The sequence below is a fragment of the Panthera leo genome, chromosome C1, assembly GCF_018350215.1.
Source record: "Panthera leo isolate Ple1 chromosome C1, P.leo_Ple1_pat1.1, whole genome shotgun sequence".
NCBI classification, from domain to species: Eukaryota; Metazoa; Chordata; class Mammalia; order Carnivora; family Felidae; genus Panthera; species Panthera leo.
The window spans coordinates 157,474,522-157,575,773 of NC_056686.1; the positions used below are offsets into that span (position 1 = coordinate 157,474,522).

The 101,252-nt window shown below is 36.6% G+C and overlaps 2 protein-coding genes, 1 non-coding gene and 1 pseudogene across 9 annotated transcripts; 1 reads left to right on the forward strand and 3 right to left on the reverse strand.

Moving 5' to 3' along the window:
- The first annotated feature begins 1,043 nt into the window (after positions 1-1,043).
- BBS5 (Bardet-Biedl syndrome 5) lies at positions 1,044-42,675 on the forward strand. 5 transcript variants are annotated; one of them, XM_042949040.1, is made up of 17 exons: positions 1,045-1,194; positions 3,273-3,355; positions 6,541-6,606; positions 7,240-7,289; positions 7,421-7,548; positions 11,374-11,509; positions 14,172-14,267; positions 16,873-16,935; positions 18,685-18,819; positions 22,729-22,812; positions 23,756-23,779; positions 26,911-28,032; positions 32,251-32,408; positions 32,553-32,660; positions 35,739-35,924; positions 37,578-37,724; positions 42,545-42,675. In XM_042949040.1, exons 1-17 carry the CDS (start codon positions 1,136-1,138, stop codon positions 42,654-42,656), a joined length of 2,757 nt encoding a protein of 918 aa, XP_042804974.1. In that variant the 5' UTR covers positions 1,045-1,135; the 3' UTR covers positions 42,657-42,675. The 5 variants fall into 5 exon arrangements, with proteins under 5 accessions (XP_042804977.1, XP_042804974.1, XP_042804978.1 ...); XM_042949041.1 differs by lacking the exon at positions 1,045-1,194 and adding an exon at positions 1,203-1,290; XM_042949042.1 differs by lacking the exon at positions 1,045-1,194 and adding an exon at positions 1,297-1,632.
- Positions 8,717-8,823, reverse strand: LOC122228930. The gene has a single exon (XR_006206816.1). It is a non-coding gene; the product is annotated as a U6 spliceosomal RNA (small nuclear RNA).
- A 4,177-nt stretch (positions 42,676-46,852) lies between the features above and the next one.
- FASTKD1 (FAST kinase domains 1) lies at positions 46,853-94,723 on the reverse strand. Of its 3 annotated transcripts, none has more exons than XM_042949045.1 (15): positions 94,634-94,723; positions 92,079-92,598; positions 89,379-89,447; positions 73,368-73,493; positions 70,145-70,543; positions 68,278-68,388; positions 66,842-66,973; positions 61,868-62,354; positions 60,710-60,824; positions 58,427-58,555; positions 57,504-57,635; positions 57,028-57,141; positions 48,969-49,107; positions 48,206-48,320; positions 46,853-46,987 (listed from the first exon to the last, which is right to left on the reverse strand). In XM_042949045.1, the coding sequence occupies exons 2-15, from the start codon at positions 92,411-92,413 to the stop codon at positions 46,892-46,894; spliced, it is 2,499 nt and encodes an 832-aa protein (XP_042804979.1). In that variant the 5' UTR covers positions 92,414-92,598; positions 94,634-94,723; the 3' UTR covers positions 46,853-46,891. The 3 variants fall into 3 exon arrangements, with proteins under 3 accessions (XP_042804979.1, XP_042804981.1, XP_042804982.1); XM_042949047.1 differs by lacking the exon at positions 94,634-94,723 and adding an exon at positions 94,441-94,560; XM_042949048.1 differs by lacking the exons at positions 89,379-89,447; positions 92,079-92,598; positions 94,634-94,723 and adding an exon at positions 74,443-74,758.
- LOC122226210 lies at positions 84,479-84,677 on the reverse strand (annotated as a pseudogene).
- Positions 94,724-101,252: the final 6,529 nt, after the last annotated feature.

Genomic DNA, 101,252 nt, shown 5'->3' on the forward strand with positions numbered 1-101,252 from the left:
GATTTCAGGACCCCTTTATACTCTTAAAAACAATAATGATTATTGAGCAGCTGAAAAAGCTTTTGTTTATATGGGTTATATCTATTGATATTTAATGACACATTTAAAAATTCATTTACTGACTCATTAAAAAGTAATAAGCTCATTGTATGTCAACGTACATAACATTTTAAAAAAATAATTATATTATCCACAAATATGAGAAGAGTAGCATTGTTTTACATTTTTGCAAATTTGCAAGTTTGCAAATTTTTTTTGTAATGTTTGGTTTCATAGAAGACAGCTAGATTCCCATACCTCTGGAAAACACCACTGTACATCCAAAGAATAAATAAGAGTCACAATGGCAAATAAGGTCTTCCTGTTATCCTGCATATACTTTGACCTTGTGGGTGCCCTGAAAGGATCTTAAGGAACTCTGGGGATCTCCAGATCACGCTTTGAAAACCACTGAATTAAAGAATTGTCATAAGTTGAGGAAAGGAAGGCGTTTGAATCATTCAAAAAGTTTTCATTGAGTGCCTACTCTGTGCCAGGCACTGTTCAAAGTGAACTAGATAGATCAGGTCTTGTCCTCTGGGTGCTCAGGGTACAGTGACAGATCAGGGACCGCCTCAGTTGACGTTTGAGCTGAGACTTAAGTGACAGGGGGCAGACCATGCAGAAATCTGGGGAAAGAGAGTTCCAGGCAGGGAAAGGGAGCCCTGCCTCCCTGGAAGGTAGGCATTAGGAGAGGGTAGCAAAAGATCGGACAGGTGTGCGGGACCTGATCCGGCGGGGCCAGGTAAAGAATTAAGTTTTAAGTCTAAATTTCTTGACTGTAGCAAAATGGGGGAAGGTGGTGGAATGGCTTAAGGATGTGTGTTTGGAGGCTAGGAAAGTCAGTCAGAGGTCAAGCACACACTCCTGGGCCGGAGCCAGCTTGGTTTCTTTGAACCTCCCCCATCTCGCCTGGAGCCACAAATCCGCTTAGTGACGCGACAGGCCCGGGAAAGCGCGCACCCTACCTCAGGAAGCTTGGCTCTCGGCGCCCGCCGTAGACGTCGTGACACAGGCGACCCGTTGCCTTGGAACCAGTGAGACGCCACTCGGCCTCCGCTGCTGCCGAGAGTGCCAGCGTTGGGCCTCGGTCACCATGTCGGTGCTGGACGCGCTTTGGGAGGACCGGGATGTCCGCTTCGACGTCTCCTCGCAGTGAGTCGCTCCCGGGGCCTGTAGAGGGCGCCGCAGCGAGGTTTCAGGAGGAGCCTGCGCCCCAACAGCTCACGGGCCTCGCGAGAGCGGGAGGAGGTTTGCGCCTGTGGTCCGCTCCCGGGGAGACCCCGGGCTGGCTCGGCCACTGCGGGAATGCATGTGAATTACAGTGGTTCAGTCCTGTGCGATCCGTGGCCGCGTCCTGACCCCGGGCACCTATCAGAAAGCTGAGCCCAAATACGTCCAGGACCATCCAGGGCTTGGGCGTCCGGTATACCCAAGTGAGCTTGGGGTGCCAGTTTCGTGTGGTGGAAGAACGTTCGGCAGGGACTCGGGAGCCCAGGGTTCTAAAACTAAGCCTGGAATATCGACACACATTGTGGGCCCTTAGACTTCACCGTTCTGAGCTTGAGCCTCTTCGTCTGTAAAACAAGGGAGGTGGGAATAAGCATTTTCCAAAATTCCTAACCACGCAAACTTTATTTCCATGATAAGTTTCCATCTTATTGTTCATTTAAATCACCAATAGGAAAAAGGAGCTACCTTTTGGAACCTCTCAACAGAAACCTTGGGTTGTTTTAAATTCCATGCCTTAAAGAGAAAATAGTATCTGCCTGCCCAAAGTCCCCAGGGAAAATGCCCATTGGGATATTAACTGTTGGAAAACAGTAAAGCTGAGGTTCTTGGGTTAATGATATGAATGAAGCTTCTTAGCCACTTCTTATGATTCCTTATCATGAACAAAACCTTGGATAGCCAACGAAATATTAACTTCTAATTCTAACATGGTCTTAGATCCTTTAAGAACTTGTGAGGGAAGGGAATTTATAAAATTATAAACGACAGTTACATATTGCTCACATCCTATGACTTTCTATTATTCTTGGAGGGTTCTTAATCCAAACAAAGGTCCATTTCATGAACATTTCCACTTTATTAAATATTTATCAAATACTTACTATGTGCTATTTACTGTGCTGATAGCTAGGGATAATGATACCCACACCCCCATTTTAGTGCAGGAGATACACATAGACAACTTTTTTTTTTTTTTTTTTTTTTTTTTTTAACGTGGTAAGTGCCATCCTGAATACAGAATAGTTCATTCTGCTTAGGGAAGACGTTAAAGAAGAAATAATATTTGAGTTCAGCCCTGAAGGTTGGGCAGGACCTTATCAGGTAGACAGAAAGAGAGTATTCCAGAAAAAAAAAAAAAAAAAAAAAAGAATAAAACATTAGGAGCAGAGTCTTGGAAGTACAAACGTCATTGGCTAGAAGGCAGAATTGGCAGGTAGAGGATGGAGGAACAATCAGAAAGGTAGAGTAGCCAGACTATAAAATGTTTAGCTGAGGATTTGGGACTTCATTTTCTAGGCAGTAGGATGATGTGGAAGATAGCAGGGAAGATATATGATCATGTTTGCATTTTCAATAGGTAATTAAGCCAGCGCTATGGAGAATGTGTTAGGGTGTACCACATACTCTGCTAGGTTTTTGTTTTTGAACACTCTAGATGCATTCTGTCAGTTAGCGAACTTCTCCACTCTATTTCCTTTTATTCCCTGTATCTAATTGTTTACCAAGTCCTAACGATGCTTTGCTTTAGCTTGTTCCTTCCATAACTGCCTGACCTCCTTTCCTCTACTCAGAAACCTCTGAAGGTTTTCCGTCATCCACAGGACAAGGCTCATATCTATCCGACTAGCATTCAAAAGTAGTGGCATGCATTTTTCACTACCTCTTAACATAGATCTTCTCCAGCCAGATCGATCTTCCCACATTCCCTCATCATTTTTTTATTTCTGGTCTTTAATCATGGACTCTCTCCCTCTCTTATTTCTCCAAATCCTACCTCTCATTCTAGTTCTGACTTCTTTGCATGTCCCTGGTCACTCCAGGCCCCACTAGTCTCCAGGTTCTAGAAGTTCTTAAGACCTTATTTTCAAATGCACGAGTATTTGGTACTGTATCATTTATACTGTTGGCTGTTTTATCTGCATATGTCTCTTCTGTCTCTAACTAGATTGTAAGTGGGTATAGTTGTAGCTATAAAATTAAAGCCTTGATATTTATCTTAGACAAATGAAAACAAGACCTGGAGAAGCCCTTATTGATTGTTTAGATTCAATTGAAGACACCAAAGGAAATAATGGGGATAGAGGTGAGTATATTTCCTAATATTTTTTTATATTTCTGATTTGATTTACAAATGATAAGTCATATCAGCTGGAGAATAAGATGTGAGACAGCATTATGTGTAAATATAATTGTGAAAGTGAAAGAGTTAAATCTACATAAGACTTTTGTCAGACTTAAAGAGAAGAAAGAATAGGTATGAAACCTGCAGCCTGGGGAATACAGGTCCTTAAATAAATCCCAGTTTTGAAATCAGCTTTCTCCAACATAACTATTAAAACTCCAGGATTCCTGTCTGTAAGGAGCATGGGATAGTTCTGACTTTTGAATCTGCCTCCCCACGAAAAGAATAAGTATGTCATAGCTTTGCTATCTGGAGCCATGCTTCCTTTTAAGAACTCCAAGAGTAACTCACAATGTCCCAAGACTGACACCTGGAGATGAACATATGGAGTACAAATTTAGGGCTGTATTGTGAAGTTTATTTGTAGGTTAAGCACTGAAGAATCATGTGAGATGTCTGAGGAGTAGCCAGAGTTGGACTCTAGAGTCCTTCCCACCCCAAACCAAATCCCAAAGGCTTGAACTTTGAAAAGTCCCAGGCTTCATATAGCTATAATGGAGCCAAGTCCAGTGACCAGGCCTTATAAGCGTCACTACTGTTGTTTAAGAAAAAAAATGGGGGATGAGTAGGCAGCTTAGTATATCTGAAAAGGCTTTTTAAGGGAAAGGAGGTTTAAGAAGATGGGTCATAAACCTCTTATTCAAGAGAAGAGTAAGTGGGGGGGAAAGGAGCAGACCTCATTCAGGTAAGAAGGATCAGTAAATCCTAGAGAAGGAACAGTAACCCTTAGCAGAACAGATAAGGAGGAGCAGTAAATCCTAGAGACTGAACAGTAACCCTTATTGGCAGAACATGCTCACTGCAGCCTTTCTTTTTTTTTTTTTTTTTTAATTTTTAATGTTTATTTTTGAGAGACAGAGAGAGAGAGAACATGAGCAGGGAAGGGGCAGGGAGAGGGAGACACAGAATCCGAAGCAGACTCCAGGCTCTGAGCTGTCAGCACAGAGCCCGACGCAGGGCTCGAACCCATGAAACGTGAGATCATGACCTGAGTCGAAGTCGGACGCTTAACCGACTGAGCCACCCAGGCTCCCCAACACTGCAGCCTTTCAAGTGGCCACTTGCTCTTTGGGTCTTTCTTCTGGTCTGCTCTGGAGTGGTATGTGAACAGCAGGTTTAATTGTGGGCCTTTCTTCCCTGTGAAGGGAACCTGTCATAACCAGCAACCTATAGGCACATCCTGTCAGTGGCAAGGACCCATCCTTGAAAGACTGCTTAGATCACATTTATGAAATGCTTCCTAGTGTCAGCCAGGCCCAAGTGAGAGTGAGGTGTGAAGATTTCGCAGCAAATAAGAAGTCTTAGTTTGTGCTTTTGAGGGTGGAATAATAATCTCTAGATGGCTAGATCCTGACAAACCTGAATTAACTTAAGGAAGCCCTGAGAAGGTTTAGTTGTTCTCATACAGACTGGCAGGAACTCTTATGTGACAGTCCATCCACCAGTCCAAACAAAGACTACGGGTAATAGACCATTTTTTAATTCATTGAGCGCTCATTAAGTATAGAATCATATACTAGCACTTCAGAGTAGAGAGGGCAAAACACCTCCCTGCCAGAAGTCTCCATCATAGTGCCTGAAATCTTCCTATTAATAAAAATAACTGTATTTGTATACATCTCAGAAACAATTCCCCAGAAAATGGCATTTTACAGGAGTGTGCAGAGCTGCTGATTAATAAGAAGGTAGAAAAGAGAAGGGGATTCCTGTCTTCTAGCCATCTCCATCCCTTCCTTCCCAGCAGTTTGAAAATGACCAAATTAAGGCATTACAAAGTTCAGGAGACTCATGTTAAAACTATAAATACCCCAGGGTGCCTGGGTGGCTCCGTCGGTTAGGTGTCTGACTTCAGCTCAGGTCATGATCTCACAGCTTGTGAGTTCAAGCCCTGCATTGGGCTCTGTGCTGAGAGCTCGGGCCCTGGAGCCTGCTTTGGATTCTGTGTCTCCGACTCTCTCTGCCCCTCCCGAACTCGCACTCTGTCTCTCTCTCAAAAATAAATAAACGTTAAAAAAAAAAAAAAAACACATCAAACTATAAATACCCCAAAAGATTAGCACATTTAATCCATTTCACTGTAAGTAGCCTGACGTGAAATTATCAGATTAGCTTTGCACACTGAAGCTGTATGAGAATGAAACAGCCATATTTCAATGTTTGGGAGATTAGGAAGAACAGGGTCAGTTATATTTTGGTGTTTGGGAAGGGGTTTTCAAAGAGGAAAGAGTATGACCTGGCTATAGATTACTCATCAAGAGAATTCTGTGGTTATAATTTGTTGAAGAAATATTGGGGTTAAACAAAGTTAAGGGAGTTTTATTCAGGATATCTCAAAACTATCCTAATATGCTAATTGCATTCTAAATCTGTAAGACACATAGTTTACCATGCTCAGATTTACTTGACTTTTTTTCCTCAGAGCATTTATAGAGACGACTATTTCATAAGACACACTTTGAGAAATGAAGTTATCTAACTCTATATTTCAGTATAAGAATGTCAGTCTGAGGCTAGGAATGAAAAGCATAAAGCCTTAAGCAGACTTTAGCCTGGCCATAACTTCATATGAGCAAAAAAAATTTTGTTTATAGCAAAAAAAAAAAAAATGGGTATATAAGTTCTTATATAAATGAGAACTGTTAAGAGAGTACTCCTGTGGCAGGGATTAGTGTATATATGAGAGTCCTTTGAGAAGGGTGATTTCACTGAATGAGTTTGTAATTATGCCATCCCATACTCATTCTCACTTGTACATTTTTGACCTGCTGGGACCTCCCAGAGCAACTTCCACCAAGACCCAATTCTCTCTTTTAATCTGAGTTAAACCAAGCTGTTGGCATTGGATACCTGTATCCCCTCTGTAACTATCAGATTTTGGTTCTCTGGGATTCCAAATCATGCACTGTATACTTTATATAGGATAGATATGAACAATAAACACATTCAGTTGCTAAATGTATGAAAATATCTGTGAGGATTACTGCTGATACTGAGCCAGAAGTTCTACGTCTACCTCTTTCTGTGCTGCAAAAATGGGTCCTTATATAAGGTAACCTATTTTTGTTTGTTTGTTTGTTTGCTTTTAGGGAGACTCTTAGTAACAAATTTAAGAATTATCTGGCACTCTTTGGCATTACCCAGAGTCAATCTTTGTGAGTATTTTTGTTAGATGATATTAAAGAATAAAAATACTTTGTCAAGTGAACTTGCACAGTGGCTTTTGATACCAAAAAAGCTGTACCATGAAATATGTGGGAAACTTAAATTGATAAAAACTTGAGCAGCCCTGTATAGACTGTATCATTATCCAAAAGAAATGTTTTTCAGTCTGTCCATTTTGTCTCTTGGACATGAGATTAGTGCTTTTACACTGAATGGTTTCGCTTTTGTTTTTGTTCTTTACTTACCTTTGACAACTTGCTATGACCTGTTTAATCCCAAAAAAGAGGGATCTAAATTCTAATAAAAGTGCCACCTTCCATTGTGGTAAATTTCGTTTTACTTATTTTTTAAAACTATTTTAGATTATCCAGCAAGACTTTTTCTCTTGAGGTAGTGGTACTAAGCTGTTCAATGAATAATACAATATAGGTTTTAGAGAAGCAAACTTCCTTTCTCCCATGCTGTGAACGTTGTTTGTGCAAAGAGGCAGAATTGATATTCTAGTTCTTTTAATTATTTAACTTAAATTTGTAAAAATGTTTTAAAGTATTTTATATATATTTAATTTTTTTTTCTCTCGGTTGATTGTATCATGTTCTTGAAATTCTTTGCTTGAATTTTAGCTATCGGTTACAACTGCATATTGAGCATTACAACAAGGACTGCTAACTCTGTAAGTCTGAACAATCTTATTGAAATGTATGTACTGAAGAAACATTAACTATTTTGAGGTTGGACTTTGTTTTCACTGTAAATGAGAGTTGCTCCTAAAGTCTGAACTTTTAAATAAATTTGTTCTTACAGAAATTACGAGGCCAAAGTGAAGCTCTTTATATACTAACAAAATGTAACAGTACTCGTTTTGAGTTTATATTTACAAATCTGGTTCCTGGAAGTCCTAGACTTTTTACTTCTGTGATTGCAGTACACAGGTATGGTAATACTTTATGCATTATTGAATAATTTTAAGGCAATTCTATGATATAGAGGTTTAGAGGATAAAGTTTATCTTCCTGCAAGCTCAAGAAATTACAATATCCTGAGAATATATAGAAGAACATACTGCGTTATAATTTAATAAACACTTTTAAGTATTTATAAAATACATAAGACTACTGAAAATTCAAAAAAAAAATTCTACTGAAGGGGCGGCTCAATCAGTTAAGCATCCAACTTCAGCTCAGGTCATGATCTTCCAGCTCATGGGTTCAAGCCCTGCATCAGGCTCTGTGCTGACAGCTCGGAGCCTGGAGCCTGCTTTAGAGTCCTCGTCTCTCTCTCTCTCTGCCCTTCCCTGCTTGCTTTCTCTCTCTCTCTCTCTCTCTCTCTCTTTCTCTCTCAAAAATAAATAAAATATTAAAAAAAGAAATTCTACTGAAGATTCTATTAAATTAGCTACCAAGGAAGTGACAGTGAAATAGAGAGTTCATTCAATTCAGATAACCAAGTTGGATAATTCAGTTAATGAATTAAAAAGATTGTTTTTCTAGCAGTAGAAAGCATTCTGGGTGTTTGCCCTAAAGAGTTTTATTGTTGTTTTTCTTGTGTGTGTGTGGTTGTTTTGGTTTTATTATTTGCTAAATTCTTTTCACTATGTTAGGTCTTTTTAAAAAAATATTTTTTTATGTTTATTTATTTTTGAGAGAGAGAGACAGAGAGACAGAGCATGAGCAGGGGAGGAGCAGAGAGAGAGGGAGACACAGGATCCAAAACAGGCTCCAGGCTCTGAGCTGTCGGCACAGAGCCCAATGCGAGGCTCGAACCCATGAACCGTGAGATCATGACCTGAGCCAAAGTTGGACACCTAACTGACTTAGCCACCCAGGCACCCTTCTTTTTTTTTTTTCCTTTCTTTTTTTTAATTCTATACAGAAATGCAAGTTTACACTTTCTGATTTCCGAGCTATGTAGAAACAACATATGTGCACATAGATTTTCAGGTGTCACTCAACTTCGTTCTCATGTCATAGATTGCTTTACTGGAATATTTTTCTAGTAAATTATCACAAGTTCATTATTCAGCGCCACATGTTGTGCTTTGACTCATATCATTTCCTCCAAGTTAATCTGCAAAGAGTGGCAGTTTGCTAAGAAGCTGCAGAAAATCTGGAACGCTTCACGAATTTGCATGTCATCCTTGCACAGGGGCCGTGTTCATCTTCTCTGTATCGTTCCAATTTTAGTGTATGTGCTGCCAAAGCGAGCACTGTAGCTCTTTATTTTTAACCAGCCCTAAGTGCTATGATTTTTTTAAATCTTGGCTAAGATGACAGGCAAAATATGCATATACACATATTTATACACACACACAGAAATATATATACTATTGTTTTAATTTGCATTTCCTTATTACTAGTGATGTTGAAATTTTTTTGGCTATTTAGTTTTCTATTATAAATTTCTTAATTATGCTGTCATCTGTTATGTATGTTGCAAATTTATTTCTTAATTTCCTAGTATATTATTTGATTTTGCATTTTGTTGATGATTTTTTAAAAATATTTTTTTAATGTTTATTTATTTTTGAGAGAGAGAAACAGAGCATGAACGGGGGAGGGTCAGAGAGAGGGAGACACAGAATCTGAAACAGGCTCCAGGCTCTGAGCTGTCAGCACAGAGCCCGACGCGGGGCTCGAGCTCACGGACCACGAGATCATGACCTGAGCTGAAGTCGGCTGCTCAACCGACTGAGCCACCCAGGCGCCCCTAACGTTTATTTATTTTTGAGGGGGGAAGAGGGGCAGAGAAAAAGGGAGACAGAGAATCCAAAGCAGGCTCCGCACTGACAGCAGCAAGCCGATATGGGCCTCGAACCCATGAACCATGAGATCACGACCTGAGCTGAATTTGGACATTCAACCAACTGAGCCACCCAGGCTCCTCAATTTTTTAATCTACATAATGGTTTAGATTTTTTGAGATATAATTCATATAGCATAAAATCTGCCATTTTAAAGTTTACAGTTTGACAGTTTTAGTATTTCACAAGATTGTACAACCACCATCATTACCCAGTTCAGAATATTTCTGTTACCCTAGAAAGAAACCTTTATAGCACTGTAGTCCATATGTCACTCCCCATTCCTTCCTTCTCATAGCCCCTGTTTTACCACTGTAAAAACCACTGTTTTACTTCTGTCTCTATGGATTTGCCTATTTGAGACATTTAATATAAATGGACTCATACAATATAGTGCCCTTTTATATCAGACATATTTAACTTATATAATGTTTTCAGCATTCATCCATGTTGTAGCATGTATCAGGACTTCACTCCTTGTAACTAAATAGTATTACATTGTACGGATATATTTTGTTTACTCACAAACCATAGACATTTGGGTCTTTTCTACTTTTTAGCTATTTTAAATATTTTTCAAATTCTGTTGGACATATATGCCTAATTCCCAGTTCTGTTGGACATATACCTAAACCTTAGCTCTTTATTTCACTTTACTTAGAGATGTAATACGAAAAGGAGTTTGAAGGAAGCATAGAAACTGCTTTTCTTCAATATTAAAAAATAAGAGTTCCCCCACAAATAACTCACAGCATAGTTTCCATTTTTTCCACTGGTTAAACATGGATGATTATAGCACTAAAGGAAATTAAGATTTATAGGCAAATGCTCAAATCCTCCTCTTTCACAATTTTTTAAATGTTTATTTATTTTTGAGAGAGCAAGGGTGAGCAGGAGAGGGGCAGAGAGAGAGGGGGCAGAGGATCCAAAATGGACTCTGCACTGACAGCAGAGTTTGAGCATGTTTGTGGGGGCACTCACTCACAAACCATGAGATTGTGACCTGAGCCAAAGTTGGATGCTCATCCAGCTGAGCCACCCACGCACCCCTCCTCTTTCACGACTTATATGTTAGATTAATTAAAGTAAAAACCATAAGTTTGACAATGAGTATTATGATATATGTCAATAACTTCTAAAGTTACTCAGGCTAAGAAAACCCTTTAGTTTTATTAAATGAGTAAATTAGCCTATAATTTTGTGGAGTAAAATTAGAAGTAACAATCAAATGTGATCCAAATAGGTATAATGAAACTAATCAAAACTAATAATAAATACAGAATTATTTACAGAATAATTATATTACAGAAATACAGAAGAAAATTATTTATTATTTATCAGTAAGAAAGCATGGAGAAAAAAACAAAGGGATTTTATATATATATATAAAACACACACACTCGCACACAGATACACACTGTCCTGTGGTCTCTTTTGGAGTTGGTACACATTCATTCCAATTTTCTGTATGGAGGTGGATGTGATCATAATGTTCTCAGGTTGCAATGAGAAAAGTAATTGGACTCCTGTTTATGTCCAAAGAATAATGGTGCCTTTGACTAAAACAGAGAAATGGAATGAAGCATTTTGTTTGATAGGGAAAAGAATTTCCATGTCTATTATAGGTAAGCATTGTTTTTCAGCTTAGAGGGAAAATCTGTTTCCTTTCATTTGTGCTGTATGATATGTGCTGTCTTAAAAATTAGACATGTAAAAATAAACCTGTTTATTTATTTTTAAAATAAATAAACATTTATAAATGCTATACCAAAATGATAAAGACTAAAAGACTGATCACCAAAACTTACTGAAAAGCAAATTTTTAAATTTATTATAATAATTACTTGAGTGATGTACATAAAGTATTAACAACTATATATTTTGGTAGGTAGGTAAACATAACTTAGGAAAACCACATTTTCAGGGTGGTTTAGTCTTTGTTTGTTCTTTTTTATAGAGCATATGAAACTTCTAAAATGTATCGTGATTTTAAACTGAGAAGTGCACTCATTCAAAACAAGCAACTAAGATTATTACCACAAGAACATGTATATGATAAAATCAATGGAGTATGGAATTTATCCAGTGATCAGGTATTGTGCAAAAAGCTAATGAACCTTTTGGGTCAGTGCTTTGTAATTACTTTTCCATTTATCATTGAGTTTGTATGTTCATTTAACTCTTAAAATAAACATTACATCTGATAAGTTAGCATTAGCTCTCAATATAAAATAATATTCCGATTTTCATATTTTCATGGTTCTGTGCTCTTTTAGTTTAGCAGCATTTGTTCTATGTAGAATTTACAGTTGGAGTAGACCTTGGAGATTATCTAGTTCAGTCTCCCCATTCACTTATAAATTAAAAACTCAGGCCCCCAAAATTAAATGACCTCACACATCTAGTTCATCTGAGAGCTATCTTCTTCCCCCTATGCTGTACTACCCTCCAATTCTTGATAACTTATGCTGATGGAGGAGAGCCATGGGTGGACAGTCATGGAAGCCTTTTAATTTGGTCTTTATGGAATTAAACATATAACTCATTTGGTGATTCCTACATCTATTATTGTAACTTCTCATTTGCTCCTGCAATTAAGACCAGTTGAAACATACAAGCAACAAATAGTTGGAATAAGTAACAAACCAATTTCTAGAGAAAAATTTGTGTCTTACTAAGAATAGTTTCCAGCCTTTGTGTGTGTTATAACCTAGATTAGACTGATAACCACTGGATTAAAGCTATAGCATTTGAAGGAAAAGCTTTTTGCTAAACATTGAATCATAAATTTAAATTACAATTAATTTCTAGTTTTAAACTCTGGTAATGGTTCTATAGTATATAGACAGCTTTCCATCTGAATAACTACTCATCAGGAATCAGCAAACTTTTTACTCTGAAGGGCCAGATGGTAAATATTTTAGGCTTTGCAGGACATACTGTTTCTGTCATAACTTCTCAGACTTGCCATTGTACTAGGAAACCAGCCATAGGCAACTTGTAAACAAGTGAGCATGGCTGTGTTTCAATAAAACTTTATTATGGACACTGAAATTTGAATTTCATACAGTATTCATGTGTCATGAATTATTGTTTTGACTTTTTTCCAGCCATTTAAAAATGTAAAAATTATTCTTGGCTTCTAGGCCATACAAAATGAAGCAGCAAGACAGATTTGTCCCACAGACTGTAGTTTACAAACCCCTGCTTTAGGTAATAGCTTAGATGTCACTTTCTGAAACCTTCCTTTTGTGTTGCCTATGCAGTCTGTACTTAATTGCCACCTCAAATTATTCCTGTTCTAAAATACAGAGCTTGTCTATACCCTCACATTAGATTGTAGGCTTTATAAAGTAGGGGTGGAATTACTCTGTTCAGTTAGATCCTTACCATCTAGCACCACACCTGGCATTTTAAATTAATTAATTAAGATGTTCAGGATTATCAGAAATATTTTATTGAAAATATGGATGTTATTGTAACCTAACTTATGTTTATTGAAAAATAATAAAATAAAATAAAATATGCCCTCCTATTCTTTTAAAAAATCCTTAGGAATTTTGCAAGTTCTGTTCTTCTAAAATGAGAGGAAAGAATGATATAAATAATTACCCCTTCTAAACTCAGACTTAGTATTTTTTAATGGGATGTGCACCAGGAATAAGGAGGCTGAAATTTTTTGTATAACAATTTCTTGCAAAATGAGAGTGGATGAGGGAAATATAGATACTTATATTTATGTTTATTAACAATGATAATTGAGAAATAAGTGGTCTTTTTTTTAAATTAATTTATTTATTTTGAGAGAGACAGAGACAGTGTGTGTGGGAGGAGGGGCAGAGAGAGAGGGAGACAGAGAATCCCAAGCAGGATCTGTGATGCCAGAGCAGATCCTGATGCAGAGCTCAAACCCATGAAGTGGTGAGATCACGACCTGAGCCGAAACCAAGAGTCAGACACTTGACCGAATGAGCCACCCAGGTGTCCCAATAAGTGGCCTTTTCTGATGTTTCAAACCTGCTTATCCCAGAAGAGGGCTTTTTAGATTTTGGATTTGTGAGTTAATGTTTTATGCCCAACCTCAAAGTATAAAATAAATTCCTCTGGGAGTATATGGTGGAGAGAAGGTAAAGGTAAAGGTGGATAATGATACAGATAAATGGTAGAAGCAGCTAATTTTCGTGCCATGCTATTAAGTATTAAAGATTTTTTTAGCTATCATCCTGAAGTAATTTTGTTGAAGGGCCATGTAATTGGAAAACAGTTTGATTTATAGTTAGCATTGAAGAGCTATAAAATAACTCTTACGGACTAATGGGGGTTATCACATGTGTTTTGTCTCTCTTACCACAGTTCCCTTGTCTTAACTTACTCCAGGTTTTGAACAACAGTCCTAATAAGATGGAACACTTGTAGAATGCTTACTATGTGCTATACATTGTGATAAGGACTTTATAGGGGTTATTTAATCAAATCTCCATTTTACATTTGATACAATGCACCAAGAACAAATCTGCCCGTGCTCAGGCAACTGGTAGGTGCTGATGGCATAACGATTAGAGTCTAACTCCAGAATCCAGGCTTTCAGTCATCTAGTTGTACTTCGATTCAGTGAATAATGAAGTCATTAATACTCCATGATACTCAATTCTAGTATTCTCTGCTACTGTGATAATCAGAATTACTCTGGTGTTTAGAAAATAAAGAGTAAGTATTCAAACAAATGATCATTGATGTATCTCTCATCTTTCACAGGGAAATTTAGGAACCTTTTTTATTACCAATGTGAGAATTGTGTGGCATGCAAATATGAATGACAGTTTTAACGTCAGCATACCATATCTGCAAATTGTAAGTGCATGCATTTTGGTGACCTTGTTTTAATGTAGATTATTTCTGTTCAGTAGTTAATGGAACTTTCAGGATTAGATGAATTCTATCTCCCTCTTTTTCCCCCCCAAGTTTATTTATTTTGAGAGAAAGAGAGAGTGCACAGAGGAGGGGCAGAGAGAGAGGGAAAGAGAGAGAATCCCAAGCAGGCTCCACACTATCAGTGCAGAGCCTGACATGGGGCTCGAACCGTGAGATCATGACCTGAGCCGCCCAGGTGCCCCTCTATCTCCCTCTTTTTAAGTGGCAACAGTGTAACTAAGAGCAGACTTTTAAAATGTTGAGAATTTACAATTTCAGCATAGAAAAGACGCAACAGTACTTACATTCAAGGGAAACCCCAGCATTATCAACTTGCTATTAAGAGAGAAATATGCAGGATTTTCAAATTTTTAGTAGTTACCATACAGATTAAGATGTGTCTTTCTTTCTTTCTTTTTTTTTTTTTTTTTAAGATGTGTCTTTCTTAGGTTCCAGTCGGAGAGTGTTAGCTACTAAAGTTCTCCATAACCTTTTCATGAGGTAGATGTATAGTGGTTCTTTGCAAGTTTTAAGCATACTGCTCCACACACTTTGTTTTGGCTCTCTTCACACTTTCTGCTTTTAAAGGCAGAATGAAGTCTTTAATTCTGTGAATGAACTGTTTTCACTGTTTACAGAAACAGCATTAATACAAGCTAGATTCATACTACAGGTTTGGTGAAAGGAATCAAGATGGTTTTTAGTGATAATGATTTTAGCTTAAGTTCAATTAAAGCTGTTAAAATCCAAAATAAGAACTAACTACATCTGAGACCAGTTGTTTTGAGAGTAAAGGCGGTTCTTTTTATATCTTCTGCTAAGTATGTGATTCAGTGAAACAGATAGTAAATTCCAATAAACTGAAGAATTTCATTTACATAAGGAAATTACATATAGGACTCTAGTGCAAATTAGATGGAACGTAAAAATAGTTAATGAAAATCCTGTGTGATTTGTCTATGGTAATCACCCTTATTGTGGGATATAAGAAGTCTTAAGACTAGGCAGTTTCATTAACAACTATTTATTGAATAGACACAATGTATGTGATATCTGGAAAATGTCATTTTTTAAGACTTCTGAGTTTACAAGGATGGTTCTTTGTAAACTGTTCCCAAGCCTATCTTTTGCCAAATCGTTTGATTTCTGAGTTACTTTAAAATATCTGATTGTTGGGGTGCCTGGGTGGCTCAGTCGGTTAAGCGGCCGACTTCAGCTCAGGTCATGATCTCGCGGTTCGTGAGGTGAGTTCAAGCCCCGCGTCAGGCTCTGTGCTGATGGCTCAGAGCCTGGAGCCTGTTTCAGATTCTGTGTCTCCCTCTCTCTGACCCTCCCCCATTCATGCTCTGTCTCTCTCTGTCTCAAAAATAAAATAAAAACATTTAAAAAAAATTAAAAAAAAAATAAAATATCTGATTGTTAATGTGACAAATATTTAGCACCCACTCTGTGCTAGGTGCTAGAGAGATAGTCGTGAACACCATGAACCAGCACACAGTTCCTGCCTTCAAAGAGTTGTCAGCCTGGTGGAGAAAACCAACACAATAAACAGAAAATCGTAAAAACTGATAGGAAGAAAATGATTTCTGGCCATCTAAAGACATATAAGAATTTAATAACCATGGCTGGGAAGATATGACAGAATCTGCATAGGTATTTGATAAACTGGTGTTTGTATTGTTGATGGCTGTTTTATATGCGTTTACATATGTTCTAGCTTGCCTGACCTAATCTGTATTGTACTAAAAAATTACTGAGTAGGGGCGCCTGGGTGGCGCAGTCGGTTAAGCGTCCGACTTCAGCCAGGTCACGATCTCGCGGTCCGTGGGTTCGAGCCCCGCGTCGGGCTCTGGGCCGATGGCTCGGAGCCTGGAGCCTGTTTCCGATTCTGTGTCTCCCTCTCTCTCTGCCCCTCCCCCGTTCATGCTCTGTCTCTCTCTGTCCCAAAAATAAAATAAAAAACGTTGAAAAAAAAAAAAAAAAAAAAAAAAATTACTGAGTAGTAAACAACCTTGTGCTTTTTGTTCTTCAAATACGATACTTTTTGTTATTTAAGAATACAGTTACCAAAAATGGCCTTTGGAATGAATTCAGCCTGGTCCAAACAACTTGCAATCTGATATCATCACACTCTGTCACTAGGACAGTCATATCCATGTGACTTTTAAAAACTAACCCAGCCTTAAAAACCACAAAAGATGCTGGCTCTCCAGTACTAAAAGGTTGCTGGCCTTTGGTTTCAAATATTCAGAAAAGTTGTGGACTCCCTGATTGGGGGGGTGGGTGGGGATATTTGAATCAGATAATTTTATGCACATTTCAGAGATTTCCTCTTTTGATTACCTAACAAGTTTGCTGCCTGTTTCTAAGTATGAGCATTTTCATTTTACTTGATCTCAGTGGGAGTGTAATGCAGGAAAGAGGGAGAATTCTGTTCTTTAGATTATGAAAAGTGGTTACTGTGTAGAAGTTGAAAAACTTGTGTTAAAGAATCACTACTATCAGATAGTAAAAACGTGCATTTTTTTTTTCATTTTACATCTAGCGTTCAATAAAGATTAGAGATTCAAAATTTGGTTTAGCTCTTGTCATAGAAAGCTCTCAGCAGGTAAGATATTTTCTATTTGTATTAATCTTTAATAGATTTTTTAAACTATATGACTGTCTATATTTTTAGTTTTATTTCTATAGTAACCGGTTTACATCCAAGAAGAATATTAGCTATAACATGAAGTTATATGAAAAGTTTAAAATCATGCAGTAATTGTCCACATAGGAAGAACCTTGCTTATGTTTGTTTCTTTGTTGGGCAGACATAACCATTATCATCATTATGATTATCATTTTTTTATGTTTATTTATTTATTTTGAGAGAGAGTGTGTGTGGGAGGGGCAGAGAGAGAGGGAGAGAGAGAACCCCAAGCAGGCTCTGAGCTGTCAGCATTGAGCCCAACACAGAGCTCCATCTCACAAACCGTGAGATCATGACCTGAGCCAAAATCAAGAGTTGGACCCTCAACTGACTGAGCCACCCAGGTGCCCCATGATTATCGTTCTTAATGACAGAGTTAAGTCACTGTACTTTTCATGTATTATCTCAATCTCTACCCTATGATACAGTTACTATTTTTTCCCCATTTTACACTCAAGGAATCCGAGGCTTAGAGAAGTTAGGAACCTTGCCCATAGTCTCACAACTAGTAAGTGGTGGGGATAGATTTTGATTCAGGTCTGACTGATTCACAAGAGTGTCCTAGGGAAACACAGATATATACAAATAGACACACACATGCACCCTGAGATTATACGGTATCTAATTATAATTGCTGTGCCCCATTAGGCCAGTTCTTTGCAGAAATACATTTAAATAAAACATTTACTTGTAAAATCACTGCTCTTCTAAATTCGAAGTTTGAATATGAATGTCTACTCACTCCTTCCCCTTGGCCTGCAGATTAGTAGCTTCCATTTACTGAGTGCTTGCTAATGTTCCAGGAACTGTATCAAATGTCATGTGTGCATTATTTTATTTAATACAATTAGATAACTGTTTTATGGTTAGAAAACTGAGGCTTAAAAGATTAAGGAAAATATGTTTCCCAGCATCAGATAGTAAATTTGTTGTAAAACACAGAATTTGAACCCAAAAGTATATGCTCTCACCTTTCACAGAATGCTACTTAATTGTTTTTTAAGATTTTTTTTTAAAGTAATCCCTACACCCCATTTGGGGCTTGAACCAACCCCAAGATCAAGAGTCACATGCTCCTCTGACTGAGCCAGCCAGTCGCCACCCCCCGCCCCCCACCACTACTTAATTTTTTAACACTCTTCAACAACAATCTGTCGTGATCAGGTTCCTTTCCTAATTCTTCAAGGAGAGAGCCTCAGCTAGGCCATTCCCTTTCTTCTTTTAATATGGTTTATTGTTTTTCAAGGTCTAGCTCAAGAAAAGCTTAGTTCCCTTGGCCATCATAATATACAGTGTATTTTTTTTTTAATCTTAAAATATCATCTTTGATATTTATAGATGAAATGATGTGATATCTGGCTATGCTTCAAAATAATCCTGAGGGGTGAGAGGAGGAGATTTGGGGGAGAGGGAGGTTAAATATGGAACAGAGTTGGCCACACATTGCTACTTGTCAAAACTAGAGATGGCTACATACGTGCTTATTGTACTCTTTCTTCTATTTTTGTATGTGCTTTCAATTTTTCATTACAAAAATTTTAAATGAAAAAATCAGCTTACCTGTGGTGCTCTGAAATAAAGACTAGAGTTATAGTTTATTATATACTGTGATTACCATTCCCAGGCTTGTTTTTTCTTTTCTTTTTTTTTTTTTTTTTTGTACAGAGTGGAGGATATGTTCTTGGCTTTAAAATAGATCCTGTGGAAAAACTACAAGAATCAGTTAAGGAAATCAATTCACTTCACAAAGTCTATTCTGCCAGTCCTATATTTGGAGTGGATTATGAGATGGAAGAAAAGGTAATTAGTTCAGTATGTAAAATACAGAGTACGCTGAATTGCTTTTACACATCTATAAAATTCAGACATAAATACATGTATACAATTTTGAACTTTGTTTAAAACGATGAATGTACAGACTGCTCAGTGAGCATGACCCCCTCAGCCATCACAAATTTGCAGCTATCCACCTGTCTGTCCACTGGCTGCTCCGTCGTCATTCCTGCCCTTCTAGGTGAGAGGTTTATTCAGAGAAGCGTCCACGTGCAAGGCTCCTATGATGTGGAAAGACTTCAGTCTCTCACGCTGTTTGGTTTTTATTCCACTTCTGCCTCCCCTTAGCATTTGGGCAAACCTTACAGGCCTTACAGATACAATGCTTTTCTCACAGAGCCCCACCATATAGCAACTCCAGGAGTCTACTCCATCAATAGGGCCAGGTCCGTTCCCTATTCATCAGTGCCTCTGACATACCAGTTAGGAAGTATTTTGAGTATCATGTCCATATGTCTGCTCTTTGCTTTCTGTATGATTTCTGGCTTTTGCCCCCAAACCCACCCTGCTCTCCAGGTACATGAACTCTCCTTTGGCTTTATTCTTCAGCCTCTCCAACTAGGACCCTTGTCATCTGGTCTGTCACTGGTGTCCTCACCAGCCACTACATCGGAGATGTCCTCACTGTCTGCTCTGTCAGTGGGACCCTTGCCAGAGGTTCTGTCTCTGGTGCCCTCACTGACTAGTCTTCTCACAGGTGCCCTTGCTATCTGTTATTTTGCTCAGGCCCTCACCGTACACTGTTACTGGTGCCCTCGCCACCCCCTGTCAGTAGTGTCCCTGCTGGCACTCAGCATGTTGAGCCATATCACAAAGCATATACATTACCTGTCTCTTCTGCTCTCGGACTACAGTGCATGAGGGAGAAGATCAAGTAGGGCTGGACAGCTAAGTTCAAATCCACACCCTCCGACTTCAGCCAGGCCTTTGTTGCCTGGTAGCACTCCTTGCACGCAGTTTTTTCTCTCCCTGTAGTACTCTGTATATAGCCCCCTCCCTTCCAGCTGAAACTTCTCTGGGTTGCTGACTGCATTATACATACGTTCATGTATTTCATCTCCTTAACCATCATTTTCTGTTTTCCTCCCACTCTGCACTTCCTTCGGCATTCTCCCGTTCACTCGGCCTTCTCTGTACATTGGTCAGCAATGTCAGCCGTCCTCCAGTTCCGTCCACGTACACTGCTGTGCACGACTCCCACATCTTTTGTTCCGACCTCGACACGTTCTCTCATATTGCCAAGCCCCCAAATATTTATGAAGATATTCACATAAATGAGTGTTCCAAATAACATAAATTGAATTTCTCACTTAAAAGTTTATCTGAGTAATTTAAGTAAATAAATAATTTTCCAAGTCTCTAAGCTACCCTGGGACTTGATTGCATACCTCAAACTTGGCATACCTAAAATGCTATCATTTTTTTCAAAAGCACCATCCTACTGATGGACCTATTTGTTTATTTTTAGCATTAGTCAAAGTCAGCCGTGCTCAAAAGCTGAGATTTCCTTTTTTGTTTTTCTGATTGTCTTATTTCATACATTCAGTCAATCATACAGCCTCCTCCCTTTTCCTATCCCTTTCTTTACACTCAGACCACAATTACTGTTATGACTTTTCCTTCCAGAATAATGTTGTGGAACAAGCATGTTCCTTGGAACCTGGCAAACCTGACTTTAATCCCCATCTCACCATTTATTTGTGATTCTAGGCAAATTTGAAGTACAATTTTCTCATTATAAAATGAAGATAATCTCTCTCACAAAGTTATTGATCATGTCCATGAAATGCCTGGCATATGAGAGGCACTCAGTATGTTAATTCTCCTACAAATTCTCTGCTTTTCATTTCTTCTCTTTTCTTCTTTTTTGATCCGCAGTGCATAATAGCCAGCCATAATGACTCACTCTTATCATCTTGTGTTAAGCCCCTACTCAAAAGCCACCTCTTCAGGGAGGTCTTCCCTGACTACCATCTAAAACAGCAGCCTCCGTCATTTTTTTGTCCCTTATCCTTGCTTGCTGGCTTGCTTGCTTCTTTTATTTTTGGTACCACTCATCAGTCTTCATTGTAAATAATCTCCATGCAGTCAGGGATTTTCATCTATTTTCTTTAACCACTGTATCTCCAGCAATCAGAACTAACACATAATAGGCTCTTAGTGAATATTCATAGATGTTGAATGGCTGCATTGAACACCTACTGTTCCAATTCACTGCTCTAAGAACTTTATATGCATCATTTCATTTAATCCTCCCAACAGTACTCTGAAGTATAGTATTATTATCCTTATCTCACAGTTAAGGAGATTGAGGCTTAGCTAGGTTAAGTTACTTATACACAGTTACACAACTGTGAATGTGGTTGAAACATTCAGGCTGTCCTCAAAGAATCAGGTCACTCTTGTCAAGTAATACACTTCTACCCTACACACCCCTCCCATCAATTACCTATAGTATAGATAAAGTCTAAATTCTTTGGGCTGGTATTAAAGAATTTCAGTAGACACCAGTCTACATTTCCTACCTTATCTGCACAGCCACAGTATCTGGTTGTACAGCTTGTGCACTGCCCAACTATAAGAACCTGGTAAATGTAGTGTGAATGATGCTCCTTTGAGGTTGTTCAATACAGTAGCCCTGCTAGTTTCTTCTGTCTCATGGGACTCTTATATTCTGACCATACTGGATTATTCATCATTCTTCAGCCACATCCTGTGGTTTCTCACCTTTGCTGATGCTGGTCCCCTCTGCCAGGAATACCCTTTCCCCTAACCCTACCTATGGAAGCCATCTTCATCCCAAAAGGCCTACCTTATATGCCACTTTTTTCTTCATGAAAATTTCTGGGATTCACAAGCCAGAAGTCGTGCTGTCTATATACATTTTTATTATAATAGATAAATTGCATTTGTTACAGCTACTTTTCATTGGTTAAACCATATGATATTAATCTTTGACCATTTTTGACTAGTAAAAATGGCAATTTCATATGTTTCAACCTAGTATTTAATTATTTGTAATTGTGTTTTATCTGTTGCTCCCTTCCCACGAGATTACAGACCTTTTGTAAGGACAGGAACTTTTTACCCTTGGTAGTACTAGCATAGTGCCTAACACACCAAAGATACTAAAACATTTGAAAAATGAATATCAGTACCATATTTTATTTCACTTTACCATTAGAATAGTCCGTGCAAATCATAGTTCTTTTACTTTTCACAAATTCTGTTTAATGACCATTTCAGTTTTAAGGAAAATGGAAAATTTGCTGTTATCCAAACTTAGTTTTTTTTAAACCATGTGAAAGAAAATCAGATAAAGTCCAATGAGAGTTTTTTTCTTTAAGGATATCTCTAAGTATCATATTAAGTATGTGTAAATTTGTCATTTTAATATTTTTGATGATATTGACTTCATATTTAAAACCTTGATGTTTAACTGATTACTCAAGGTAATTTTAATAGAATATAAATTATGGTGTATCTGGGTGGCTCAGTTGGTTAAGCCTCTGACTCTTGATTTCGGCTAAGGTCATGATCTCACAGCACATGAGTTTGAGCCATGCTTCAGGCTGCTGGCAGTGCAGAGCTGCCTAGGATTTTCTGTCTTCCTCTTTCTTTGCCCCTCCCCTGCTCTCTCTTCTCTCTCTTCTCCCTCTCTCTCTCTCTCTCTCTCTCTCTCTCTCTCACACACACACACACACACAAGTAAATAAACAGAATATAAACTATGCAGTGATTTTTCTAAGATTTGAGTAGTTTGCAACTGTTTTATCCTTTTACAAGTATTTACAATTCTCACAGCACATTTTACTAAAATTATTTGTTGAATTACTATCACCTCTTTGATGCATTTTAACATCTGCTGATTTTTAGCCACAGCCCCTTGAAGCTCTGACAGTTGAACAGATTCAAGATGATGTAGAAATAGACTCTGATGATCACACGGATGCTTTTGTGGTGAGCATGATGAAGACGAGCTACTGAAAATCTTATGATTTTTAAAATCTGAGTCATGTTTAATTAAGTAATGGCTTAAGTATGTAAAACACCATAGAACGTGAGACTTTTTGAGAGTTATCTTACATATGAGTTGGAAAGCAATTTTTTCTTTAAGTTAGGGACTTGTTCTTTGAAATTACCTTTAAGTTACCAAACTGGGAAATAGTTTGAGAACACAATTATTCGGAGGATTTCAGATCTGCAAAAGATTTTTCATACCGAAGAATAATAGAACATGCTAGTTAATTAAATTAATTTAAAAATCTATACTTTTCATAATTAGTCTTTATGAGATGGACTTCCCTTCGATTTATTGGCGTATTACCTTAAAAAGGATATTTGAACAATGAACTTTTCTGTTGCAAATTTATATTATTTAGCTTTCATAGCCAGAATAATAATAATGCTTTCTATATATGGTGGTGTATAAATCTGACTAGCATACCTCTCTGGGAACAAGTATTTTTAAACAAGTGTGAAATTCGTGTAAAATATTTAATTATAAACTACTACTACCTCAAATGTATGCATTTGCTGATACATTGAAGCACTGATTGCTTTGTTTTGTTTTGCCAGCATCTTCTTCTAAACCAAAAGTAGGGATAAAATTTTATAGCTTTTAAGTCATTCTTTTTATCTCCTTTCGGGTTAACAATGCTAATTATGTACTAATTACAAAGCACATTTTTTGGACCCTAAAGCTTGTAGTCACTACTAATGATTGGCAAGTTAAATCTGCTGCTAGCATAGTAAAGATAGATGACAAGAGCATTAGACAGAATGAAACAGAATGTGAAATATATGTAGTTACACAGTTGTTTTATAAATGAATTACCTATTTCTTAGTCCACTCACCTATTACATGTTGAGTATGTGAAATATTATTTTCTTTGTCTTATAGGCTTATTTTGCTGATGGCAATAAGGTAAGGACATTTTACCTATAGTATATGAAAAAAAACTTTCTGTATTCTAACATTTAGTATTCACAAAACTTATGTGAATCCTATTTTTTGTTTTTTTTCCCTCTTCCTTGCCCACCTTCTTCATTCCCATCTCATCCTCTTATCTCACAAAAAGCAACAAGATCGTGAACCTGTATTTTCAGAAGAACTGGGGCTTGCAATAGAGAAATTGAAGGATGGATTCACCCTACAGGGACTTTGGGAAGTGATGAGTTGATCTTGAGTTGAGCTGGATTTCTATTTAAAGATATCTCAAGATTAAGTACTAGTCGCCTGCTATAAGGCATGGAATAGTTTTTACATTTACAGAAAAAGCTTTTAAGAAAGAGGGGTTTTTTTAATGATTAAGGAAAAACTCATTTATCTAAGATTTTATTGCCTCTCTTCTAAAAATTATATTTAAAATTGTAATCATCACATATCTGGTTTGTAAATATGTTTATTTTGTATCTAATGCTTGTAAATTATTAGTCTGCAGATATTAAAAGACTGTATCTTGTTGGGTTAATAAAGAACTTATGCAGCACCATTTAATGTTTTGAAAGCATTATTTAAAACAATAAGATTATTCTTATGGAGTTATCAAAATACTGCTTTTTTAATTTTAAAATCTGGTAAATGAATTATCAAAAAGCTCCAAATGTAAACGAACTCTAATATAAATTATGACCCTTAAACTTGTCATGTTTAGGTGACCATTTCTGTAAAACCTAAAAATTATAGCTAACTCTGAAGTATATCAACCCCTGTGTAATGTTTTGGGCACTATTTTATAAGTAATTTCAATATAGATTTGACAAGAATACATTTATTTAGTAAGGAAATAGTTTTAAATAGTTTGTAAATAAATAGTTCATTTATTGACTTTCTCCTTGTTTGTATTCATTGAAACTTCTTTGAAGTTTTCAAAAATAGAGTATTCTCAGATTTCTTGGTTAGCTAAGATTTGGCAACTTCTCTGGCATCAGTGTTTTTTGCCACTGCTTGGGTATAAAGAAACATTGTAAGGAAGCTTTGTCAAATCATTGAAATCAGCAGAAAGAGCCCTCTTTCTCTAAAGAGAAAGGAGTGTTTTAGAAACATTAAAATGAGATGCAACGGTATGTACAACCATAAACACATAGTACAACCAAATGCTAACCTGAGTTTAATAAAAATCAGTGAACAAAAGCTATACATTGGTTTCTTTATCTAAAAAGGAAAAGATTTGTACATTTTTAAAGTTGGGGTTAGAATAAACAACCTATGTTAAGGGGAGAAAAGGTTGTTTGAAAAATTTATACAGGTCACAAAATGCTGCCAGGAATATATTTAAATAGTTTTTCAAGCAAAACAAACTTCATAATTGCTTACTAGTGAGGAATCTTAAATGTCATAGCATGGTGTTTGCATCTGACTCATTAATCTTTTCAAATGTTAGTTGTTACTTGTAGAGAGAAATGAGTCATTTATTGTTTAAACACAGGAGCAGCTGTTCATTTTTTCTAGTGTGTTAAAACCTTCACTGACATCTATAAATGGAAAAAAGAGTCAATGAGCTCTTCTTTCAGCTGTTGTTTTAGCAGCTGACAGTACCATTGACTTCACTGTGATGTAAAATAAAAGAAAAAATCTTTACTCATGGGTAGAAACCTTGAAGTTTAAAAATACAGAATTCACTGATCTGGGGGCATTTATTCATTCGACAAATATTTATGGAGCACACAAGGCCCTGGGGCTATAGCATTGAACAAAGCAAACCAAAAAAACTTCCTGTCTTCATGGAGCTTATATTCTTTTGAGCATTTTCATGAATACCAAAATTTGAAATTATACAGTATTTCTATAGCCCCACTGAGTTCGGAAACTGTGACAATATAATTTTATAATAAAATAGTTCATGAAGAGGTATACAATGTCATCTGCATATAAACAAAGGATCATTTTTTTTTCAAATCATGACTTCTGCATTCCCTAATCAATATGGTGTTCTATTATAATCGAGAACTTAAATTACGATTTCAGTTATATATTCTTTTCTTTTTCCTTATATAGTCTTGTTTTCCAAATTATGCAGGTGATATATAGCACTTCTTCCTCAGTCTGCTGTAGTCTGTTGATAACATTGTTTTCATGGAGTTATATCTGTATTTTAACTTTTTATTTAATGAAAGGTTATCTTCAACATTTAAAATCACAGAGTATCTTTAGTAAATCATATTATATTTGAGTTTTTTCTTTCCCTATTGTTGACTTTTAACTATTTCTATTTCTGTCTAAGCTTGATGACTCCTTTTAACCTTTTGCCTTTATTTTACTTGTTTTATTATTGTTTGCCACATCAGATCCTTTGTAGAGCAAGGCAGGGTATGAATAAATAATTTTATCATTTAATTCAATACAAATTAGGGTTTTTCCATTTAAGAATAAAGATAATTCGGAATGTCTTAGAAAACTAGCAATTTCTCTGTATTTATTATTTCAATTATGGTGGGGTATTATTATTGATGGTTTTTAAAAATAAAATTACAGTACATAAAGAGAAGTTTTTAAGTTTCGTACTTCTAAAAGAAAATTGTAAATCCCACTGTTTTAAATAGAAAATAAAAATTCGTATGTAACACTTATTGGAAAAGGGATTTTGCTTATGAGTATTCAGATGAACTCACCTCATATTCTTGACCTTTGCATCATTAATTCAGACAGCCAAGGAGTTTGCCACTAGACCATTTTTAGCGGACTGACTCATTTTTTATGATTCAGTTTTCTGTTAGTTCAATAAACATTTTCTTTAAACATGCCTTTATTGACATATGCTGTAATGCTTTATGTATTTTAAAGCTTTCTACTTCATTTAAATCCCGTTTCTTAGCTGTTTCCTTAGTGATTAAAAGTTCCAGTTGTTCCCTTCAATCTATAACAGCTGCAAGAACAACTCTTCTTTCCAAACCAGCTCTCCTAAATTCCCGTTGTTAGAGTGGGTATCTATATTTAGCCGGTGGGATTAAATTGCAAAGGCTTCAAGCTGGGCAAAGCACACTGATCTGCCTTTTTACAGCTAGACCTGTGTGCTGCGAGGAGCTAAGGCCTTCAGTGTCCCCTTCCTTACCCAGGTTACTCACAAAATGGATTCCCAGCGGGAACTCACAGAGGAACTGCGGCTTTACCAATCCACCCTTCTTCAGGATGGTCTAAAAGATCTCCTGGATGAAAAAAAATTCATCGATTGCACCCTAAAAGCAGGTGACAAAAGTCTTCCTTGCCACAGATTGATTTTGTCAGCTTGTAGTCCTTACTTCCGTGAGTATTTTTTATCTGAAATTGATGAGGGGAAAAAAAAGGAGGTAGTATTAGATAACGTGGATCCTGCTGTATTGGATTTAATCATCAAGTACCTGTACTCTGCCAGTATTGATCTCAACGATGGAAACGTGCAAGATATTTTTGCCTTGGCCAGCCGCTTTCAGATCCCCTCGGTGTTCACTGTCTGTGTTTCCTATCTTCAGAAAAGACTTGCTCCTGGTAACTGTCTAGCCATCTTAAGATTAGGACTTCTTCTTGACTGCCCGAGACTTGCGATCTCTGCCCGTGAATTTGTGTCTGATCGTTTTGTACAGATTTGTAAGGAAGAGGACTTCATGCAACTATCTCCGCAGGAACTGATCTCAGTCATTTCAAATGACAGTCTAAATGTGGAGAAGGAAGAAGCGGTATTTGAGGCGGTGATGAAATGGGTGCGAACAGACAAGGAAAACAGGGTCAAAAACCTTAGCGAAGTGTTTGATTGTATTCGTTTTCGCCTTATGACAGAAAAATATTTTAAAGATCACGTTGAGAAAGATGATATAATTAAAAGCAACCCAGAACTCCAGAAAAAAATCAAAGTTCTCAAAGATGCCTTTGCAGGCAAACTCCCAGAACCTAGCAAAAATGCAGAGAAGGCTGGGGCTGGGGAGGTGAATGGTGATGTTGGTGATGAAGATTTACTTCCTGGTTACCTGAATGACATTCCCAGGCATGGAATGTTTGTCAAAGACCTCATCCTTTTGGTGAATGACACAGCTGCCGTGGCTTATGATCCCACAGAAAATGAGTGCTACCTCACTGCACTGGCTGAGCAGATTCCCCGAAATCATTCTAGCATTGTTACCCAACAAAATCAGGTGTATGTGGTAGGAGGACTATATGTGGATGAAGAAAATAAAGATCAACCTCTACAGTCCTACTTCTTCCAGGTAAGAAGGGCTAGTTTTCTAAAAGTAGAGACGTAAAGGAAAGGCTGCTGTTTACTACCCAGTTACCTGATGTGTGAATCATTCAGGCTGCTTGCATTTTATTCTACTGGATGTCCTATCCAGTCCCTTGCACCTTTGCTACTTACAGAGCTGACAGAAGTACTTAGATCAGTTAACTTAACTGCTTGTTAATATTTAATAAAAGGTTTGGTGAAGAATGAGGTTCTAATTAATGTGTAAGTGAGGACTCAGATTTTCTTTACACTCTTTTACCCACAGTGTTAAGTTTATAGCTGATGGTGACTATAATCCTTCAAAACCCAGTGTGTTAGTAAAACCTAAATTGAAACTTTTAACCCATTAAGTAGGTTAATGTATTTCTCTAAACCGTAGTACTTCCACATTGCAAAAATTATAATTGGTCAGATTTTCAGCCTTTTTCCAGGTTTTCTTGAACTGATTTGAAATTCTTAAGGGTGGTATTTTATCTGTTATTTATGTTTACTGCCTAAAATATAATTTTGTTGAAAATGAAGAGAACTTATATAACTTAATTTACAAACTTTGGGTTACCTTCTGGGAAAAACTACAAAGGTGTCACTAATTTGAATTCATCAATTATATTTAGAAATTTTTATTTACGATGATTTTTTATTTATGACAAGTGACCACATGTATTTGGATCAGAGTTGTACTTCGACATCATTCCAATTTAATCTGTTTTGTGAAACCACAGATGTGTCCAAGAAACCAAATACTCCCAACTAAACTCTTTATAGTTTGTTTGAAGTGAGTTTGTTTCATATTATTAACACATTATATTTTATCCGTTTATGAAGGAATCAGTGGCTTACCCTTTATCTTTAATAATGCCAATTTTTAAGCTACTTTGTAGCTTACAGCTAGCTCAGATGAGTTTGTTTAGATCATAGCTACTCATGGCCTGAGGTTTATGGGCACTTGAACTGGAAAGGCCAAAGATAAGTGTAGAATGTCATACCACAGTCACTGTGTGCTCTCAGTGTGTGACATACTGTGCCTTCACAAAATACTACCTTTAACCAGCTTTTCCTAATCTTGAAAAATGTAATATATATGTTAATCATTCTTAATTTTCAAAGTTCCATTGAAAAATGTTAACTATGAAATACAAAAATAAAACAGAAGCTATAATCCTAAGTGTTTGAATGCATGCCAGAAAATTTCCTAAGCTCTAATTTTAAAATCAGTGAAATTTCAGAAAAGCCAAATTGAATTTAAAAGGCAATCATTATATCTAGGAAGTAAAAATGACATAAAACACAAATGGACAGACAGGTATCTAGAAATCATAGATCAAGGAATACTTAACAGTATTATCTTTATTCTCTTCCATCCTGTTACTACTTTTTTTTTTTTTAATTTAAATCCAAGTTAGTTAACATATGGTGTAATAATGATTTCAGGAATAGAATTTAGTTGTCACTTACATATAACACCCAGTGCTCATCCCAACAAGCCCATCCCCCCACCCCCACCCCTCCAGCGACCCTCAATTTGTTCTCTGTCTTTAAGAGTCTCTTATGGTTTGTCTCCCTCTCTGTTTTTATCTTATTTTTGCTTCCCTTCCCCAATGTTCATCTGTTTTGTTTCTTAAATTCCACATAAGAGTGAAATAATATGATATGTGTTTTTCTCTGACTGACTTATTTCACTTAGCATAATATACTTTAGTTTCATCTACATTGTTGCAAATGGCAAAATTTCATTCTTTGTGATCACCGACTACTCTTACTTTTATGGGCACAGCTTCTCATTTCTGGTTCAAGAAACCTGTTCAATGTTCTTTATAGCTACGAAAACAGCTACACAAAGTTGAAAAGGTCAACTCTCTGTCATTGCCCATGACTTGCTTCTCTTAAAAGGGACAAATAGTGCCACAAGATGCCAGGATAAAAACACCTGACTGTAAGAAGGGTTATTTATGACTCACAAGAAAATATATGAGAATTTCAAGTTTTATATTGTATTTTTCTGCTTGATCCCGTCTGTTTAGAATGTATTAAGTTAGGAGTAGTATGATCTTTGATTGTGTACTATAAATTATGAGAATTTTTTACCTAAGAGAGGGTTGTTTGTTTTGTTTTGTTTTTCATAGAATTAAAAGATTCATCAAATCTTTGAACAGGATCCCATTTTAAAGTAATGTAGGTCCAAACCCTGATTTTAAGGATGAGGAAACTGGAGCCAGACAGGTTAAATAGCTTGACAGATCATCTATAAAAGAGCCTGGTAGACAGTACTGTTACATCTGCTGTACTAAGTGCCCTGATTGGGGAGAGGATGGTGATGTGGACAGTCCTGTACAGTGTGGGCAGTTAACTCTTTAGTCTGGGATTGTAATTGCTGTTCCCATTTTTAAAAAACAGTGGATTTATATAGCTTGTTTTTGAATATCACTTAAAAGCTCTGTGCTTGACCAATTATTTAACCTTTCTGTGCCTCAGTTTTCTCGTCTGTAAAACAGATAATAAAAGTGGCAATCCTGGAGGACTGAATGAGATTACCCGTGTAAAGTGTTCCGTACGCAGCCTGTCACAGAGTCCAAACTTCATAAACGTTCATCATTATTTCTACTATACTACACACCACTTACTTGCTGAAAGGACTTTTTTTTCAAAAATGAAAAAATTAGCGATCACAACCTAGATGTTAAAATTTGTGTGGGGCGCCTGGGTGGCTCAGTCGGTTGAGCGCCGACTTCGGCTCAGGTCACGATCTCGCGGTCCGTGAGTTCGAGCCCCGCGTCGGGCCCCTGTGCTGACAGCTCAGAGCCCGGAGCCTGTTTCAGATTCTGTGTCTCCCTCTCTCTGACCCTCCCCCGTTCATGCTCTGTCTCTCTCTGTCTCAAAAATAAATAAAATTTAAAAAAAACGTTGAAAAAAAAAAATTTGTGAATGCAGACCTAACAATGCATATGTGAGGATTAAACTGCTCATTTTATCTAGTCTTAATTAGTACTTGCTTTAACCAAAGTTATGAGGTGAAATATACATAGGCTTCTACAGAGACCCTCCCTTGACCACAGCCCTTATTATCTGCACCTACTCTTGGTATCCAGTTATTCTGGGGTTTATTCCTTCTTCTGCTACACAGATGTAGCACTACAGAGAACAACAAATCTGTAACTGCACTCCTTCAAAAAGCAATTTTCTCATGCCTTCATGTCCTAAAATGCAAAGTGGAAAAACGTAAAATTACCAATAGTAAGCGCTGAAACTGATACCTGCCACACCAGAATTACCTACCCGAGAGCATGGGCACCTAGAGAGCTGTCTGAGGCTTGCAGAAGTAGCAGCAGCAAACACAAGCAAGTTACTTCCTAATACAATTTTAAAAAAAGACAGAGGCGAGGGTTTTTCCAATGACTTCCAGCAAAAGGCTAGGAGGTTATAGCCAGAACACTGCCTATGTCAGAAATAATAAAGCGAAACAGAGAGAAACCTACACAGTTTTGAAGAAAAGAAAAAAGATATTGCCTAACATCCCAGTTGTCTGTGGACTGAGCGACAGGTCCAGCTGTCCTGGCTTGGGGAGCATGTTAAATATAGCATTCGGGGGTCACTCACATACACCCTCCCCACAGTCACAACTTCTCTTCCCCAAGGAGCTAACAGTATTAGGATGCTTTTTTCGAACCTGAACAAGACAACATGGGAAGAAACTTTGACAAGAAACCTCACAGTTCTAACCAAACTCTAGTGACTCTATTCTCTTTTTCCAGATTTTGTTACTTTTAGCTATTTTGGTAAACCAAGCAGAATTTCTCATTTTTCTTGGTAATCCAGAGGTAAAATATGATACTTTTGGATTGCAGTTTTATTTTACCTGCAACATCTTTGACTATCTCAGTGTATTCTTTTTTAATATATATATTTTAAGTTTATTTATTTTGAGAGAGAGAGAACAAGCAGGGGAGGGACAGAGAGAGAGGCAGAGAGAGAATCGCAAGCAGGCTCCATGCTGTCAGCACAAAGCCCGATGCAGGGCTTGATTTCACGAACTGTGAGATAGTGACCTGAGCCAAAACCAAGAGTCAGATGCTTACCCAGCTGAGCCACCCAGGCGTCCCACTATCTCAGTGTATTGTAAACAACACATAGAATATAGCATATTTCTTGGAACAACTGTAACTCTTTTCTAACAAGCTGTACAATTCCTTATATATTTTTCTTTCAGCTTGACAACATAGCATCCGAGTGGGTTGGACTTCCACCTCTGCCATCAGCCAGGTGTCTCTTCGGTCTGGGAGAGGTAGATGACAAAATCTATGTAGTTGCAGGCAAAGACCTTCAAACAGAGGCTTCGCTGGATTCGGTATTATGCTATGATCCCGTGTAAGTTGCCATGACATTCCTGTTTCGTAAGCATTCAGGTATATGAATGCCCATTACATATTCATAGCTTTAGAACCTAGAATTAACTGAAAGCATAGAAAACGTGTTTCAAAGCATAGAAATTCTACCGTCTTCTCATTTCAGGACTGCAAAATGGAATGAAGTTAAAAAACTGCCTATCAAAGTCTATGGCCATAGTGTGATTTCACATAAGGGGATGATATATTGTCTAGGAGGAAAGACAGATGACAAGTAAGTACCTAAAATCTCCTTATGGTTTACATCCAAATGATTTTCTTTAACATTTTTTTAAGTAAGCTCTATCCCCAACGTGGCGCTTGAACTCACAAACCTGATCAAGAGTTGCATGCTTCACTGACTGAGCCAGCCGGGCGCCCCTCCAAATGATTTTGTTATTGCAAGAGTTCTTCCCTCCTTTCATCTGAATCTACATACTGAAATGAGACTTGGTTCTCACTTATAACATTTTGGAAGTGAAAGTTTCAAAATAAAATTTTGAAAAGCTATTGGAGGATATTATAAATGATTTCTGAAGGGAAACTGTATAAAAGTTAACAGTTGCTAAAGTATCAAAAAATAAATAAAACTTGTTAAAGTAAATGTGTAGATATTCAGCATATTGCTAGGAACTAGCATGATACCGCCCTCATAAGCATTCTTACAGTTGAAAAGCAGCATTTAGGAGCATAATCAAGTCTTTTTCATTATATTTCACTACGTTAAAGCCAGTGGGCTTTCTTATTCTTTTGGCCACAACTAGATAAAAACTAAGTGTACCTCTTTAATGTTATATCTAAAATATAACTGCTAAACCAATAGTGCATTAAAATATCATGGATTTGTACTTTACCTTCATAAAAGAATTTAGATAGGTGAGTTTGAAACTGAGGAGCCTGGTGACAGAAAAGAAAGCAGTTATTTCCTAAACAATGTTTCACTGATTTACTCCTGGACAGAGTAAAAATATTTAAATATTTTGATAGTCAAAATATTTAACAACTGGTCACAAAGAGGCACTGATCAAACAGAACAGCTGCATCTGGTACACCCATGGCTGCCTAGTTTCTTGTGAGAAAAACAGGATGAAGATTCATATAACTTGATTTCTAGGCACTTCTCAAGGGATAGGTAATTAGGAAAAGGATCTTGTTACTCAAAGGGAGAAGTGACTTCAGAGGGCTCCAAAAGTCAGTCGGTTAAGCCGGGAGCCTGTCTGGTAAAATGAAGATTTTCAGTTTAAATAGTGAGAACTAATGTCCTGCCTCTGAAAACTCTGCCTAATTTGGCTTGTCCTCATTTGCCCGAGCTACTTAACAAATAGAGATAATCCTGGAAAGGGAACCAGAATTAAGAATTATAAGGGCAAAGCAGGAAAGGAGAGTAGAATATGGAAATGTGCTAGAAATAAAGAACTCTATATTCTGAGTTAACAATTAATGGTTATTATTAAATTAAAATGACAAATAGCACAGGAAATGTGATTTTAAAAAGCAATGGGAACCTAACAAGCAAAAAAAAAAAAAAAAAAAAAAAAAGAAAAGAAAAGAAACAGACTCATTGATATAGGAAACAAACGGGTGGTTACCAGAGCGGGGAGATGTTGGGGATGGGTGAGACAGGTAAAGGGGATTGAGAGATACAAATTTCCAATCATAAAATAACTCATGGGGATGTAATATACGGATAGGGAATGTAGTCAATAATATTGTTAACAACTTTGTATGGTGACACATGATAACTAGACTTACCCAGGGGGATCATTTCATAATGTATAAAAATATCAAATCACTATGATATACATCTGAAACTAATACGATATGGTATGTCAGTTATACTTCAATTAAAAATAAAATAAAATAAAAATAAATGACTAATTGTTTAAAAAGAACAATGGGTTTTATACAGTCTATCCATATTCAAAGATAACATATTCTGATATTTTAATATTTTCCTTAATCCCAGCCATTCCCATAATTTAAAGGAAGGCCATATTACAAACTTAGTGCAAAATCTTATTTGGGGTATTTTTCCTGAGTAAATAGGATGGAAAATGTGTATTAAGCAGTGTTCTGACTTTGAAAATCTACTGACCCTGCCAAATGATTTAAATTGTTTCCTTCAAGTGGTATTAGTAACCAGGAAATTGATATGTCAGTAAGAAGCATACAGGTCTTGTTGGTAAGAATATATTAATCTTGAGAGTATGATTAACCAAGACAGCATTGCTTGATGAATGCCAAAGAACTTTGAAATGAGTCATTATCTAAAAGTAAGCACTAAATCTCACTAGTTAACACCACTGAATTTGAAGAACATAGTTTTGTATCATGACCTTGTCAAGAAGTTTTAAAATAATACCCATAGTCAAATATTAGAGGAAATGCTTCTACTCCAGATATCTGGTCTTTCATAAGACTAAAGAAAAAAGTTGTCCTCCTAAAACGTTGGGAGTATTGTTTGTTGGCTTTTTTGCTTTACCAAATATATCCAGGAGCACCTGGTTGGTTCAGCTGCTACAGCATATGACCCTCGGTCTTGGGGCTGCGAGTTCAAGCCCCACATTGGGTGTAGAGCTTACTTTAAAAAAGCAAAAACAAAATTAAAAAGCCCACAAATATATCCAGTTGATGAATTATTATTTAGCATTTTGAACTCCTATCAGTAAATTATGGATAACCTTAAGGAACTCTGAGGAACATACTAAGAATAATTCAGATGAGTACAGGTTTTCCTGGTAGCATTTAGCATATAAAACTGCTCTCCTTACTCATCTATTCAGATGACTAGTTGTCTAATCTATAGTCCCAGATTTCTTAAAATACACTGGTGTATTAGTAGTATACTAAAATGAAACAAGCCATCATATTATGGAGTTAAATTTAAAATAGGTACTTTCATACCTAATTATTTTTTAAATTAACTAAGTCATTCCTAGGAGATTCAAACAATAAGATAAACTTAACATTTTTGTTACTTGGCACAAAAAGGATCTATGATCTTTTTTTTAACTCTATCTGTGTCTTCTGTTGAATTTAGCAGCAGATAGGATTAAAATCCACTCTGGGTGATTGCCGAAAGGAAAGATACTCTACCATCCAGTAGTATATTTAAGTTATAAAATAGTTTTAGTGCCCACATTCGCAATTGTCCTTCACTTGTGTCATAGGCTCAGATTCAGAATACTTATGAGTTTTTCTAATTCTGCTTTATGTATCTGAGATGGGAAGCAATGTTAAACGATTAGTGAAATTGCTTCTTTCAGAAAGGAAGGTTCTAAAAGGACCATTTTGTTGTCTTTTATGTTTACAGAAAGTGTACAAACAGAGTGTTTGTCTACAACCCAAAAAAAGGAGACTGGAAAGATGTGGCTCCAATGAAAACCCCTCGTTCCATGTTTGGGGTGGCCATACATAAGGGCAAGATTGTGATTGCAGGAGGCGTCACCGAAGATGGCCTTTCAGCTTCAGTAGAAGCTTTTGACCTCATAACCAATAAGTGAGTTGCTGTATCTTACCAAAGCATATGAATCACTCTACTTTTTAACTTTGGATGAAAATGAAGCTTTCTGATTAGGACATGGGGAGAGGAGGGCAGGGAGGCAAGGATTAAGATGAAGTATGTGGGTTCCTTCTACTGTTATTGGGTGTGAAAAGCCTAACATTTTGATGCATTACATGTGTTTGTAACTTGGAACACATAGTCCTCAAGTTAATGTTGGAGTGTTCAATTTGTCCTTATTTGTTATTAACTTAACTTTATGAATTTAGTCGTGCAAAGGTAATACTTCTGAATAATTATATACATGTGGGTGAATATACATGTCTCCGTATGGTGTTTTGATTTGAAATATGTAGAATGAAAAGACCTCCACTTAGCTTATGATATTTGTAAAGCATGAATGCTTCAAATGGTTAATTCTTTTATACTCTTTATAATTTCTTAATATTTTCACTTATAAGCTTTTATTGGCTTAAAGTTAATATGAAAAGACATTTGACAGATATCGTTTATGTAAAATTAGTCTTTTCAAATTTTTTAGTTCACTCATCTAGATAAATACATAGTTTTTACACTCTTAGTTTAGCAATGAAGAAAAATCAGAGCACTGTCATTACTTTTTTAAGGAACCATGTATGCCTGATTACAAAATACACTTTAGTATCTGAAAATCACCAAGGAACTTTTATGGGACAGGATTTTAAACGATCATTAAAAATCGTGTTTTTGAAAACTATCATATAGGTAAACACTCATAAGAAGTTAAAGAAGCAGTGCACAGAACTATAAACACTCTATGTTCATAGCTTTTTCATGTGTATGTATAGACATTTATATTTATAAATCTGTATGCTTTTTGAAAAAAAACAAAATTACACTAAAATGTTGCTTATGGTTATGTCTGGAGGGTATGATCATGGTGGTATTTGTTTTCTTCTATACCTTTTTGTATTTCCAGATTGTCTACAATGTATATGTGCTATTTTTATAGTTAGAAAAACAAATAATATGTTTAGAGAAAGGTCCACTTTTAATGACAGAGAAATAGAATAGAGAGTTGCCAAAATGACTAACTCATTCTAGATTCTTGATACCTCCAACTGATTTTATTAATTTTATCATTAGTTGTCCTATTTCATATGGCTTTAAACATTAAAAAGTTCCCTTAAATCCTTTATTTAAAAAGATGAAGTCATTAAAAAGAAAATTACTAACTCTAGTTTCTCAACTAGGTTAATTACATGCCTTTACTGCAAAGGATTTAGAGATTTCTTGAGAAATGATGGAAACCAGGCTTTTTAAAAATTTGTATTACCATTCAAATGAAATCCAGCACAGTAAGACTCAGGAGCCCTAGAAGTGTACCAACCCCCCAGTTTATGGCACACATTTTGATAACCATTGCTGAACATGCTAATTGATGAAGGTGAAATAGTCCAAGATTGACATATTGAGGGCTTTATATTTAATCTGGTTACATCTTTCAAATAAAGAAATATTTAGCTATTTTTCAGTAGAAAAACTTAATCTTCTAATTTTAGATGCCTATGCTAACTTGAATTTTTAAATTATAATTTCACATAATTGTTCAGTAAATAAATTTGGCATTTCCTTAGGTTTTACATTGACTGTCTTTTCAATAATTCCTAGATGGGAAGTAATGACTGAATTTCCCCAAGAAAGAAGCTCCATCAGTTTGGTCAGCCTGGCTGGATCCCTGTATGCCATCGGGGGCTTTGCCATGATTCAACTGGAGTCTAAAGAGTTTGCACCCACTGAAGTCAATGACATATGGAAGTAAGTTTTTTTGACTCCAATTTTTTGGACCAAAGATTAAATCAAATAACTGATAACCGATAAAGCAATTTTGCAGTAAAGAGTAAGCCAGACTTTCCCAACATGTATGCTTCTTCTTGATAGTAGCTTAAACGCTTTTCAAACCTAATTGAACTTTTGCACGTGCCACTTACTTGATGATCAAGTACTGCTTCTAATTAGCTGTGTGCTTGGGAAAGAACTTATCTAGGCCTTTTTCTTAATCAGTAAAATGAGATTCGGACTGTTGATTCTTTAATAAAGCTCTACTCTGCTCTGAAAGTGTACTGCACTAGGCATCCAGTAGAGTGAGGGCTGCTTCCAAACCTTTCTACCAGAGGGTACTTTATTTCCTAAGAGTTCTGAAGAAACATGTAATTAACTTCTTGAGTTTTCCACAAATTCATTAATTCTGTTTTGATTCTAACTTAAACCGTTTTTGAGTTTTTGAAGATTCAGTTACAAAAGCTTTTTAAAAAAGAAACAGGTGAAAAGGAGCAATCCATTTTACCCCTCAGATCGATGCTGGGCAGGTCTCCGAAGGATGACACCTGCAGTGGTTACTCAGTTGAATATTTTGAAGTTAGGCTTGAAACGAATGTAGTATTTATACAGTGTGTGGGGGGTGGTGAATTTTACCATAGTTTCTAATACAGTGAATGTCCCCTGGAGACCAGGGCACATACAGGAAGTCTTAGGAGCAGAAGTGTAAGTTGTGTCATGGAGAGCCACATGGTTGGGGCAGGGCATACAGAATGCAGATATCTGGTTACCACTAGGATACCACATGTGTCTGTCAAATGGCACCTGCTGCCTTCAGCCCAGGCACTGTGTTTGCTGATAAAAATTTATAGGAGGCAGATCTCAGTTGCTTGAGGTAAGCATTAGTGAGTTGATACCGTACACTCATCCAGAAACTGCCAAATTCATGCTTTCCCTCTCAGCTGAAGGCCAGCCCCCACTCTCAAGGATGGATGCTCTTCCTTGGTCTGTCACCAGATTGTCTGGAACCTTGGTACTCAAAGTATGGTCTATGGACCACCAGTGGTGGCATCTCCTGAGAGCTTCTTAGAAATGCATAATCCCAGGTCTCACCCCAAATTTAATCAGTATCTTCATTTTAACAAGTGATTTGCTCACTAATTTAAATTTTTAGGGAGGGAGGGAGGCAAACCATAAGAGACTCTTAAAAACTGAGAATAAACTGAGGGTTGATGGGGGGTGAGAGGGAGGGGAAAGTGGGTGATGGGCATTGAGGAGGGCACCTGTTGGGATGAGCACTGGGTGTTGTATGGAAACCCATTTGACAATAAATTTCATTTTTAAAAAAATAATAAAAATAAATAAATAAATTTGTAGGGATAGCTTTGGAAGAGCGATCAGTGAAGGCATACCGCCAAGGCCAAGAGTAGAAAGTGGATATTACTGCTTCTATACCTGACCCACCACATGCCTTATTCCCTGGTGAACTGAAAGGCTGAAAGACAGGTGGCTTAACCAAGGAATTATTTTATGCATCAAACATTATTTCCTTGTGTTGTTGTAATAGTAACTAGCTATGTAGAAGGCAAGAAAAAAAGTAGCTATAAAGGGAAGGTAAGTATTACTCATCTTTCCCCACCCCAAAAGAGGAGGAGGAACAAAAAGAAACCAGAGATTTCCAGGGAGGAAAGGAGCTATCTTAGGGAGAAGTTGAGATGGAAAAAGGCTGGAAGCAGTAGGGAAAAAAAGAATGAAATAATGGAGGGCTGAGAAGGTTAGGGTTTTTGGAAAACAGGGATAAGCACAAAGAGTGAATAGGCAGTGATCCTTAATCCTGGCTGCACATTAAAATCACCTGGGATGGGGGTGCCTGGGTGGCTCAGTCAGTTGAGCGTCCGACTTCGGCTCAGGTCATGATCTCACAGTCCATGAGTTCGAGCCCTGCATCGGACTCTTTGCTGACAGCTCAGAGCCTGCAGCCTGCTTCAGATTCTGTGTCTCCCTCTCTCTCTGCCCCTCCCCTGCTCATGCTCTGTCTCTCTGTCTCAAAAATAAATAAAAACATTAAAGAAAAAAAATTTTAAATCACCTGGGAGGCTTTTAAAATATACCAGCGCCTGGACCTTAACGCAGGCCAATTAAATCAGGATTTCTGCAGTGAGGTCCCAAAACCTTCTCAGGTGATTCTACTATGCAGCCAGCGTCAAAAACACTGATGTTAGGGAATGGTGCTGTCAATCAGCTGAATCCCACATGAGCCACTGTGGTTCCTAAAGGTGGTCAAAAGCTAAGTTGCTTCAGCAGGAGGATGTTGTAGGCAGCAAAGTAGAGCATCTCCTGCTAAAAGTAGCCCTTATATTGCTGAGGGGAGCCTGAAAGAGGCATCCTCTCTGATTATGTTTGATTTTGCAATTAGGACAGTGGTTCCCAAAGTTGCTTGCTCACTGGAATCACATAGGGAGCTTCAAAAAGTACTGACACCTCTTTCCTACCTCTATGGACTATGATTTCATTTTCTAGAGTATGGTCTGGGCTTTTAAACTTTCAAAAGACCCCTGGATGATTCTAATATGCAGACAAGTTTGGGAACCGCCAGATTGGGGAAAGGCAAGAATGCATTCATCACTGTCTGCTTGGCTGTAAAATTTTAAATTTAGGTACTGGTGTTTTCCACTTGGGTGATAAAATCTAGAGCAATAATTCTCAACTCTTGCTGCGTATTAGAATTACGTCAGGAACTTTAAAAAATGTTCTTGCCCAGGCCATACTCCATACCAGTTAAATCAGTCTCTGGGGGTAGGACCCAGGCATCAGTATTTTTAATGTCTCTAGTGGTTCCAAATGTGCAAGTTTGAAAACCAGTGATCTGCTGTGGTTTCCAAGGCAGCATCAGCACCACCTGTGTACTTGTTAAATATGCACATTCTCAGGCCTTACCTCAGATCTACTGAAACTCTGGGATTGGGGGGTCCAGCCATCTGTGTTCTAGCAAGACCTCCAGGTGACTCAGATGTGCACTGAAGTTGACGGCCACTTAAATTCTACTCCTGAAACTAATATTACACTGTACGTTACCTAACTAGAATTTAAATAAAAACTTGAAACATTAAAGAGAAAAAAAAAAGTTGAGAGCCACTGATCTTCCAGAAAGGTGGCTGCCCACTTGTCCTCAACTTCCTGGTGAATCTCTACTCACATTTGCAGAGATGAGAACTATCAGTATACCACATTCCAAACATATAGACCCTCTTAGTGTGATATGTAAAAAAAAAAAAAAAAACCCAAAAACCTTCCATTCTCGTATTTTTTGCTGAAATCTTTCCATTATTTAGGATTGACCAAGCTGAAAGTAAAAATATAACTGTCACTGGGGCACCTGGGTGGTTCAGTCAGTTGAGCATCCGACTTCGGCTCAGGTCATGATCTCACAGCTGTGAGTTTGAGCCCCGCGTCGGGCCATGTGCTGATGGCTCAGAGCCTGGAGCCTGCTTCAGATTCTGTGTCTCCCTCTCTCTGCCCTTCCCCTGCTTGCACTCTGTCTCTCTCTCTCTCAAAATAAATAAACATTAAATTTTTAAAAATTAAAAATAAATAAAAATAAAAAATACATAACTGTCAGGAAGCAAATGCTTTTAAGCCTCATTTAACCTGATATTGCTTAAATGTGGTCACTTTTTCTTTAAGTCACTTAAAACCGTTCTTTTAATTTGTTGCCCCAAATTTTGTATAGATAATTAAAGTTCTTCCCTTTATTAGTGGTAAAATATTTTTTGTCTACTTTTCTCAATGTAAAAATCACTTGGTGTACAGTACAAATCTTGAAAATTAAATTTGGACTATTGTTAAAATTAAGTCAGATAGGACATATCTTACATAAGTATGAGCTACTTTTAAAAATTATTACTTTAAATCATCATCATAGAATGATTTGGCGGTATTTCCTTTGTGCCAAGTATTAATAGCTTCTGGAGGAGGGAGAATACTAACGTGAATAAGATATATTATTTGCCCTCAAATACCCTTGAGCTTGTTGAGGACATAAATATGAGGAAAAATTTTCAATAGAATGGTAACTGCTATAATAGATACTATATAAAGGACAATGTGAGAAATGAAGGGAAAGCTACAAAAAGGCTTCAGAGAGAGGGCAGCGTTTAGGAATTCCTCATGCAGAGAAGGCATTCCAGGCACCAGGCAGAGTAGAGGCACACATATTTCAAAGCAATTCAAGTTCCTGTATCTTTATAACCGTGAATATTCCCTGAGGGAACAACCTAATGTTAGTTCTTACCTAACATCAAATGCAAAATCTAATAGTACTCACACAGGACAATAAAGCAGAAGGGAATGGATTCTTCTGGAGTAATCACTAGCATCAGCTGCCATGGTGGGCACCACTGTATGGGAAGGATTGAAATTATAATCAAGGTGACCAGCTGTCCCTGACTTTTCAGTTCTTACTCTTAATGTAGAGTCTGCTGACTTTGACTCATAGCGACCAGCCATCTTTATCAATCCAAATGTGAATGACTGATTAACTGTTACTCTTCATCTCTGCACAGTCTTTGATTCCCAGAGAAGGCTTAATTAACTGCCTAAACATCCAGATTAAACACCATGGCGGTGGTTCAGACATATGCTCAGAGAAAGCATATTTGAGGAGGAATTCAAATGATATTGTACCAGTCAGGTGTGTCCTCCTCTAGTTAAGAGCCAATAGGTTTTTCTCAAAGACCCACATTCGTATATTTAATACAAGGAAACGTACAGAACTATCTATTTAAAAACTGCTTATTGATTACTTTTTTTTTCTCCATCAGGTATGAAGATGATAAAAAAGAATGGGCTGGGATGTTGAAGGAAATACGTTATGCTTCAGGAGCTAGTTGCCTAGCAACACGTTTAAACCTCTTCAAACTGTCTAAACTATAAACCGGGAGGTGAAAAAACACAATAGAATGGAATGTGGTTTGTTTGGATAATAGGGCTTTAATTTATTATGTTTTCAAAAGCCTATACAGAGATTGATGTAGAAATTATTCACTAATTACTGTCCATGAGGTTAGCAGTGGGTGTCAAAACCTCAGTCATTGAATCTTCAATGTAACGATCATTGTTTAAAACCATTTTCTAGTAGGAAATTAAGTATTAAGTTGAACATATTATACCTTTTGTTAATCTGTCTCACTCGATTGTAAAGAAATTTTCTAAATTTGAGTTGTTTACTAATTCTTTCATTTGCATTGTTATGGTAACTTTACACTCATTTTCTATTATGAATGAAATTGGAGAATGAAACATGTACATCTACATTTTTTAATGTTTAAAATGTCAAAAACTTTCCCTCGCGCTTCAAGATATGACAAGATTCTATGCGTTATATTAAAGATTACATACCATGAGAAAACTTTGGAAATGCTATTTAAAAAGTATAATAAATGGGTTTCATTTGAAGGGGAAAAAACCTCTAAGTAGTCAACTTTAAGTGGTCTTTCTTTTTTTCTCCATTCCTTTTGTGACACTAGTATATTGTTTATGATTTAAATCAAATTTAATTTGGCGGGGGGCGGTACCTGGGTGACTCAGTCGGTTAGGCGTCAAACTTTGGTTTCAGCTTAGGTCATGATCTCACAGTTCCTGAGTTCCAGCCCCGCATTGGGCTCTGTGCTGACAGTGCAGAGCCTGCTTGGGGTTCTCTCTCTGCCCCTCCTGCTCTCTCTCTCTCTCTCTCTCTCAAAATAAATAAACTTTTTTAAAAAATTTAGTTAAAAACAGTAAACCAGTCTTCAAGCCATTGACTACAGTGTCTGTGATAGGAGGGTTGGGGACTGTCCTTAGGAAATGAACTGATTCTCTAATTGCTGGGCAGAAGTTGGGGCCAGTGAGGTGTATATTTGTGTATTTGTCGGTTTAAGTTTTATCTATATATTCCATGAAAGAGCTACCTATTTGCAAATTTCTGATAGAAAGGTGACTGGGGTGCCTGGGCAGCTCAGTCAGTTAAGTGTCCAATTCTTGATTTCCACTCAGGTCATGATCTCACAGTTCATGAGATCACGCCTCACATGGGGCTCTGCACTAATAGCACAAAGCCTGCCTGGGATTCTCTCTCTTCTTGGTCCCTGCTCAGGTGCATGTGCATGCTTTCCCTCTCTCAAAAACAAACTTTTAAAAGAAAAAAGAAAAAAAAAAACCGGAAAGATGACTGCATTATTGCGTTTTCTAGGATGTGAAACCCTATACTCAAGCAGTTTGTTGTTAGTATATGCATTAGGCTGGCTCTTCAGTGTGTCCACAGCCATCACATTCAACTCTGTGCAAGTCACCAAGTAATCGTCGTTCGTGGGTTTCACATGCTTTTGCAGACATGTTCGACTTCTAGCCTTACACATGTCGCTTTCTGAGAAATCTGACTTGGAACTAATTTGGAGTATTCCATTATTATTTGTCAAGCAATTTCATAAAGAACAGTTGAGTGGTCATACAGTTTTATTGTCTGTACTGTAAATATGGAAACATATCCAATAAAAATCAGTTTTATTTTGGATCTTTGAAGTAGAATCCTGGCTACTTTTCTGTATTGACAGAAACTATTCTAAACTATCCAGGATTATATAATCAACAAATCCTGAAGGTGGGAAATTCTACAGGTTGTTCAGCAGATAAACTTTCGAAGAGAAAGGGCTGGTGTGGGATACTTCTAGATTAAGACACATTTAAAAGGTTGTGGGGAGGCAAATTATGGTGTCTAGAGATGCAAACCTGAGTGATAAAACTGTAAGAGGAAGTGCTTACTATAAAAGCAAGACAGGGATGCCTGGGTGGCTCAGTTGGTTAAGTGTCCAGCTCTTGATCTCAGTTCAGGTCTTGATCTCAGGGTTGTGAGTTCAAGCCCCATGTTGGGGAGAGAGTGCAGACCGACACAGACATGATATTACGTTGTAAAAATAATGCTTTGGGATGATGGAAATGTTCTGGAATTAAATAGTGGTAATGGTTGCACAAACTTGTGAATACTCTAGAAAACCACTGCATTGTATACTTTAAAAGGGTGAATTTTATGGTATATGAATTATATCTCAATGAAAAAAGAATGCTTTAAAAAAAAAGAATGTTTTGTTTATAACAACTCCAGTTATTTAAATAGAAAGATCATCAAACAAAAATATGTAAGAATATATACATAAATAAAGCCATTTGGGTAGGGCAGCCTAGAGGAAGGAGAGTACGAGATGTGGTACACTAGAAGTCACATTACGTGTAACAGTAAGTGAAAGGTACATCAGGGTCGTTTAATCAAGATTTCCCTGTATTCAAAGTACACAATAACTAGGTTTTCATTTATATCCAAAGAAAACAATTTATAATCCTCCTCATTCTAACCATTTTTTAAATTTTTTTAACGTTTTTATTTATTTTTGAAAGAGAGCATGAGTGAGGGAGGGGCAGAGAGAGAGAGAGAGAGACACAGAATCTGAAGCAGGCTCCAGGCTCTGAGCTGTCAGCACAGAGCCCCACATAGGGCTCAAACTCATGAACCGTGAGATCATGACCTGAGCCGAAGTTGGACGCTTAACCAACTGAGCCACCCAGGTGCCCCAGTCTAATCATTTTATTCTTAAAGTGCTTACTATTTTTTTTTTTTTTTTTTTTTTTTTTTTGCTTACTGTTATGTATTGCATTTCACACCATGCAAAGTAATAATATTTTAAACAAGTGCTTCAACTAAACCTAAATCAAATATCAACACACCAAAATCCATGCAGGACACGTTTGGTTTTGCTTTTTTTTTAAATGTTTATTTTTGGGAGAAAGAGCGAGCGGGTTGAGGAGGGGCAGAGAGAAAAGGGCACAGGATCCAGAGCAGGCCCTGCGCTTACAGGAGAGAACCCAATATGGGGCTCAAACCCATGAACCACAAGACCATGACCTGATCGGAAGCTGAACTCTCAACCGACTGAGCCACCACGTGCCCCAGGACACATGTTTTATAGCTATGCTTAAGACTCAAGGCATTCTGGCTACCAACTTATTTTGGGACAGAATGAATTTAGAAGGTCATGAAGTCAGAAGATAGCAAGCTTCAAATGCTAATTACCTGCACTTACACCAAGTAGCCTGAGGATAGTTACAACATGGCTTTCTGCTGAGTACAAATATACCACACTTGGAAGAAGGGCTAGGGATTACGTCCCATAGTAGGTCCCTAGTTACTATTTTATTAAATAAATGTGTTGTAAGGCAAGAGAAAATCATTATTCCCCCAGCATGTATACGATCAGACCAGGTTAAGTTTGGTCCACTTTCTGGGGTGCCCGGGTGGCTCAGTTGGTTGAGTGTCTGACTTCGGCTCAGGTCATGATCTCGTGGTTTGTGAGTTCGAGCCCCACATCAGGCCCTCTGCTGTCCACACAGAGCCCACTCCAGATCATCTGTCCCACACCCCCTCTCTCTCTGCTCCTTCCCCTCTTGCACTCTCTCTCAAAAAAAAAACATTTAAAAAAAAAATAAAAGATTGGTCGCTTTCCCCCTCAGCTACCACTCCATTTCTTTACTTCCATTTATTTATTAAAAAAAAAAAAAAAAAAAAATCCCGTCTCCTCCTGGTTTCTATTAAACCAGTCAAGCTTTCACACCTAGCACTTCACCAAAACTACTCTTTTCAAGGTTACCAATGATTTTCATGTCGATAAATTTAACAGTCATTTCCCAGTCCTCATTTTACCTGATGGCAGCATCTGATACAACTGCTCACCTCTCCCTCCTTGAAATGCTTTCTCTACTTGGCTTCTAGGAAGTGTTAGTACCTATGACTTTCCCTCCTACCTCACTGGCCACCTGTGGCAGATACACAATATGCACTGCTGTATTCCCAGCACCTAAAACAGTTACTGACACTTAGTAGGCCCTCAAAGAATGAACTGTGAATGATTCAAGTTTCTTCAAAGTTACAAGTCTTTTATATTAAGAATTTTATACAATTTCCCAACCAGATAGTAGAGAAAGATTAAATATTGGAGAAAGTAAAATGTCTGTTTAATAGGTATTCAATTGACCTTGAAACCAGTCAATTCTGTACTATCATTTTTCAGTTGAGTCAGGCCCCTTAATTAAAATAAGTTCAAATGTGACACACCAGCATCACGAATTTTAATTTAAAACTACAGTCATGATTTGCCTTCTCCAAATATACATTCTCTCAGGTAGTCCATCCGAGCTTCCTTTGTTGACAGTGCCATAGAGTTCCATTCAAAATGAGGGATCTGTAAAATACGCAACGTAGTTTGAATTTAAAGTTTTAAAGCAACAACAAAAAGCATCAGAGAAGACTCGTAAGCACTACTAAGCCAAACTGTAGGAGCCTATTAAATTAGCTCACAGAAGCATAAACCATTTTTAGAAGCCAGGTGGGTCCTTCTCCCAGATAAAACCCAGATACCTCCTTCTGCCTCACGGCTACTTTCACCTTCCTGTTCCTACAATACCAAAAGTGGACATTTTTTCCTGTGTACCTTTGCTACATACACACACTAGCCTTTTTCTCTTGTATCTCTACCCATCTCCACAGTGCCTCTCTCTCTTGTAAGATAAATTAATATAAAAACCAACAGGTCTTCTACAGATAATAAAATAAATGATTTTTATTTCCTATTCAAAAAACATGGAGAATGTCTGTTTTGGAGATATTTTAATATAACTGTTTTTTTAATATTAAAAAAAGGTAATTCTAGAACTGTCACATTAAAAGGGAACACATACTGGATGGACCTAGAGAGTATAATGCTAAGTTAAATAAGTCAGACAGAGAAAGACAAATACCATATGACTTCATTCATGTGTGATTAAGAAACAAAACAAATGAACAAACAAAAAAAGAGACCAAAAAACCGGACTCTTTTTTTTTTTTTTTTGAGAGAGAGAGAGAGGTAGAGAGAGTGAGCACATGCGTGTGCCTGCATGCAAGTGAGGGAGGGGCAGAGGGAGAGAGAAAATCTCTGCTGACAGCTCAGAGCCCAACACAGGGCTTTGTCTCACGACCGTAAGATCATGACCTGAGCCAAATTAAGAGTCCGACGCTTAACTAATTGAGCCACCCAAGAGTCCGAAACACCGGATTCTTAAATACAGAGAACAAACAGGTAACCACCTGTCAGAGAGGAGGTGGGTGGAGGGGAAGGGTGAAATAGATAAAGGGGATTAAGAGGTACAAACTTCTATTTGCAAAATAAATAAATTATGGAGATGAAAAGTAGAGCATAGGGAATTTAGTCTGGAAGACTGCAAAATGTTTGAGGACAGATGATCACTACACTTAATTGTGGTGAGCACTGAGTAATGTATAGAATTGTTGAATCATGTTGTATACCTGAAATGAATATAAAAATGTATGTTAATTATACTCCAATTTTTAAAAAAAGAAAACACATGTACATCTAGTTTTCTGAGTTCTTTAGGGGCAGAATTACATCAGTATTTCATACCTGAATTACACGATACCCCAAAATTTCCAAATGTCGTTTTTTCATAGCAGATTTCCCCTTTAAATGAGGGATGTTTCTACAAAAAGCTCTTGAATCCAAAAATTCCAAAGCAATCCTACACAAGATTAAAAATATATATATTTACTTCTGAAATCAAAATGAAAAACTAAGTAATTATAAGTGTTTCAGGAACAAAGTTACATCTTCATAAATTAACAAAAACCAAATGAATATATGAGTATGCTAAGTTATTATTCTACTTAAATTGGTAACTAGGGACAAATAAGGCTACTCATTAGAATTTATACCATATTATAGTAAAAATTTCCATGCTTTCTCATTTGTTTCCTTGTCCAACATATATTTATTATGCAACTACCATATGGAAGGCACTGTGAGGGACACAAACATAAAGAGATACAGCTTATAGTCTAACAAAACATGTGATACATATTAAGTAACTGTAATGCAGTGTAGGAAGTGGCTAAGTGCTATGAGATAAGTAGAGATGTATGGGAGCTCCAAAGAAGATACTATTTACTTCCACTGAGGACCATCAGAGGGTTAGCACTTTAGTTAGATTGCTGAGCTTTGGACAGCAAAGGACAGAGAGTAAGTCAGAAGACACATGAAAAGCAAAGACACAGGAAAAGATGATATGAGCAGCAGATACTCCTACAATTAATCCTTGTTAACAGAGTTCATTAAGTTATGCCAAATTTAACGTTTAATTAACAAAATCTGAAACTAAGAAATAAGATACCTTTCAGCTCCTGGTGGCAGTGTTGATCCAGTTATTTGGGTATTTGATTCCCAGTGCATTTCTGGTAGTTTTCCCAAAGCTATATTATTGCTTCCATATGGAAGAGGTTTTTTTCTTTTATCCAAGATACACTCAAAATCTAAGGAAGTACAGGAATCAACAGTATGAATTAAGTAAATTCCTACAGGTATAGGTTTAAAGATATATTTTATTTACTTAAAAAATTTTTTAACATTTATTTTTGAGAGAGAGACAGAGAGTGAGAGAGGGGGGAGAGAGAGAGAGAGAGAGAGCGAGTGTGAGTGAGGAAAGGGCAGAGAGAGGGAGACAGAGGATCCGAAGCAGGCTCCGCGCTGTGAGTGCAAAGCCTGATGCAGGGCTCAAACTCACAAACTGTAAGATCATGACCTGAGACGAAATCAAGAGTTGGCCACCTAAATGACTGAGCCACTCAGGCGCCCTAAAGATGTATTTTAAACATGTATATACATATATAGAGACATACATATCTATAGACACAAACAAAGAATGATGTACCTCCCTAATTACCCAACTTGTTTTATAAGATCTGGTCCAGTGGCACCTGTCTTTGAAAATCAATCAATAAAAATCAACCAACAAGTATTACTAAACTAGATTTAGCATGGAGTTATATTTAGCACTGGTACAGGCCAAATCACATTAAGTTTTATTTTAATCCTCTTAAATCTCCTGGTAACATTTGGAGAAAGCTAAACCCACTCATCTGAAGGAAAGGTTCAAACATGTATCCTGTCTTTCCTGCAGGAACTGTACATGAGTAACTAAATAGTTGATATGGGTAAGTTCTTTTTAGACAAAATCCAGCTAATGCAGAAGAAATGATACAGAATATCACTACTTTACCACCCCAACGAATGATGGATTTAGACAATAATTTTAATGGCTAATAAAATCTGTAGGTGAAAAACTGATAGGAGAACTTTCTAATGGATAAGCTGATGAATCTTTAATATAATAAAAATAAGACAACCAGCATAGTGTGTCTTCTGATATGATGCACTAAGAAGTTCATACCACTTATGAAATAGTCTGGGCAAAATAAATAAATGACAGGAATCTAGCCTGAATCTAATCAAGCCCCTAGACCTAAGGACTGGCTTACAGGAAAACAAGGGATGCAGGAGCATGTTGAATGATACAACAGGGTTGCAACTGGAAAAGTCTAGATGGTGAAAAAAAATTTCTTTCAATAAATAAATTGTAAGGGGAAAAGAGAAAAGTAGAACTTAAAAATGTAATGTTTGGATTCCAATTTCAAAAAATAAACAGTAAAATAAAACATACAAAAGACAATTGAGACATTCGAACATTGACAAGCTATGTGATATTAAGAAATTATTGGGGCGCCGCCTGGATGGCTCAATTGGTTAAACGTCCAACTTCATTTGGTCATGGTCCAACCTTCGTTTGGACAGGTCATGATCTCACAGTTCCTGAGTTCCAGCCCTGTGATCCGCTCTCTGCTGTCAGCACAGAGCCCACTTTGGATCCTGTTCTCTCTCTCTGCCCCGCCCAAGCTCTCACGTACACACTCTGTCAAAAATAAACACGTATTTTTTTAAGTTTACTTACTTATGAGAGAGAGAGAGAGAGAGAGAGAGAGGGAGAGAGGAAATGAGCAGAGGACAGGCAGAGAGAGGGAGAGGGAGAATCCCAGGCAGGCATTTGCTGTCAGCACAGAGTTCGACCTGGGGGGCTTGATCCCAGGAACCACTGAGCCACCCAGGCTCCCCAAAAATAAACATTTAAAAAATTATTATGAATGGCTATAGGGGTGATCATGATGGTACTGTGGGTGTGCATCTTTTTAGATATACATTTTAAGATGGTATGTCTGATTTGCTTGAAAAGGATCAAGTGAATTTTGATAACTGTTGATGCTGGGTGGAGGTTCATCATGCTATTCTATCTTTGTACTTGTTTTGAAATTTTTTTGTAATAAAAACAATGGTAAAAATATTTAAACCAAGAAAAACAAGACAGGACCGAAATGAAAAAAGAAACAACAAATGAAAAGGAGGGAAGAGTAGGTTTAGTTATCTGCTTTTTATACATAAGGGAAACTGAGGCACTGAAGCAACTTCAAGCTAAGTATCAAACATGAAATATAGTTCTCTCATTGAGGGAACGAATTCTGGAGCTAGAATGCCTAGGTCAAATACTGGCTCAGCCATTTGCCAACTATATAACCTTGGGCACACAATAATGTCTCTGGGCCTCAATTTCCTAATATATGAAATAGAAGAATTTATGTATCTAGTAAGGGCATAATAAAGAAGTTTATTATATATAAAGCATTGAAGACGGCATCTAACACGTAAGAAACAATATGTAGTTATATCAATTGCTATTGCTGTTGTTGTATGAAACTGCAGCATTGTTTGACAGCTGCGTGTACCAACAAAATATCCTCAAAAAAATCTAAGGATTAAATAAACATCACATACTCACTCAATGAAATATGTATGAAGTCACTAAAAATAATATATATCTATGGGCACAGAAAAATATTTACAATGTGTAAACATAGCTACAACCACTATATAGAATAAGCCCTTTTTTGTTTTAAACAAGTCAGAAAAACAGACAGTAAAAGTAAACAATGATTAAACATGGTAATTCTTCTTTTTTGTTATCTGTACTTTCTGGGTTTTTTAAGTATATATTTTGTAATTTTTTTTTTGTAATTTTTTTTTAACATTTTATTTTTGAGACAGGGAGAGACAGAGCATGAACAGGGGAGGGGCAGAGAGAGAGGGAGACACAGACTAAAACAGGCTCCAGGCTCTGAGCTGTCAGCACAGAGCCTGACGCAGGGCTCGAACTCACAGACTATGAGATCATGACCTGAGCCGAAGTCGGACGCTCAACCGACTGAGCCACTCAGGCGCCCCTGTAATTTTTTAAAAAATGTGTGTCTTGAGGCTCCGTAGCTCAGGGGTTAGAGCACTGGTCTCGTAAAAATGTGTGTCTTTTTGGGGGGCACCGGGGTGGCTCAGTCGTTTGGGCATCTGACTTTAGCTCAGGTCATGATCTCATGGCTGGTGACTTCAAGCCCCGTGCCAAACTCAGTGCTGACAGCTCAGAGCCTGGAGCTTGCTTCGGGTTCTGCTTCTCCTCTCTCTCTGCCTGTCCCCCACTCACACTTTGTCTCTCTCTCCTTCAAAAATAAATAAACATTAAAAAAAAAATTTTAATATGGGTTTTTAAAACCCTAAGCAATGCTTCCAATCCACAGTTATTAATCATACTATTATACTGTCTTAATTATGCCATATCCATATACACAAATATTACCAGTTAAACCTTATTTTAATGATTTATATACATTTTCACATAAAAATAAGCCTCTTGACAGCAGGAAGTACAAACATGAGTTGGAAATACAATGGGATATAGTAATCCTGGTTTCAGTACTAATTACATGTTATGCATGATTTGTAATACATGATTTTTTTTTACTTTTTTCTTTTCTGTATTTTCCAAATGTTTTACATAGATGTGACTCTAATCAGAAAGAAACATTAACAAAAATAACAAAATGCAGTAACAGGAATGAAGAGCCAGTCACAGTGCCTGTCACAAAGCTGGTGCTCAATAATTTTAAATTATGAGATGGAGTTACCCACCATTTTCACATTCATACTTTAGTGCATTTCCTTCCTTTAGCGCATTATTTTTACAGGAGTATATATTTTTTTAAATTTTTTTAATGTTTATTTATTTTTGAGACAGAGAGAGACAGAGCATGAACGGGGGAGAGTCAGAGAGAGGGAGACACAGAATCTGAAACAGGCTCCAGGCTCCGAGCTGTCAGCACAGAGCCCGACGCGGGGCTCGAACTCACGGACCTTGAGATCATGACCTAAGCCAAAGTCGGCCGCTCAACAGACTGAGCCACCCAGGTGCCCCAGGAGTATATTTTAAAACATAGAAATATATAATTTTTGTAATGTTTATTTATTTTGAGAGAGAGGGAGAAAGGAAGTAAAATGGGGGCGGAGGGAGGGTGCAGAGAGACAGGGAGAGAATCCCAAGCAGGCTCCTGTCAGTGCAGAGCCCGACGCAGGGCTCGATATCACAAACCATCAAGAAAAATCAAGAGTTAGATGCTTAACCGACTGAGCCACTCAGGTGCCCCAAAATACACATATATTTTAAACAGTGCAGATTAACAGGAGTATGCAGACACAGTCCCCAATCTGTGAGTTTTCAACTTTACAATGGTACAAAAGTGATAAGCATTCAATAGAAACTATACTTCAGATTTTTAATTTGGATCCTGCGTGGGCTAACATGCACTACAATAATCTCTTTTGATGCTGGGCAGCAATAGTGAGGACTGACAACTGACACAGTTAGAACCATTTTGTTTTTCACTTTCAGTACAGTATTCAATAAATTATATGAGATATTCAATACCTTACTGTAAAACAGGCTTGTGATAGATGTTTTTGCCCAACTGTAGGCTAATGTAAGTGTTCTGAGCACATTTTAGGTAAACTAAGCTAAACTGTGATGTTCAGCATGTTACATGTATTAAATGCATTTTTGACTCACAATATTTCCAATGTAAAATGGGTCTCCTGGGATATAACCCCATGGTAAGCCAAGGAAGATCTATGTCAATCTTTTAAAACAACCCTGTCACAGGGTGTAGGTTGTCCCCCAATACCTAATACTTCCATTCATTTTTAATAATAGAATTAGCTGAGTACATGATAACCCGGAATAAAAACCACATTTTCTTAACTTACGCATAGCCAAGTGTGGCCATGGGGTATAATTAAAAGCGGTATGTGCAGAGGCGCCTGGGTGGTTCAGTTGGCTAAGCGTCCAACTCTTGATTTTGGCTCAGGTATGGTCTCACAGTTTGTGGGCTAGAGTCCCGCGTCAGACTCCACATGTTGGCAGTATGAACCTTGCTTGGGATTCTCTCTCTCCCTTTCTCTCTGTCCCTCTCCTGCTCATGCTCTCCCTCTCTCTCTCTCTGCACCACCCCCCAAACAGTATATGCAACTTCAAGGAACGGTACTTAAGGGACACCCTTCCCTTTCCTTCCCTCTCCCTTCTGCTCAGATTATAGATGTGTTGGCTAAAGTAGAAGGAGTCATTTTGGACCAAAAAGAGGAAGCTACATGTTGAGGTTATAAATTATAATAAGATAGAAGGATCCTGAACTTTAATGTTCACGGAGCTGGCATCCCAGCCTTGGATGCCAGTTACACATACAGGAGAAGGAAATAACTTTAAGTTCCTATTATTTGTGGATTTTTGACACTCATAGCCAAATATAATCCTGACTAACATAAAACCAAACAACTGAGAATACGTGTTTTGTAGTACAAGATGAGGGTATTAATGACTATTAGGTTCAGCCTTCGGCTGAATACAAAAATCACACACACACACACACACACACACACACACACACCATCTGATCACCCATTTCTGCCCAAACATTTCTTCTTCACAAGGCAGACCATTATTTCATTTTTTGACAAATCTTTCATAAAACTCTTACATTCACGTAAAATATTCCTTTTTTTCCCGTATTTTTATTCTTGAGATAAATATCCACTTCTTCTTTCACAAAGCAATCCTTAAAACATTATGTTATGCCCACCATAACTCTTCCAGTTTTCAGATTAAACATTCCTAGCTTCTTTGTTAAATAAAATTTATTGAGCACTCACTATGTTCCAAGGACAGTGCTAAATGCTTTTCATGCAATATGCCAGGTAATCCTATTAAGTGGGCATTATCATCCCCATTTACAGATGAAGAAACTAATAAAGTTCGGAGGTTTAGGAACTTGCTCAGGGACTGGAATCTGTGCAGTTCCTGTCCTCTCTAGTTGTAAGACATGATTTCTAGATCCTTTGTTTCCAGGCCCTATTTGTCACTCTCACAAAATGTAACGCTCAAAAGAAGAATATAATACTAAGATATGTCTGAAGGCCAGAATACAGTGGGACTACTAACTTTCTTGTTATTCTTAATAACATAGTTTAAAACAGTATTTGACTTTTGGTAACCATTTAAGTATTAGTTTATATCAAGCTTTTAATACTTTATAACATCCTGTATGTATGCAGAAGTTTTCTAATCCTAAATTTTTTAAAGTTTATGTTAATCCTCTTAAAACCTCATCTTTTCCTTTAAGTCCACATTTGAATTTAGCTATTTTTTAAAGTTTATTTATTTATTTTGAGAGAGAGAGAGAGAGAGAGAGAGCACACAAGTAGGTGAGGAGCAGAGAGAGAGGAAGAGACAGAATCCCAAGCAGGCTCCATGCCATCAGTGCAGAGCCCAATGTGGGACTCAAATTCACGAACTGAAAGATCATGACCTGAGCGGAGATCAAGAGTCAGACACCTAACCAACCGAGCCACCCAGGTGCCCTGAATTTATCTATTAAAAAAAAAAAATCTTATGTTGCCACCCAATTTATCAGCTGGCCAACCAACTTTATGTCATCCATGATGAAATCAGAATGCCTTATACAACTAGACCACTGAGAAACAAGGTTAACCAGGTTAGAGTTGATCATACGTACCTATGGAAATCTTCATCCAGGTTGATAATCCAACTTAGTTTTTATGATGAACTTAAAACAATGAAATTGTTTCAGGGTACTTAGTGGAGAGGAAAAGAACTTTTGAAGATCTAGGAATGTTCAGTGAATCTGAGCCTGGGATTTACTTAGAATTTTTTAAAAATATTTTTTAATGTTTATTTACTTTGGGGGGGGGGGGGTAGAGAGCATGAGTGGGGGAGGGGCAGAGAGAGGGGGAAACACAGAATCCAAAGCAGGGTCCACACTCTGAGCTGTCAGCACAGAGCCTGATGTGGGGCTCGAACTCACAGACCGTGAGATCATGACCTCAGCCGAAGCCAGACACTTAATGGATTGAGCCACCCAGGAGCCCCTGGGTTTTACTTACAATTAGTAAAATATAAGTAAAAAATTTTTTTTGAAAAACAGCAAAATGCTGACGGCTATCAAAGCTGGACCATGGGAACTTGAGAAATCACTGTACTCTTCTATTTCAGTCTGTTTGGAAATCTCCATTTGATGAGACAATTCTACTTTAATTAGTTCAGTCTTCTGGGGCACCTGGGTGGCTCAGTTGGTTAAGCGTCCAACTCTTGATTTTGGTTTATGATCTCACAGCTTGTGAGTTCGAGCCCCGCGTGGGGCTCTGTGCCTATAGCGTGCAGCCTGCTTGCGATTCTCCCTCTCTCTCTGCCCCTCCCCTGCTCATACTCTGTTTCTCAAAAATAAATAATAAATAAATTTAAAAAAAATACTTTTAAAAATAGATCTACCCTATGACCCAGCAACAGCACTGCTAGGAATTTACTCAAGGGATACAGGAGTGCTGATGCATAGGGGCACTTGTACCCCAATGTTTATAGCAGCACTTTCAACAATAGCCAAATTATGGAAAGAGCCTAAATGTCCATCAACTGATGAATGGATAAAGAAATTGTGGTTTATATATACAATGGAATACTACTTGACAATGAGAAAGAATGAAATCTGGCCTTTGTAGCAACGTGGATGGAACGGGAGAGTGTTATGCTAAGTGAAATAAGTCATACAGAGAAAGACAGATACCATATGTTTTCACTCTTATGTGGATCCTGAGAAACTTAACAGAAGACCATGGGGGAGGGGAAGGAAAAAAAAAAAGGTTAGAGAGGGAGACAGCCAAACCATAAGAGACTCTTAAAAACTGAGAACAAACTGAGGGTTGATGGGGGGTGGGAGGGAGGGGAGGGTGGGTGATGGGCATTGAGGAGGGCACCTGTTGGGATGAGCACTGGGTGTTGTATGGAAACCAATTTGACAATTAATTTCATATTAAAAAAAAAAATTATAAAATAAAAAAGTGGTCTTAGAGTGATAAAAATAAATAAATAAATAAATAAATAAACAAACAAACAAACTTTTATAAAAAAAAATTAGTTTAGTCTTCTGAAAGTACCTAGTAACCTGCCAAATACTTACCTATTTTATGGTAATAAGGTGTAAGAACTGAGGCTTTTACATAATTGACTCCTCCTAATACCTCTGCTAACATTTTATAAATCTGCTGTTGTGCTCCATTCACGCTGCCAGTATCTTTATGAAAATAAAAATAATTACTTCACTTAAAATAGGTTAATCCATTTTTTAATAAAAATCATCCCAATTCTGCAAACCAAAAAACAAAGATTAGTATTTTCAACAAGAGCTTCAGTATAATACCATATGCAATGATATTAAATTCAGAACAATGTAAGTTCTGTATTTTCTACCAAAAGAGGATTAGTGTCCTAAATATTAAGAAATTCTTATAACACAAATCTCACCTACAAAACGGTTCTACTAAATAGGTCATGGCACTCACAGCAACTCTGGTGTCATGGTTAGGCTTAGCAAGGTACTACCTAAAGTTTACTTTGGAATTAAACTTTGCTGTCTGACCCAAAGAAAACTCAAACCTTTATTATACTGTTGTTGGCAGAAGCGGTCATGAAACCATGGAATCTGATACTCAGGGCACTCCAAGCAGACAGCTCTATTTAACTCCATAAGACGTAATTGGACCCTCATACTTAAAGATGAACATAAAACTGAAAACAAAAATAAAATATTAATGGATTTTAACAGGTTTTTCACATTCATTTATTCCCATTATTTGTTAGTACTTTTAGTCTCATATTATAAAATCATCTCATTTGCACACACATGCTTTATATTTTTTAATTATTCAATGGTTTGATTAGGAACAACTCCTATGTCATTTTCACTACTCACAAACATTAGAACTACATTTTTAAAAATACAACCAAAGAATTTTCATTGACCTAATATTTCACATTAGGAACCAATCCTAAAGAAACAAAGATGAGGTCAGTGATTCATATATAACACTCAGTATTTATAATAATGAAGAATTGGAAACAACCTACATGATAACAAATGCTATCACATTCACATCATGGCAGATTATATAGACACTAAAAAAATCATGACATCAAAAAATACTTAATGGCATGCAGAAATGTTCAAAATATAGTTCAATGACCATAGGCAACATACAAAAGTGATATATAAATAATCCAAATTTTGTTTTAAAATACAGATAGATATATAAACACACACACAAGAACAGGAGACAGACAGAAAAAAAAGATACACTCCAAAACATTATTTAAAGGGGTAGTTTCACTTGGCAAAAGATGATGAGTAATCTCTTACTTTCGTTTTTATACTTTTCTATGTTTTCCAAATTTTCTACAAGAAGCAGGAAATACTTTTATAAACAGAAAAACATATATTAACATTCGAGTGCTTCAGTAGAGGGAGAGTTGAAACCTGGCTAAAAGCACAAGTAATAATTTGATAAAATATAGATACATACGTTCAAGTTGAGAATCCATTTTGGCTAAGAATTTAATGTTAAAAATAGCCTGCAGCAGATCTTCTGGAAAATATTCAAGTGTGGCCAAAGAGAAACCAAGAAACACTAACATGAGAGGATCCAGTACACCTAAAACAAAATTACCATTAAAAAATTCATAATGCACAGCCACTTCACATATACATAAGTACACACTTTATTCAGTTCAAACCAAGTTTTTAAAAAATAATACAAACACAGCCTTTTTTAAATACAAACACAGCCTTGACAAAACTCATCTATACTGTTAATAAGACAGGATAGTGGTGAAGTGCTTACATCTGGGTGGGAATAGAGTAGGAAAGGGGGACAGGAGAGAAGGATACTGTGGTAATACTCTGTTTCTTCACCTGGATCGGATTCCTTGGGTGATTCAATTTGTATAAATTCATACTACATGCTAAGGATATGTAAATGTTCCTGTATTATTATTTCACTTCCATAAAAAGTGTTTTAAATTGCTTTGAAAAGAGAAAGAATTCAAAACAAAAGGTCAATGGTGTATGTAAAAACTGGTCCTAGTCTTCATAAATTGGTAACAATATAATATTGTTCAGAATGTGTTAGGTATCCCAGCGCCTGGGTGGCTGGGTTGGTTGAGCCACTGACTCTAGATAACCGCTCAGGTCATGATCTTGCAGTCATAAGATCAAGCTTCACATTATGCTCCTCCCTTTTTCTCTGCCCTGCTCTCTGCCTCTCCTCTGCTCGTGTGTGCACTCTCTTTCTCTCTCTCTCAAAATACATAAATAAACTTAAAAAAAAGAGAATGTGTTAGGTGTCATTCCAACTTTACATATATATTAACTCACTGAAATCTCACTTCAGTATACGGCAGGAACAATTATTACCTCCTCTTTGTAAATAAGTATACAGAGGCACAGAGAAGTTAAATGACTTGCCTAAAGTCACACAGTTAGCAGCAAGTGGAGGCTAGACTACTATTCTGTGCTGCTGTGTAGGGATCTCAAATATCCAGGCTGAGTGTAGACACATGTGAAGCTCAAATTTCATATAGCAGTTCTCCCTTTCCTGTCCCCCAACAGCATGACACATGTCCCAGAGTACAAGACTAAGGTTATTTAGCTGATTTGCCTCATCCAAGAGACATTTCTGATGAGAAGGAAGGGGTCCCTATTGACAGCAATATTCTTAGAAAGGACAACAAAGATGTTAAATCTTTTCTTCTGGATTTCTTTGCTGAGTCTATTTAATAAATCAAAATCAAGTCATAAATGAGGTGAATAGTAACCTGTCAAAATTATATTTATTCAAAATAAAGAAAATTATCATACCATTATTTAAAATTTTACTTATAAAAGCTCCCATGAATTTTCCAAACATTCTCTTAGTAAGTCTTAAAAAATCAAAGCTATATTTCTCAACCTTTCTTCTCTTAAACATTTTATTTAAAAAAAAAAAAAAAAGGATATGCTTTCATTTCCTTCTGATTGACACAAGACTGAACAACTGGGAGAGCACACTCTAAGTCTCAGATTCAGGTCTCCTCTTTCTACACATAATTCTGTTACTAAAAAAGGGTGTATATGAATTCCACACGGGCATACGCCCATTCATGACTAAATATATACATATCACAACAACCCATTTTACTTATCTATTAGCAGACAAAGTAGTATCAGACATAGTTCTCATATCATAGTATCGGTCAATGACAAGAGAATGGAAAAAAAAACAGAATATCTAGATTATAAGAGACTAAAGAGGTATCATCCTAATGCAATAGGTGGTCCTTGATTAGATCCTGGGTCCAAAATAACCACTCTGAAGAGTATTTGGGGAACCATGGGCTCTGTATTAGATATTAGGAACTACTCATTTTCTTAGGTGTGATAACAGTATTGTGGTGAAGAGGTCATTATTCTTAGGAGGTATATGCTGAAGCAATTAGGGGTAAAGGGTAACAACACTTACAACTTACTGTGAAATAGCTCTGCAAAAAGTAAGAGAGCAAGAGAAACAAACAATAAAGCAAATATGATAAAATGTTAACAATTACTGAATCTGCCCATTGAGTATATAGGGGCTCTTTGATTCTTTCCATTTTTTCAAGTTTGACATTTTTTCATAATAAAAATGCTTCAAAAATGGGTACAAACTTTTTTTTAGGTCTAGAACTCATGGCTGTTATGGTTACCCCTTAAATGAAGGATATCTCTTACCACAATGGCAATGGTATCCTCCAACCTACTTACTCAATGTACTGCCAAACAATATACCTACTTAAGTAAGAATTAAGGTGTTGAACGCAAATTCCAAAAAATTCATCACTTTGAGGTGGATCATAGTTCAAGATGCTAAATGGAAGAATAATAGGAAGGATCGCAAAAGGGTGGATCTGTATAAACACAACAAAATGTTATAGTTTAAACTTCAGTAAAACAAAATTTTAACCTAATTATTATTTTGGCTAGAAATCTTTTTCTAACATGCTGAGAGTTAAATGAACATGCCTACAGTAAAATGATAAATGCAGCACTACTTATTAATTTTTCCACCCTGCTATAATCTACTTAATCCTACCACTAGTTTCTAATAACTCTAGTATCAACGCGGAAAAAATTAATCAGATAAAATGCAAATTAATTTTGTTAGGTGTAAAACCTATTCCAGGATTCATTAGTCATTAAAATGAATAGGAAATAGTATCACTAATTTCCATCCTTTCAGCGCATTATAGACTCATCATATAATGTAATTAAGGAAGCTAATTAGTTTATAATCATTAGCATTTATTTTTCTTTCATTGATTCATTTTTTAATTTCATTATTCACTCATTCATCCAAAACTTAATGACTGCCAGGTACAATAGATTTTTATTTTAATTAGGGAGAAATATTGTCTCGTAAGTAAAAAAGCCTTATCTGATATATACAAGAGATTTTAATAAGTGAGCTTCTTCTCACATAATCCAAAAAGCAGTATTTTACAAGTAAGTTCCAGAAACAAATCTGTAAGAAACCACACTGACAATTTAGGAATACACAAGTCAGTGTACAGCTTATATTTTTCTCATTTTTCACATTTGGGCTTTTGAATGGAGTCATTCTTAGTAAAAGTAGTATTACAGGATTATAGAAAATAAAAAGAAAATAAAAATCATTCATACTCCATTTCCTAATACAACTACTATTAAGTATTTCCTTCTAGACAATGAAAGTTGACTACAGATCCTAAAAACATTGTAGTGAACCAAAAGATGACTGCTAATCTCCCCAGATCTATACTGCTGGAGGAAGAAACTTTAGAGGAAGAACAAACTGTGGCACCAGACACTAGAATTTAATTTTTAAACTTCAAATTCCAATTAAGTTCTCAAAGTACTTACGATAAACACTTATTCTTTTAGAAACTGACAACTACATAAAACTCAATTTCACCTTTTCAGTCTGCTGAAGGACCACCGAAGCTATCCTATCAAGTAGCAAAGTACTGAGGTAGTTAGTTCTAGAAAGAAAAGATGCAATCTCAGCCACATTTTTGTAATTAATTTCATCCATCAAACGGTGTAAAGTAGCAACTGTTTCTTCAAGAAGTGACTCAGCAAACCAGTCTCCTTTTAAAGATTTAAGTTCTTCCCATAACAGATTCAAATTGGTGCATTTCTGTAGTCTCTGAAGACCATAGTGATCTAGTTTTTGAAGTAGTTTCAGCTGTTTCCCAGTAGTATTATCCAGATATGTGCGATCATAATGAATCCATCTTAAAACAGATGTGGCGAAACTATTCAGGTCAGTCAGGTCACATTGTGGTAAAACTGCTTCAATTCGAGATATCTCCACTTCATCTAGGTAAGGAGATGGAAGAATGGAAAGGGCATAGACCAGGATGGAAATCTCACTAGGTATAACACTAATTTTCAAATAACTATAAAGGAAGGGGGAGAAAATGAAAAGAACAAAATTAATAAATCAGCAACAATAATGAAATATATTTAAAGTCTGAATATATAATTATTATTATAATTAATAGATGTGGTAGGTTTAAAATACAAGTTAGTTTAAGAAGGGTTAGATAAATTCAAAGATGACAGGTCCACAAAGGATTACTAAGAGAAGTCCTAAGATTTTCTAAGCCACATCCCAAATATTTTACACAAAAATGAAACCATAGTCCCTAGCAAACCAAAGATCAGTGTCAGAACAATGTTTCCAGTGCTGTTGCTCGTGACAGATTTGGGGCTCAAAGTTCGGTCTGACCTGTCAGGAGCTGGTATGACCTAGCATAGGCCCTGCCATACTGTGATCACTCGGTAACACTAGTTCCCTTCCCACTTCTGCTATATAGGAAGTCCAACCTTAAAAAAACAGAAAACACAGAACATACAAGTGACCCCATTTTCTACTCCTTTTTCCCCAAATTCCCATGATAACAGTCTCACCCCCAAAGTAAGAGTCTTGCCACCAGCATAGCAATTGTTAAATTGCAAATAAAAAACTGAGAACTTTTAAAGACTCTTTTGGCTTAGACGTACTAGAAGAAAAAATCAAATCTAAATTAAAACAAAGTTGTTGAGCTACTTTTTAAAATATTAAATTAGCACATTAAAATAATCATAATAGTCAATGCTAGAAAGGGTGCATCAACACAGGCATTTTAAACCTAAAAAGCAACAATATCATTTGACATGGTCAATTCCTGTCTAGGAAACTAGACTAAGAAAATAAACTAAAATGTGGGCAAATGTGAACCTATTTTGGGGCTCCTGGGTGGCTCAGTTGGTTAAGCATCCAACTTCGGCTTGAGTCATGATCTCACAGTTCATGGGTTCGAGCCCTGCATCGGGCTCTGGGCTGACAGCTCAGAGTCTGAAGCCTGCTTTGGATTATGTGTCTCCCTCTCTCTCTGCCCCTCCCCTATTCATTCTCTGTCTCTCTCACTCTCTCAATAATAAATAAACATTAAAAATTTTTTTAATTTTTTAAATATATAGGATTATGAAAGAAAAATAAATAAGATGCTAGCAAACATTTGTGTTATGTTAATTCATCATATTTTTACATGGCTAAAATTTAAAAACTAAATATTCAATGAGGGAACACTTAAGTGAATTATGATACAGTCATATGATGGGTAATATCCAGTCATTAAAAAGATTTACAAATAGTTCTAAATGATGTGAGAAAATGCTAAGTGGGTAAGGTTAAGGGGGGGAAAATACAAAACTAATCTCAACTAGGAGGGACAAAAAAATTTTTTTTCAATATATGAAATTTATTGTCAAATTGGTTTCCATACAACACCCAGTGTTCATCCCAAAAGGTGCCCTCCTCAATACCCATCACCCACCCTCCCCTCCCTCCCACCCCCCGTCAACCCTCAGTTTGTTCTCAGTTTTTAAGAGTCTCTTATGCTTTGGCTCTCTCCCACTCTAACCTCTTTTTTTTTTTCTTCCCCTCCCCCATGGGTTTCTGTTAAGTTTCTCAGGATCCACATAAGAGTGAAAACATATGGTATCTGTATTTCTCTGTATGGCTTATTTCACTTAGCATCACACTCTCCAGTTCCATCCACGTTGCTACAAAGGGCCATATTTCGTTCTTTCTCATTGCCATGTAGTACTCCATTGTGTATATAAACCACAATTTCTTTATCCATTCATCAGTTGATGGACATTTAGGCTCTTTCCATAACTTGGCTATTGTTGAAAGTGCTGCTATAAACATTGGGGTACAAGTGCCCCTATGCATCAGTACTCCTGTATCCCTTGGGTAAATTCCTAGCAGTGCTATTGCTGGGTCATAGGGTAGGTCTATTTTTAATTTTCTGAGGAACCTCCACACTGTTTTCCAGAGCGGCTGCACCAATTTGCATTCCCACCAACAGTGCAAGAGGGTTCCCGTTTCTCCACATCCTCTCCAGCATCTATAGTGGAGGGAAAAAATATTTTATACACACATATGTAAGTATTATCACAAATGTATATATATCACAAACTGTTGTCAGTGGATGAATGAGTTTAGGAATGATTTTTATTTTCTTCTTTATACTTTTTTCTATTTTCCAAAATTTCCAAAATAATTGTTATACAATGTTTGGCCCAGTGCCTGACACAAAGTAGGTACTCAATTAGTACGAAATGAGTATTTTATTCTTAGAGCCACAAAAAATAAATACACCCTTTTATGTAAAGGGAAAAACTTTATCTGTCTGCAGAATTGACCTAGGAGATAGAACTCTCAATATTTGCCAACCTTGTGATACTTGTCTAAAAGTAAACTCCCAACAGATACAATCTCTTCAACCTCCACTTGATGTTTTTCCTGGAAATAGTTCCTCAAATTCCAAAACTTACACGTGCATGTGTGTTCACTTACAATATCACCACATACCCACCAGTATGGCTAAAATTAGAAAATAAAAATATACAAGTGTTGGCAGGGACGTGGAATAGGAATGCTCACATTCTGCTGGTGGGAACATAAACTGGTACAGATACTCTAGAAAACCATTTACCAGGATCTACTGAGGATGAACATATATTTAATCTATGAACCAACAATTACAATCCTTGGTAAATATCTACAGAAGTGCATACATATATCTACTAAAAGATATGAAAAAAAAAAAAAAAAAAAAAAAAAAAAAAAAGATATGTATGAGGATATTCATAACAGCACTATTCATAATAGCCAAAAACTGGAAACAAAATATCCACCGCCTATAGAATGAATAAAAATATTTTTGTTATATTCTTACAAAGAGAATACCATACAACAAAAACATGGGTAAATCTCATAAACATAATATTGAGCCAAAAGACGCCAGACACAAAATAGGCAAAACTAATCCATGCAGTTAGAACTAAGTGTAGCAGTTAATCTGGGAGACAGGGGAAGCAGAGTAATGAGGAGAAATGTACATTACATTTCAATATAGTAAAAAAAAAAAAAAAAAAAAAAGCCACCAAAAACCAACATTATTCTAGTAAATCAATTCCCTGTGTTCTCTGAATGGTTTCAGGAGCTATTTATATAAACATCTATGTGAATAGTTCAATTAAATTGTGTTCCTTCTAACATCTACTTAATATTGCTTGCACTGAAATAGGGGAAAGTGAGCACCTATGATTTTCATACAACATCTCCCAATTAGGGTTTGGATAAAATTTTAAATTACAGAGACATATAAGGGCCATCCCTACTCAGAGTTACTAAATTTTAACATTGTCATATTTGCTTCAAGTCATTCTATAAAGGAAATAAAACATCACAGGTAAAGTGGAATCCCCTTGTATGATCCCACTTCTGCTCTTACTTTTCTGTTAACATACCTAGAGGCAAACAGTATTCTATAATTTAACTTTTTAAAAAACATTGTGCAGACCAAATAAACCATGTCCCTGGGTCAGTTTATGATAATTTAGAACATAAAATTCTTCATTCAGAGGCTAATAAAAGTCCATGCTATATGTGAAGAGGGTGAGGAAACAATAATCCTGCATATTAATACCTTGATAAGAAGGAAGTTATTTCTTCAAGAAAAGAGTGAACTTTCTAACATACCTATTAAGCTAAATTTTCACCTGATAAAGTGCCACCTCTTATTCTTTAGTTCAAATCCTTCTTAACCTTAACAGCATATACCTTTATTATAATAAAAATCATTTTGAACTACGTGCCAGTCTTTTGATTAATCGCATAGAATCCCATGTCTGGTCTTCCAGGAATCAAACTAAATCAAACTAAATCAAACTAGTATAGAAAAATGGAGGGGAAAAAGATTAATCTAGCTTTAGTTTCACTCAAGACATTATTCTGATCATTAAAATAAAAAAATTTTAATGGAAAACTCCATTTTGGCTCCATTTCCATAAACATCAATGGAAAACTGACTAACTTCCTAGTTGAAATACAAATGTTATATCCATAGAAAAGCAGAATATGTTCAATTATATACAAAAATGCTTTTGTAAGTAATATTATTCTTAATATCTTATTTTAAAAATTAGAAATTAAAAAATTTAATATGTCTTAAGACAATCTTAACATGCCTTAAAATAGGCAAGTAAGCAGACTGAAGGCCCCTAAATATGAATGCTCCCAAATGGAGTTTTGCCTTGTTGGGCAGCTCCAATTTTTCGTAGTTATTCTATTCCTGCATGAAAGGAAAATGCCTTGGCTTTTGCCGTTATTCATGCCTTAGGGAACTCCTCGCCCTACTGGCTTCATTTCAAAATATACCAAAAGCATGAGCACTTGCAAAATGGGTATTGGAGGAGACAAGTGTGTTAACATTTTAAATAATAAGCCACTTAATTCTGCCTCCAAAAGTTCCAACTCTCTACGTAATCAAGCAAAACAGATGTTGAGTCTAGATTATAAAATAAATAAACACTTTGATTTTAACCTTACCTATGCAGTAATTCTCTGAGTTTCACAAAAAGCTCTTTATTTTGAAAATGGAGAAAAACCAGTGCTCGAGTTATCTTCAATAACTCTATTGGTTTATAGTTATCCAAATGTTTATGCAGAATTGAAGCAATTCTAAAAAGAATGATAAAATATGTTAAAAATTCATTCAGTTATTTATTAAACATTTACTGAGGAGCTCTTTCATGCCAGACATACACTGCTTTAGAGCAATGAATAAAATAAGGTTTTCTGTTCTTTTTTTTTTTTTAATTTTTTTTTTAACATTTATTTATTTTTGAGACAGAGAGAGAGCATGAACAGGGGAGGGCCAGAGAAAGAGGGAGACACAGAATCCAAAACAGGCTCCAGGCTCTGAGCTGTCAGCACAGAGCCCGACGCAGGGCTCGAACCCACGGACCGTGAGGTCATGACCTGAGCCGAAGTCGGACGCTTAACCGACTGAGCCACCCAGGCGCCCAGGTTTTCTGTTCTTGAACAGCTGTCTCAAGAAGGTGACAGAAATGTAAACAACAAAATAGAATGATATAAGAGCTATCAATGAAGTGTGAATGAAATAATATTTAATTATTAATAGTAAGAGGAGGAGGGCGCCTTGATTGCTCAGTTAAGCATCTGACTCGATTTCGGCTCTAGTCATGATGTCGTGGTTCGTGAGTTTGAGCCCCACACCGGGTCTACACTGACTCCCTCTCTCTCTGCTCTTTCCCCACTTGTGTGAGAATTCTCTCTCTCTCTTTCTCTCTCTCTCTCTCACTCTCTCTCAAAATAAATAAATAAATATTTAAAAAATAATAATAGGAGGGAAAAGCATAAAGTTTCACTTTCTAAATAAAAAACAACTCAGAAAACAGCCATCATCTTCCCCCAAAAGAAATCTTTATCAGGATTTACTAACAATTAGCAAAACTGATTTAATTTTCTTCCTTAAATCCACTGGCCCTCTAATGGAACTGATTAAAAACCATGAGAAATGCACCAAGAAATGGGGCATAAGGAATACTTTAAAAAGGAACATATAATTGATAATAAAACATTAAGTATATATCTGAACTATGTATTTTTATTCTTCTTAAATTTCAAGTAAAAGAAAGACAATATATGGAGGTATGATTTCAAGGTAACAACTGTGGTATGAAACAAATCAAGTTCACGTAGGTGCCCTCCACTTTCCAAGACTAAAATGTTCTGGCTTGAGAATAACAATAGCAGCAGATGAAGTGAAAAATACTATAGACAATTTAAAAATCCCTACCTTAAAAAACAAGCTATTTAATAAACAATGCCTTAAGTGTTAATTCCTTATTTCTTCAAAACCAACAGCTAAATTATAGAAAAAAATATAAGGCATCCTCAAAAAAAAAAGTTACTTATGAATGACAACTAAAGATAAGGCCATGAATTTCAGGAAAGACTACTTTTTATTCAGATGTGAATTTCTGCTTTCCATCTCTTCCATTGCTCCCATCACTGCCAAGGCTTGCTGGCTGGTAAGCTCCTCTGACATTAATAATATAGTTGATTTAAGTCTAGAAGAAAAGAAAAATATTTTTATGTTGAATAACTGATGATTAGCCTATGAAAGTTTCGGTTTTTTTTTTTTTTTTTAAATAACAGTTCTGAGGTAATAAAAAGAAATAGAAACAAAAACTGAATTCTATATATAATTCCAATTTTCTCCCCACCTAATAGGGGATAATATAAATATAATTGAATAAAGAAAAATATACTGTTTTCATCAAAGGAATTAGGCTTCAGTACAATCTAATCTTAAACTGTCTCTTAAAAAATACAGACAAAAGGTTTTTAAATTGATTTTCAAATAAGATAAAGTTATAATGATTATAAAATACAATAATTCAGTGAAATTCAGGACTATAGAGCTAAAGAACTAAAAATTGGCATTCTAACAATATCCCAATTATTCTAAATTGAGTAAGATCTGATCAGGAAGTCAATATACCTGCATATTAACAGAAATCTTACCTACTAAATACTTGCTGTGACATTATAAACTGAAAATTTACAAAGATGATCCATTTTGAAACCAACCAAAATTGCACACTAATACAACTATCTATATATAACTGTATCTTTTAGAATAATTTAGAACCATTCATATTGGATAGCTCTACACCATCCTTTTCATCAACCTTATCAAACATTTTCAAATCCAGCTTCTCCTCAAAGCTTTGCCCAGTCATTTATTGTCTATATTTTTCTCTCATTTTCCTGTCTACTATCTATATCACTAATTTGAGTACTTATTCATAACTATATTGCAGTGTCATGGTATTTATGCAATTCAATTATATATACATTTCTATCCTTCCAATTGGAATATAAACTGCTTGAAGGCAGGGACCTAGTTAAATTCAACTTCTGTACTACTTTAGAATATGAGATTCCAACAGTACTTAGTGACCAAAAATAAATAATTAAAAAATAAAATTCCAATAAAAGCTTTTTAAGTAACCATCTTGTTCCCATCTTCATACAGTCTCTTAAAATGTCTTAAATGTCTTCATATAATTCACAGGACTCTTAAAATTAAAACTCTCCCTGTGTGTCCTTTGCTAACAGAGTAATAATGATGCAGATACCTCTATCATGCAACTCCTGGAACCCCTGCTTAACTGAACCTACTAATCATACTTATCTCTTGGCTCATACCTAGTAATCATTCATTAACTTAATGTTTGCTCATCTTTATATCTGAAATAGTCCTATCTACATCAGTGTCAGGCAAAACTGGACATTTTTTAAAGATAGGAGATAGATAAAATTCACTCAACCTAACAAGGGAACACTTACCAAGGTGCTGAAGAAATGCCTTTGATGACAAATGTGAGGATCACAAAGCACAGAATGGTCCATTGTTAGCACTAATATAATTCTGAATATTCCACACCCTATACTGGGGGTGGGAGAGTCTTATACCTGTGTGTAAAGCCTATCAAATAGCCCAGGAAGGGAGAATAAAAGCACTTAAGCGGCATTCTCCACAGAGAATATCCATCTCCCTCATCCTTTGTGTTCGCCACCACCAGGAAGTCATTGGCCCTTTCTCAGAATTTAGCAGTAGACTAGCAGTAGAATTTAGCAGTAGAGATGTAAATTAGAACATTCAGAGAAAGCATCAAGGAGCAGACATAAGAGATTATTCTCCCTTCCAGGACTGCATGGGGGTGACATCTGTGCCTTCTAGAACTGCAAGGAGGTCTAAGCTTGCAAGGCCCCATAGAGTCTCAACAAGAAAAATAAAGCATTTTTAGCCAAACTTACTGTTCCTTTTCTTCAGGTCCTGCCATGGGTCCCAATGCTACAAACAGTTTTACAAAGCTATGAGGGTGATTGAACAGAGAAATCATCTCAGTTAGCCTCTTTTTAGCCATTTTAATAAATTCAAAACTATGAAACTGTAGAGAGTGGTATAGACTAAGTATTTTACTGATGGAGTCCAAATCAAGGTGGTTCATATTGCTTAAAAATACCGTATTACACCTTTCTAATAGTGGGTAATAACTATATTTAATATTTCGAAGAAATTTTACTATTCTTCTTGCAACGTTGACCTGCGAAGAATCTATGGTATCAAAAAGATGTTCTGTTTTGTTCACTAATTGGTCTTGAAAACGTTGTGATATTAAAGAAGATATGTTGACCATCAATACAGACAAGGACCTAAAAAGGAAACAAATGCAAAGATTTTTACATTATTTAAGAATAAAAAACAATTCTAAGACTAAATGATTAGATATGGAAGAGAACTAGTTAAAATATTACAGGTTTTATACCACAAAATTTTTCCTTTACTTATGGGACTTGAACACACATCTAGTAATTAAATGCCTTTAGATTTAAAACAAACAAAAAATACATCGAAATAATATCTTTTGTTGAGTGTGTGTAATATCTCATTCTATAGATAACTGCCTTGAAGGAAAATATTTCAGTGAAATTCACTCAGAAATCACTTTGGACCAATTGCCTATGAATGCGCCATTAAAAGTCTCATTTTATATTTTTGGAAGTAGACTTCGCTTTGTTGCCCCTTTCTCTGCATATCTGTTATCTTACTAAAAAAAAATCTTGGCAAAATGTCTCTTACTAATAAATTATTTCATATTTTTTAATGCCTCATGCTAGACAGATAGTAATACATGACAGTAAGTACTGAACTTCAGGCAGCATTTAATATTTCTTCACCAAAAAATACTTTTAAGGAACATAACTCTTCCAGGTATTAAGGAAGACATCAAAATTACAAAGGTGAAGTTCCTGCTTTCAAAACGCAGGTGTTACACAACACAAAAACTGAGCCTGAGTGGCTCAGTCAGTTAAGTATCCAAACTCTTGATCTCAGCTCAGGTCTTGATCTCAGGGTCATGAGTTCAAGCCCCACATTGAGCTCTATGCTGGGTGTGGAGCTGATTTAAAAAAAAAAAATCAGAAAACTACAAATATAAAGCATCATAATGCACCAAAATGCATAAGGAATGCAAAATGTAAAATACATATAACAAATGTTTGGGGATGATCATTAGAAAACATCTACAGAAAAGACATAAAAATGTAAATATAAAAATATCTCAATCATTAGGATAGGGAAATTATTTACATTTATTTTTGTTTCCAAATTTCTTCAACATTTTCAATAAAATATATTTTAAAAACCCAGTTGTGAGGCGCCTAGGTGGCTCAGTCCATTAAGCATCGACTCTTGGTTTTGGTTCTAGTCATGATCTCACGGTTGGTGAGTTCAAGCCCCACATTGGGCTATATGCTGATAGTGTGGAGCCGGTTTGGGATTCTCCCTCTCCCTCTCCCTCTGCCCTTCCCCCATTCACTCTCTCTGTCTCTCTCTCTCTAATATAAACAAACTTAAATAAAAATTTTTATATTAAATTAAAAAACTCAGTTGTACAATCTCTGGCTTCCCTACTCAAATGTTTAATGCTAACATTAATTAGTAACCTATCATTGCTATTTCACTTAACCATAAAACCCCCTGAAATGATTTTTTAAAACTGTATATTTATTTGTAATTGTAGTTTGGAGTAGGGAAATGTCCCAAGATTTGACTAGATTCTCAATGGAGTCTATAGAAATTTTTTACACTTAAAAAAATTTACACTGATTTTAATTGTCTCGGCTTTTACAAGCTACTTAGGTGTATGGGCGTGAAAACAGAGAGAGCATAAAATATACCACTGTAATGGTGTAAAATATACCACCATTATTTTAATGTTTATTTTTGAGAGAGAGAGAGAGAGAGAGAGAGACAGAGCACAAGCACAGGAGAGGCAGAGAGAGAGGGAGACACAGAATCCAAAACAGGCTCCCAGCTCTGAGCTGTCAGCACAGAACCCAACGTGGGGCTCGAACCCACAAACGGTGAGATCATGAGCTGAGCCAAAGTTGGACACTTAACCAACTGAACCAGCCAGGTACCCCTACCATTCTAAACATTTTTAATCATACCATTCAGTGATAATAAATATTTTCACATTGTTATGCAACTATTACCACCACCTACCTATAGGACTTTTTCATCTTCTGAAACTAAAACTCCTTGGCCATTTGAACAGTAACTCTCAATTCTTCACCCCCGCCAGCCCTTAGCAATAACCATTCTACTTTCTATTTTTATGAATTTCACTACTTTTGGAGTTCATATAAGTGGAATCATAATATTTGTCCTCTTGTGTCTGGCTTATTTCACTCAGTATAATGTCATCCATGTTGTAGCATGTGTCAGAATTTCCTTCCTTTTTAAGGCTAAATAATATCCCATTGTAGGTATATACCACATTTTAACTGTCCATTCATCAATCAAATGGACATTTAGGTTATTCCTACCTTTTGACTATTCGAACTAATGCTGCTATGGACACTGATGTATGCTATAGACTGAACTGTGTCCTCCCCTAAGCTCCATATATTAAAGTCCTAACCTCCAATGTAACTATATTTGGAGCCAGGGTCTTTGGGAAGGTAATTAAGGTTAAATGAGATCATTGAGGGCAGGCAACCTTGTTAGCTTGCAAGTAAAGTAAAATCTCAAATCTTTCACAGATCTCAACAATATCATGTTACACTTTACATGTGTAAACAATATCATGTTTACACTTTCCCACAGCAACATTGCAAAGTAGATGCAAGGTAGTACTATTTTTTTTTAATTTTTTAAATGTTTATTTATTTTTGAGAGAGAGACAGAGGGTGAGCGGGGGAGAGGCAGGCTGAAGCAGGCTCCAGGCTCCAAGCTGTCAGCACAGAGCTCAACACAGGGCTCGAACTCACAAACCACAAGATCGTGACCTGAGCCGAAGTCAGACACTTAGCTGACTAAGCCACCCAGGTGCCCCAGTAGTACTATTTTATAGATAAGGATACTAAAGTTTCAAGAGATTAAAGTCACATAGGTAAGAAGTGGCAATCTAAGTGTATATGCATCCAAAGCCCAGAACCTCTCCAACCACATATTTACCTAAAATAAATTTACCTTAAGTCCTCTATGGTTTCCAGTTTCCTGTGTACAATATCAGCTATTTTTCCCATTAATGGACTGAAATATAAATGTTGATTCGCTAGGCAAAAGGAAAATTTTGATAGCATATTAATATCAAACCTATGAAAAGAAATATACAAAGGATATCATTACTATTTACTTTCACTTAAAACATGATACACAGTTATAAAATAAAAAGTAATCAAAAGTACTAATATACTAACACATTATGAATATAAAAGGAATGTTTCTAAAATGTTGATTATTTATTATTATAAAAGTAACAATTAAAAAGTCAGATACCTTTGGAATATTTTTAAAAGGGAAAAATCACAAAATTATTTGAATCACTTATTAATTTTTTGAGGTGACAGAACAATTTCAACACAAGGTTGAACAGTAACAAAACAACCACTGCTACAACAATGCTGTAAAAAACTCCAGAATTTTTCTATAGGAAAAATAATCCTATTTCTTCAACAAGTGAATGGCAAGACAAAAGAGAGGAAAGAAGAGTTGTTACAGATTTTAAGACTCTTGAGAAAAAAAAAAAACAAAAAAAACAAGACTCTGACTTCACTAAGACAAGCAGAAGAAAGTCCACAGCAGCACAATATGTAAGAGTAAAAAACTGCAAACAATCTAAATATTTATCAAAAGTACAACAGATAAATTATACATATTCATAAAATACTACACAGCAATAAAAAAAGAACAAATGACTGAATCATGCAACATCATGAGGGACTCTCTAAAGCATATTAAGCAAACTGAACTAGACATAAGAGAATATACTACAGGCTTCCATTCCTATAAAAACAAAACTAATTTATGGTATTAAAAGTCAAGACAGGGACGCCTGGGTGGCTCAGCCAGTTGGGCGTCCAACTCTTTTGGGTCAGGTCATGATGTTGGTTTGTTAGATCAATCTCCGCATTGGGCTCTGCACTGACATCAGAGCCTGCTTGGGATTCTCTCTCTCCCTCTCTCTGCCTTTCTCTCTCTCTCTCTCTCTCTCTCTCAAAATAAATAAATAAACATTTAAAATAATAAATAAAAGTCAACATACCAGTTATCCTCATGGTAGGGGGATGTGCCTGGAGAAAACATGAAGGGAACTTCTGGGCAACTAGTGATGTTCTATTTATGATCTCGGTAATATTACACAGAAGTGATCAGTATGTGAAAATTCATCAAGGTGTACACTTCTGATTATTGTAAGATGATGATATTTTTCAATCTAATGCTTACTCACAAAATGAGAGAGAGAGAGACACTTGAGACAAAGCAACCAAATATAATGTGTGAATCCTGTTTGGATACTGACTTAAACAAATTGTCTATAAAAAGACCTTTATAGAGCAATCAAGCAAATCTGAACACAGACCAGGTATTAGGTGATATTAAGGAATTATTATTTATTTTTCATAGTGATGATGCTATTGTGATTATATATATTTTTATTAATGATTATACCTAGATTTCAATTTTTTTACTTATTTTTCACTCTTTTTTTTTTTTTTTTATTAAGTAGGCTTCATGCCCAGCATGAAGCCCAACATAAGGCTTAAACTCACAACCCTGAGACCAAGACCTGAGCTGAGATCAAGAGTTGGACATTTAACCAACTAAGCCACTCAGGTGCCCAGCGATTATATATATTTTTAAAAGAGAGTTCATCTGTCAGAAATACATACTGAAGTATTTACAGATGAAATGATACAATTTAAACTATACTGAGGGGTAGGGAGGAAATGGGAGGTGACCTAGATAAAACAAGACTGCTTTATGTTGGTAGTTGTTGAAGCTGGATGATGGGTACATGGGAGTTCATTATACTAATGTCTCTAGTTTTATAAATGTTTAAAATCTTCCACAATAGATTTATAAATCTGAATTTCAAATACATGCTGTTTACCCTTGGTATGATCCATCATATAGTGCTAATTCATAACAATACATCCTATTTGAATCATTATGAATTACATTTATATAACATTTATAAATATTTTAGCAAAATCATTAACAACTAATGTAACAAAAAATTAACATCATAGGCTACAGACTATAAAAATCATAAGTTAATATGTATTTTATGACTATTAAAAATTCTATATGTGGAATACAAAATTAGCTTTAAAACTTTTCATATATTATCACGCAAAAATAAAAGTATTGCTAAATATAAAAACATATAGAATAAAATCTTCTAAGCTATTTTGAAATGAAAAAAAAATTTAAGTCTAATTGACTTGGAAGTACAATCGTACATTTGTAATTTAACTGTTTAATAGAAAAACAAAAAGAAAGTATTTTACAAGTGATTTGTTCAAACTGCATAATACACATTACAATGTTGCTGTAAAGAAAAATAAAGTTTTGAGTTATTGTCAATAACGACCAAATTTAACCCTAAAGATCCAGTAGTTTATACTGCTCATAATAGAAATAATATTATTTTCCTTATTCTCAATAAAAGATATTACAGATAAAGAGAATGCAAAAATGGAGGATGAGAAGACAATGGATTTAGGTCATGAGATTTACTAAGAGCACAATGCAGTAAATGAACATAGAGTTTCTCGACCCAAAGAGCTGTTCGATCCTGTTTAACCTAATCCAGCCCATATAACAAAGGCCCACTAGAGCTCATCCATACATAACCACAATTGTAAGAATTTATCACGGTTTATGTTTTAAGAAGCAATATGCTAAACAGCATGAGATGGGATAATAATTAATAACCAGTGAAAAGCCTGCTCCTCTGTCTACAGATAAATATATTGTTTCTTCTGTATTTTAGTCAATTCTTTCCTTTCTGCTGTAGGTTTCTGATTGGCTTAGGAGAGTTGTTCTCCTAAGAGTTTTTTGGTTTTGTTTTGTTTTTTACTTTTTAATCTCCATTACCTATTTCAGCCATCCCCCCACTCACTTCCCTTCTGGTAACCACCTGTTTGTTTCCCTGGTTAACAGTCTGTTTCTTGGTTTGTCTCTTTTTTTTTTTCCTTTGCTCATTTGTTTTGTTTCTTAAATTCCATATACAAGATAGATCATACGGTATTTGTCTTTCTCTATTTCACTTAGCATTATAATCTCTAGCTCCATCAATGCTGTGGCAAATGGTAAGATTTCATTATTTTTTGTGATTGAATAATATTCCATTGTATATATACACACACCACATCTTTTTTACCATTCATCTATTGATGGACACTTGGGCTGCTTCCATAGTTTGGCTATTGTAAATAATGCTGCTATAAACATTCAGGTGCGTGTATGCCTTTGAATTAGTGTTTTTGTATTTTGGGGTAAATACCCAGTAGTGCAATTACTGGATCAAAGGGCCATTCTATTTTTTTTATTTTTGAGGAAACTCCATACTGTTTTCCACAGTGGCTGCATAAGTTTACATTCCTACCAAAAGTGCAAGAGGATTCCCTTTTCTCCACATCTTCAACAACACCTGTTGTTTCTTGTGTAGTTGATTTTAGCCAGTCTGACACATGTGAAGTGTTATCTCATTGTAGTTTTGATTTGCCATTTCCCTGATGAGTGATGTTGAGCATCGTTTCATGTGTCTGTTGACCATCTGGATGCCTTCTTTGTAGAAATATCTGTTCATGTCCTTTCCCCATTTTTTAATTAGATTATTTGTTCTTTGGGTGTTGAGTTGTATCAGTTCTTTATATATTTTGGATACTAACCCTTTATTGGATATGTCATTTGCAAAAATCTTCTCCAATTCAGTAGGTTGCCTTTTAGTTTTGTTGTTTCCTTTGCTATGAAGAAAAATTTTTGTTTTTATGTAGTCCCAATAGTTTATTTTTGCTTTTATTTCCCTTGTCTTAGGAGATGTATCTAGAAAAATGTTGCTGTGGCCAACGTCAGAGAAATTACTGCTTGTGCTCTCTTCAAGGATTTGTATGGCTTCAGGCCTCATGTTTAGGTTCTTAATGCATTGCATTTAGTTTGGTGTATGGGGAGAGAAAGTAAGCCAATTTCATTCTTTTGCATGTGGCTGTCCAATTTTCCCAACATCATTTGTTGAAGAGATTATCTGTTTCCCATTGTATATTCATTCCTCCTTTGTTGAAGATTAATTGACCATATAATTGTGAATTTATTTCTGGATTTTCTGTTCTATTGCATTTATCTATGTGCCTAGTTTCATGCCAGTACCATAGTGTTTTAATTACTACTGCTTTGTAATATAACTTGAAATCTGGAATTGTGATACCTCCAGTTTTGTTTTGTAGTTCCATACAAACTTTAGGATTGTTTGTTCTAGTTCCATGAAAAATGCTATTGGTACTTAATAGGGATTGCATTAAATCTGTAGATTGCTTTGGGTAGTATAGACACTTTAACAATATTTGTTCTTACCCATGAGCATGAAATGTCTTTCCATTTCTTTGCATCATTTTGAATTTCTTTCACCAATGTTTTATAGTTTTCAGAGTAAAGTCTTTCACATCTTTGGTTAAGTCTATTCTGAGATATTTTATTGGCTTGGGTGCAACTGTAAATGGGATTGTTTTCTTAATTTCACTAACGGCCGCTTCATAATTAGTGTATAGAAATGCAACAGATTTCTGCACATGATTTTGTATCCTGCGACTTTACTGAATTCATTTATCGGTTCTGGTAGTTTTGTGGTGGAGTATTTAGGATTTTCTATGTCCAGTATCATGTCATCTGCAAATATTTTGAGTTTTACTCCTTCCTTACAATTTGAATGTCTTTTATTTCCTTATGTTGTCTAATTGCTATGGCTAGAACTTCCAGTACTACGTTAAATAAAAGTGGTGAGAGTGGACATTCTTGTCTTGTTCCTGACCTTAGAGGAAAAGCTCTCAGTTTTTCACCACTAAGTATGATGTTGGCTGTGAGTTATTCATATAAGGTCTTCATTATGTAGAGCTATGTTCCCTCTAGACCTAATTTGCAGAGGGTTTTTATCATGAATGGATGTTGTACTCTGTCAAATGCTTTTTCTGCATCTAATGAAACAATCATATGGTTTTTATCCTTTCTTTTATTGATGTGAAGTATGACATTATTTTTAAAATATTAAACCACCTTTGCATCCCATGGATAAATCCCAGTTGATTGTGATGTATAATTTTTTTAATGTATTGTTGAATTCAGTTTGCTAATATTTCACTGAGGATTTTTGCATCTGTATTCATGAGACATATGGGCCTGTAGTTCGCTTTTTTTTGCAGTGTCTTTATCTGGTTTTGGTATAGGGTGACACTGGTCTCACAGAATAAATTTGGAAGTTTTCCTTCTATTCTCTGGAGTAGTTTGAGAATAGATAATAACTCTTCTTTAAATGTTTGGTAGAATTCGTCTATGAAGTCATCCGGTAATGGACTTTTGATTTGGGGGAGTTTGTTGATTACTGATTCACATTGCTGGTAACTGGTCTGTTCAAATTTTCTATTTCCTCCTGCTTTAGCTTTGGTAGCTTATATGTTTTTAAGAGCTTATCCATTTCTTCCAGGTTATCCAATTTGTTGGCATATAGGTTTTCATAATATTGTTACAATTGTTTGGGGTTTTTTTGTTGTTGTTGTTTATTTATTTTGAGAGACAGTGCATATGAGAGCAGGCGAGAGGGAAAAAGAATCCCAAGCAGGCTCCAGACCTCCAGCACAGAGCTCAACGTGGGGCTTGAACCCACAAACTGTGAGATCATGACCTGAGCCAAAACCAAGAGTTGGATGCTTAGCGAACTGAGCCACCCAGGCAACCCTCTGTTACAAATTGTATTTCTGTGGATGTTGGTTGTTATTTCTTCTCTTTCATTAGTAATTTTATTTGGGTTCTCTCTCTCTCTGTCTCTTTTTTTTTTTTTATGAGTCTGACTAGAGGTTTACCATTGCTGAGCTTTTCAAAGAACCAGCTCCTGCTTTTATTGATATGTTCTATTGTTTGTTTTGTTTGTTTAGTTTCTGTATCATTTATTTCTGCTCTAATCTGAATTATCTCCTTCCTTTTGCTCAGTTTGGGTTTTGTTTTGTTTCTTTGGGTTTTTCTAGCTCCTTTAGGTGTAAAGTGAGGTTGTTTATTTAATACTTTTCTTGCTTCTTGAGGCCTGTATTACTATAAACTTCCCTCTTAGAACCACTTTGCTGCATCCCCAAGACTTTAGTAACTTGGTTTTTTCATTTACATTTGTTTCCATGTAATTTTTGACTTCTCATTTGGTTTCAGAGTTGACCCATTCATTGTTAGTGTCATGTTATTTAACCTCCATACATTTGTGTTGTGTTCCATGGTTTTTATTTTTTATCAAGGTATAACTGACATACAACATTATATTAGTTTCAGGTATACAATATGATGAATTGTTATTTATATACACTGTAAAATGAGTACCCCAATAAGTCTAATTTCCTCCTGCCACCATATAAAGTTACTATATAATATGTAATATAATATTGTTGACTCTGGTCACCATGCTGTACATCACAACCCCATGACTTACTTATTTTGTGACTGGAAGTTTGTAACTCTTTCCCATCTTCTCCCATTTTGCTCACCCTCCAACTCTCCTCCCCTCTGGCAACCACCAATCTATTGTCTGCACTTATAAGTTTTGTTTTGTCTGCTCATCTGTTTTTAGATTCCCATATATAAATGAAATTATATGACATTTGTCTTTCTCTGGCTTATTTCAGTTGGCCTAATATCCACAAGGTCCATCCATGTGCTTACAAATGACAAGATTTCATTCTTTTTTATGGCTGAGTAATATTCCATTGTATATATACACTACATTTTCTTTATCCACTCATCCATTAATGGACCCTGTGGTTATTTCCATATCTTGAATATTGTAAATAATGCTGCAATGAACATAAGGGTGCATATATCTTTGATTAGTGTTTTTATTTTCTTTGGATAAATACCCAGAAGTGGATTTATTGGATCATATGGTGGCTCTATTTTTAGTTTTTGTAGAATATCCATAATGTTTTCCATGGTGGCTGTACTGATTTACATTCCCACCAATAGTGTAAGAGGGTTCCCTTTGCCCCACATCCTCGCCAAGACTTGTTACTTTTTTGTCTTTTTGATAATGGCCATTTTGACAGGTGTGATATACTTCGTAGTGCTTTTGATTTGCATTTCCAATGATTACTGATGCTGAGCACAGTTTCATATGCCCATTGGCCATCTGTATGTCTTCTTCGGAAAAAGATCTATTCAGCTCCTTGCCCATATTTTAATCAGATTTGTGTTGTGTTGTTGATGTTATTTAATTGTAGTTCTTTCTATATTTTGGATATTAACCCTTATTCAGTTGTATGATTCACAAATATCTTCTCCCATTCAGTAGGTTGCCTTTTCATTTTGTTGATGATTTTCTTCACTGTGCAAAAGCTTTTTAACGTTGTCTCCTTGGTTATTTTTCTTTTATTGCCATTGCCCTTGGAATGAGATCCAAAAAAAATATCACTAAGAGCAATTTCAAGGAGCTTACTGCCTATGTTTTCTTCCAAGAGTTTTATGCCATTTGGTCTTGTAGTCAAGTGTTTATTCCATTTTGAGCTTATTTTTGAGTATGGTGTAAGATAGTGGTCCAGTTTCATTCTTTTGTATGTGGCTGTTCAGTTTCCCCAGCACCATTTATTGAAGAGACTGTCCTTTCCCCATTGTATATTCTTGTTGTAAATTAATTGACCATACGTGCACAGGTTTATTTCTGGGCTCTCTATTCTGTTCCATTGATCTGTCTGTTTTTATGCCAATAACATACTGTTTTGATTACTACAGGTTTCTAATATGATTTGAAATCAGGGTGCATGATGCCTCCTCTTTTTGTTCTCAAGACTGTTTTGGCTGGTAGGGATCTTTTGTGATTCCATACAAATTTTAGGATTGTTTGTTCTATTTCTGTGAAAAATCCCATTGGAATTTTGATAGGGTTGCATTGACACTATATGTTGTTTTGTGTAATATAGACATTTTGACAATATAAATTTTTCCAATCTATGACCATGGAATTATCTTTTAATTTATTGGTGTCTTCTTTGATTTCTTTCACCAATGTCTTAGTTTTCAGTGTACAAGTCTTTCACATCATCGTTTACATTTATTCCTAGGTATTTAATTCCTTTTGAAGCAAATATAAATGGGAGTGTCCTCTAAATTTTGTTTTCTAATTGTATGCTGTTAGTGTACAAAAGTGCAACAGATATTTTATATGTTGATTTTGTATCCTATAACTTTACTGAATTTATTAGTTCTCACAGGTTTTTGGTGTTGTCTTTGGGGTTTTCTTTATACAAAATCATGTCATCTGCAAATGGTGACAGCTTTACTTCTTTCTTTCCAATTTGGATGCCTTTTCTTTTTCTTGCCTAATTGCTCTGACTCGGACTTCCAATACTATACTGAATAAAAGTGCTAAGAGTGGGCATGATCTTAGGGGGAAATTTTTCAGCTTTCTATCATTGAGTATGATCTTAGCTGTGGGCATGTCATTTATGGCCTTTATTATGATGAGGGACATTCCCTCTATAACTTCTTTGTTGAGTTGTTTTTTTTTTTAATCATAAATCAATGTTGAATTTTGTCAAATGCTTTTCCTGCATCTATTGAGATGATCATATAATTTTTTATCCTCCATTTTGTTAATGCGGCATATCACATTGATTTGCAGATGTTGAACCATCTTTGCATCCTTGGAATAAATCCCACTTGACCATGGCATATGACTTTTTTAATGTATTGTTGATTTTGGTTTGCTAATATTTTGTTGAGGATTTTTACATCTATGTTCATTTATGTTCATACTGACTTATAATTTTCTTCTTTTATGGTGCCCTTGTCTGATTTTGGTATCAGAGCAATGGTGGCCTTGTAAAATGAGTTTGGAAGTGTTCCCTCCTCTTCAATTTTTTCAGAGAGTTTGAGAAGAATAGGTATTAAATCTTCTTTGAATGTTTGCTAGAATTCACCACTAAAGCTGTCTGGTCCTGGACTTTTAATTGTTGGGAGTTTTTTGATTACTGACTCTATCTCCTTGCTAGTAATTGGTCTGTTCAGATTTTCTATTACTTCATGATTTAGTATTATAAGATTATTTCTAGAAATGTATCCATTTCTTCTAATTGTCCAATTTGTTGGTATACAGTTATCATAGTCCCTTATTAGCCTTTGCATTATTTTAGTATCAGTTTTAATGTTCCTTCTTTCATCTGATTCCATTATTTAAGCCTTCTTTTTTTCTTAGTAAATCTAACTAAAGGTTTATCAACTTTATCTTTTCAAAAAACCAGCTCTTAGTTTTATTGGTCTTTTCTATTGTCTCTTTAGTCTCTATTGCGTTTATTTCTTCTGACTTTTGCTATTGCCTTCCTTCTACTAGCTTTGGGCTTCATTTATTCCTTGTTTTCTAGTTCCTTTAAGTATAAAGTTAGATTATTTATTTGAGATTTTACTTGTTTCCTTTCTAATAGATGCAAATATATTTATTCATTCTATTTTTATAAATGTTTATTTTCATTTATTTTTGAGAGAGAGAGAGGCAGAGAGAGGGAGACAGATAATCCCCAGCAGGCTCATCAGTGCAGAGCCTTATGTGGGGCTTGAACTCACAAACTGTGAGATCATGACCTGAGCCGAAAACCAGAGTCAGACACTTAACGGACTGAGCCACACAGGCAGCCAGGCACTTTTTTCTCGAAGTAGGTCTGTAGTATTATGAACTTCCTTGTTAAAACTGCTTTTGCTACATCCCAGATTTTGGAAAGCTGTATTTTAATTTTCATTTATCTCAAGGTTATTTTTTTTCATTTTTTAATTCATCAATTGGTTGTCTGGTGGCATGTTGTCAAATCTCCACATATTTGTAATTTTTCCAGTTTTTTGTGATTGATTTCCAATGTCATACCATTGTGGTCTGAGAAGATGCTTGATAGGGCTTCAATCTTCCAAAATTTATTGAGACTTGTTTTGTGGCTAAACATATTATCTGTTCTGGAGAATATTCCACATACACTTAAGAATGTATATTCTGTTGGTTTTTGGTAAAATGTTTTGTATATATCTAAATCCATCTGGTCTAATGTATTTTAAGGCTAATGTTTCCTTATTATTTGTCTGGATGATCTATTCCTCGATGTAAGAGTGATATTAAAGACCCTTACTATCATTGTCTTATTGTCAATTTCCCTCTTTAGGTCTGTTAATATTGCTTTATACTTTTAGATGCATCTATATTGGGTGCATAAATATTTACAAATGTTGTCTCTTCCTGCTAGATTGACCCTTTTATCATTATGTAATGCCCACCTTTTTCTTTTATTACAATCTGGTTTAAGTCTATTTTGTCTGATATAAGTATAGCTACCCCAGCTTACTTTTGGTTTCCATTCACATAAAACATCTTTTTCCATCTCTTCACTTTCAACCTGTGTGTCATTACATCTAAGGTGAGTCTCTTATAGGCAGCATATAGATGGGTCTTGCTTTTTATCCATTCAGTCACTCCCTATCTTTTGATTGAAGAATTTGGTCCATTTGGGGGGAGGGGTTGCCCTTTTCATCAAACATTTATTAAATGAATAACTGCACACAGCCTGAGCTGTGTATGGGCTGTTAAAGGCTTGAATGCCTAGCTAAAGCCAGAAAAACTGTTGCCCCTTTTTCATGTTCACAGAGTAGCTACTGTTCATAGTTTGGCCAGTCTTATGGTCTGCAAAAGGGGTAAGCATCCCAGAACAAGATTCTGCTGAACTGGAATGGAGCCAGGGTAAGTGCACTGAGCCAACCCCTCAAGGCAGTGATCTTACAACCCATTCTTCCTGGTATCCAAACTCTTATGAAGACAGATGGGGAATAGGAAGGCTCTCTTCTGGCTAGGATGAGGCATAAAGATGATAGAAAAGAAAGCCAGGTCAGGTCATGATCTCATAGTTCGTGACTTGAAGCCCCACAGCATAGAGCTGCTTCAGATCCTCTGGCCCCCTCTCACTGCCCCTCCTCCACTCGTGCTTTCTCTCTCAAAAATAAACAAACATTTAAAAGAAGAAGGAGGAGGAGAAAAGAAAACCAGAGAGAGGCTGGTGAAGGGAGACAGGAATTGCTACTTATTGACTTAGTTGTGGGTTCTGCAGTAGAGCCCCTTTGGGTTTTAACAGCCTTTTTCTGCCTCCTTTCTTCTTCCTGCAACTTCTCCTGCTGTCTAAGCTGCCATGACTGTAATCCAGCATCCATTTTCTGTGATAGCAGTGCAACTCATCTTGCAAACATCTCCCTTTGGGCTTTTCTTCGAAGCTGGCCTTTCATTGGAGGTACAGGGCGGCCATCTGTGTAAGATCAGTCTGGGAACTCTGTAAAGGGTCCGTAGACAGAGGGGTTGGTAGCCAGGCCCTGCCTGGGTGGAGAAAAACATTTCCATGAGGATTCAACCGAGCTTCTGGTTCCCCAGTTCCCCCCAGACCAGCACTCACTGGAGTCACCATTGGCCGCCCACCTAACCCACCACACTGCTGTGCAGCCTCCACACACCTAAAGCAGCCATGCTGAGGCAAGAGAGCTAGAAGTGGGTGTCAGTCCATTTATGTTTAAAGTGGTTATAGATGGTATATCCTCACTGTCATTTTGTTAACTGTATTCTGGTTGTTTTGTAGTTCTTCTCTGCTCCTTTTTCCTCTTGCTCTCTTCCCTTGTAGTTTGATGCCTTCCTTTAGTGTTTAGATTCCATTCTCATGATCTTTTGTATATCTACCATAGGTTTTTGCTTTGTGTTTTCCTGAGGCTTACATATATTATTAGCCTATGCACATCCCAGTTTATTTTAAGTTGATAGCAAGTTACGTTTGAATGCATTCTAAAACTGTATTTTCCCCTTCCCACAGTTTATGTTTTTGATGCCACATTTTACATCTTTTAATTTTGTATATCCTTTAACTATAGTTAAACTTGTAGTTATTGTTGTAGTTATACTTATTTTTACTACTTTTGCCTTTTAACCTTCATACTAAAATAAGTGATTAGTCCACTACCCCTAATATATACTTACCTTACCAGAAAGACTTTTACTTTCATACGTTTTCTTGTTACCAGTTGGCCTTTCTTTTTGGCTTAAAGAAGTCCCTTTAACGTGTCTTATAAGCCCAGTTTAGTAGTGATGAACTTGTCCAGTTTTTGCTTGTCTGGAAAACTTTTTCTCTCCTTGAATTCTGAAAGATAATCTTGTCAACCAGAGTATTCTTGGTTGAAGTTTTTTGCTTTCGGCACTCCCTTCTGGCCTGCAAAGTTTCTGCTGAAAAACTTGATTAAAGTCTGGGGGCCAGGGGGTCCCTTATACATAACAAGTTGTTTTTCTCCTGCTGCTTTTAAGATTCTCTCTTTAACCTTTGACATAATTATAACGTGTCTTGGTGTGACTCTCTTTGAGTTCATCTCATTCAGAACTCTCCGGGCTTCCTAGATCTGAATGTCTGTTTCTTTCCCCAGATAAATGAAGCTTTCAGCCATAATTTCTTCAGATAGGTTTTCTATCCCTTTCTCCTTTATCTTCTCCTAACAGGACACCTATTATGTGAACATTGTTCCACTTGATGTTGTCCCATAGGCCCCTCAAATTATCTTTTTTTTTTTTCTTGCTGCTCCGTTTGAGTGAGTTCTATTGCCCTGGTCCAAGTCACTAATCTTTTCTTCTGCTTCATCTACTCTGCTGTTGAATTCCTGTAGTATATCTTTCAGTTATTATATTCTTCAGTTCCATGTACATTCTTATATTCTCCATCTCTTTGCTGAAGTTCTGTGTTCATCCATTCTTCTGAGATCAGTGAGCATCTTTATGACCATTACTTTGAAGTCTCTATCAGGTAAGTTACTTATCCCTGTTTCTTGTATGTGGTTTTTTTAAAACGTTTATTTATTTTTGAGACAGAGAGACAGAAACAGAGTACAAGCAGGGGAGTAGCAGAGACAGAGTGAGACACAGAATCCAAAGCAGGCTCCAGGCTCCAAGCTGTCAGTACGGAGCCCGATGCAGGGCATGAACTCATGAACCAAACTGTGAGATCATGACCTGAGCCAAAGTCGGGTACTTAACCGACTTAGCCACCCAGGCACGACCTTATCTCTGTTTCGTTAGGTTTTTTCAGGAGTTTTATCTTCTTCTCTCATTTGGAACATATTCTTTTGTTTCCTAATATTTCCTTAACTTTCAGTGCTTGTTCCTATGTATTAGGCAAAAGAGCTATCTCTTCAGTCTTGAAGGAGCGGTCACAGGAAGACTGGGGTATTTCAGTCTGCTATCTGTAAATTGCTCTGGGGGTTTTAGCCTGCCAAGAACTCTGTAATTATTTCAGTTCCATAGGTCCCAGAAACGCAAACACCCCTGGCCACAAGAGGCAGGTGTTCAAAGCACTCCCTCTATGGACTGCACACACCTGTCAGCTTTGCTGGGGCCAAGGAAGAGCAAGCACCAGGCCAAGGCAAGGCTGCCTGCCTACCAATTTTAGCACTGTGGGTTTGTGGGGAGCAAAGGTCAGGGCAAGCTGGCCCAACAGGTTTGGTGGGGCAGAGCCACAGAAGAACACAGATGCAGAGTAAACAACTTTCACAAGGCTGAAGGAAAGTGCTAAAATGGCACCAGCTAGCGCTGGTGCTAGCAAGACAGACTGCAAAAATGGTGTGCACCAGTGCCTTTAGCCAGAGAGAGAGCTCCAATAGACCTCTGTCCCTCTGGCAGGCACTTTAAGCTTACCCAGTGAATCTCCTTCACATACGGCCTAGGCACTTCCAACCTGCCATTTTTGTGCTGGGTTCCAGGACAAGTAAGTCTGCGTGTGAGCACTTTTAAGGGTGAGTTCCAGTTTCCTATAACCCTTGGGTCTCCTTGATGTAAGCCCCATTGGTTTTCAAAGACAGACATCTGGGAGCTCATCTCTCTGGTACAGGTCCCAAGAATTGGGGTTCCTGATGTGGGGCTCAAACCCCTCACTCCTCAGGAATATGCTCCATATTTGTTAGATCCCTCCCTTTTGTGGGTCACTGAGTCAGGAGTGGGGTTCCTGGTGAAACCAATCTCTACCTCTCCCACCGGTCTCAATGTGGCCCTGCCATCTTTATTGTGGAGTTGTTCAGCTAGTCTCCAGGTCTTTTTCAGAGACTGACGTTCTATATGTAGTTGTAGATTTGGTGTGTCTTTGGTAGAGTGAGTAGGATATCTATGCCACCATCTTGAACCACCTCTCTGTTCTGTGGTTTTTAAATCCTCCTTTCTCTTTCTCACTTTGATTTTCCCTTTCTTCACTAACATTTGTTTACTCCACTAATAAGAGACCTAGGCTATGGTGATCCCTACATTAAAAAGTTCAAAATTTTCAGAAATAGCTAACAATTTTCCAAAATGAGGTCTGTTATTATCTCAACTCTTTTATAAATGGAGTTTCTCACATATTCTCATATAGCATAAATAGCATGGTTTTGTATAGAATAGACTTCACTGTACTCATAAGAAGAATGCCCTGAACAAATTTTACATTTTTCTAGATGACTGCTGATTATGGCAACATGCTACAAATAAAGCTCTGTATAGTAGAGGAAAGAGATCTGAATCAATCATAGTCACAGCAGTGAACTTGAAAGCATCTAAGTCACCTATGAGTGATGTTCATTGTCTCTCAATAAAGAAGTGATAGGCAAGTACCTACAAATGCTGCTAAACAATGTTAAATAGTTTTCCTTTCTACTAAACTGGTGTCTTCTTTTCTCTCCTTTTACGGCTCCTGAATTTCTAGGTTTTTATAGGCAGCCTATCACTCAGAGAATCTTTCCTTTCTTTTTTTCTTAAGTTTTTAAAATAAATTCTACCCCTAATATAGGCTCAAACTCACAATCCCAAGATCAAGAGTTGCATACCCTACCACTGAACCAGTCAGGGCTCCAAATCTTTTCTTTCTGAAGCAAAATCTTCCAGAAAAGAAGATTCAAAAAGCCAAATAGCTGTTGCTCCACCTTACTTATATTTTGACTAATTATATATGTGGCAAAGCACACTGTTTCCACTCTTAATTTAAAAAGCAAATATTAGGGGCGCCTGGGTGGCGCAGTCGGTTAGGCGTCCGACTTCAGCCGGGTCACGATCTCGCGGTCCGTGAGTTCGAGCCCCGCGTCAGGCTCTGGGCTGATGGCTCGGAGCCTGGAGCCTGTTTCCGATTCTGTGTCTCCCTCTCTCTCTGCCCCTCCCCCATTCATGCTCTGTCTCTCTCTGTCCCAAAAATAAATAAAAAAACGTTGAAAAAAAAAAAAATAAAAAAAAAAATAAAAAGCAAATATTGGTGCCTCAGTCAGTTAAGTGTCCAACTTCAGCTCAGGTCATGATGTTGCAATTTGTGAGGTCGAGCCCTGCATCGGGCTCTGTGCTGGCAGCTTGGAGCCTGGAGCCTGCTTCAGATTCTACATCTTTTTCTCTCTCTACCCTTTCCCTGCTCACTCTATCTCTGTCTCCCAAAAATAAATAAACATTAAAAAAAATTTTTTAGGGGCGCCTGGGTGGTTCAGTCGGTTAAACGTCTGACTTCAGCTCAGGTCATGATCTCATGGTTCGTGGGTTCAAGTCCCATGTCCGGCTCTGTGCTGACAGCTGGGAGTTTGGAGCCTGCTTCAGATTGCCTCTCTCTCCTACTTGCACTCTTTTCTCTCTCCTACTTGCACTCTTTTCTCTCTCTCTCTCAAAAATAAACATTAAAAATAAACATAAAAAAGTAAATTAAACATTTAAATAAACCTTAAAATTTTTAATTTTTTTAATAAATAAAGAGCAAATATTCAAGCTTTCTTTGTCTCTTAAGGAAAATACACATTCCTCATTCTTTTACTTTACACAATCAAAATACCCCCAACTAATTTTTTTTTTTTTTTAGTGAAAGTTGATAGGTAGGCAGCAGCTCCCTATTCTTTCTCTACAAGATTTCAGTTAACCTTGAATAGGATAACTGTGATCTTAGAAAATGAACCCAAAGTACTTGCCTTTCCAGTCTTCTCCATGCTTCTGTAACTAGAGCTTCAACCAGTAGGTCATGGGTCTCAGTAGCACACCTCAATAAAATCAAGAGAAAATAATTTTCCATACATAAACATTTTTAAAGTATTAAAAACAATCATGCAAGTTAACAATTATAATGCAAAAGTGAACCTCAAGTTATTATACTCTTACACAGTCTTTATTTCTGGTCCATTCCCATTTCAGTATTTTGATTTCTTGATACGGTATAATAAACATCTACATTTTATCCCATGCCTCTCTCATTCTTTTATCTGTTCAATGCCTTCCACTGAACAATGAGAACATTCAACAATACATATTATTTTAAAAGTACACATAATATATATTACTTTTCTCTGATTAGAAAAATATTTTTATAGGAGAGTTTTGTAAAATAAAGAAAAACTTGAATAGGGTACTAAAACTTATTTATAGGTCTGTACTCATAAACAGCCACCATCATTAATCTGTAGCATTTTTGCTCCATTTGTCTTTTCTACACACATACGGAATATACATATTCCTTTTACAGTTTTTTTTTTTTTTTATTTTGTTAAAAGGTTTTATTTTTAAGTAATCTCTACATGCAATGTGAGGCTAAAACTCACAACCCCAAGATCAAGAGTCACATGCTCCACTGACTGAGCCAGCCAGGCACCTCACTTTTACACTTTTGTACCCTGCCCTTTTCAGCATTTGCCCATGACACTACATAGTGTTCAAAACAATTTTTAAACATTGTATATTATTCCATTAAATGAATATAGTATCATTTAAACATTCACCTACTATTAGAATTTTAGTTTTTCAATATTATAAATAATGCTGGCATGAATATCAACGCACAATAATCTTAAATATGTACCCCAGATTATTTTCTTTTTTTTTTTTTTTTGCATTTTATTTATTTATTTATTTACACCCAAGTTAGTTTGTATATAATGCAATAATGATTTCAGGAGTAGATTCATTCCCTCTGTATAACACCCAATGCTCATCCCAATAAGTGTCTTTCCTAATGCCCCTTACCCATTTAGCCCACCCCTGCACCCCCAACTCTTCCAGCGACCCTCAATTTGTTCTCTGTATTTAAGAGTCTCTTATGTCTTGTCCCTTCCTTGTTTTTATATTATTTTTGCTTCCCTTCCCTTACATTCATCTGTTTTGTATATTAAATTCCACATGTGAATGAAGTCATATGGTATTCGTCTTTCTCTGACTAATTTTGCTTAGCTTAATACCCTCTAGTTCCATCCATGTAGTTGCAAATGGCAAGATTTCATTCTTTTTGATTGCTGAGTAATACTCCATTGTATACATATTTACCACATCTTCTTTATCCATTCATATCCCAGATTATTTTCTTAGAGATAAACTTTAGAAGCAAAATTATTGGATCCAAGGGTATCTTTACAGTTCTTGATATACATTGTACCATCAGAACATATAAGAGTTCCTCCTCCAGTATAGCTTCATTAACCATGAATACCTTCTATATAACTAAACCACATACACTATATATTGTAGGTATAAAAATATCTTTTTAACCAATTTCAATATCTTTATAGCATTAAGCCTATATTAGTTTGTCTCCCAAAAATCAGAAACTTTCACGTTGAGTCATGAAGCAAAATTGAACTACATATTGCTTTTAAAACCTGAAAACAAAATTATATTTTACTCTTGAATCCTTTCATAATTAAAATATGACTTAGGAGCAAAACACAGAAATACAGTTTTTAGGTAAATCATCACCAAGCAGCATTCCTCCATCTGCCTAACACACATGAGTCTTGTAAGGTGTTTAACACAATGTTTTGTGGTCTGGAAACTGCCCTCACTCAGAGATCTACAGTATACATTAACATATTAAAGCTTCTGAAGAGTCCTGCAATAAAGACTTGTTGAATTTTAGTTTATTCATCGTTTTCCAAGCTGACATGACCACTGAGAAAGCAAAACAGGTATCTTGCCCATTATCATTACATACTCTCTTCATATACCTCAGAGAAGAAACTTTGCAGCCACAGAAAGACCACCAAAAAAGGGAAGGCATTCTTCTTTTAGTCTAACACCACTCCCCCAAATAGGTAAAGCCCTAAGCCCCTTTCCTGTATAAGCGGACTTCCTAATAAAAACAACTGTATCTCTGCTTTGTGCAATGCTGACATCTATAGTTACTGATAGTCCTCACAGGTTAGCCAATCAAGTGAGAAAACTTATTTTTCCATGAATGAGACTAAGAAACAGACTAATTGCAACTTCTGTGTGTGTGTGTGTGTGTGTGTGTGTGTGTGTGTGTGTGTGTGTTTCCCTTACATACCTGCTGAATATTTTACTTAGAAAATCCAGTTCTTTTGAGGCTGGATTCCCTTGCAAATAATGTAAAATTTCTTTTCTTTTTTAATGTTTTCCCAGCTTTATTGAGCTATGACTAACAAGTAAAAATTGTATATATTTAGGTTGCACAACAGGATGTTTGATATTCATATATATTGTTAAATGATTACCACCATATATTGTTAAATGATCCTCTAAACATCTTAAAAATATTCAATGATCAGGAATACTATTTACAGGGAAAAAAAAACACATTGTTTTTCATTTTAAAGAGATTTTTAGAAAACTGATATATAATTATAAACTATAATCATTTCTATAAAATGTAAAAGTACATTACTTACTGTTGTGTGAGGTACAACACATTCACCAGGGTATCATCATTCATGAATTCCGTTTGACTTGTAGCTAAATTATGAAGAGTAATAAACTGGGGATGGTCTCTGACACACTCAACATTTTTTAAAAAGCTGGTCTTCTGCTTTTGAAACTGCCAAAGTATATTAAATGCACATTCCACCTGCTTTTCTGAAAGTATGGCTTTGCTTTTTTGAATAAGATCAAAGATTTGCCCTTCATCTGTACACTTAATCATTTCGGTAATTAGTGGTTTACAACTGCAGGATCGAAACTGAAACGCTCTCCAGGAGAATGGACAAACAGCTCTTAGGCGAAGCATATTTACAAACAATAAGTCTTTTTTTAAAAAGGTATTTTTTCATTTATGTCACAAATTTTCTTAGGTAGGAAGACTATTTGCAACAAGTAGTCAGGTGTAATATCCTGGTAAAAAGGTAACTATTTCTCCTTCATGTATTTTGCTTCCATTATGATAACTCCAAATCCCATTCCAAAATGCAGCTTCTGTAAAAGGATTGGTTTGACATGGATTAATACCAAATTAGTTCCAAAATTTAAATTAAAGTTACAAGGCTTTTTCTGCATTAACTCTAGTTAAGACTTTGTTCCTAGTCTGAAGCAAACAGCAGGATTTGGTCCAAAATTAAGTGTCCGGGAAAAGGGGCTTCTTTCTGCACTCCATTTTAAAAATGTTTGTTAAATTTTACATATATATATAGTTTTCAAATTTGACGACAGAAGCAGAAGGGAAAAAAAATCCTACACTCAGAACCATCTTTTTAAACCAAAAGATTCAGGGTGCCTGGGTGGCCCAGTTGGTTGAGTGGTCAACTTTGGCTTCAGGTCATGATCTCAGGGTATGTGGGTTTGAGTCTCACACTGTCAGCGCAGAGCCTGCTTTAGATCCAGTCTCCCTCTCTCTCTGCCCCTTCACCCCTCTAAAAATAAATAAACATTTAAAAATAAATAAATAAATAAATAAATAAATAAATAAATAAATGGCTCAAACTGTTTGGAATAAATATGTCACCTTCAATATTTTTACAAGGAACAGCCATTAATTCAGAGTTATAAAATTTTATTCATCTTTGAGAGAGAAAGAGTATGAGCAAGGGAGGGGCAATGGGGGCGGGGGAACAGACAGAAGATCTGAATCTGAAGCCGGCTCTGCACTGACAACAGTGAGCCTGACGCAGGGCTGGAACTCACCATCCACGAGATGGTGACTTGAGCTGAAGTCTGACACTGAACCAACTGAGCCATCCAGGCACACCCAGAACTACCAAAAAATTTTTTTTCATTTTTTGGAAGGATAGTCTCTGGTATATTTACTTTCAGGATAATTGCTCCTTTCCTCTAGAACCCTAAAAGAACTCAAAGGGTTTGGTCCCTATTGACCTCAGATCAGTTTGAACCAAAAAGCAAGATGATTAAAGCTCCAATCAGGAAATAAGAAATCAAGTAATGTATCAAGACATGGTGAAGCAATATAAGAACCAAAGATAATTATGAAAAAGGATAATTTGTTTTAAAAATATACTGTAAATGTTTATATTTCTAATTGAGAAAGAACATTTAGAAAATCTGGGACTAAAATCATAGCATTTAACGTTTCTGCAACATTTCATAAAGGACTTTTAAAATATATCATCCTATTACATTTTCTCAATTAACCTGTCAGGTAGATATCATTTGCATTTTACAGATAAGGAAAGCTATTTGCAAAAAGGTCAAAAATCTACTCTAACTTGTGAAGCTGAGACAATCACTCTGTTCTTTGAATTCTTTCAACTTGGAACACCTCCTTACGTCAACAAACAAATACTAAAAGATTGCCTCTGAGTCTTGTCTATGGCTATGCTGTCTGTTCACAAGAAAAAACAAAAACAAGATAGAATTGGTATTTTATGATCATCAGTACAGCATCCTGGCCTACGCCAACCTGGGTCATACACCTACACAAATAACCCTGTACAGAGCAAAGGTATCTTCAAGATTCTCCCGCCTACCCACTACTGAAAATGGAAGCAGCTCAATGATTAGAATATAAAGGTGTCAAGTCCCCAGCTCTGCTCCCAGATAAATGACCTTGGGAAGTCACTTAACAAAAGGAGGGGCCTTAAGACGATGAGTGTAGGGGCCTGTGCAAATGACAAGCCGGGCTCACAGTAACACAGAAGGAAAGAAAGTGATCTTCCGCATCCCCGCCTAGGAGTGGGCTCACCCCTGCCCTCCTCTGAGCACTGGAAAATCCAATACCGGAAGGAGGCCTCTGTTCTCAGCCGAACCCTGCATCTCGGGCCCGAAAACATGCTGGGTGGAAGAAAATCTGCCGTAGCTACCTACCCAGCCCTGACTTGCAGGTTAAGTTCTTCCCTTAACAACCTCCAACTTTTCTGGAGGATCCCGGGGAAGGCTGCTTACAATGGCTTAGAAGCCAAGGCTATTCCTGGTCCCCAACAAGAAACGCAACAGGCTTGATTGTGTCATTCCCGCCCACGTCCTCCCATATCACATAGTTTTCCTCGAGAGACATCACCTCTCCTCTGACGGTGCCAGTCCCCAAACCAGGAAAAAATGCCGGGACATCGCAGCGTGCTCAGCGGAAGGCACGTACTACATGCCCCAGAGGACGTAGCGGCGAGGCCAATGGAATGGACGTCGCTTACGCATTCACGAGGAATTCTGGTCATTGTAGTTCCACATTGAGAGACTGGGACGACACATCTTAAACTATAGAAGTTACGGGGGTCCTTTAGGTCAGTGTTCCTCAATCCAAGTTAAGGTTTTACCCCAGTCCATGGAAGACAGATTTTTTTATAATATATAATAAAATATTATTATTTAGAAAATGAAATTTGAAATGGTAAACATGGAAAAAACACATGTGGATTTTTGTTTCTTACTATATTCAGCATATATGAAATAAATGTCAAGTGGCTACAAAATAAACCCTTACTCTCAGTTTCTGCCCCTGTGTCATGGTGAGGCCAGTCTTTGGACCACACTTTTGTTTTTAATAACTTTATTGAGAAATAATTTACACAGTATGCAATTTACCCATTTAGTGTACAATTCAGTACTTTTCTTAATTTAGGGTTGTGGAGCACCACCACAATTTATTTTAAAATAGTTTCGTAAGTCCAAAAAGAAACTGGGTAACCAATAGCAATCACTTCCTATCCCCCACCCCCAACACCCTAAGCAACTGCTAATGGCAGAGCACACTTTGAGTTGCACTGATTTAGGTTGTTTGGAACCAGATCAACTGATAACAAATTTGAAGACTGAGGTGTTCTTAATGCACAGAGTAGAAAGAGTTTCAGAACAAACGTCAGAAAAAACATAGGGATGAAACTGGGCATAACCTGTATCAATGCCCTTCAGTCAAAGACCTATAGTTAAACAAAGTTGGGATTACTGACCAGTTGCAATGAAGCAGAACACACATTCCAAGGGGTGTCAAATTAAAAAGGTGTTAAAAAGAACTTATAGTATTCATCCCTGTGTTAAGTGATTTTGGCAAGGCTTAATGGAGCTTTTCTCTGGACTGGATGCTGTGAGGAAGCAGGAATAATTCTATTATTGGGTATCTTAATAAACTTTATCCATAGGGCAGGAAGAATGAAGTTAAAGCTGTGCTTGACAAACAGGGAGCAGTCACTCATAATAGCCAGGATACGTAGATGTTTGGTCATTTTTTGTGATTTGGACTGTGTTCTTATTTGTTCTCAGTTTTGATATGATTATGTAATGGTCTTCTTTTGTCTTGATCCATCATAGCCAGACATTGGCCTTGTCTCATGTTGGTGTTCAACAGAATATGAAGGCTAAGCTATGAGGGCCAGACCAGCTCCTGGCAACAATAAGGCCTAAATGATAGTGTCAGGACAGTTAGTTCACTGCTGGGATGTGTTTGTCTCCTTCTCACGTTTGTGGAATTGTAAGGAGACTGGCCTAAGGAACAAATACCTGAAGCTTGCCTTTCTCTGGAATCTTGTTTATATAAGGAAAGGAAACATTTTATTTAGTCACTGTTAGCAACTTTTTTCCTTACTTGCAGTCTAGGGCATTCATAAAATATATATTTATGTATAAATCAAACCTGAGAACAAAATCAAGGTAATAATTTAAGTCCACAGTCATAAAATTGTATTGTAGCTAATGATTTAAATCATGAAGAAGCATCTTTTACAAGAGCTAACAAGTGGTTAACAAAGGGTAGCTCTTAATTTCCTCCTAGCAAATGTCAATGCCCTTCAGCCAAAAATCACAAGAAGCCTGTAGTTGAGGTTTATTACTTGTTGCAGCTAGCAAAAATGCACACAGCAGGGAGTCATTTAGCTGTGCAGTAAAAGAGTATTAGAAAGAACCTATTGTAGGATTCTTTGGTTGGGTAATTTTGGGGAGGGTCTACAGAAGGAAAGGTTCACTCTATCTTGGGTGCCATTAGGAAGTTGGGCAAGTCTATGATTGGGCATCTAATACATCTTAACTATAAAGAAGGCAGACTAAAGTGGGGCTAAAGCTAAAATTGGTAAAGTAGCATTCACTCATTTAATGAGAGAGAAATCTTTGGTATTTTCTGTGGCACAGTGACCTTGTCTGATGTCAATGTTCTGTGAGATTGTTTATGTCCAACAGGAGGACAATATGCTTTGAGTTGTGTCAGATTAGTTTAAAATAACACTGAGGCTTCACAATGAGCATTAGGTCAGTTTCTCCAACATCAGAGCATCAGAGACTTTTGTTTGTTTATTTTGGGTTTTTTTTCCCCCTCACCAATTAACTTGAATGCTTTTTCTCCTGGAATAATTCCGCCAGTATATATATAAAAAAAGTGTTTATTGGATATAACACCAAAAGCACAGGCAAGAAGAGAAAAAACTAAGTAAATTGAACTTCATCAAAATTTAAGACTTTGGTGCATCAAAGAACACTATCAACAGAGTGAAAAGGCAACTCACAGAATGGGAGAAAATATTTGCAAATGATATCCCTGTTTTGAAGAACTCCTCTAAATTAGTGACAAAAAATGTTTTTTCAATGGGCAAAAGACTTGAATAGACTTTTCTCCATGGTCACATGAAAAAAAATGTTCAGCATCACTAATCATTAGGGAAATACAAATCAAACTACAATGAGAGACCACTTTGCACCCAATAGGTTAGCTATTATCAAAAAACCAGAAAATAACAAATGTTGGCAAGGATGTGGAGACACTGCACCCTTGCGTGTTACTTACTGGTGAGAACGTGAAATGGTGCAGCTGCTGTGGAAAACAGTATGGTGGTTCCTCAAAAAACTAAATAGAATTATCATGTAATCTAGTAATTCTACTTCTGCATATATACTCAAAAGAATTGAAAGCAGGAACTTGAGCAGTTATTTGTACAGCATTGTTCATAGCAGCATTATTTATAACAGCCAAAATATGGAAGCAACCCAAGTGTCCATCAACAGATAAATAAAGAAAATATCATATACACATACAATGGGATTTTATTCAGCGTTAAAAAGAAAGGAAATTCTGACACATGCTACAACATGGATGAACCTTGAAGACCCTATGCTAAATGACATAGGCCAGACACAAAAGAACAAATATTGTATGACTCCATTTATATGAGGTACTTAGAGTAGTCAAATTCATAGAAACAGAAAGCAGAATAGCGGTTGCCCGGGGATAGGGGGAAAGGCCAATGAAGAGTTGTATAGAGCTACAGTTTTGCAAGACAAAGAGTTCTGAAGATTAGTTGCACAACGTGAATGTGGTTAACACAACCGAACAATATACTTAAAAACGCTTAAGATTGTAAATTTTGTTATGTGTATTTTACTACACATTTTAAGTTTTTAAAAAAAAACTTAAGTTTTTTTATTTATTTAAGTAATCTCTACCCAACCCCCCCCCCCCCCCCAACTAGGGGCTCAAACTCACAACTCCAAGATCAAGAATCACATGTTTCTCTGACTGAGCCATTCAGGAGCCCTTATTTTACTACAATTTTTAAAAAGGTATTCAATTAAAAAGGGAAGGGCAACCTCACTGGTAGTCAGGAAATTAAAAAATAAAATGATACCATTTTTTCACCCATTAAATTGGAAAAGATTGAAAACAATTTTCATCAGGGTAAACAGACATTTTCATTCAACCTTCAAGTATTACAACCTTTCAGGATACTAATCTGGTACTATATGCCACATTGAAAACTATATGTGTCCTGAGATGCACTTCTGGCCATCTTTCCTGCAGCTTTATAAGCATCAATATTTTAAGGATATAAGGATATATGTAAAAGGATGTTTATTACAATATTGTTTGTCTTAACCCAAACTTGCAACAACTGAAATGTCTAATAGGAGAATGGCTGGATAAATTATGGTATATCTATACTATGGAAGGTTATATAGATATCAGAAAAAATGTTCATAATATATTTTATGCAAACAAAAGCAATTTAAGAGTAATATGTGTGATGGAATCTTTTTTTGAGAGAGAGAGAAAGAGAGAGAATGCACACATGTGAGTGGGAGAGGGGCAGATGGAGAGGGAGAGAGTGAATCTTTTTTTTTTCTTAATTTCTTTTCATGTTTATTTTTGAGAGAGAAAGAAACAGAGTGTGAGTGGGGGAGGGGCAGAGAGAGAGAGGGAAACACAGAATCTGAAGCAGGCTCCAAGCTCTGAGCTGTCAGCACAGAGCCGGACATGGGGCTCAAACTCACAGACCGCAAGATCATGACCTGAGCCAAAGTTGGACGCTTAGCAACCCAGGTGCCCCAACAGACACAGAGAATGAGAGAGAGAGAGAGAGAGAGAGAGAGAGAGAGAGAGAGAATCTTAAGCAGGCTCCATGCTCAGCATGGAGCCCAATTCAGGGCTTGCTCTCACACCCTGAGATCATGACTTGAGCCAAAATCAAGAGTTGACCCTTAACTGACTGAGCCACCCAAGAGTCCCCAGGATCTCATCTTTGTTGAAAGAAGGGAGAGAAAGTTCTTAAGTTAATACAGGAATAGAAAAGAAAATCACTGGATACTTCAAGGGAAAGGAATTGGAAAGGATTAGGGGCAATTATTTTTAAATCTCTATAGAATGTTCAAAATTTTACAATAACTTTTATTACTGTGAAATATATGTGACAACAAGCATGCTTCTTTTAAACAATATAATCAAATTGCTCACAGTTTTTAAAATTAATTAATTAATTTAGAGAGAGAGAGAGAGCAGGGGAGGGGCAGAAAGAGGGAGAGACAATCCCAAGGAGGCTTTGCAATGTCAGCAGAGAGCCTGATGCACAGCAAAACCTCACAAACCATGAGATCATGACCTGAGCCAAAATCAAGAGTCAGATGCTTTACTCACTGAGGCACCCAGGCACCCCAACAAGCATGCGTTTTTAAAAAGTCTAACATATTATTGGTGATATAGAAGAAAATTAGAACAATTAATTTGTTGTTTTTCTATGGATAGAAACAAAAATTTTCATTATTGTGAAATAAGGCAAGTTGAGGCACCTGGCTGGCTCAGTCAGTGGAGCATGTGACTCTTGAGCTTGGGGTGGTAAGTTTGAGCCCCACGTTGGGTGTAGACATTGTTTAAAAATAAAATCTTTTTAAAAATTTAAAAAAATAAATAATGGTAAATTAATTGTAGTAGCCAAGCCCACCAACTTCCCTTCTTTTGGTATCAGACTCTATTCCTCACACTACAAAAACTGAAATGATGTAGGCTAAGCCAAATCTCGTAATTCACACCCATGTCCTAGTAGATGGGTAATGCTATCTGCTGTGATAAATAAAGCCAAATGTCAGTGGTTTAACACATTAGTTTGACTTCTCAACCATATCACATTCCAATGTGAATATCCCTGGTCAGTGGAGGACTTTTCTCTATTCAGAGATTCAGGGAGCTATGCTTCTTTTATAATCCCCCAGGGCCTTAAAACTCTCTGGATCTAGCTGACATAAATAGGAAGAAAGGACATGGAGAAGATATAGTACTTTTGGAAACATCTTGGCCTAGATGTAACATACATAATTTTCACTTACTTTCCACTGATGAAAAGTATTCACATATCTTTACTCAGATGTAAGAGGACAGCTAAAAAAATAAAATAAAAAGTAGGCACGTCAGACACTTCCCAGTGTCACACCCCTCACTATGTAACTGCAAGTACAAATTTTGGGGTCTGTCACTGTAATGCTAATCAAAGACTTCCCTGGAATTTTATAATTGGAGCTGGCAAGGACTTAGATTATTAAGATGTGAGGTAACTTCTTCAGGCTAGAGAATGAAGCCAAAACACAGGTAAGTCAAATAAGACAAGAGACAAGTTCCATGATATTCCATCTATTCTTTCTTCTCTGTATTAGTTATCCATTACTGCTGTAATAAATCTCCCAAAACTTAGTGACTTAAAACAACATTTATCATCCCACAGTTTCTGTGGGCCAGAAATTCAAAAGTAGCTTAGTTGAGTGGTTCTGGCTCACAGTTTCCTACATGATTTAAGTCAGATATCAACAAGGACTACAGTCATCTGAAGTCTTGACTGACTGAAGTCTTGATTGCTTCCATAGGGCTCACTCACATGGCTGCTGGCAAGAGACTTCAGTTCCTCTCTGACTTTTGCCGGGAAGCCAGTTTCTTGCCACAGAGGCCTCTCCATTGTCTGCTTGAGCATCTTCATGACATGGCAGTTGATTTCCCCTTGAATGAGTGATCCAAGAGACACAGCAAAGAGGAAATCAAAATGCCTTTTATGACCTGGTCTCCAAAATCACACTGTCACTCTGCCTTTTACTATTCATTAAAAGATAGTCACATTAGAGAATTTACAGACATATTTTAAAACCACCACACTGTGCAGCAGTTTTGTTTCACAAAGCAGTACATTCCCAATTTTACCTAAGCTAGCTGAAGCTGGTTTTCTTTTATTTGCAAATGAGAGTGCTCACCAATACTGGAATCATAAGGCATACACAGTAAGTATTATTGGGGTGCCTGGGTGGCTCAGTCGGTCAAGTGTGTCCGACTTTGGCTCAGGTCATGATCTCACAGTTTGTGAGTTCGAGCCCTGCATCGGGCTCTGTGCTGACAGCTCAGAGCCTGGAGCCTGCTTCAGATTCTGTGTCCCCCTCTCTGTCTGCCCCTC

Excerpts from the sequence above, each read along its gene's own strand:
- BBS5 (XM_042949040.1), top strand. The coding sequence starts at position 1,136 with ATGTCGGTGCTGGACGCGCTTTGGGAGGACCGGGATGTCCGCTTCGAC. Across the intron at positions 11,510-14,171 it reads GGAATTTATCCAGTGATCAG|GGAAATTTAGGAACCTTTTT; the intron begins GTATTGTGCAAA and ends CATCTTTCACAG. Across the intron at positions 28,033-32,250 it reads TACAGTCCTACTTCTTCCAG|CTTGACAACATAGCATCCGA; the intron begins GTAAGAAGGGCT and ends TTTTTCTTTCAG.
- FASTKD1 (XM_042949045.1), bottom strand. The coding sequence starts at position 92,413 with ATGCTTCGCCTAAGAGCTGTTTGTCCATTCTCCTGGAGAGCGTTTCAG. Across the intron at positions 68,389-70,144 it reads GGACCTGAAGAAAAGGAACA|ACTTAAATCAACTATATTAT; the intron begins GTAAGTTTGGCT and ends CTTTTCTTCTAG. Across the intron at positions 62,355-66,841 it reads CTCAGAGAATTACTGCATAG|TTATTTGAAAATTAGTGTTA; the intron begins GTAAGGTTAAAA and ends CTTCCTTTATAG.